Here is a 143,478-nt window from a genome sequence, read left to right as displayed (position 1 = left end):
TAGTGGGACTATCCTTTGTTTTTCAACAGGACAATGACCCAACACACCTCCAGGCTGTGTAAGGGCTATTTGACCAAGAAGAAGAGTGATGGAGTGCTGCATCAGATGACCTGGCCTCCACAATCACCCAACCTCAACCCACTTGAGATAGTTTGGGATGAGTTGGACCGCAGATTGAAGGAAAAGCAGCCAACAAGTGCTCAGTATATGTGGAAACTCCTTCAAGACTATTGGAAAAGCATTCCAGGTGAAGCTGGTTGAGAGAATGCCAAGACTGTGCAATGCTGTCATCAAGACAAAGGGTGACTACTTTGAAGAATCTGAAATATATTTTGATTTGTTTAACACTTTTTTGGTTACTACATGATTCCATATGTGTTATTTCATAGTTTTGATGTCTTCACTATTATTCTACAATGTAGAAAATAGTACATATGAAGAAAAACCCTTGAATGAGTAGGTCTGTCCAAACTTTTGACTGGTGCTGTATATATGCTAGATTTTATACACCTGTCAGCAACAATGTGGCTGAAATAGCCCAATCCACTAATTTGAAGGGGTGTCCACATACGTTTGTGTATATATATTTGTGTACAAAACATTAAGAACACCTTCCTAATATTGAGTTGGATTCACCAGGTCATGGAAACAGCAGGTGTTCTTAATGTTCTGTAAACTCAGTGGATATACAGGAAGTGCCAGAAATCCCTATGTTGATACATTTAATACATTTTGCCATTACAGATAAGTTCTTAATGTTTTACATAACTTAATTGCAAGATTAAATATCACCCTGATTTGGGATTTGGATACAATACATTCTCATCACTTCTAGAAGCAGTGATCTTGCGACTCTCAGTAAAGGCAACGCTTAAATGGTTGAGTGCCTGGGGCCTAGATGGTGCTCTTCAAGGATCAAGCCACTGGGGCCTGAAAAGTGGGCTGTAGGTGACAATTAATCAAACCTGCAGTGGAAAACTAGGAACCAATGAAAGTTTTCTGTAGTTTTAGCGTGTGACGAGGGGCCCGAACATTGCTGACGTTATTGCTTCGTGCCCTAATATGAAGAGCGGAACAACTAGGTGCACCTGTGCCATATTGACTGGTTCAATATTGACTCAGACCTTCATTTGATTAAGGTTGCTCACTGTACTGTGGGTTAAATCTGGGCATTTAAAAAAAAAAATAGAGGAAACTAAATTGTACTGCGGCGCTTGTCTGTTGGAAGTCAATTGTATGAAAAGAACAATAAAACATGATTTGTTTGCAGAGGGAAATGGAGAGGATATTATGCTTACAATGGGGATTTGTGGTTTGTGGAACAACATACAGTACACACATGCGGCTGAAAGGGTCAGAGAGGGGTTCGAGAGAAGTATAGATGGAAAAGAGGAAGAACAGCAAATAGAACAAAAGGTACAGTTGAAGTCAGAGTTTATAGTCGGGTTTATGTTCTGTGGACTATTCCCACTGGGCACAGACGTCAGTTCAATGTCTAGTTTTGATTTCCATTTGGTTGAGTTTGTCAACTAACGTGAATTCAATGTGAAATCAACAACAAACCTCACCATCTCATTGAATGTAGGTTAAAAGTTTGGTGAAGAAAAGACGAAATGCCCTTTACGTTGATGACTTTTTGCAAATTCAATCAGTTTTCCAAGTTGATTCAACGTCATCACATTGATTTTGGTAAAGAATACGTGGAAACAACGTTGATTCAACTAGTTTTTGCCCAGTGGGTTGGTTGTTGAATAAGTTCAGGTGTAAGGTAGGTCATTGCTAGCCTGGTTAATGCAATGCAGTGTTCAGCCTAGTTTAACCAGGTTTTGTCACTGCTGGCCTACTGTGCTATAGTTGAGCAAATTTTCTCAACGTTTCAATACCAATGGCATATGGTTGCTTATTGATCTCCAAACGTCCAGAGAATATCCCTAGAACGTCCGTGACTCACCTATACAGCATGTGATCCATTAGTTATCAATGGCTGTTACCTCAGTAAATAGCAAAGCTGATAAATAGAGAATGTCATTAGTAATCGCCCATGACCTAATGTTGAGTCAACATGAGAGAGTTGTGTGATGTTTGCTGCAGAGTTAGGAGACAGATGAAGTGTGGCAAAATCGGAATTGGAAACATTAGTTGAGGTAAATCTTGCCCTATTTTTTTCTGTTTCTGAAAATAAGACTATTTGTCAGTTGGCTGAGATATCGTTTCAAAAAGTTGAGAGTCAAAATGTATTTATTTGCACCTATGGCCCAATCTAATTCCAGCTGTACAGACCACATCTCCCTGTCTGGCATCAGTTGAGTTTAATGGGAAAGCCATGCGTGGGGGGGGGGGGTCATAAACTACATTTCACCTATCTTCCTGATTGTCCAGCTCAAAAAGGGATGTCATCCTAGAGTGGCCCTGGAAGTGAAATTCTGACTGCTGACCTCTGAGTGAACCTGGCAGTGGGTTTTGTCACCAGGCAGAGAGTACCCGGAAGCACTGGTCTGGAGCCAGCTTTTAAATATTGTTGTGATGGTTTTAGTTAGTTTTGTAGTTGTTAAGGCAGGTCCAGAATCAGATCAGTAGCCTATAGTTATACCTTGCTTAGTAGGATATGGCACAGGCTGTCACAGAGGTAGTTAGGATAGTGTTGGGCATTGGACTCTGTTAACCTGAGGGGTTTTAAATAAATCTCAGATACTGGCTGAGACGGCAATACTGTCTTGGTTCCATCATAACCGTGGGTAACACCAAAAATGGTTGATAAAGGGACAGTTCACCCAAATTACAAAATTACGCATCTGCTTCCTTACCCTGTAAGGAGTCTTTGGACAAGAGACATGCAATCCATTTGTTTACTTGGCTGCTGTCAACAAATGCTAACTTAAGTCACGTTAATATACCCTAAGTTAGCATGGAATAACAACAACATTATTGGATTCAGTCTTACCCATGGGCAACACAGAGAATGGTTCACCAAGGAGGTGTACCACTGATCCTTCGACTCACTTTTCTATTACGTTATTGAGGTTTTGTTAGAGCAAGGGTGTCTTACCAAGCATTGGGAACGTCAACAAAAGATCTTGAGAAGGAATAGGATCTGGCATTATAGGATAATTGTTCTTCTTTGCACTTATAACCTACTGTAAAGATATATGAAATGAGGGCTAGCATGATGACATGAATGGTTGTTGATTCATAAGGGTTGGATTGAAAGCAAATAATATCCCACTTAAATTGTGATTCTTTTACAATATAAAGTCAGTCACTTCGGAGACTTTTAAACACTTCCGATCTGTGTGTTAAATCCAACATGATCTCACTCGCTAGAGACCATGCTGTATGGAGACTCAGTGCTGATCTAGGATCTGTCCATACAATGTTATTCATTGTATGGACAGATCAGTACTCCTACTCCGAGGCACTTTGTGGATACGGACCCTGGTCTGATCAATGGAGACAATACTCTACTGGCTTGTGATTTAAACAATGTGCTACATAGTTTTCCCTCAGGGTTAGTGTCTATCTATCAGAAATACTGTTTATGTAGAAGTTGACTTTTCCAGCCAATGGATGGCTTATTATAAGTGGCCAATTGATTGGTTGATGAATTGATAAACTTGATTGGCTGTTACTATTTCGGGGGGGAAGTTGCTATGAGGCTGTTATGCTGATAGCGGTGAAGCAGAGACTAGACACTTCACTGCCAACATGTTCATCACTCTGGACAGTAGTTTGGATTTATGGAAAACAGACGTGGGGCCTCCCTGGTCCTGCCCCTGAACAGTTCTACTAGGCTTTTTATCAGTAGAGGAGGCAGCTACGCTCCCAGCGTGGAAAATATAATTGCTGTTGTGAAATTGTGGTGGTGAATCCATTTGAATGTAATCAGCTAGGAATAGTGCTGGCTTTTTGTTTCTCTGAGTGTGTGAGTGTGTGTGTGTGTGCGTGTGTGCAAGCAAGCATCCGTGCGTATGAGCATGCACGTGTGTGTGCGCGAGAATGTGCGCGGGAGCAGTACTAGTGGAACAGAGTCTGATCTTCCGTGTTCCAGGGTTTTGAGCTTTTTATAGCCAATGCAAATGTTGTTCTCTTTTGAAGCACCTGTTCAGATAAATGGGGGTCAATAGGGCGCTAGCTTAACCACCCAGCATGAGATGTGAGACTATTAATTTGTTCTCCATAATATCATATACAGTGCAATCGGAAAGTATTCAGACCCCTTTGACTTTTTCCACATTTTGTTACATTACAGCCTTATTCTAAAATTGATTAAGTTGTTGTTTCCCCACATCAATCTGCACACAATACCCCATAATTGTAACGTCCTGACCAGAGTTATTATGTGTTTTGCTTGTTTAGTGTTGGTCAGGACGTGAGCTGGGTGGGAATTCTATGTTGTGTGTCTAGTTTGTCTGTTTCTATGTCCAGCCTAATATGGTTCTCAATCAGAGGCAGATGGTAATCGTTGTCCCTGATTGAGAATCATATATAGGAGGCTTGTTTTGTGTTGGGATTTTGTGGGTGTTTGTTTCCTGTCTCTGTGATTGTCTGCACCAGATAGGTCTGTCTCGGTTTTTGCACATTTGTTATTTTGTATTGTTGTTTGTAGTGTTTTACTTGTTCTTTATTAAACATGTTTAACACTAGCCGCGCTGCACTTTGGTCCTCTCCTTCACCCCTGGAAGAAAACCGTTACAATAATGATGAGCAAAAACATGTTTTTAGAAAATGTAGCAAAATTATTACAAATAAAAAACTGAAATATCATATTTACTTAAGTAGTCAGACCCTTTACTCAGTACTTTGGCTGTGATTACAGCCTCAAGTCTTACACCTGTATTTTGGGAGTTGCTCCTATTCTTCTCTGCAGATCCTCTTAAGCTCTGTCAGGTTGGATGGGGAGCATCTCTGCACAGCTATTTTCCGGTCTCTCCAGAGATGTTCGATCGGGTACAAGTCTGGGCTCTGGCTGGGCCACTTAAGGACATTCAGAGACTTGTGCCGAAGTCACTCCTGCGTTGTCTTGGCTGTGTGTTTAGGATCGTTGTCCTGTTGGAAGGTGAACATTCGCCCCAGTCTGAGCTACTGAGTGCTCTGGAGCAGGTTTTCACCAAGGACCTTTCTGTACTTTTTGCTTCGTTCATCTTTTCCTCAATCCTAACTAGTCTCCCAGTCCCTGCAGCTGAAAAACATCCCCACAGCATGATGCTTCACGGTAGGCTTGGCATTCAGGCCAAAGAGTTCAATCTTGGTTTCATCAGACCAGATCATCTTGTTTCTCATGGTCTGCGAGTCCATTAGGTGTCTTTTGGCAAACTCCAAGCGGGCTGTCATGTGCCTTTTACTTCCATCTGACCACTCTACCATAAAGGCCTGATTGGTGGAGTGCTGTAGAGATGGTTGTCCTTCTGGAAGGTTCTCCCATCTCCAAAGAGGAACTCTGGAGCTTTGTCAGAGTAATCATCGGGTTCTTGGACATCTCCCTGACCAAAGCCCTTCTCCCCCGATTGGCCAGCTCTAGGAAGAGTCTTGGTGGTTCTTCCATTTAAAAATGATGGAGGCCACTGTGTTCTTGGGGACCTTCAATGCTGCAGATATTTTTTGGTACCCTTCCCCAGATCTGTGCCTCGACACAATCATGTCTCGGCATCAGGTATCAAGGTAAGACCCAGATGCAGACCGTGTCAAAGTAATAATGTTTATTACAGCAACAGGGGCAAAGGTACAGGACGGCGGGCAGGCTCAGGGTCAGGTCAAGCAGAGGTCGGTAATCCAGAGGTGGGGCAAAGGTACAGAACGGCAGGCAGGCTCAGGGTCAGACAGAGAACACAGGTATAAATTCACAGGGGATAAAGCGGAAGATGGGCGACACCTGGAGGGGGGTGGAGACAATCACAAAGACAGGTGAAACAGATCAGGGTGTGACACTCTGAGCTCTACGGACAATTCCTTCGACCTTGGTTTCTGCTCTGTCATGCACTGTCAACTGTGGGACCTTATATAGACAGGTGTGTGCCTTTCCAAATCATGGCCAATCAATTGAATTTACAACTCCAATCAAGTTTTAGAAACATCTCAAGGATGACAAATGGAAACAGGATTCACCTGAGCTCAATTTCGAGTCTCATAGCAAAGGGTCTGAATACTTATCTAAATAAGGCATTTCTGTTTTTTTTTAACTATACATTTGCAAAAATTTCTAAAAACCTGCTTTCGCTTTGTCATTATGCGGTATTATGTCTAGATTGATGAGGGGGAAAAAACGATTTAATCCATTTTAGAATAAGGCTGTAACAAAATGTGGAAAAGGTCAAGGGGTCTGAATACTTTCCTAATAGCTTTGAAATCATGACATTATGAAAATGTTACAATAAGAAAATAAGCAGTTTCTCGACTCATAAACGGACTTTCTAGAAGGGAGTGCGCGGCGAATGGCTATGCAACCGCATGACACAGCACGACAACGTGAATTTGATTGGCCAAGAATACCCACGCTTCGAGCATTCTGCATTTCTCCATTCATTTTCCCCACTGTTTACCATCTCCTTCCTTCGTATAAATATATCTGATACTTATTTTCTACTACAAAGATCTGGTCAAAGGTCAAATCATGAATGAGGCAAAGTGAAAGCGAGACAAGATAAACTACAAAACACTCAATCTCTAGAGGAAAAGGGAGACATCCATGTCCTGTTTCTACTCAGTGAAACACTGTATATAGCTAAGGCCATACAAACTCAATTCTATGTTTAACGGATGCCCCTCGAAATGAAATTAAAACGTGCTCGCTTTCCTCACAGAAAATAAGTAATCTGTTCAACATTTATTAACGTTTGTAGCGAGCACCTCAATCAACAACAGTTTTTAAATCAGCATTTAGAAAGGGAATTCCAAAAGGAAATAATGGGAAGGTTACGTGCCAAAAGAGATAGCACTGGCTGTAGCATCTGTATTGTTCTGTATATCTATGTAACCATATTCAATTGATGATTGATGATCACTTCACCAACATGATACGTCCATAAGATAATTGTAACCAAGTAAATTCATTTAAATATGGTGACTAATTGCAGCTTTTGTCTTGTCATGTGGAAGGCCACGGAAATATTTCATCCATATTTACTATGACATCACAGACCTTTAACGTCTGCACATTTTGTTTCATTCACAGTTTAGATGTTCACAATGTCATCATCTTCACAATGTCATCATATTGTCTGCATTTCAGATAGGCATTCTTGGAAAAAAAATTATTTTTAACATTTAGAGTGATGCACAATATGTTGTAAAATATGTTGTACAATATGCACCAAGGTAACAGACAGAGGATATGACGTAAACAAGGTTATTTTATTTTGATCAGGGCCGGTCTGTAACGATCGTTGTTGGAAGGATTGGACCAAGGTGCAGGGTGGAAGGCGTTCATCATTTTTATTAATGTGAACCAGCAACAAAACAATAAAGAGTAACAAAAGGAACGTGCAGCTTTGTAGTGCAAAAAGGCTACAAAAAAAAAACAGGATCCCACACACAACAGGTGGAAAAAGGCTGCCTAAATATGATCCCCAATCAGAGACAATGATAGACAGCTGCCTCTGATTGGGAACCATACCAGGCCAACATAGAAACGGAAAACTAGAATGCCCACCCTAATCACACCCTGACCTAACCAAATAGAGAAATAAAAGGATCTCTAAGGTCAGGGCGTGACACCGTCAGTCAAACATGCGACTGGAAACATGTTTTCTGGGAAATGAACGATACAGACACGGGAACGAGGAGAAACACATAGTATCACCGATATAAATATAATTGATGATATTTCTATGGTACTGTATCACCACTCCATTATACAATATGGTTCATGCTCAGGTATAGCATAAATGGGTGCCCAAGGTAGGGCAACTTCATTCCAATGGCTTTTGCCATGTGTTCATTAATTCATTCCACCCACTTGTATTCTGTCTTTCTCCTTCCACTCTTTCTCTTCCTTTCTCTATTTTCCTCACCCCTTTTGTTGGCGAGGATATGGCAGGCGTTACTAAGGTGGCTCTTGAACTCATAAAATGTAGTACGTTAATGACTCTGACTCATGTCAATCTCCATGCTTAGATTTCAAAATGCCTATGCTGCAGGCACATCGTTAATGTGACAGACTCTCTGCAGGGTGACACCAAACGCTAAGTTCATTAACAATCATCTAACAATAACCATCGTCTAACAAAAACCACTCTCTCGCAGGGTGACGCCAAGTTCATTAGCAATCATCTGACAATTACCTATGTAATAAAAAAAAGACGTTTTTATATGAAATGTGGAATTTTATTGCAGATATACAGTATCCTCTTTGCATGACACGTTTGTACCTTTTTAATGCACCCAACTGTAGTTAGAGGGAATCCTAATCATCAATGTGAAGGTTGACTGCAGGTCCCGGGAATCATCAGATGTCACGCTGCATGTTTTCTCTGTCTGCACAGGATATTGTTGAAGATGACTTCAACTGTCTCACCTGTGACCAACTTCACTAGAGTATTCTCCAATGCCACGATCACCACCAAATCCAATGAACAAATACTCACTCAGAGTAAGTGGGCGTGTGTGTACATGCGTGTGTTGTGTGCGTACATGCATGTGTACTGTATGTGACCTGGCTGGTGTGTGTGAGAACTGTTTGTTAACACAATTTTATTAGCAGTTTTTGTTACATTTCAGAAGTTAATAAACTATTCGTAATAGTTTCACAATGACACCAAGTAGTAGTAATCATTTAACACGCCTCCCCAAATGAAATTTGAAATCAATAGGAAATTATAGCCCTAGTTAAGATAAGCATGTGCTTATAAATAACATCCCAGTGCGTCACACAATCTAATCAAGATATACTGTATGGGAGTGGTAACAACTGAAACTCGACCCGTTCACTAAAGGATACATCTACAATCCCTCCACAATGCTATCAACAATGCCATAAACAATGAGAGGCAGCATGCTAGATGGCTGACGAATGAATGTTGATGACAGTATACTAAATGACCATTCACTCTCACAAATAAATAACATTGTTACCTCTTTGCTCATTTCCCCAGGTTCAGGGGCTATGATTGCTGTCATTGTCATTGGGATCATTATCCTTCTAACCATACTGCTTGTCATCCTGAGGACATACAACAGGTCAGGCTGCATTTCATATAAATAGGCCTCAATTACATTCTCAGTGACACAGTCAGCCATTGTAGGTTCCCTTTCAATTATTTGTTTCGAAATCTCACAGTGGGATTCACCAGAATCTCTAAAATCTCGAAGAACCAATCACAGAGACAGACAGGTCTAGTGGTAAAAAAGATGAGCCCCTCCCCTCATACTGAAGAGCCACTCGCCTGACCTCTGGTCATTCTCATCTCTCTTCCTCATCACGAAGAGTACTACTCTAGGCTGCTCAGCACGACTTGATCTGTTTTCAGGTTCAACTGTTCACAGGTGTGCTGCAAGGTTACGCCGCCAAGCGCAGGTTTTTCAGCTCTTGTCTTCTGCGTCACTGGTACTTCCTGTTTGAGTTTTTGCTTGTAAGCAGGAATCAGAAGGATAGAGTTATGGTCTGATTTGCCAAAGAGAGGGCCTTTTATGTGTTTCTGTATGTGGAGTAAAGTTGATCTAGAGTTTTGTTGCCTCTAGTTGCACAGGTGACATGCTGGTAAAAATGAGTTAAAACGGAGTGTCAGCATCGGTTCGTTGTGATAAATAGACAGCTACGAAAAATATACATAAACTCTCTTGGTAAATAATATGGTCTGCAGCTTATCATGCGGTATTCTAACTCAGGGAATCAAAAACGTGAGACTTCCGTAACATTAGAGATCGCACACCAGCTGTTGTTAACAAACAGACACACCTCTCCCCCTCTCGCCTTACCCAAGTCTGCCGTCCGGTCTTGACAATGCATATAAAAACCAGCGAGTTGTATATCCATGTCCTCGTTCAGCCACGACTCCGAGAAACATAGGATACTACAGTTTTTCAGGACCCGTTGATAGTATAGTCTCGAACAGAGATGACCCAGTTTCTCTCCAGTGACTGCACGTTTGCCAACAAAACAGAGGGCATTGGTGGTCTACATGCTCACGACGTAATCTCGCCGCCTCGCCTGCCTCTCTTTTGCCGCCGCTTCCTCTTTCGAGTCACAGGGATCAGGGCCTGGTACGTGGTAAGTAGAACATCCAGAGCTGCTGACTCGTTGAAGTAGAAAACTTCATCCAAAACGAGGTTAGGTCAATTACTTTCACTTTGTACGACTCATGTCCCGGGCGTGCTAAATGTAGGAGCGGACTTATTGTCCAGAGCGAATCATCATCACAGGGAATGGAAACCATCCCCAAGTGGTGAAACACGTCTTCTCCTATAAAGCCTCATACTCCCCACTCAGAGTGAGGGAAGAACGCTCGTTTCTCATCTTGGCAGCCCCTCGATGGCCAGGCAAGCTCTGGTTAGCAGAGATCATTATCCTGCTGTACGACGAGCCCTGGCAACTCCCGTTATACAGGGATATTCTGACCCAAGTGAACTGAGACATTGTCCACCCTCACCTGCAACACCATGGCCCTCTGGGCCTGGCCCATGAGGTTCAATCTGGATGTGACAGGCCTGCCTCTTTGAGTCATTGACTATGTAGAGTGCCAGGGCCCCTTCTACACGCTCGCTGCATGAAAACAAGTGGTGCATTTTTTAGAAGTGGTGTGACCAAAAACAGATCATTCCTTACCAATGTTCTGTATCCGAGGTGTTATGCTTTTTGCAGTACCTTATGGACAGGGGAAAGGCTTTATCCACTGTTAAGGTCTATCTAGCCGCTATCTCGGCCTGTCATATAGGCTTCAACAATAACATGGTGGGAAAACACCCCCTGTTATGTTGTTTCATGAAGGGGGCACAGACGTTTTAGCTGCTGGAAAGTGTGGAGATATATGTCCTTTAACACTGTTTTTACATTTGCAAAGAGAGTGAGTGTCTACAGTTTGCCCGGGGCTTTTCCAAGGTTTCCTTGTTGCCCAACCCTGCCTTGATGCCTAAGGTCAGGGCAATAACAATTTTCTTGCCTTGGAGCTTGTGGTTTTCCACCCACCGCCTTTCACTTCGACCAAAGAAGAGCGGTTCCACCGTTCGTGTCCAGTATGCGCGTTGCACATAGAACAAGAGCTTTACGCAAGAGCAACCAACTCTTTGTGTCCTTGGTGCCTCCCTGCAAGGGAAGGCCCTTCTCTCATCAATGGTTATCACATTGGATCGTGGAAGCTATTATATTGGAAGGGGGTTACAGCCTCCAAAAGGCCTGAGGGCTCACTCCATTAGAAGTATGGCTACTTCTTGGGCGCTGTTTAACAGGAATCTCCTTGCAGGAGATTTACGATGCGGCTTGTTTGGCAACCCCTCAAACTTTTATGAGGTTCTACAGGCTAGACTTGACTGCGCATTCCTTGGTGCATGCTGCCCATTCTTCTGAGAGCATGTGCGATACGGGAGTTGGCCATATCCCACTGTGAGATATCAAAACAAGATATCTCTGATATTATCAGTGCGATATCTCACCACATTCCCCTACTCACAAGAGTGTGAGGAAGTTTGACATGCTCGAAAATGACCAGCGGGCAAGTATCTCCGACAGATGTGTGTGATTGGTTCTTCGAGGGCTGTACAATTGAAAAGTAAACTCACACACCTATTGTGTTACAAGGTGCATGGAGAAAAACTGAAAACACTGGATATAAAGCAAAACTCCTGCACACTGGTGATCCTGATGCTTCAGAAAATATTATGGATCTCATAGAATAACTGTGCTATAACAACTCAATTATGTTTTAGCAAATGTATTATTGAGTGTATATGTTCTGCTAATCCAGATGGTATTGACTTTTTGTGATTAGTCATTAGAAATTAACTAGAATTTTAAAATGCAATGTATTATCTATTTCGCTATAGTGAGGGCTTTGACAGGTTACATTATCAGGAAAAACTCAGGGCCCTGAGATGGATCTTTATATGTATTTTACCCTTCACCAGGCGGACACATGCGTCCAGAGTGCTGGGTACAGGCTCCAAAGGGCCACCTCGACAGAAGATGTCCTCTTCCACAGTGCAGACCAGCATGCCCTTGGGGAACTCTGTGTCTGGGAGCTTTGCGCTGTCAAGTAGTATGTCCGAAAATGGATTCCGGCTGCCCCGAGTGGAACTAAACAGCCTGGACCAAAACAACTTGGAGCAACAAAGCAGAATCAGCGATTCGACAGTAGTCACCATACATGATACTCCATCACTAGGGAATACATAGCAGGCCGCTAACTTATTGGACAGGTGACAAATTCAGCATATAATGCTTGGAAAGGAAACCTTTATTATGAACAAAGTGGTTCTATAGGAACGCAATGAATATGCATGGGCACTCCTGTGGACATAAACAATTGCTTTCTTGACTACAGTGTTCAGGACATGGACAAAATTATCCTGCTGTCTGTGCATTTGCAGCTGTGCTACCAACAACCACGAGGATAAGCGTTGGAGGAGAGATGTGTACAAGATTTACGGCATGAACATGGTATCACGTCTAGTTTTTCTGTGTGCGTACGTTTCTGTGAGGGACTTGTTCACAGGGTTTTACATTTATTCACATTATTCTGATGTAAGATTATTATTATTTTTTTATCTGAATAATGTTGTTGTGGTTTTCAGGAAAAATCATGAGAATGTTTCTGTGAAAAGTCGATACTGGTTTGAATCCCTGTGGAGATCTAGATAGCATACAATTATGAAATAATAAGTCCCAATTAGTTTGATTCCAAAGGATTTTGCAATATTCACTCACCCTATCCTGTGATTATTTTTGCTTGTTGTTATTTCATTGAAATTAATATTGAAAATAAATATTGATATTTCTAAAAGCTTGTGCATGTTTCTGCGTGAATATGATTACATTTGCATTCCGTCATTTACAGTGCATTCGGAAAGTGTTCAGACCTGTCAGATCTCCCCAAGGAGATGTGGGTGTGGAGTCAGGCGCAGGAGAAACAAGTTCCAAAGAAAAGGGTGTTTATTTTAACTAGCTCAAAAAACAACAGGAACACCGGACTACAGCAATATCCACGAAAACCCCACTCAGACACAGTCTATGGGAAAAAACACCTGTAAAACATGAGCTAATGAAAACGAAACCCAAACTCACTGTCAGTTCAAACGAAAACAATCTCGCACAAAACCTCAAAGGAAATGTAGAATTAAATACCCCCCCTAATTAACCAAAATGAAACCAGGTGAAACACAAAACAGACATAACCAAAAGAAAAGGAAAAAGGATCGGTGGCAGCTGGTAGACCGGCGCCGACGACCACCGAGCGCCGCCCGAACAGGGAGAAGAGCCACCTTCGGTGGAAGTCGTGACAGTACCCCCCCCCCCCCTGATGCGCGGCTCCCACGGCGCGCCGATGCCGGCCTCGAGGATGACCCGAAGGGCGAGGCGCAGGGCGATCAGGATGGAGGCGGTGGAACTCACCCAGCAGAGATGGGTCCAAGATATCCCCCACCGGCACCCAGCACCTCTCCTCCGGACCGTACCCCTCCCAATCCACGAGGTACTGCAGGCCCTCCACCCGACGTCTAGAGTCCAGGATGGACCGTACAGTGTACGCCAGACCCCCCTCGATATCCAGGGGGGGCGGAGGGACCTCCCGCACCTCAACGTCCTGTAGTGGACCAGCTACCACCGGCCTGAGGAGAGACACATGAAACGAGGAGTTAATACGATAGTAAGAGGGGAGCTGTAACCTATAACACACCTCGTTTATTCTCCTCAGGACTTTAAATGGCCCCACAAACCGCGGACCCAGCTTCCGGCAGGGCAAGCGGAGAGGCAGGTTTCGGGTCGAGAGCCAGACCCTGTCCCCTGGTGCGAACACGGGGGCCTCACTACGCTAGCGGTCACCTTCTGTCGCCCACCGGCCCGGGATTCCTGGACGGCTCTCCAGGTCTCCTTTGAGCGCTGCACCCAATCCTCCACCGCAGGAGCCTCGGTCTGACTCTGATGCCACGGTACCAGGACTGGCTTATAGCCCAACACATACTGAAACGGCGACAGGTCCGTGGAGGAGTGGCGAAGTGAATTCTGGGCAATCTCGGCCCAAGGGCGACCGCCGAGCGCCGCCCGAACAGGGAGAGGAGCCACCTTCGGTGGAAGTCGTGACAAGACCCCTTTACATTTTACACATTTTGTTACGTGACAGCCTTATTCTAAAATGGATTACATCATTTTTTCCCCCTCATCAATCTACACACAATATCTCATAATGATAAAGGTTTTTAGACATTTTTGCAAGTAAAAAATATATGTAAAAAATGAAATATCACATTTACATAAGTATTCAGACCCTTTACTCAGTACTTTGTTTGAAGCACCTTTGGCAGTGATTACAGCCTCCAGTCTTCTTGGGTATGACGTTACAAGCTTGGCACACCTGTATTTTGGGAGTTTCTCCCATTCTTCTCTGCAGATCCTCTCAAGCTCTGTCAGGTTGGATGGGGAGCGTTGCTGCACAGCTATTAACAGGTCTCTCCAGAGATGTTCGATTGGGTTCAAGTCCGGGCTCTGGTTGGGCCACTCAAGGACATTCAGAGACTTGTCCCGAAGCCAATCCTGCATTGTCTTGGCTGTGTGCTTGGGGTCATTGTCCTGTTGAAAGGTGAACCTTCGCCCCCAGTCTGAGGTCCTGAGCACTCTGGAGCAGGTTTTCATCAAGGATCTCTCTGTACTTTGCTCCGTTCATCTTTCCCCTCGACCCTGACCAGTCTCCCAGTCTCTGCCGCTTAAAAACATCCCCAAGGCATGATGCTGCCGCCACCATGCTGCACCGTAGGGATAATGCCAGGTTTCCTTTAGACGTGACGCTTGGCATTCAGGCCAAATAGGTCAATCTTGGTTTCATCAGACCAGAGACTCTTGTTTCTCATGGTCTGAGAGTCCTTTAGGTGCCTTTTGGCAAGCGGGCTGTCTTGTGCCTTTAACTGAGGAGTGGCTTCCGTCTGGCCACTGTAGCATAAAAGCCTGATTGGTGGAGTGCTGCAGAGATGGTTGTCCTTCTGGAAGGTTCTCCCATCTCCACAGAGGAACTCTGGACCATCGGTTTCTTGGTCACTTCACTGACCAAGGCCCTTCTCCCCCGATTGCTTAGTTTGGCCGGGGGGCCACAGCTCTATGAAATCTTAGTGGTTCCAAACTTCTTCCATTTAATAATGATGGAGGCCACTGTGTTCTTGGGGACCTTCAATGCACTGTAGCAGACAGAGTGTTTTATATTGGATAGTTAGTAGATATTTGTTCTTCTCTCATCAATAGCTATTTAACCAAGTATGCAATGCCTATGAAAATGGTATACTCTGAATCAGGGGTGGATGGAGAAAAATCCACACTTTAGATTTTTATAAATGTAGATTTTTTTTATTTTTCAGATTTCAATCTTCAATAACTTTCAAAAAAAGCATGCCATGTCTATGGAAATGATATATTCTGAATCAGGGGAGGATGGAGAAAAATCCACACGATTTAGATTTTTATGGGGGAGGGGTTCAATCTTTAATAGCTCAAACATTCAGTGCCCTCATCTGGTAGAAAGTAGCCATTGGCAGAATTCTGAGGCTGCATTACAGATCTCCATTAGTTTCAAGTTGCAATGCGTTTGGGAGTCATTTAAAGTGGAACTGACAGCATTTTAGCAACATTACATCTTATTCAAATCTGTTCATATTCACCCTCAGGAAGAATGACATGTATTTAAATTTTTATAATTTTTGAGAAGTGAGATCTTAGATATTGTAACGCTCAAAGAGTGAATGGGTGTAGTCAGGCGCAGAGAGCAGAGGATACGGGAAAAAAACACGCTTTAATGTCCAACCAAAAAAGGTACAAAAGGTAACGCGGAACATAGGCGTAATACACTCCACCTAAGTACCCGAACGGGAAGGGGAGCCAACTTCGGTGATATTCGTGACAGATATGGTCATTTTCACATTTTCATACTTTCATAGAATGTTTGGGAATGATGTGGAGTAAAGCATTTGTGAAAATTCTTTAGCAGCCGTGGGTTGGACAATTGATAGTACATTTTTACATTATGTAATGTTCACTTGAACAGAAACAGTGCTGTACTGAACGACCAGTTGACAAACTGGGAGGTGTTGGGTTGTGGGTTGGGGAACACTGTCAGCATGGCCACTGCCCTTTAAATATGTCACTCATTGCTTCAGCCCACACCTTGCCACACACACCAAACATAAGCAAAAATAAATCAAAGGCTGTTCAAGAACATACAAGAACGTTTTTGGGAAACGTGTTAATCTGTACAAACCATTCCGCAACGTAGCAAACGTTCAAGGGAACTGAATGGACCTCCGCACCGGACTCTACACAGACCTGTGCACCATAGTCAAGCAGAGCTACAGTAGGCTTATATGCAAATAAGCTATATGGCCATCATTCACTTTGAACTGGACTGTGTGTTTGCAGGCACTAGCAACAGCGGCACTTTAGATCATTAGAAAGCATTTGCCAAAAGCCACAAAATACAAATACCTAAATCGATTTCTGTAAATATGTAAATACCACAGGAGTCCGCTTACATTTGGGAACTTTACAGTCCTATTGCTCAAACAATCATGAAGAGCACAGGAGTTTGGTGCCACCTTAATTGGGGAGGATGGGCTCGTGGTAACGGCTGGAACTGAATAAGTGGATGCAAAAATGGGGTGGAGGCAGCAAATATTACCAGGCCAGCTGTGATTTACAACCTAATACCAAGAAATTTATTGGTGAATGAGTTATATTTGCCTGAATTTCCTAGTTAAATAAAGGTTAAATAAAATAAAATAAAAATACCTATTAAATCGGGCATTAATGTCTTACTCTATGTCATGGAATTTTGAGTGAAATATAACCTATTTTTTAAAACATCTTATAAAGTTGATGTTCTAGCATAAACTGGGAATTTGATATTTTTGACTGATATGATTGTCTGTTTTATATCTGCAAAGTACTTCAACCTGTCTGTTTCAGTTTAAGATGTTACAGTAAATTGATTAAGACCATAATGCTTGACCAAATATATATATTTACATTTTATGCTTTTATTTCGCTTCTGAAATAAAACTATCAGATATAATTACTACGTTTGACGGAGTGTCCAGCCAACGTTGTAGAACTGTTTACCGTAGGTGACTTGAATGCGACTCAGTACTCGTGTTTAACAATGGTGTCCGTGGGTAAGTACAGTAACTAGCGAGTAAATCGGGTATACTAGCGTAGCTATATACTTACACATTGCTCTCTAACAGTCCTTATTTATTGTATTAGTCATACAATGAAACCGAGCTTGCTGAATTTATTATTTACTGAGGTTATAATAACTGTGATTACAAGAGAAAAAGAATTAGCGAGGGCTTTGCTAGGCAGCTTCCGGGTAGCATTATCTAGCTAAGGGAAAGTCAAAAGTTAGTCACTTGTAGCTAGCTATCAATCAATTTATAAAAGAGTTTGAACATATTTACATGAACGTTAAATGCACACGTTTTGAACAGTTCAACAGACCATGGGGAAAGTGGGGAAATATGTATGTGTAACACCTGTTGTGTAAAATACATATTGAGCAAATGTCATAAGCTAAAGAGCTTTATCTTTTTGTACTCTCACTTTTCTGGCCATAATAACAAATCAAATGTTATTGGTCACATACACGTGATTAGCAGATGTTATTGCGGGTGTAGCGAAATGCTTGTGCATCTAGCTCGACAGTGCAGTAATATCTAACAAATTACACAACATATACCCACTACACACAAATCTAAGTAGGAATGAATTAAGACTATACACATTTGGAAGAGCGATGTCAGAGCAGAATGGAATGGACTAAGATAGAAGTATGGAATACAGTATATGAGATGAGTAATGCAAGATATGTAAACATTATTAAGTGAATGAGATACCGTAGAATAGTATAGAACAGTATATACATATGAGGTGAGTAATGCCAGATATGTAAACATTAAGTGACTAAGATACTGTAGACTAGTATAGAATACAGTATATACATATGAGATGAGTAATGCCAGATATGTACACCTTATTAAAGTTACTAGTGTTCCATTCCTTAAAGTGGCCAGTGATTTCTAGACTGCCTATAGGCAGCAGCCTCTAATGTGCTAGTTATGGCTGTTAACAATCTGAATGCCTTGAGATAGAAGCTGTTTTTCAGTATCTCGGTCCCAGCTTTGATGCACCTGTACTGACCTCGCCTTCTGGATGATAGTGGGGTGAACAGGCAGTGGCTCGGGTGGTTAATGTCCTTGATGATCTTTTTGGCCTTCCTGTGACATCAGGTGCTGTAGGTGTCCTGGAGGGCGGGTAGTTTGCCCCTGGTAATGCATCGGGAGACTGCACCACCCTCTGGAGAGCCTTGCGGTTGCGGACAGTACAGTTGACGTACCAGGCGGTGATACAGCCTGACAGGATGCTTTCAAATGTGCATCTGTAAAAGTTTGAGGGTTTTAGGTGACAAGACAAATATAATAATTGAGTGGTTGTTGGCATTGCACACAGGCATTGTTGTTTGTCCAACATGAGTACCATTATCAACTGAAATTGTGTTTATCCTAAACTTATAATTAACAGTTTGAATCCAATTTAATCAAGACAGATGATTGACAGACATTTCATTTCTAGTGGAGGTACTATGCCTCCTGCTGGTAGCTGTGCTGTGGGGCTGCACCAACCCATTTCTGAAGAGAGGCACAGAGGGGATTGAACATGTGAAAAAGGATAACAAGTTTCTTCAGTTCCTGGCAGAAGTTAAGTTCCTGTTTTTAAACATCAAGGTAAATTGACACTTGTATTTGGAGGGACTGAAACTTTTTCCATTTAGGCCTATAGTCTTGTATGTAATTCTTAATTGATGCAAATGCACTTTCCATGCTTTTCCTGTTATTTATAGCAGATGTAGCCTATAGCAACGTGTCCCTTTACATTTGCAGTACCTGATACCATTCCTACTGAATCAGAGTGGGTCCTTGGTGTACTACTTCACTCTTGCCACCACAGGTTAGCTACATCTTACTACTAAGACATGTTGAACTACAGTATGACTGTTTTACACATCGACCGCTCACAATCTCATCCTCCTCAGGTTTCTCTTATCTCCAAATCACATGATTGAAGTTGCCCCTAGATGCAGATTTTTCTTCCTCACCCTTTCCCCCCCCCTCCTCCCCTCATACAGATCTGTCTCTGGCTGTGCCTGTGGCCAACTCCCTCACCTTCCTCTTCACCATGCTCACTGGGAAGCTACTCGGGGAGGAGTTTGGAGGGAAAAGTAAGTGTTGTGTGGTTATGATGTCACCACTCTCCAAACATAATGGCACACATTCTACAACATTGCCATCGCTCTCTGGGCTGTTTGGTTAGCCTTAGCACACATTGCATTGAGAATTGTCTCATTTTTCACACGCTGTCTCTGTGTGTTTGTTTGTTGCAGGAGCTGTTGGAGGAATGGTCCTCACCATGGTGGGCATCACTCTATGCATAGTGAGCTCCATCAGTGAGACTGAGAGCAAGGGGCAGCAGAATGGCACGAAGGTCTCACCATAGAAATAGATACTGTATCAGTACAGTACTGTATATCTCTATGGGTCTCGCTCTAAAAAAAGATGACTGGACACATTTTAAAAAGGTTCTATCCCATACCACCCAGTTCAAGTTATTGTTTCCTGTCTAGGGTACTTTCTATAGGCTTAGTTATGTCTTCAATAGAAGTGACTTTATGCTACATAACATATTTCAACTACAGCGGTGTTTAGGCTATCCAAAGGGACCAAAGCATATCGCTGTAGAACACAACATTTTGTAACAGATCATGAAAATGAGAGCTTCTTATTGGACAAGTTCAAGTAGTAAGCTACCTCCTCAGTCCCTGTTTCAAAACGTTTTCTCCCTACTGGACACAATCCTGACCTATACCAGCCAGGCAGTAGAGTGATTGGACAATATGTAGAAGAGAATGCAAATGAGCTTAGTGGGAACTCATCATGAACAATGTTGTGGCTCCCACACCTTATAACAACTGTGACAGTGTTCAAGTAGGGTTTATTCCAGCCAGGGTCCAGATTTATTGCCTATCTAGTTAATGCCGAGCCAGCCATTCTTGACACTTTGCTGCCATGTGTGAATACTGCCCATAGAAACACTAGGCTATAGGCCTATAGAAGACCACAGTCAATGTGTTAGTGTTGAAAATAGACCAACTAGAGTTCACGTCTTGAAATCACAGTGCTGCTACTGTATACCAAGGTCAGAGAAACTGTTATTACATTGTAATGTCTTAATGTAACTTATTTTGATATGAAACTACGAAGGCGTTCCATGCAAGGTGATATGTTGAGTGGGGAAAAACTGTAGTCTGCTGTTTTATTGCACTTTTTATTCAGAAATAATGGCATTTAACCCAAAATGCTTATACTGTACAATCAGAGGACGTTGCTGTTTTTTGTAAGATAAAATATTTCATATTGTATATTTCCAAGTTTATTTTGATGAAGAGGAATTCTTTACATTCAATGTACACTACCGTTCAAAAGTTTGGGGTCACTTTGAATTTTTTTTATACACTTTTTTTTAAAGCAAATTTTTAGTCCATTAAAATAGCATCAAATTGATCAGAAATATAGTGTAGACATTGCTAATGTTGTAAATGACTATTGTAGCGGGAAACGGCAGATAAAAAAAATGGAATATCTACATAGGCGTACAGAGGCCCATTATCAGCAACCATCACTCCTGTGTTCCAATGGCACGTTGTGTTAGCCTTTTAAAATGATACATTTAGATTAGCCAATTGATCATTAGAAAACCCTTTTACCATTGTTAGCACAGCTGAAAACTGATGTTCTGATTAAAGAAGCAATAAAACTGGTTAGTTGAGTATCTGGGGCATCAGCAATTGTGGGTTCGATTACAGGCTCAAAATGGCCAGAAACAAAGAACTTTCTTCTGAAACTCGTCAGTCTATAACTGCTATGAGAAATTAAGGCTATTCCATGCGAGAAATTGCCAAGAAACTGATGATCTCGTGCAACGCTATGTACTACTCCCTTCAAAAGTAAATTTGTGGAATTTCTTTCCTTAATGCGTTTAAGCCAATCAGTTGTGTTGTGACAAGGAAGGAAGAGTGTGCAAAGCTGTCATCAAGGCAAAGGGTGGCTACTTAAACAAATCAAAATATATTTGAGTTTCTTCTAACACTTTTTTGGTTACTACTTGTTTCCATATGTGTTATTTCGTAGTTTTGATGTCTTCACTAATATTCTACAATGTAGAAAATAGTAAAAAATAAAGACAAATCCTGGAATGAGTAGATTTGTCCAAACTTTTGACTGGTACTGTATGTATACAGTTGAATTCGGAAGTTTGCATACACCTTAGCCAAAACTGAGTTTAACTGTATTTTCACAATTCCGGACATTTAATCCTAATAAAAATTCCTTGTTTTAGGTCAGTTAGGATCACCACTTTTTTTAAGAATGTGAAATGTCAGAATAATAGTAGAGAGAATGATTTATTTCAGCTTTTATTTCTTTCATCACATTCCCAGTGGGTCAGAAGTTTACATACACTCAATTAGTATTTGGTAGCATTGCCTTTAAATTGTTTAACCTGGGTCAAATGTTCCTGGTAGCCTTCCACAAGCTCCCCACAATAAGTTGGGTGAATTTTGGCCCATTCCTCCTGACAGAGCTGGTGTCAGGTTTGTAGGCCTCCTTGCTCGCACACGCTTCTTCAGTTCTGCCGACAAATTTTCTATAGGATTGAGGTCAAGGCTTTGCGATGGCCACTCCAATACCTTGACTTTGTTGTCCTTAAGCCATTTGCCACAACTTTGGATGTATGCTTAGGGTCATTGTCCATTTGGAAGACCCATTTGCGACCAAGCTTTAACTTCCTGACTGATGTCTTGAGATGTTGCTTCAATATATCCACATAATTTTCCATACTAAGGATGCCATCTATTTTGTGAAGTGCACCAGTCCCCCCTGCAGCAAAGCACCCCCACAACATGATGCTGCCACCCCCGTGCTTCATGGTTGGGATGGTGTTCTTCGGCTTGCAAGCCTCCCCCTTTTTCCTCCAAACATAACGATGGTCATTTGGCCAAACAGTTCTATTTTTGTTTCATCAGACAAAATCACATTTTATTTGTCACATACACATGGTTAGCAGATGTTAATGCGAGTGTAGCGAAATGCTTGTGCTTCTAGTTCCGACCATGCAGTAATAGCTAACAAGTAATCTAACCTAACAATTTCACAACAACTACCTTATACACACAAGTGTAAAGGAATGCATAAGAATATGTACATAAAAATATATGAATGAGCGATGGCCGAACGGCATAGGCAAGATGCAGTAGATGGTATAGAGTACAGTATATATATATGAGATGAGTAATGTAGGGTATGTAAACATTATATAAAGTGGCATTGTTTAAAGTGGCTAGTGATACATTTATTACATACATTTTTCCATTATATAAAGTGGCATTGTTTAAAGTGACTAGTGATACATTTATTACATCCTATTTTTAATCATTAAAGTGGCTAGAGATTTGAGTCAGTATGTTGGCAGCAGCCACTCAATGTTAGTGATGGCTGTTTAACAGTCTGATGGCCTTGAGATAGAAACTGTTTTTCAGTCTCTCGGTCCCTGCTTTGATGCACCTGTACTGACCTCGTCTTCTGGATGATAATGGGGTGAACAGGCAGTGGCTCGGGTGGTTGTTGTCCTTGATGATCTTTTTGGCCTTCCTGTGACATCGGGTGGTGTAGGTGTCCTGGAGGGCAGGTAGTTTGCCCCCGGTGATGCGTTGGCCCGACCTTACTACCCTCTGGAGAGCCTTACGGTTGGGGGCGGAGCAGTTGCCGTACCAGGCGGTGATACAGCACGACAGGATGCTCTCGATTGTGCATCTGTAAAAGTCTGAGGGTTTTAGGTGACAAGGCAAATATAATAATTGAGTGGTTGTTGGCAGTGCACATAGGCATTGTTGTTTTAAATGTTTGAGTGTTTTTGGTGACAAGCCAAATTTCTTCAGCCTCATGAGGTTGAAGAGGCGTTGCTGCGCCTTCACCATGCTGTCTGTGTGTGTGGACCATTTCAGTTTGTCCGTGATGTGTACGCCGAGGAACTTAAAACTATCCACCTTCTCCACTACTGTCCCGTCGATGTGGATAGGAGGCTGCTACCTCTGCTGTTTCCTGAAGTCCATGATCATCTCCTCTGTTTTGTTGACATTGAGTGTGAGGTTATTTTCCTGACACCACACTCCGAGGGCCCTTACCTCCTCCCTGTAGGCCGCCTCGTCGTTGTTGGTAATCAAGCCTACCACTGTAGTGTCGTCTGCAAACTTGATGATTGAGTTGGAGGCGTGCATGGCCAGGCAGTCATGGGTGAACAGGGAGTACAGGAGAGGGCTGAGAATACACCCTTGTGGGGCCCCAGTGTTGAGGATCAGCGGGGTGGAGATGTTGTTACCTACCCTCACCACCTGGGGGCGACCCGTCTGGAAGTCCAGGACCCAGTTGCACAGGACGGGGTCAAGACCCAGGGTCTCGAGCTTAATGACGAGTTTGGAGGGTACTATGGTGTCAAATGCTGAGCTGTAGTCGATGAACATCATTCTTACATAGGTATTCCTCTTGTCCAGATGGGTTAGGGCAGTGTGCAGTGTGCAGTGTGATTGCGATTGCATCGTCTGTGCACCTATTGGGGTGGTAAGCAAATTGGAGTGGGTCTAGGGTGTCAGGTAGGGTGGAGGTGATATGGTCCTTGACTAGTCTCTCAAAGGACTTCATGATGACAGAAGTGAGTGCTACGGAGCGATAGTCATTTAGCTCAGTTACCTTAGCTTTCTTGGGAACAAGAACAATGGTGGCCCTCTTGAAGCATGTGGGAACAGCAGACTGGGATAAGGATTGATTGAATATGTCCGTAAACACACCAGCCAGCTGTTCTGCGCATGTTCTGAGGAAGCGGCTGGGGATGCCGTCTGGGCCGGCAGCCTTGCGAGGGTTAACACGTTTAAACGTTTTACTCACAAAAAAAGTAGCTTTTCTTTTAAAAAAAAAAGGACATTTAAGTGACCCCAAACTTTTGAAAGGTATATGTTTGGTTAAAAAAATGTTGAAGAGAAGTCTTTCAACATCTTGTGTTCACTGTGATAAAACCTCATGTTACTCAAGGAATAAAGCGATCCCAGAAAGAAACACACCTGATCTCTGCTGTTGGAATGAGGAGGATCTCTGCCAATTAGACCCTCATCCTCCACTCTCTCTGCCACTCTCTAAAAGATAGACACAACAACACATATTCCAGTTTGCTAAACTATACACCAGACCAACAAACCTTACATACAGTTGAAGTCGGAAGTTCACATACACTTAGGTTGGAGTCATTAAAACTCGTTTTTCAACCACTCCACAAATTACTTGTTAACAAACTATAATTTTGGCAAGTCGGTTAGGACATCTACTTTGTGCCTGACAAGTCATTTTTCCAACAATTGTTTACAGACAGATTATTTCACTGTATCACAATTCCAGTGGGTCAGAAGTTTACATACACTAAATTGACTGTGCCTTTAAACAGCTTGGAAAATTCCAGAAAATGATGTCATGGCTTTAGAAGCTTCTGATAGGCTAATTGACATCATTTGAGTCAATTGGAGGTCTACCTGTGGATGTTTTTCAAACCTTCAAACTCAGTGCCTATTTGCTTGACATCATGGGAAAATCAAATGAAATCAACCAAGACCTCAGTAAAGAATTGTAGACCTCCACAAGTCTGGATCATCCTTGAGAGCAATTTCCAAACGCCTGAAGGTACCACGTTCATCTGTACAAACAATAGTACGCAAGTATAAACACCATCATACCGCTCAGGAAGGAGACGTGTTCTGTCTCCAAGAGATGAACGTACTTTGGTGCGAAAAGTGCAAATCAATGCCAGAACAACAGCAAAGGACCTTGTGAAGATGCTGGAAGAAACAGGTACAAAATGATCTATATCCACAGTAAAACGAGTCCTATAATCAACATAACCTGAAAGGCCGCTCAGCAAGGAGGAAGCCACTGCTCCAAAACCACCATAAAAAAGAGAGACTAGGGTTTGCAACTGCACATGGGGACAAAGATCATACTTTTTGGAGTAATGTCCTCTGGTCTGATGAAACAAAAATAGAGCTGTTTGGCCATAATGACCATCGTTATGTTTGGAGGAAAAAGGGGGATGCTTGCAAGCCGAAGAACACCCTATCCCAACCGTGAAGCACGGGGGTGGCAACATGTTGTGGGGGTGCTTTGCTGAAAGAGGGACTGGTGCACTTCATAAAATAGATGGCATCAGAGGATGGAACATTATGTGGATACATTAAAGCAACATCAAGACATCTGTCAGGAAGTTCAGAAAACCAGTCAGTATCTGGTGTGACCACCATTTGCCTTATGCAGTGTGACACATCTCCTTCACATAGTTGATCAGGCTGTTGATTGTGGCCTGTGGAATGTTCTCCAACTCCAATTCAATGGTTTTACAAAGTTGCTGGATATTTGCAGAAACTGGAACACGCTGTTGTACATGTCGATCCATAGCATCCCAAACATGCTCAATGGGTGACACTTCTGGTGAGTATGCAGGCCATGGAAGAACAGACATTTTCAGCTTCCAGGAATTGTGTACAGATCTTTGCGACATGGGGCCGTGCATTATCATGCTGAAACACGTGGTGATGGTGGCGGATGAATGACACGACAATGGGTCTCAGGATCTCGTCACAGTATCTCTGTGCATTCAAATTGCCATCGATAAAATGCAATAGTGTTCGTTGTCCATAGCTTATGCCTGCCCATGCTATAACCCCACCGCCACCATGGGGCACTTTGTTCACAATGTTGACATTAGCAAACCGCTCGCCCAAAATATGCCCTACACGTGTTTTGCGGTTGTGAGGCTGGTAGGACGTACTTCCAAATTCTCTAAAACGATGTTGGAGGCGGCTTATGATAGAGAAACAAACATTAATTTCTTAGGCAACAGCTCTGGTGGACATTCCTGCAGTCAGCATGCGAAGTGCACACTCCCTCAAAACTTGAGACATCTATGGCATTGTGTTGTGTGACAAAACTGCACATTTTAGAGTGGCCTTTTATTGTCCCAAGCACAGTTGAATCAGCTTTTTGATATGCCACACTTGTCAGGTGGATGGATTATCTTGGCAAAGGACAAATGCTCACTAACAGGGATATGAACAAATTTGTGCACAGAATGTTAGACAAAGAAGCTTATTGTGAGCTTATCTTTTATTTCAGCTCATGAAACATGGGACCAACACTTTACATGTTGCATTTATATATTTTATCAGTATAATATACCTCATACATCATTTCAAGGAGAGAAGTGAAAGATGGTCCAATTACACTGCTTAAGGGAAGAAATAACAGTTCAAACTTAATCCCCAGAGGGAAATTTGGTTGCAGGCAGGGATAACATGTAAAAAAAAAACACATAGTACATAGATTTCTTTCTTCTTCAGGCAATAGAATGCATGCGAAAATCAGATACTGCACCATTTAATTCCCTATCCCTACTTGGGCCAAGTGTTTAACATGTTTTAGCCGGTGGGTACAAAGGAGTGCTTGTATCAGTTGCTTTTTAGTCTGGTTTGCATCTGGAACCTGAGGGTAGAAGTTGGAACGCCGAGTGGAGCGGGTGGTTGCTGTCCTGGAACAGAGGACTTTGGGTAAGGAGGACAATAGAGTGGAGGAGAGAAAAGAGGTATACCTGGTCAACAGGGAGATCTACTGCTGTGTTCTCATCTTCCAGCACCTCCTCGGCCCCCTGCACCTCCTCTCTCCTCCTTCGTACACATCCTTTGAACACACTAGCCTGGGCTGCATTGCACACACACAGAGACATGAACGATCAATCATCGTAAGTGTGTACAGACACAATCATGAATACAATACTTTACACTATGCCAGGAGTCTCAAACATGCGGCCCAGGGGCCACATCATGCCCACAAGTTGCTTTCTTGTGGTTCCACTTCTGATATCTAATTCCTATTCAAATCAGGCCCTCTGTGAGAACAGAAAGACTGACAGCAAGACAGCAAGACTAATTTGAGTTTGTGTGTGTGCTCTTACCTGGTCCACTCTTTGGCAGAGGCCTAGGTTGGGCTCTGTTCCTCACTGGTCTGGCGTAGAAGATAGCGCTCACCTCCTTCTTTGGTCTCCTTTGGATGGCTGGGAGTGTCATCTTCCCTACTTCGTCCCCCGTTGACTTCACCCTCCGTCCCTCCGTCCGTCCAACTGGAACCACAACATCAGAGCCGTGTTCATTAGACACCAAATGGAAGAAAACAGACAAACAGGGCGGGGCTACCTGGACTTATAAGAAAAGCAAATTTTTGCTACATTTTTGCTACAGTGTTTCGACTGTACCTCTGGAGAGTCCAGGAGAGCAGAGTCCCTGTATCTGTCCTCAGGGCCCCTGGCTGCCTTCCTGCCCTGAGCAAGACAAAGGGAGACCGTGTGTACCTTTATTACCACGCTCAATTGTCCTACAGACAAAATAAATATAAAATATGAATCAGTAGATGATAAGCACAAAGTAGCTTACCTCATATCTCTTTGACAGCCTTCTAATTCCAGGGTAAATTCTGGAAAATAATGGAAAATTGAAATTCATATAATATAGAATTCAATATTTTATTTAGAATAAAATACACACACTAGTCTTTAGTCTTGTCTGTCTGAAAGCTGTTCTATTGTCAGCTTCTCTCAAATTTCTGTACGATAATAATTCCATCGATACCCCTCCGTGGCTTTAGGAACCGACAACTCCACATAGGGAAGCTTCTTGAACCTCTCTGCTCCCACTGCCACGTAGTACTGGCCACACTCCAGCTCATCTGCACTGGACACGGTCACACCCTCTAGAGTGCACAGCCTAAGACGTAGCAGGGTCAACGGTCAGGGGGTCACTAATGGGGTCAGAGAGCCTCTAGCCTGAGATTTGGTTGGCGGCAACAACAAAAAATCTGGCCCCCCCCTTGACGACGGAGAGAAAAATGAAAGATTGTAAACTTAATTTCCTGCAATTCTACCCATTTTGCCATGGGGAGTAGAGAAATGTTGCAGTAACACATTTCATGCATTTCTACTCATTTTGCCATGGGGCAGAGAGACATTTTTTTATGTTTTACTTAGCCGACATTGCTAATTGTTAGCTGACATAGCTAATTAACTGACGGTCATTGACTGACATAACAAAAGAAAACCTGCTGAAGCAGAACCAAGTTCTGAAATTCCACCTTGTGTATTCTACTATTCTAACTCTTAACAGTAAGTTGAGACCCTGACTGAGTTCCTATTTTTTTTATATGTTTTGGGGTCGTGGGCCCTCTGGCGACCTCTTATGTCGCTTATGTCTGGAGCCTGCCCTGGAGAGACTGTCATCTGTGTACCATTAGGTCATTAGACTGCCATTACCTGTAATAGGTCAAACATGCTGTGAGGGTGTGACAGCTGTGTTGTCCTATGTGATCAGTCTCAGTGTGTTTCTATGCGTGCCTGTATGAGTATGTGTGGTGTGTGTGTGCGTTTGTGTCTGACCATTCATAATCTCAAATAGCACACACATTGCATATAGAAACATACAACTTATTTGTGTGCGTTCCTCTACAGTGTTTTCCACAATGGAGATCTCCTCTGCTTCCCATTCCGGTTCATCATTCCCAGGACCTGGCAGCGAGACCTGGATCAGATCCTCGGTCTAATCACAGAGAAGGCCAATTTACAGACTGGAGCCGTGCGCAGTGAGCCGGTTAATAGGGAAACTCACTTTACGATACAGGGTAGAGGAATATACTTTCTCCATTTTGCTGACACATTCGGTCTGTGGAGTAATATTGCCTTGGACAAAAAGATAACAGAATACTTTCCAAATAAACTACAGCATTGTAGTTCTAGATAGATTTGTGAGTCAGAAAAAAAGACAAGGCAGAAATACAACCTCCTCTGAGCAGTGAATGCCAAATAATACAATTTGATAAACAATCATTAATATAGCAACTATCCCATTTGATATGATTTGACACCAGGTGGTTAAGAGCGTTAGGCCAGTAATTGAAAGGTCGCTGGTTCAAATCTCGAGACGACATGGTGAAAAATCAGTCTGTGCCTTTTGAGCAAGGCACTTAACTCTAATTGGTTGTGTAAGTTGCTCTGGACCAGAGCGTGTGCTAAATGACTCAAATGTCAAATACCAATTGTATTAATTACAGAACAGAACATTCACCCACAGACATTGCACAATAAGCGGTTATCACTTATGGCCACGCACCTTTCAGTCAGAGGGCAGTGTCCATGGCAACACATATCATCATCCTGGCCAATAACACATCTACATAGACAGATTGAGTGCCCCACTTGAATGAATAACTAAACAATATAGCCACTCCGTCCACAAAACGGCCACTGACCTTACTATTAGGTCCAGAGGCTGTTGAGGCAAGCCCTGTTAATATCACTCATTGTTTCTGACCACATAATATTACAATAAATCAATACTTCAAACTAAACCTTAAGAACCTTGGCGTGATCCTGGACAACACCCTGTCGTTCTCAACTAACATCAAGGCGGTGACCCGTTCCTGTAGGTTCATGCTCTACAACATTCGCAGAGTACGACCCTGCCTCACGCAGGAAGCGGCGCAGGTCCTAATCCAGGCACTTGTCATCTCCCGTCTGGATTACTGCAACTCGCTGTTGGCTGGGCTCCCTGCCTGTGCCATTAAACCCCTACAACTCATCCAGAACGCCGCAGCCTGTCTGGTGTTCAACTTTCCCAAGTTCTCTCACGTCACCCCGCTCTTCCGCTCTCTCCACTGGCTTCCAGTTGAAGCTCGCATCCGCTACAAGACCATGGTGCTTGCCTACGGAGCTGTGAGGGGAACGGCACCTCCGTACCTTCAGGCTCTGATCAGGCCCTACACCCAAACAAGGGCACTGCGTTCATCCACCTCTGGCCTGCTCGCCTCCCTACCTCTGAGGAAGTACAGTTCCCGCTCAGCCCAGTCAAAACTGTTCGCTGCTCTGGCACCCCAATGGTGGAACAAACTCCCTCACGACGCCAGGTCAGTGGAGTCAATCACCACCTTCCGGAGACACCTGAAACCCCACCTCTTTAAGGAATACCTAGGATAGGATAAAGTAATCCTTCTAACCCCCCCCCCCCCCCCTTAAAAGAGTTAGATGCACTATTGTAAAGTGGTTGTTCCACTGGATATCATAAGGTGAATGCACCAATTTGTAAGTCGCTCTGGATAAGAGCGTCTGCTAAATGACTTAAATGTAAATGTAAATGTAAACCAAGCCATAGACAGATAATGTTTCTACAGTGTTTCCACTTTGATGTGGTACTATGCAACGTTGTTGTATTTAAACCGAGCGGTAGGCATGGGGGCTGCCAGTGAGGGGCTGCGTACAGATGTAGGATCTTAATTTGATAACTCTTTTGTTGCAGCACAGCAGGAAATGCAAACTTGTTTTAAAAAGTTTGTAATTTCCACTTTGAAAATTCAGACTTGATTTGCCCTACTGAAATATGTATTAACCCCAATAAAAATGGCCATGAATTATAATCCACATGCTAATTGACATTTCCTGTTGCTGCAGGATTATTTACCTGCTGTGGCAAACTGGCTCAAACTAAGATCCTACATCTGTAGGCTGTGTATCAGGCCTTCCCAGGCATGTTCAGAGCGCTGATAACACAGTGGCAAAACAACATCTGTGCCAACCCAAGTGTCACACAATTGCCTTTCTACTGTTTCATATTAACTCAGTGGTGTAGAGAAAGAATGCTGACGGGCAAGTTATGGTGGCCTTTCTGGTCCCAGTCAGATAATGGAGATTTATATTATTTTTAGGAGTACGATATTGCTCCAAAGCAGTACACACACTCCACAGCTGAAAATTAAATACATTCATATCTTGCTATCCAACCAATTGGACTGAATAAAAAGCAAGCACTTTCCAACATATAACCCTAACCCTAACCCTATTGAGATGCTGCGCTTGAAATGGCCTTGTATGACAAGCATCCGTGACACGTCCGAGAGTCCTTTGCATAATATTACCTCACCAAGACAAGATCTATCCTCCTTTGATATATGAATGTATCTGATGATAGAGAGAGAGAGCTATTGAAATGGGCCAACAATTACCTAAGACACTGGGTGACAGCTTGAATACAGCACAGAACATTGATGTTTTGATGTTATTATGGTGCTTATTTTCATATTTGTCTTGGTACCGGTTCTGATCCACCTGATTTGAGTGGGTGTGCTAGTGTGACCATCCACCTCGGAGCTTTCCAGTGGCGAGTCCGAGATGGTTTAGGCATGGACTAACGAGTAATGAACCCGGCAGAGAGCCGCCACACACAGAAAACCATACTGAACCTTACCTGAGCTCCTTCTCTGGGTACAGGCTGCGTCTTCAACCCTGTGGTCAAATAACTGTATGGAGGGTTCACACGTCATCACCAACGTCAATGAGACATAGAACGCTTGACCCATGTCTGTATAAAATATTTGCATAATAGTTTACTAGCTTCATGTGTATTAGGCACACAATGCATACATCTCATAGGAAACGTTCATTTGGACAAAATAATGTAACCTACTGGAGCTAGACATTTACACACGTCATGGTAGACATACATGGTAGACATGAATAAATGGACCGATGCCATTGAACATACAGGGGTAGAATTAAGACAATTTCTAGAGAATTCTGCCTGGTAGACTACTACTCACTCCAGCTTCTTGAACCTCTCAAAGACTGCAGCTACGTACTTGGCCCCGGTCTGGAGGTCATGCAGCTCCCTGACCCTGACGGGGGTGTACAGGGTCCTCACGGCTAGTGGAGCCTGGATGCAGTGGGTCACGTCATTGAGAAATGCCTCCATGGTGGCCACCTGTCGATGGTTGACCACGAACCTCCTGCCAGAGTAGGAGTCACCGTTCATGTAGACCATCACGCTCTTGACCGGAGGCAGGAGAGTTGCTGACCCACTAGAAGCCATTTCACCAGATGCTGTCTTTGTCCCCATCTGCTCGGGGTCTAACACACCACCTCTCATACACTCAAACCTTAGAAGGCTAGAAGAGTGTCGAAATGTTTGAATTAGAAGGTGAGACCCCCTTCTGTTGTTGTGTTCTGTGTGGTGGTCTCTCACAGCTCTGGACTTTCCCACTGCTCTCTCTCTCTCACACACACACACACATCTCTGGCGGCTGTGAGTATTTCCTGGTTGCCATGGCAGCAGGGCCAGCAATGACTGGCTTTGTGGGCAAAACCATCAGCAGCAACGAACGACAAGAGGGAGAGTGCAGGAGCAATAGTCAGAGAGCAAGGGGACAGTGTTGTAAGCTGAATAAATAAGAAACCATAAACCTATGCATCATCTTAAAAAAAACACACCAAAAATAAACACATACAAAACCTGTGGAAATTGACATGGTCAAATTCACAAGTGAAGCCTAATGCTAGTTCTGTAGTATGTACAACGGAAACAGTACTTAAAGCTCAGGGATAACCCCCTCTACAATAGGTTAGGCTCTGGGAGTTGACTTGAGGTAGTTGGAATACCTTTTCCATTCATCCATTTCAAACATTCTCCCTTGCTTGACCTTGTATGGGCTGTCAAGAAATCAGCTTTGGTGTTGTCGATATCCCCACAAACAAGGACAGTATGTTGAATTGTATAACTGCACTTTAATGATTGTATTGAGTATGTGGTCTCAATGGGAAATACGAGCTTGCGTGGCTCACCTGAGATAAACTAAAGGCAGCAGGAATTCCCTTGAATCTCTCCCATATCTTATTTGAAAACAACGGAGATCACCATAGTTATATGGAACGATGAAGACAATAGCAGTGACGTGAAGCGACATCACATATAGCACTGACAGCAACAACATAAGTATTATTGTTAAAAAACATAGCTAGAATATATTATTTGACCACGTCATCAATGGATAGTTACAAACATAAACAATATTCATAATATGTTTCCCCCAAACATTCACTCTGTGTCACTCATACACATCTTGAATAAATACCCCCCCAAAAAATTATACATTTAATTATACCCCTCCCACTGTGGGATAGCTAGATTAATTTATTTGGTATATGATTATTTATGTATCGTTAACATCATTTCATTTATCAACATGGGGAAAGATTCAGTCCTTCAGATCATTGTCCAGTTTAGAGAAACAGCCTCTTCTTGGTCCTCTGCCATTAGGAAATATTCAGTCTCTCTTTCAGTGACAGGTACTGAGAGAGAAGAGAAAGATAATGCAATTGTTAACCTTGCATTGAATATTGGTCTTATTCTTCAACACAATCAATGAAAACAATGCGACAAATGACATAAAATTTGAGAAAACGGCTTTCACTTTTTTACGGCTGGCAATAGCTTGTTGAAGCCATAGCATCTCCATGGCCAGATTGTTCCTGTGTAGCTGCAAGGCTTCGGGGGTATGGGGCTCGTCCTGGGCCAGACTACGCCACCGCTGGGAACCTGGGAAAAGGCAGACACATTCAGAGCAAGTCATTAACTTACATGCCCTAAAAACAATGAGTATAAAGTCTCTAAAAACAAGCATATTTGGATTCACACACACTAAACTTTTATTTGACCCACCTTACCTTTCTGAAAACAACCATAGCTCACATCTCGACCCAGACTGCTCCAGACAGTGGTCGTATCCCCTGTGCTCTCCAGCATGCCTCCTCCATCCAACTGCTCCTGACTGCTCTCAGTCTCCCCCTCACCCCCAGGTGGACAAGAAGAAGGACTGGGTGAGCCCCTGGAGATGGATGCCTGTCCATGGCTGTAGGGGTCATCTCTCTCCGGTTCTAGCCTATCGGACATAAGCTGTGCCCCTTCTCTCTCCCCTGGCTGCTCCAGAGGATGGCTTCCCCTGTCTGGTGCTTCTTCCGCATGTTTTTTGGTGAAGATACCAGATGGGCCATCCTGTATGGTAGAGTACAATAACATTTGTTAGATACACAAACTGTGCAGAAATTGACAGGCAGAACTTACGGTCTTCGACAGAATGGCAAACTCATCAAGGATCTCAACCACCCTAGCCACGGTTTGTTCACCACGCTACCAGAAGGTGGAGACAGTACAGGTGCATCAAAGCTGGGGTCGAGAGGTTGAAAAACAGCTTCTACTTCCAGGCCATCAGACTGTTAAATAGTCACCACTAGCCGGCCTCCACCTAGTACCCGGCCCTGAACTTTAGTACCATCCGGTACTCAGCCCTGCACCTTAGAGACTGCTGCCCTATGTACATAGTCATTGAACACAGGCCACTTTAATCGTGTTTATATATTGTTTTACCCACTTCACATGTATATACACTGTATTCTAGTGAAGGCTCAACCTATATAACTACTGCTGTACACACCTTTTCTATTCATATACTGTCACTCCATAATGTCTATACACACACACACCATCATATACACTACATTTACATTTTACATTTACATTTTAGTCATTTAGCAGACGCTCTTATCCAGAGCGACTTACAGTAGAGTGCATACATTTTATTACATTTTTACATACTGAGACAAGGATATCCCTACCGGCCAAGAGCAGACGCTCTTATCCAGAGCGACTTACAGTAGAGTGCATAAATTTTTATAACATTTATTTTTTATTTTTTTTATACATACTGAGACAAGGATATCCCTACCGGCCAAACCCTCCCTAACCCGGACGACGCTATGCCAATTGTGCGTCGCCCCACGGATCTCCCGGCTGCGACAGAGCCTGGGCGCGAACCCAGAGACTCTGGTGGCGCAGCTAGCACTGCGATGCAGTGCCCTAGACCACTGCGCCACCCGGGAGATTGACACTACCGGTCAAAAGTTTTAGAACACCTACTCATTCAAGGGTTTATCTTTAATTTTACTATTTTCTACATTGTAGAATAATAGTGAAGACATCAAACCTATGAAATAACACATATGGAATCATGTAGTAACCAAAACAGTGTTGAACAAATCAAAATATATTTTATATTTGATTCTTCAAATCGCCACCCTTTGCCTTGTTAGGTTCTGAGAATATGATATATACTTAGTCATGTCACTGAGGGAGAGAGGGTAATTTATAACGTTTACATTATATCAGGGATCCTATTGAAATATTTAGTGCTTAGGGCTTCACCAGAAGATAATGGTAATCTGCAGGAGGAAGGTACAGTTGAAGTCGGAAGTTTACAGACACTTAGGTTGGAGTCATTAAAACTCGTTTTTCAACCACTCCACACATTTCTTGTCAACAAACTATAGTTTTGGCAAGTTAGGACATCTAAAACGAGTCCTATAATCAACATAACCTGAAAGGCCGCTCAGCAAGGAGGAAGCCACTGCTTCAAAACCACCATAAAAAAGCCAGACTACGGTTTGCAACTGCACATGGGGACAAAGATCGTACTTTTTGGAGAAATGTCCTCTGGTCTGATGAAACAAAAATAGAACTGTTTGGTCATAATGACCATCGTTATGTTTGGAGGAAAAAGGGGGAAGCTTGCAAGCCAAAGAACACCATCCCAACCGTGAAGCACGGGGGTGGCAGCATCATGTTGTGGGGGTGCTTTGCTGCAGGAGGGACTGGTGCACCTCACAAAATAGATGGCATCATGAGGGAGGAAAATGATGGATATATTGAAGCAACATCAAGACATCAGTCAAGAAGTTAAAGCTTGGTCGCAAATGGGTCTTCCGAATGGACAATGACCCTAAGCATACATCCAAAGTTGTGGCAAATGGCTTAAGGACAACAAAGTCAAGGTATTGGAGTGGCCATCGCAAAGTCTTGACCTCAATCCTATAGACAATTTGTCGGCAGAACTGAAAAAGCGTGTGCGGGCAAGGAGGCCTGTAAACCTGACTGTTACACCAGCTCTGTCAGGAGGAATGGGCCAAAATTCATCCAACTTATTGTGGCAAGCTTGTGGAAGGCTACCTGAAACATTTGACCCAAGTTAAACAATTTAAAGGCAATGCTACCAAATACTAATTGAGTGTATGTAAACTTCTGACCCACTGGGAATGTGATGAAAGAAATAAAAGCTGAAATAAATCATTCTCTCTACTATTATTCTGACATTTCACATTCTTAAAATAAAGTGGTGATCCTAACTGACCTAAGACAGGCAATTTTTACTCGGATTAAATGTCAGGAATTGTGAAAAACTGAGTTTAAATGTATTTAGTTTAGGTGTATGTAAACTTCCAACTTAATTTCCAAGTTTAAATAAGTTGAACAGCTATTGTTCAAGAGGGGGGACTGTTGGGTTCTGAGAATATGTAATATACTTATTCATGTCACTGAGGGAGAGAGGGTAATGTATAACATTTACATTATATCAGGGATCCTATTTAAATTAATTTGTGTAATTTCTTTTGTTCTTAATGCATTTGAGCCAATCAGTTGTGTTGTGATAAGGTGGTGGTGGTGGGGGGTGTATACAGACGATAGCCCTATTTTGTAAAAGACCAAGTCCATATTATGGCAAGAACAACTCAAATAAGCAAAGAGAAACAACAGTCCATCATTACTTTAAGACATGAAGGTCAGTCAATCAGGAACATTTCAAGAACTTTGAAAGTGCAGTCCATCAAGCGCTCATCTTTGGTCTGATGAGTCAAATTTGAGATGTTTGGTTCCAACCACCGTACCTTTGAGACAGAGTAGGTGACCGGATGATCTCAGCATGTGGTTCCCACCGTGAAGCATGATGGAGGAGGTGTGGTGGTGCTTTGCTGGTGACACTCTCTGTGATTTATTTAGAATTCAAGGCTCACTTAACTAGCATGGCTACCACAGCATTCTGCAGCGATACGCCATCCCATCTGGTTTGAGCTAAGTGGGACTATCCTTTGTTTTTCAACAGGACAATGACCCAACACACCTCCAGGCTGTGTAAGGGCTATTTTACCAAGAAGAAGAGTGATGGAGTGCTACATCAGATGACCTGGCCTCCACAATCACCAACCTCAACCCAATTGAAATAGTTTGGGATGAGTAGGACCGCAGAGTGAAGGAAAAGCAGCTAACAAGTGATGAGCATATGTGGGAACTCCTTCAAGACGGTTAGAAAAGCATTCCTCATGAAACTGGTTGAGTTAATTCCAAGAGTGTGCAAAGCTGTCATCAAGGCAAAGGGTGGCTACTTTGAAGAATCTCAAATACACTTTTTTTGTTTACTACATGATTCCATATGTGTCAAAGTTGTCAAAGTTTTGATATATTCCCTATTATTCTACAATGTAGAAAATAGTAATAATAAAGAAAAACCCTTGAATGAGTAGGCGTTCTAAAACTTTTGACCGGTAGTGTATTTATATTCCAGACTGACATTGCTCATTCTAATATTTCTATGTTGCTTTTGTTTGTTTGTTTGTTTGTGTATTGTTAGTCATTACTGCACTGTTGAAGATACAGTGCATTCGGAAGGTATTCAGACCCCTTGACTTTTTCCACATTTTGTTACGTTACAGCCTTATTCTAGAATGGATTATATAAAAAGACAAAATCTCATCAATCTACACACAATAACAAAGCATAATCAGGTTTAGACAAATATTACAAATAAAACACTGAAATACCTTATTTACATAAGTATTCTGACCCTTTGCTATGAGACCCAAACGGTGCATTCTGTTTCCATTGATCATCCTTGAGATGTTTCTACAACTTGACTGGAGTCCACCTGTGGTCAATTCAATTGATTGGACATGATTTGGAAAGTCACACACCTGTCTATAGAAGGTCCCACAGTTGACAGTGCATGTCAGAGCAAAAACCAAGCCATGAGGTTTAAGGAATTGTCAGTAGAGCGCCGAGACAGGGTTGTGTCGAGGCACAGATCTGGGGAAGGGTACCAAAAAATTTATGCAGCATTGAAGGTACCCAAGAACATAGTGGCCTCCATCATTCTTAAATGGGATAAGTTTGGAACTACCAAGACTCTTCCTAGAGCTGGCCACCCAGCCAAACTGAGCAAACTAACTAAATGTGGAAAAAGTAAAGGGGCCTGAATACTTTCCAAATGCACTGTAAGCGTTTCGCTACACCCGCGATAACATCTGCAAAATGTGTGTACACATCCAATAACATTTTGATTTGATTTGAAACCCTAAAATGCTTACGTCTTTGAAGTGAGGAATGGCAATAATGTTCCCCTTCCAATCTAAATGGTTCACTCCTCCATCGATATCTCTCACAATGTCCTCAAACTCTGAACGTGCGCAGTTGATCTCCTTTCTCATCAGATATCCACGAGCGTGTGCCTGTGGGAAAGGGATGAGGTGACCACTGTGTTAAGTGTTAGCTACAAAACCTGGTGAGGTTAAACTTGTTAGCTAGTAGTAGTGTAGCAATTGACAACTAGAGCTAGGTTTGAACTAACAACCATTCAGTAACAGGGAGAGCACATTACCACCTCTGCCATTAAGGTCCCTCCAGACCTATTGGCAGGGGCTGTTGTATACAGAATGGCATTGGCCACATTATTCCACCTCTCCGGAGAAGCCTCTATTCCCAATGAAACACTTCCATCAAATGAAGGAGGCTTTTGGGATAATCGACCTACCGTTAGAGCAAGGGTACAGCTAGGGCATGAACAAACAATTGGCTACTGTACTGTATGTTACAGAGCATGTTGTAGTACACTTTCCTACTGTGCCATAAAGGTCCAGACCGTTTGGCAGAGTACATTCAAATACAGGGAATCTACACTATCATAAAAAGCTAGCTACATACATTTAGTGAATACAACCCTGTTCAACAGAGACTGTAGTTAGCTACAATACTGTATTTAGCTAGCAGCTAGAACGCATCGTTTAACGTTACGTTGTTAACGTTAGCTAGTAACTTAAGCCTCCCACCCACACTCATTCCCCACTGCCAGCCAACACTAGCTAAAGTTAGCTTTGAAGCTGCTTTCAAGCAACATGCACGCAGCTATAGTAGCAAGACAACACGGGTAAGCAAACGAGCATTCTTTGTTTGGAGACGGCAGCTAGTTAGTTAGCTAGTTAGTTAGTTAGTTAGTTAGTTGCTTTTACCTGAAAAAGTATGAAAATCCACTCGCTTCCCTCCATTGCTATGGTAACGAGGCAAAGTTCGCGGGAAATAAACCGATTTTTGTTCCTTTTCCGGTGTCACAATCACGTCAAGTGAAAATGAAAAGTCCCTTCGTGAAATGTGTAATTTAAAATATATATCAACATCTCCTTATAAGTTGGAAACACGTCTATATTTCTAATATATTCAAAGCTATTATTAGTCATTTCTGCGTTATATCGTTATTGGTGTTTATTTTGAAAAATATGTGAGCAACCCCGGAAGTACTTATTTTTGCAAACTTCGTAACGCTACCGCTGTCCAAAAATATTTGGCTGTCGGGTCGCCGCATGGCTTCTTGCTAAAAATCAACGCCACACGCGAAAATGAGTGGTGTGAACCAAATGACTTTGTTCCAGACGTGGGGAGCAACTGTTCCGCAAAAGATTAGTCAAACGAATAATGTAAAGAAGTCTTCCGGGCGACGAAAAACAACCCAAAACAGCAGGGGCAGCACAGCAGCCTCAGTCAAGATTCAGAAGAGGGCGACTGGTATAACTTTGCCGCCCCCGGCGCCCCGTAACACGCTATGGGGTGAATTTGATCAAGGGTCCACAGCTGACAACGAGGTGAGAGATGTCGAGGAGGTTGCTGCTGCTGATGAAGATGATGATGATTTAATGGTAGTTGCTGTTTATGAGGCAGAAAAGTCTTTGCAAATTGATGGAAACGTTGGACAACATAGTGAACACACAACAAATGTTGAGAGCACTTGTCTCACACAGATAAGCTCAAGTGGATCAACATATTACAAAGACTTCCCTGGCCTTGACAGCTCCTCTGCAAAGGTATGGATCTACCCCACCAACTATCCCATAAGGGACTACCAACTAAAGATATCGGAGGCAGCTTTATTTCAGAATACGCTGGTATGCCTCCCCACTGGCCTGGGCAAGACTTTTATTGCTGCTGTGGTAATGTACAACTTTTATCGATGGTATCCATCTGGAAAGATCGTTTTCATGGCACCAACAAAACCGCTGGTGGCACAACAAATAGAAGCGTGCTACAAAGTGATGGGTATTCCACAGACACACATGGCAGAGTTGACGGGTAAGTTGCCACACATGTATCTTAAACGCGTTTAAACAGGGCCATGGCAAGGCTATAAAACGTCTCTTGTCTGACATTTCCATTCCTTTTCCACCAGGGAGCACGCAGGCTCAGCAGAGGCAGGAACTGTGGAGGTCCAGGCGCATCTTCTTCCTCACTCCCCAGGTGTTGGTGAACGACCTGTCTCGAGCTACCTGCCCCGCGCTGCACGTCAAGTGTGTGGTGATTGACGAGGCTCACAAGGCACTGGGGAATCATGCCTATTGCCAGGTATCTAACACTTAAAACCATACCTGAGAATGTTTCTGCTTTAACTAAGGACGTTTGTGTTGAACTTTCCATTTATGTCAATGACCATTACAGACCAGAGGTAAGCTATTTCACCACTGTTCTATAACGGATACTGGCTCCAGTTACCACCAGAGGAATTGATTGATTGATAGAATTTATTAGATGATTAAAAGTAATAGGCTTGTCCAGCCGGTGACAAAATGACATGCATACAAGAAAACACAATAAAGCCCAGATGCTTATTTTCATTGCTGTCCCCAAAATCAAATCAAATCCTATGTTATTGGTCACATACACATGTTTATCAGATGTTATTGCTGGTGTAGCGAAATGCTTGTGTTTCTAGCTCTGACAGTGCAGTAATATCTAACAAATAATATCTTAACAATTTCACAACATATACCCAATACACACAAATCTAAGTAAAGGAATAGAATTATGAGTATTTAAATATATGGGCGAGCAATGTCAGTGGCATAGACTAAGATACAGTAGAATAGAATACAGTATATACATATGAGAGGGGTAATGCAAAATATGTAAACATTATTAAAGTGACTAGTGTTCCATTTATTAAAGTGGCCAGTGATTTCAAGTCTATGTATATAGGGCAGCGGCCTCTAATGTGCTAGTGATGGCAGCAATAATTATCAACAGCAGACGTGCCCGTTTGAGAGACCTTGTGAGAAAAATACCCCCAATCAAACCGCCATGTTATTTCTCAGATATTGTTTTTGTGACACCTTAAAGCTATTCTCTAATGACTGTTAAATTGCAGGAATAATGGCATGTTATCACTGCTTCTCTCTTCAGGTGGTGAGACAGTTGGGGAGCCAGACTCAACAGTTTCGCATCCTGGCACTCAGCGCCACGCCAGGTGGAGACACAAATGTGAGCAGCACAGCCTCTTCCACAACACTCTGAGGATGTTTACCACTATTATTTTGACCTTATGATGCTTGCAAAAGGGTATTAAATGGACTAACATGACATTATGCACTGACATTATGTAATGATGTACCACTTCAACCATTTACAAGAGAACAGAAATTATATTCCACCTCAATAGTATTCACGTTATGTAGGATTATCACCCAAATGACCTACTTCCTAGTAATCTATCAACTCATTTGGGACTGTTTTCCTCTGCAGTCAGTGCAGCAAGTCATATCCAACCTGCTGATCTCCCACATTGAGCTGCGGTCTGAAGAGAGCCCTGACATCCAGGCCCACTCCCACCAGCGCAGCCTGGAGAAGGTGGTGGTTCCCTTGGGGGAGTCGCTGGCCGGGCACCAGGCCCTCTACCTACAGGTAGGCACCATAGATCCTCTCATATCAGACTTGGCGGCACAGATTGTTTTCCTGGAAATGTGATGTAGCTTATGTCAACTAGAAAGGTAAACAGTGTTCCTATCTGTATGACAGCTGTAGAGCCTTCCAAAACACAATAATAACGTCTATGTTTTGTTAGCTTTTTGAACTTTGTGGTGAAGGAGTGGCTTCTGAGGCTGGTTCCCTTTTGACCCTGGGTTATGTGATATTTGTGTTGGTGCACTGTCACCATCTTCTGGCTGAGATTTGTTATTGCAGGATGTTTTTTTTCAACCGTACCGTACTTGGAAGTAAACATTCACTTTTAGCCATCTCAGTGTGGTACAACTTAATTCATTATTTCTAACAATTTAGTGAGAAGCTGCATACCAGGGTGCACTGTGGTTGTTCCTCAATGTACTGTTGTGCCCATTTCAGACTAATTGGTCTCAATTGGCTGGAGTGGTAGAATGTTGTGGCTGTAGAGCAAAGGGCCAATCCACCAGCTACTCCTCCAGCACTGTACCGCCAACCTCAATCACTGTCACCTGTCAAGCCACTGGAGCTGAAGTGACTGGCTGCTATGCGAATCAGATAAATGAACGCTCAGATAGGTGCTCCCCATGATCCAGCGTTCCAGACAGCCTCTGGCGAGGAGGAGACTGGACTCGTGTGGTGCACCTCTTGTCTGATGCGCTGAATTTCCAAAGTTACTCTCATGGTTTATGGTCTAGACAAGATGCCATGGCCTCAACATTGACTAACTCAAAGTAGGTTTGCCTCAGCAAGCATTGCCTTCATGGTCTAGACTAGTTGCCCTCAACATTGACTAACAGTAGTAGGTTTGCCTACTCCCTGGGCGCCTCATTGCATAATATCAATGTAACTGCCTGAGCCTACTTGAGGCTCCATGATATATTGTGCATGGTTCCCGCTTGTGAGGGATTGTGTTTCACACAGGTAATTGAGCCCACAATTATTCCCTTGTCATGTGAAAGAATATTTGTTCCCATTCCCTCTTTTGTAGGTTATGTATTTTGGGTGTGAATTGAGTAATTTGGCAGACATGTCAGATGTTCCCTCTGGAGATTTCCTGCTCCCTCAGGCACTAAGCTGGGGCTTAGTAACCTCATATGCCCCCATCTCACCTTCAGGTTTTGAATAGCCTAAAGCATGGTGCCATTTCCATGCTCACTGGTGCCAGATAGGTTTGAAACTAAACTTTACAGCTGTGGATCTGCTTTTGTGTGTCTGAACATGACTAATCAAGCTTTTTTTGTATACTGGTAGTCTAGGTTATTATTGGGAAATATCCATCCTCACCATCAGGGCTGAAATCACACAACGAAGATTTAATACCATTTTTATTTCTTAAAATGTTTGGTTTCTTTTCTTTAACAAAACAATCAATAAATCCACAGCTCTCGTCGTTGCACTTCCTCAAAAATGTTTACTGTACAGAACACTTTTACAAATCACAGGAAAAAAATGGCAAAATCCCCCAAATTGTATCCACTCCAACTGGATGTTCCCAAATGACCAGTCTGTTAGACATGGAGTTCAAATCTTTAAGCATGTTCCAATTCTGTGCACATTGGGAACGTTAACATTATATCCTACTTGGTGTCTACATCATCTCTGATTCCGGGCCAGCAAAACAACTAGCTTAGTGTAAAAACCTGCAAAGGCCAAACAGTTAGCCTAATAACCACCCCTGGAACAACTTGGTTAAAACACTATGCTGATCATAAAATTATGGGGACGGCGATTTCTCAGAACTACATTTAGACTGGACTTGGCGATTTGAAGTGATTGAGATCCTGTTAGTTTACATGCTGCTGAATGTGGTGAAATAATGGTTATGAATGGCCATTAACCCACACTGGGCAATGAGAAAGATGATCTTCTGAACACGTCTTCACACAGTGATGATTTGGCAAGGTACTGACGTACAGTACTGTCTGTGACTAGCGTCATCACAGCTACTTTACTATATAGTCCGGTGTTAAGCAGTATAGGCCTAATTCTCCTCTAAAACAAGAATGATAGATCTATGTATTGTTGAGTCAACAAAATAGATAATACAGATGATCACTTTGACGTTAAATCAATCCACTTAGTCATTGGTTTTATTACAACATATTTGTGAAGATAGAAAATACCCCCTAAAAATCGTATTTTGAGTTCATGGATTTTCGTTAAATTGGGTATAGATAACGCTGTGAACTAAAAAACAATGAACTTTTCTTAGAATAAAAATACAAAACACATCAGTGTGTGTATACGATAGGTTGCTCTATGCTTTTCCTCTCTTTTCAATGTTACTTGTTTCTCATCAGCAGTGGCAGGTAACTTGCACCAACATTGACACAAAGCAATGTCTGGATTGGAACAGTATGTAAAGAGACAAAAATACGTAATATTGTACTGTAGTTTGAACAGCTTGTCTTTAAGCAGCGTTTTTCTGTATCAAAAAGAGGCTTAGGTGGTAGGCATGGCCGGGGGCGTGGCAAGGGAACGGTCAGGCCGTCGGTGTGGCTGTATTTCAGAGAATTTGAGCCCCCCCCCCCACCTAGCCGATTGTTATTTTATTTTTGTAAAAAAATATGCATTTAAGCTGATTTCCGGCAATTCTACACATTTTGCCATGCAGCTGAGAAATGTTGCAGTTTAAAGCACATTTCCTACAATTCTACATTTTGCCATGCAGCTGAGAGAATTTTGCAGTTTTAAAGGTAGACTTAGTGATATGACGTAGATGCAGAAAGTAAACAGCATAGTGGGTACATTTCCGCTCTTTTGGTTCCGTGGCGCCCACGTTGTAAGAGTGTAGTGAACCCGTGCACATGTGCAGATACTGTGTATGACTGTGAGAGCGATATTTGCGCTGCTGCTCGTGGCAATGTCATTTAGCTGAGTCTACCTTTTAAAGCTAATTTCCTACAGTTCTATGCATTTTGCCATGGCTAATGTGTTATTATGCTCTAAAACTAAATCTATACTGCTAAATTAATAGTTAACATTTTTATTTCCTTTAGGTGATTGTTAGTTCGCAAAAATAAAAAAATATATAGGTCAATTATCTAGTTTTAGTAGTTTAAGTTTATACTGAAATCATTTTTCCATCGCCCAAAAAGTTATCCCCCCCAAATAATATTTTTCACTGTTTGGACTTAGGCAACCTGAAAAAACATTTAGGCAGCCCGCCCAAGGATTAATGGCAGAAGAAACCCCCGCTTTAAGAATGAGGAATGCGTTGCCTCCGATCATGGAGAAATGTAGTATGCGGCAGATAGCATGCTTGATTGTCAAACAGCAAAGGTCAGTGATTTTGGTTTGTAGTAATGCTTTTTTTTCTTTCTTTTTTTCTCTTTCTCGCAGTGCTTTGGTGGTATAGCGGGGTATTTGGAAAAAGCCACGATGGTTTTTCAATACTGTCAAAACTATTTATTGTATATTTATATCTTTTAAGTTAATACCTGCAGTCAACTTGTGCAATATGTTAGGAGATAAAGCAGATTGTGTTCTTTATTTCACCTGTCACATTATGAAGCTTTACCGTAGTTCCCCAGAACAGTTGAGCTAATCATTTTTGTTTGTAAGTAGCACAATGGGAGAAAGCTAGTGCTTGTGAGTCCAGCTGTGCATTTGGTTTATCTTGTTAGTTAGCTAAGTAAGCGAATGGGCAGGGCATCGTATAGTGCTAGCTTTCTGCCGTGTTTGAGAAGTCAAAGAGCCTTTGGATGGGTATCTTGATTTCCTTGCGTTAATTTTTTTTACCTTCTCGGTCAGTCTACTCCTGCCCCCTATTTATCCGAGCGAAGCAGGCAGACCCGTTGCCCTAGCGACTCCACTGTACACATACCACTCCCTTATGACAAGCATGCTTCAAAACATTGTTCATTTGCACAATGTCTCTCGTTCACATTCGCTCGTAAATGTCCAAACTGACAAAAAGACATTCGGTAGCTACTACCTATACTTGTTTAACTTTGAGCTGGATTGCCTGTCTTTGCGCTCGTTAGCATATTTAGCTAGCAGCTGCTATTGAAATTCGCTTTTAGTTTGTGCTAATTTTGTTAGCCTTCTGGTAATAGACGCACAGTGGGCATTGTTTTAGTGCCCCCTTGTGTACTAAGGCGGTAATACTATAAATCCTGGGAAAATATGGATACCGCACAACCCTAGTGTTTATACATTGACCGTTGGCCGATTCAACACATGTTTATATAGTTCTGTGTTTGTCTATATGTCGTTATGTTGCATCCCCAGTGTTTCCTTGACAGAAATAAAATGGCTTTACATACACTTATTTATTGCTAATAAATCCACCCTCCTATCGCATTAAATTGTCTAAAGTTGGTAGTTATCATGGTGAAGATTGCAATTAGGCCCCCACCCCCCACCTAACGCTGACTGGAATAGGTGTCATCGTTCAGGATTGTTAATTGCTTGGTAAAGATTTAAGTTCTTTGAGGTTTACAGTGACTGGTGCAAGAATTAGATATCCACCCACTTTACACAAAATATCAAGTAAACGTCACTTGGCTCCTCACCTTTAGGAGGAGGTCAAGACTATGTGAGGAGAAAAACAGAGGTGCAGAGTAACATCAGTAGTTGGTCTATCAAAAAAGGTGCTAACCCTTGAGTCAGTTTCTGCGGCCCCACAAATCTAATTAGCTTTAAAAAAATCCCCAATAAAAATTTAAGCTAAAAATATCCTTTTGTTTGGGCTGCGTCTCAATCCACCGCATCCGCCAAAATCGGCCTTCCGCAGCTGCGGTGAAAAGTGGCAGCGCCACAGAGGTGTTTGTCAGATCATGAGACATCCCGAAAAATCGGTCATCTCACGGTCTAGTGTTTGGCCTACAAACTATGACCCCTCTAAGGTGAGACTCAAACACGTCGGTGGTTTTGCGCTAAAAATGAATGCAAGTTAAATATAGCATACACTGAGTGTACAAAACATTTAAGGACACCTGCTCTTTCCATGACAGACTGACCAAGTGAATCTAGGTGAAAGCTATGATCCCTTATTGATGTCACTTGTTAAATCCACTTCGATTAGTATAGATGAAGGGGAGGAGACGGGTTAAAGAAGGATTTAAGCCTTGAGACATGGATTGTGCAGTTGTGTTAGGTACTTAGGTAAAAATACTTTAAAGTACTACTTAAGTAGTTTTTTTGGGGTATCTGTACATTACTATTCATATTTGACAACTTTTACTTCACTACATTCCTTACGAAAATGATGTACTTTTTACTCCATACATTTTCCCTGACACCCAAAAGTATTCGTTACATTTTGAATGCTTAGCAGAACAGGAAAATGGTCCAATTCCCACACTTATCAAGAGAACATCGCTGGTCATCCCTACTGCCTCTGATATGGTGGACTCACTAAACACATGCTTCATTTATAAATTGTTGGAGCGTGCCCCTGGCTATTCATCAGTAATACAAATGGTGCCGTCTGGTTTGCTTAATATAAGGGATTTGAAATGATTTATACTTTAACTTTTGATACTTAAGCATATTTTAGCAATTACATTCTACTTTTGATATTTAAAACCAAATACTTTTAGACTTAAGATTTTACTGAGTGACTCACATTTAATGAGTCCTTTTCGATTAAGGTATCTTTACTTTTACTCGTATGACAATTGGGTACTTTTTTCACCACTGGGATTGTGTATGTGTGCCATTTGAGGTTGAATGGGCAAGACAAAATATTTGAGTGGTATAGTACTAGGTGCCAGGCGCACCGGTTTGTGTCAGGAACTACAACCTGCTGGGTTTTTCACGCTCAACAGTTTCCTGTGTGTATCAATTATGGTCCACCACCCAAAGGACATCTGCCAACTTGGCACAACTGTGGGAAGCATTGGAGTCAACATGGGCCAGCATCCCTGTGGAACGCTTTCGACACCATGACACCTTGTAGAGTCCGTGTCCCGACGAATTGAGGCATTTGAGGGCAAACTGCGGGGCGCAACTCAATATTAGGAAGGTGTTCATAATGTTTTGTACACACGTGTGTATGGAAGTAGTTTAGTGCCAAAAAAGGGGTTAAATGTGTCAAAATATAACCCGTTTCCTTATCTCATCTCTCAGATATAAGACAGACACTTCAAAACAAACTTCCAGTAGATGTTTTACTATGTTTTTCCTTGTATGAATCTGTAATTCAATGTGTTTATGGGCTAATAGCAGTAAGGCCAAATTCAATGTTTCATCAAATCATTTAATATTTTTGGGTCCTAAAATCGAATATCTAAGTGATCCTTTGTATGACCATCTTAAAACAATTCCATATGTTAGCTTAGTAGAACCCCCACCCTCCTCTTCCAGGTTAAGACTCTAGAGGATTAATGGACCCAAATGATGCAGCCTTTCACAGAACTGGTAATAAGAACCTTTTTTCAGCAAAGTCACAAAGTCTCTTCTCTCTCTAAAATGGGAAGGGGTTTCCATTAGGGGTGAATCGGTAGGGTCAGATAAGGACGGGGTGTTGGGTGGGTCAAGTTCAGGAGGAGAGGTCAAGGTTAGGCTGGCCCTCAAGGCTGCTCCAGGAACCAAATCTCGTTCTGTCGGTTTACCGCCGCGGGGTTTGTGTAGCCGGCGACAATGAATGAGCCATTCACGCAAATGGCGGGGGAGTCGAGCACTTCCGCCATGGTGCGGATCTCGTTGATGATGGTCACCTCGTTCGTAGCACCAGCGAAGGTCCTGGAGCGAGAAAGGGGCACATAGGAACCTAATGAGATTTGATTCAAGTAATGGAGCTGTGCGTTTTAAGGTATTTTAACCTCCCTACCCATTCTGCTGTATAAATTCCAATGAGATTGTCCAATACAATATGCCATGAAAGTGAATGTCACAATAGGCTAAATGGAAACACGACTGGAGCCACTTTGTCATATTTGGAAGCATGATGCAACCATATGATGTCTAGCAAAAAGTGTTGGGCTGGTGGCTGATTGACTGAAATAATGTAAATAACTTTAGCTAGTTAGTCTCTCTTGTGACTGACTTAACAAATGTTTGTGTCCAATAGAGTAGCTAGCTAGTTACATGAGATTTGGTTCCGAGATTCCCAGTAAGCTAACTTCTTGGCTAACTGCAGGCCTAAACAGTTTGTTAGAAACTGAACTTGTTCATGCCTCAAACTGACAGTGGCTCCAGTAATGATTACAATTTGATGTTAACGTATCTACTTCCATATTGTATTGTCATAAAATGTGTCAGGCAGCACAACATAATCGCAAACTCTTACCTTGTGTATACAATAGTGGCAGGCCATTCCTCAATGCTTATTTCAGTGTCAGAAGGCTGGGGTGGCTGGGCTTGGTATTCTGTGGGCAGGTAGTAGGCCACAGTGACGTCACTAGACAAGACAGAGTGGTTCTCGTCCGTGCGGATCACCGTCAGGATAGGGATGGTCATACCCAGATAGGTACCTAAGGACAGGACATGAACATCCAAGAGTCTGCAGTAGATTTGGCGAAACAAGGAGGACGTTCGAAGAATAAAGACTCAATGACTACTGTAAAGGCTGCTTTGGACTCACCTGAGGAGTTCTGCTGGCAGATGTATCTCATGAGCTTCATGAAACCGTAACAGATGCTCTGCTCGTAGGTGTCCTCGTGAACCGTGATGCACGCCCAGTGGGCCTTCTCATAGTGTCTCTTCTCATAAAGCACGTCCCCACACTGTATAGACAGACACAAAGGCTCAGGCTCGTGCATTTGGCTGGGTCACTATTAATGATGCGCGGATCAGCGGTTTGTTCACCGGCCCGCAATTGCTAATAACCCATCCACAACCACTCGAGTGGCCCAGCCAGAGACAGACTTGAACCCGATCGAACATCCGAGGCATGAAAATAGCTGTGCGGCGACATTCCCCCTTCCAATCTGACAGCGCTTGAGAGGATCTGCAGAGAAGAATGTGAGAAACTCCCCAAATACAGGTGTGCCAAGAAGACTCAAGGCTGTAATCGCTGCCAAAGGTGCTTCAACAAAGTACTGAGTAAATGCTAACATTCAGAAAGTATTCTGAACCCTTGACTTTCCACATTGTTGTGTTACAGCCTTATTCTAAAATTGATTAAATTGTCTCCCGCCCATAATGACAAAGCAAAAACAGGTTTTTAGAAATGTTAGCATTTACTCAGTACTTTGTTGAAGCACCTTTGGCAGCGATTACAGCCTCGAGTCTTCTTGGCACACCTGTATTTGGGGAGTTCCTCCCATTCTAAGCAGATCCTCAAGCTCTGTCAGGTTGGATGGCGAGCGTCGCTGCACAGCTATTTTCAGGTCTCAACACACAGATGTTCGATCAGGTTCAAGTCCGTCTCTGGCTGGGCCACTCAAGGACATTCAGAGACTTGTCCCGTAGCCAGTCCTGCGTTGTCTTGGCTGTGTGCTTAGTCATTGTCCTGTTGGAAGGTGAGCTTTCTCCCCAGTCTGAGGTCCTGAGCACTTTGGAGCAGGTTTTTAATCAAGGATTTCTACTTTGCTCCATTAATCTTTCCCTCAATCCTGACTAGTCTCCCAGTCCCTGCCACTGAAAAACATCCCCACAGCATGATGCTGCCACCGCCATTCTTCACCATAGGGATGGTGCCAGGTTTCCTCCAGATGTGACGCTTGGCATTCAGGTCGAAGAGTTGAATCTTGTTTCTCATGGTCAGAGTCCTTTAGGTGCCTTTTGGCAAACTCCAAGCAGCTGTCATGTTGCTTTTTCTGAGTAGTGTCTTCACTATGGTCATAAAGGCCTGATTGGTGGAGTGCTGCAGAGATGGTTGTCCTTATGGAAGATTCTCCCATCTCCAAAGAGGAACTCTGGAGGCCTGTCAGTGACCATCGGGATCTTGGTCACATCCCTGACCAAGGCCCTTCTCCCCCGATTGCTCAGTTTGGCCGGGCGGCCAGCTCTAGGAAGAGTCTTGGTGGTTCCAAACTTCTTCCATTTAAGAATGATGGAGGCCACTGTTTTCTTGGGGACCTTCAATGCTGCAAATATGTTTTTGTACCCTTCCCCAGATTTGTGCCTCGACACAATCCTGTCTCAGAGCTCTACGGACAATTCCTTTTGACCTCATGGCTTGGATTTGACTGACATGCACTGTCAACTGTGGGACCTTATATAGACAGGTGTGTGACTTTCCAAATCTTGTCCAATCAATTGAATTTACCACAGGTGGACTCCAAAGGTGTAGAAACATCTCTGATCAATGGACTGTGAAGCAACACAAACATTGGCACAGACACATGCGCGCACACACACCCACACGGATTTAGTACTGTAGATCTGTGGTAGTGGTGGAGTAGGTGCCTGAGGGCAAACATTTTATAAACTGCCTTAATATTTCTGGACCCCAGGAAGAGTACTGCTGCTTTGGCAGCAGCTAATGGGGATCCATAATAAATACAAATGGAAACAGGATGCACCTGATCTCATAGCAAAGCGTCTGTATATATATATATAAAATTCGAACTGTTTTCGCTTTGTCATTATGGGGTTTTGTGTGTAGATGGAGGAAATGTTTATATTTAATCCATTTTAGAATAAGGCTTTAATGTGGAAAAAGTCAACGGGTCTGAATACTTTCCCAATGCACTGTATATTATTTCTCTCTCTATAGAATTGCGCATAATAACTATGGCTCCAGATTTCAGAAAAAAGCTGTTTGAAAAGTTTTTACTTCCAACTTCTGGACATGCCTCCATAATATAAGGTGTAAAAATGGAGTGGACAAAACATTAACATGCTCTTTCCTTGAGACTGACCAGGTGAATGTCACTTGTTAAATGCACTTCAATTAGACAGGTTAAATAAAGATTTTTAAGCCTTGAGACAATTGAGAAATGGATTGTGTATGTGTGCCATTCAGAGGGTGAATGGGCAAGACAAAAGATTGAAGTGCCTTTTTTAACGGGGCATGGTAGTTTGAGTGTCAAGAACTGCAAAGCTGCTGGGGTTTTCACACTCAACAGTTTCCCGTGTGTATCAAGAATGGTCCACCAAAGGACATTTGACAACTGTGGGAAGCATTGGAGTCAACATGGCTCGACAAGTTTAGGCTATTCTGAGGGTTACTCAATCTTAGGAAGGTGTTCATTAATGTTTTGTACACAGTGTATTTTTTTTTAAACATGCAAACTGCCTCCACCGCAGATGCGGAAGTGCGACAGTCGGACATGGTGGATTGAGACTCATCCAATGGAAAAAAAACTAAAAAACAAAAAGATCTCTAGCTTAAACTGACAGATTGTTATGGGGATTGTTTTATGCTTTAGATCGACAAAATTTCTGTATGGACCTCGCTTTGCGCAAGGGGGCATTGTCATGCTAAAACAGGAAAGGACCTTCCCCAAACTGTTGCCACAAAGTTGGAAGCACAGAATTGTCTTGTCATTGCATGCTGTAGCGTTAACGTTTCCCATCACTGGAACTAAGGGGCCTAGCCCGAACCATGAAAAACAACCCCAGACCATTATTCCTCCTCCACCAAACTTTACAATTGGCACTATGCATTGGGGCAGGTAGCGTTCTCCTGGCATCCCCCAAACCCAGATGCGTCCGTCGGGACTGCCAGATGGTGACGCGTGATTCAACACTCCAGAGAGCGCGTTTCCATTGCTCCAGAGTCCAATGGCGGCGAGCTTTACACCACTCCAGCCGATACTTGGCATTGCATCTTAGGCTTGCATGCGGCTGCTCAGCCATGGAGACCCATTTCATGGATTTCCCGACGGACAGTTATTGTGCTGATTTTGCTTCCAGAGGCAGTTTGGAACTCGGTAGTAAGTGTTGCAACTGAGGACAGATTTTTACGTGTTTCAGCGGTCCCGTTCTGTGAGCTTGTGGGGCCTACCACTTTGCGGCTGAGCCGTTTTTGCTCCACTTACAGTTGACCGGGGAAGCTCTAGCAAGGCAGAAATTTTGTTGGAAAGCTGGCATTCTATGAAGTGTCACATTGAAAGTCACTGAGCTCTTCAGTAAGGCCCTTCTACTGCCAATGTTTTTCTATAGAGACTGCATGGCTGTGTGCTCAATTTTATACACCGGTCAGCAACGGGTGTGGCTGAAATAGCCGAATCCACCAATTTGAAGGGGCGTTCACACACGCATGTATGTGTGTGTGTGTACCTCAATCCTTGAAGGCTGAATATGACCTCGTTCCACAGCTGTACTATACGAGGTCAAGTATGTGTGGTCTTGGCCATTTTATTTTTACGGCTTGGGTAATCTTTAGCTATTGACTGGATTGATTGATGACCCCTTGGTGGTGGAAATTATTAGCAACATATTTGAATTTAGCAGGCATGAACTTATTCCACAATTTTTCTACTTCATATTCATCATCTATAACACCACGTTTATGTTTTGTAGTAAAAAAATAGATCTTCTAAGTGTTTCCAATTAGTATGCAATGCCTACTCATAATTGGTAAAAAAAAACGAAAAAACACACGATGCACACCTATGTCATTGGAAACACTTACTACAAAACCTAGAAAAGTGCAATTTTCACATCTTGATGTTTGGGTGGTGCTGGAGATGTTGTGAAATGTCCTTTATAGGTTTGGGAAAAATGGCCCAGAACACACTGTTCCTTGAAGGATGTTTGCATTTCAACTGATGCAAACCTACTGTAGGAGAACCCAAATTGAAAGTGTGCTTGTATACTTACTCCACACACACACTGCTGCTACTTATTGTCTATCCTGTTGCCTAGTCACTTTACCCCTACCTACAGTACCAGTCAAAAGTTGACACACCTACTCATTCCAGGGTTTCTTTATTTTTACTATTTTCTACGTTGTAGAATAATAGTAAAGACAAACTATTTCTTCAAGTACAGTCGCAAAAACCATCAAGCGCTATGATTAAACTGACTCTCATGAGGACCGCCACAGGAAAGGAAGACCCAGAGTTACCTCTGCTGCAGAGGATAAGTTCAGTAGTTAATCAGGCCTTTGTGGTCGAATTGCTGCAAAGAAACCACTACTAAAGGACACCAATAAGAAGAGACTTCCCTGTGCCAAGAAACATGAGCAATAGCCATTAGGAAATCTGTCCTTTGGTCTGATGAGTCCAAATTTTGGATTATTGGTTCCAACCACTGTCTTTGCGTCTCACAGAGTAGGTGAATGGATGATCTCCGCATGTGTGATTCCCACCGTGAATCTTGGAGGAGGTGGTGTGGGGATGCTTTGCTGGTGGTACTGTCTGATTCATTTCGAATTCAAGGCACACTTAACCAGCATGGCTACCGCAGCAATACACCACCCCATCTGTTTTGGGCTTAGTGGGACTAACATTTTTTTTAACAGGACAATAACCAAAAACACACCTCAAGGCTGTGTAAGGGATATTTGACCGAGAGGGATGGATCAGATGACCCGGCCTCAACCCAATTGAGATGGTTTGGGATGAGTTGGACCGCAGAGTGAAGGAAAAGCAGCCAACAAGTGCTCAGCATATGTGGGAACTCCTTCAAGACTGTTGGAAAAGCATTCCTGGTTGAGAGAGTGTGCAAAGCTGTCAAAGGCAAAGGGTGGCTACTTTGAAGAATCTCAAAATATATTTTAATTTGTTTAACACTTTCTTACTACATGATTCCATGTGTTATTTCATAGTTGATGTCTTTACTAGTATTCTACAATGTATAAAATGGTAAAACAAATAATAAAACCCCTTGAATAAGTAGGTGTCCAAACTTTTGACTGATATTGTAAATGTACAGTACATAGCTACCTCAATATCCCTGCACATCAACTTGGTACTAATACTGCCTGTGTGTAACTTATTTTCTACTCCTTATATATAGCCATGTTATTTTTACACATTTGCTGTATTCCTCAGTGTCACTATTTTGGACCTTCTCTTTAACTCTTCATTGTTGGAATTTACCTGTAAGTAAGCATTTCACTGTTAGTGTACACCAGTTTTCTGCAAAGCATGTGACAATTGCCTAGAATTTAGTGTGAATTGTCCAATAATAAAACATTTTATAAATTAGCAGACTTAGTGTAACATAAATTTTTCGTATGTGTGATCCCTGCAGCCAAACAGGACCACACATTTTACAGAGTCTTACTGCTTGGCTGGCAGAGTAGATATTGTTCGTTGGTGAATTTGTCAGATGATGGACTTGCCTTCTCCTTACGAGCGATGAGGGTGAAGGGCACGCGCTCCCGGTCGTGTTGTCCGTTGTTGTTGCTGGTGATCTGCTGGATGGGCTCGGCCATGTCTGTTTTTGGAGATAAAAACGGACTTGGTTAATTTTTATCGAGTTGCGTCAAGTAGGGTCGCCGTAGTCCAGGACCGTCACATGTTATGGGGAAATAGTGGGGAATTTTGCAACCCTACCTTCAAGTACAACAAATGTGAAGTTAAGCTGTATGCTTAATGACAATGCTGTAGTGCTACTAACAAAACTCTTACATTTCCGATCCGGACTTGGGCTCCACAGTTTCAGAAAAACGTTGTCTGCCAACCTGCCTAATAGAAGTCAAACTAGTTGAGGCAAAGGCCAAGGTGCTGAAATATATAGACCCCTATGGCATGACTGTAGCTAGTAGTAGTACAAGAAGTATTGGTTTCCTATTGCAGTCTATAGACTATAGTCGCCGTTCCCAAACTAGGGGTCGCCTGATATAAAAATGGGGTCGCGGGAGAATTTCCAAAATCCTGAAGGGGAAAAAAATATGCATGATTTTGAGAGAATCTTATGTGGTTTAACCTTAATCTAATAAATTATTCAAATTTGAAAGATAAAATTAGTTCACTTGACTGTTGCACTTGAATCATTCCCAAGGTGAATGGCTAGGCCCCGTTATGCTCTGAAACCACACACTATTGCGGAGACTTTGATATTACCGGCCGCAATTGATATGGTGAAAAACAATGTGCAGAGGCACAGAAACTCAAATACCTTTTGTCATGACACTGTTAAAGAATTTATGCTATTGCTAGCAATCAAGAGAACTCGGACTCAAACTCCCCAGCTTATGCACTCCAAATGGACGTTAGCTGTGACGGCCAAGATGCCCGTGGATTGACTTTCTTTTGTTTGCTATACATGTCGGGGGATGCTATTCATGTGAACATTGTTCTGTCTCACGATTCCCGAGCATAAAAAGGCACAGGGGATGTTCAGTGTGCTACGTGGCTATATTGACGAAAACAGATCCTATGGGATCGAAATGGTGGGCTTTTGCACAGATGGTGCGCCATCTACGGCGGGCAGGCCTCTGCACTCTAGTTACGAAGGTGTCTCCCTCTGCCATATGGACGCATTGTATGATACACCGAGAGCAACTGGCGACTATCTTCGATTATAAACTACATCAAACCACATCCGCTGCACGCACTTCTGTTCGTAAAACTATGTGGAGATATGGGATCAGAGCATGACAATGTTTCACACCGAGGCTTGGTGGTTATCGAGGGGGATTGTTAAAAAGATTTGACATTAAGAAAGGAACTGATGTCATTTACAATGGATTTAAACTTTTTTTTCTTTTTTTAAAAGACTTGATGTTCTTTGTAATAAAATGTGTCTCCTTGCCTTTGTAACACATATTTGGTCAACTGAACACAAGCATGCAGGGGAAATACAAAAACATTCTACAGATTGACTTGAGTCAGTGGATTCAGATCAGAGGAAAGAATTCTGATTGGAGAGTCTTTCAAAAGCGAACCATGCCTCCTCTTGGCTGTGCATGTTTATAACAGAAAACGGCATCAGTAAGTTTCCCACATGAGTAATGACTGCTCGCCTCAAGCTTGAACGAGCATTTTGGTACCTACAATTGACTGTCATAGCCCCACATTTAAAAGTATGTGATGGTGAGTTGAGAAGACAATCAGAAATACTGTTCGTTTTTCAATTTTTGGCCATTACCCCAAATCAAAAAGTAAACATTGGTTGTTAATTACATTAGTTTTCACATGGTTGGGGTCGTGAGAATTTTCAGATATCAAATTGGGGTCGTGGGTCAAAAAAGTTTGGGAACCCCTGGCCTATAGTGTTCAGTCTACAGTAGGCTTGGGCAGTATCCAGATTTTCATACCGACCTTGTGCCATCCCGGGATGTTTTGTAATACCGGCACTGAACACAAAGGGGCACTAATTTCATACCCGACAGCCTCTGGAATCCGAAGGTTAGCAATGCTAACAAGTACATGTACAATCCCATAGAGAATGCTAACGAGCGCATTGGAAACTTTTTACAGTTCTGACCGAAAGTATTTGCAGGACAGACATCCCAGCTCATAAAATATACAAGTAACAACAAAAATGCTACTCAGTTGGCTGCATGCACAAAACAATTAGACATCAAGGCTCTTGATTCAGGAGGGGTTTCTCTACTGTTACCAAACAAAGCTTGATTTGGGAAGAAGCTAACCACTTAGCACGATAGCTAACTAGCTACTAAATTAGCAAACCAAATGCACAACTGCAACATTTTAGGTAGGTAACTTAAGACATCTAGCTGGCAAACATTTAGTTGTGAATTCGGTATTAACTACGTCACCTGGCGCATGCTGCACAACAGTGAGTGACACGCAAGGCGCCGTTCTCTCGTCGTTGTGTGCTTGAAAACAAATGCCACTGACTGGGGACTACAGGTAAACTTCCTAATGAAAAATGATGTGACCGGTGAAATGAAGAATGCAATCTTCTTTAGGCTTATCTAACGTATTGCATAAGTTGACTGCAGGTATTTACTTAAAGTAGCTACAAAAAAAAAGGATATACAGTGTATTATACCACCCAAGCCTATAAATCTGATAAACTGGGTAAATCAAGATGTATCCTAGGCCTATTCAATACAGGTGAATGCATATTCAATAGAGGTGTGCACGCATTGAGTTATTTAGCTTTTTTTGGCTGATGTCATCTGTAAAGCCATGAAAATCTGTTTCCCTGTCCATGTAGCACTTTTTATTGTACTGATCAACATTTGTATAGAAGTAGATTATTTTCTAATTCCCCATGACAGAGGAAGAACCATTACGCCGGTAATATGGGTCAGATCTTTTGAACGGTTTGGGTTGGAAACCGGCAGTTTGCTGTATTAATGGTGCAAGCGTGGCGCTAATAAATCTGTGCTCTGGGAAATAATGGTACAGCAAAGCCTTACAACTACTAAAAAGTCATTTAATATAGGATTTACTCCATGTCGCACAGCAAAATATTTAGTTGCATGTGCGGCAATGTCTCCCGCTCCAACTATTTGTATCGGCTAATGGCTCCATTGCCATTTCAACACATTAGGCCTACAATTTATCAGCGAGCAGATGGTCAGTAGATGACTAAGATGGTGGGGTGATGTGCATGATCATACATGGGTGACGTATTATGACGGTCTGCTAATATTTTTGGGAAGGAGGGTCATTGTTTCTTTAAAGGTTAATTGCCCCTTAGAACCAACTTCTCTGGTTTAAAACAGCATAAGGGGCATCTTTTACTTGTCATTTAGCAGATGCTCTTATCCAGAGCGACTTATTTTTATTTGACCTTTATTTAACTAGGCAAGTCGGAACAAATTCTTATTTACAATGGCGGCCTAGGAACAGTGGGTTAACTTCCTTGTTCGGGGGCAGAACGACAGATTTTTACCTCGTCAGCTCGGGGATTCGATCTAGCAACCTTTTGGTTACTGGCCCAACGCTCTAACCACGATGCTACCTGCCGACATACATCAGCAATTAGGGTTAAGTGCCTTGCTCAAGGGCACAGACAGAATTTTCGCCTAGTCGGCTCGGGAATTCGAACCGGCCCAACACTCTTAACTGCTAGGCTACCTGCCGACATGAGTCAGAAACATTAATTCTAGTGTAAAAATTGTCTACAAAGTGTAAATAGGATAATGTTGGTCATAAAGTCACTCATCCAAAACAGAGTTTTGTGAGTTCGTCACAATTTACTAGAGGGCTGGGCATGGATTACAATCATGCCCAGTGCCTACTAACACGAGAATAGGGCTGGGCCCTATATACCGTATTTGACTAAATACTGTACGGCTGCACGAGTCGGAGCAAATATCTAATTGCTATTTTGGGGGGGTGTGGGCCTTATATTGCAATTGCGATTTTTGAAAATGTGGTAATTCCATCAGACATGGTTTAAACAAGTGTCAGGGTAGAGAACATTCATTCTAAAATGAGATCTGAATGAATACATAGTGTGCTAACTGAATACAAAACCAAATGTTCTACTAGACGAGCGTAATAATCCACGTTTCAACTTCTCCCTTCATTTGTAACCATAAGCCTAACTGACTGCAGCCCAATATTGTGAAAGATCTCTCAATCACAGATGACCTCTAGTGTATGAAGGGGGTATTGTTCACATGAGTGCTAGGCTATAGTACAGTGTAGCCTAATCTTTATTCGTGGAAATGTGCTTATTGACATTTCTATGTACAGTTCAGAAACTCCTTCAATAGAAAGGCTGCATCGAGTGTTGCGCAAACCAAAGTGTAGTCTGTCTGTTTTATTACGGTGGTATTACAATGGACACAGACAGGAAGATCTTAATAAATTGACTGAACACCTTTTGAGCACCATTCAAAGCCCAAGAGCGCGTGGGGGAGTGGGCAGAGGTTTACTGTACAACATTGTAACCCACCGTATTTCAGGACAGGATTTAATAGCCCAAGCTTTCCCTTAACCAGAGCAGGCTAGGCTATATCTCATCTGTTAAGCCTTTAATGCCTCAACGGCGGCTCCATGCTAAGTCTCCAGTTAGTTAGTCAGAGGAGAGAAGGAACAGGCAGAAGTCCCAGCCTAACTGGAACTCCGTAAGCAGCATACCATAACCTCATCACTCAATGTTCAGCAGCCTACACATCCAAACAAAAGGGTGTTTATTTCTAACCTGTGGCTTTGACACTAGCCTACTTCAACCTGGGTTGTGTTTAGAGCTGGGCGATATGGCCTAATAATCATATCTAGATTTTCTTTCTCCCTTCTAACTTATGGGCGATTCACAATATACAATTATGTAGACACCCCTTCAAATTAGTGGATTTGACTATTTTAGCCACAGCTGACAGTTGTATGAAATTGAGCACAAGGCCATGCAATCTCCATAGACAAACATTGACAGTAGAATGGCCTTACTGAAGAACTTCAGTAACATTCAACGTGGCACCGTCATAGGATGCCACCTTTCCATCAAGTCAGTTCATCAAATTTCTGCTCTGATAGAGCTGCCCCGGTCAACTGTAAGTGCCGTTATTGTGAAGTGGAAATGTCTAGGAGCAACAATGGCTCAGCCGCGAAGTGGTAGGCCACACAAGCTCACCGAATGAGACCACCGAGTGCTGAAGTGGTGGGTTGCAACACTCACTACCGAGTTCCTAACTGCCTCTGGAAGCAACGTCAGCACAAGAACTGTTAGTCGGGAGCTTCATAAAATGGGTTTCCATGGCCGAACAGCCGCACCACAAGCCTAAGATCACCATGCGCAATACCAAGTGTCGGCTGGAGTGGTGTAAAGCTTGCCGCCATTGGACTCTGGAGCAGTGGAAACGCGTTGTATCACGCTTCACCATCTGGCAGTACGACGGACAAATCTGGGTTTTGCGGATGCCATGAGTACGCTACCTGCCCCAATGCATAGGCCAAGTGTAAAGTTTGGTGGCAGAGGAATAATGGTCTGGAGCTGTTTTTCATGGTTCGGGATAGGCGCCTTAGTTCCAGTGAAGGGAAATCTTAACCCTACAGCATACAATGACATTCTAGACGATTATGTGCTTCCAACTTTGTGGCAACAGTTTGGGGGAAAGCCCTTTCCTGTTTCAGCATGACAATGCCCCCATGCACCAAGCAAGGGCCATACAGAAAATGGTTTGTTGAGATCAGTGTGGAAGAACTTGACTGGCCTGCACAGAGCCCTGACCTCAACCCCATCGAACACCTTCGGGATAAATTGGAACGCCGACTGCGTACCAGGCCTAATCGCCCTACATCAGTGCCCGACCTCACTAATGCGCGTGGCTGAATGTAAGCAAGTCCCTGAAGCAATGTTCCAACATCTAGTGGAAAGCCTTCCCAGAAGAGTGGAGGCTGTTATAGCAGAAAAAAATAAATAAAAAGCAACTCCATATTAATGCCCATGATTTTGGAATGAGATGTTCAATACTTTGTCATGTAGTGTTATTCTAAATAAGCTTTCTTATACAATTTAAAGGTCAAATACACTGCATTTGACAGTCGGCAATAATCTAATGAATTCAGAGCTTGTGAAATTATACATAGAATAATTAAATGAGTGGGTTTTATAGTTGAAGGCTAAACATAAGCCTATGAAAAAAGCATTACAAATTTAACCAGAACCATGCATAATGCACATTCAATAATAATGACTAACTTCTTGTAGCAGGCATTAGAAAATAGACACAGGTCTCAAACACGTGATAGTGAGTAGCCAGCTAATCTTTTATATTTCAAGTTTAGCCAACTTGGATCTATTTGCTAACAAGGTAGAACAGTTGCATTGTTATGAACACACCCTTCTGTCTCCAACTGTTTGAAAAGCATGCTTGTCCACTTTCTTCAGATGTGAAATCAAGTGGCCTACCTTTCTCAAAAGGAGAGTTGCCAATTCCTTATATAATTGTGTTTTATGCTTATTGATCATCTATAAAACAGACTAGACAGCTAGAATAACAGTCTTCGGCTAAAATGCTGCTGGCGGAACCGCACGAGACAAACCAAGCATATATTTTCCAGAATCTATGTTCATTCATACTAGTTTTAGTAGTTTGTTCTACTCGCAATTTGAGGAGTTGAAACATAAAAAGCGTGTTAAAGGTTGAATTCTTTATTACAGTAAAATGTCTCAATGTGTTTGTTTCCATATGACCGATTTTCTGTTGGACCAAACCTCAAATGCAAATAGCGAGTTCAATCTGCTTGTCAGAGGAAAAAGTGATCTCTCATCTGTTTTGCTGTAAGTGGCTTGGTGTGTGTGTGTGTGTGTGTGTGTGAGAGAATTGGAAGGTACACAGCCTACAAGCTATTGCACAGAAGACGCAAAGGAGATGAGACCAAAAAGACAACAAGTGGACATAAACGCTCATTAAAAAAAAATGTATTCTTACAATATAGGCATTTGGAATATAGCGCCAAAACATACATTAGAATTCATCTAATTAATTTGATATCGCGCAGCCCTAGTTGTGTTCATTAGGCAATACATTTGAGGAAACCAACTCAAAACACAGAGGGGCTGTGGATATGTCCAATAATGTTTTGGTAGTGTGTCCTACTGAACACAACCCCAGACTGCAGGTTTGAATTGCTAGAATCGAGTTAAAACACCAGCGATACTAGTCATGCTCAGAGGTTTTGGCTTGACTTTGGCATGTGCCCAACTGGACTGTAGTGGAGGGGATACCTAGAATGTAGATTGAACAGCGGTAGTACTATTTAGGTTCAGAGGTTTTGACTTTACTCTGGGGACAGCAGCATAGACAGCCCAGTCTGTGTGTACCCCGTCAGCCTTCTGTAATTTTGCTGCTGGCTGCCTGCTGCAAACCCAGTCTGCATTCCAGACGACCTAGTAGGTCAGGCACAATTTTGCTCAGTTTCCTTTCAGAAATATAAGCAGTTCTGGGTACAAATCTGGTCGCAGTACAGCGTCGCAGTACTGGCTTCTGTGTGCAATAGGAGGCCTATCCTTTGTTTTACTGTACATGCAGACTGCTGCAATCTGCAGGGGGAATTGAGTCACTCAGTGTTGTTGCCTCATGTTAACCTTGCAGGGGTGTTAAATTCAGGACAAAATATTCACATTCTCCAGAACAGAACAGTGTCTTTCAACCTGGGGTTTTTTGTAGGCTATATGGCAGGGATCATCAACTAGATTCAGCCACGGGCCGATTTGTATTTCTTTTCTTGAGAGGATAGTCGGGCGGCAGGAACATAATTACAAATTTGTAGATGGCAAATTGACCTCAAGAAGACCAAACATATGTTTGACAAAAACAATTTCAAACCTTGCTTACATTTGTATACGATCACATGTTTCTTTCTATTATGCATGGGAATACTTGAACAGATGTCTTAAATAAAAATCACTTGGAGCTGATTTCCAGGTGTTTTGTTTATGTCCAACACTAATAAAAACATATTTTTGGGCTCAAAACATGGGGGGTAAAACCATCCACCGGCCAAATTCGGCCCATTTTTCAGCCATTACTGTATTCTGGCTATAATGTTTCTGAGAGGTAGGTTCTGAAAAAGTGACGCCATTTTCAGGGCCTGAAACATTGCTGTCAATATTTTTTTCTTTGCTGAAAGAGTATGTTCAATATTTAAATTGTTAATACTTTCAGTTAGGATTCTAATTACCACATTTCATTTGGCATTTGTTTACAGCAGGGGTATTCAAAGAGTCAAAGGTTCCGTAATTTTTTTTTAAAAGTGGAATTTTCTTTTATCAAAACTATCCATGTCTGTCATCCCCACAAACGAACACTCCCCACTGATGTTAACATTACAACCTAAAGGTAAATCTTGAATGAGGGGGGTTGACCTGAACATTCACTGACCCCTGTAAGGCCCTATTTCCCTCTCCTTCTATGCACAGCAATTATTGTCCCTCAGGGATGAATACAGTTTTATTGAAATTTAACTATTTTTCCATTTCGTTTTTCCACTGACCAGACAATTTTTCCATCTTCAAGATTTATGTTAGGAAAACGATTTCTTAACAGATGCATTTCTTAAAATGTCATTGGCATGGGGATGCCTGCCAAAATGGCTTGCAGAGTCGTAATCTGTTGGATCAGGGTTTGTTAATCATTTTAAAAGCGCCTTTACTGGCCATGATGGGCAAAAGGATTAGGGGCTTTAAGTGACATCCGTCATGTTACTTGCTACAATCACTCATTTTTCTAGGCTAGCCCCTCATTTTCACACATGGCATTATTCACAGCCTAGGATTTCATGTAGCTCAAGTACATTATACGTGTTTAATACTTTTCAGTGTTCCTTAACTAGCCTAGTGACAATAGTACCGCTTGTGTGAATGTATACATTGTCTTGAGCTCTGATACAATGTATCCCGTTTCTTGGCTGGGACACAGCACATTACCCACAATGCACTGTTTTGACAGCCGTCAACATTGACCGAGAGTTTAAACGACGTCGACAATGGTTTAAGAGTTTAATGATGATCACTGTATGTCTATTTGTGAAAAAAAGTAGCGTTCATTTGTGTGTGTTCATGATGACGTCGACTACAGGAATAGTTCGAGTTCGAATTTGCGGCTGATCTCTCACGCAGAACTAGGTCAATCGATGAAACACAAAATAAAAACAAAAGTAGCCAACTTTGCACATTTATTGTTGTCACAATAAACAGTGTCAACAGTTTTGTTTATACTGTCCATACATCATTGCCCCAAGAGAATTGCCCATACAAAATCCACTACTTTCTAAATTCGAACTGTACAGTGTGTGCTCTAAATCCCAAATGCTTTACCTCGAGGCACTTCGACTTGGTGTCCCCGAGCAGCGTCCTGCCAGTAGCGCAGCAATCGGTCTTGCTGCCCTTCGCCCTCCATCGTCTCACTCTCCTCTTCCAGACTTCCATTGCCCGAATCTGACAGCTGGTCTTCCGAAAAAGATTCCAGATCCTCTAGCGTGATCGTCCCAAATACGGATTCGCTGCGGTCTCCACCACCGATACCATCGAGTCCACCACCTCCATTCATACGACAATTGCCAGGATGCATTCTCCACTCTTGGAAAAAATACTTTAAATAAACGTATTTCAAAGCAAATGTGTACTGTTGGGTCTAAAGAAAGACAGCTTTTGGTGGTAGATCCGAGCGCGTTCCAGTCACAATCCGATGCGGTAAATTCTGATCCAGGTTAAATCCGATTTAGGAAAACTTCAGGGCCATTTTTGCTCAAGTCTTGACGCGCTCGTTTTATTTACACGGCTGTGCAACCTATATTCTATTTACAGAAACCATTTCAAACGTATTCTACTGACGTTATTAATCGTCGAAGACTGCAAGACAAATACCTTGCCTGTCATAACGCGCTGCTTTCCATATGCTGTTGAACCTATCTTGACGTGTATAGATAATGGGACACCACATGACACCTGGCCACTCCTACTGCAAGACGTGATAAATGCTGAAGTTCATTCACCTGAACAACTTTGCCTGAATTCAGACGTTCTGCTTTCCCTTTGTCATTAAAAATTGCTATTGTTTTAAATCGGGTAGACAGTGAATTAGGTACAAATGTTGTTTTGCAAATACATCAGAGTGGGATGGTGTTTTTTTTCAGTAACTGGGAGAATTGTTTCTCTCGCACATCTTTGGCCAGAAATGCATATCATGAATTAATTATCTTGAGTCCATCGAGTAGGGGAGATGGGAAGGGACAGGGTTATTAAAGAGTGATAGAGAATATGCTGACATGAGGACATTTATATAATCCTCTGCTCTGTGATGTGATACATGGGGCACACTCAAAACCAGCTGGTCAGTCAGTGGTCATCTGGGGTAACTTGGCCCTAAAGAAGGGCTGCAATCCCAAAAAACAAGTTTATTTATAGTCAAGTGAAGCCTGTTGACCTCTTGACCGCTTTCACCTGCGGTGATAATTATCTAATCTAACTTGGGCCATGACACAGATCCTGTGCACCGGCATCCATTGTAGACATGCAGCAATGTATTGGCCTGTAAATTAATAGCTACAAAGAAGAAAGGCCACTCGATTGGCTCCCACGCCACCTAACTCCACACTCGCTCAGCCAATGAGGAGAGAGCTCCTTCACCGAGTTTGCTCTGTAAGCCTCACGGCCAAGATAGACTGTACTAGTGGCACTCGGCTAGCTATGCTAGCTTCGCCCTCATGGGGGTGCTAGCAAGCAACCTAGGTAGAGCTAGGTATCAACAGCCCATGTCAGCCAATCCAGTAGGGGCTGAAAGTTATGGCGAGCTTCGATTGGTCACTCACGCCGCGATATCGCAGAAGATTTGCATAAAATTCCGCTTTCCCCAACGTTAGTCCCTGTTCAGCTCCCAGGCCCATGCTCGCTTCACTCAGCGGTTCCCCGCCCACTCCGCTTATCTTCTCTTTCCTTCCACAGAATTTGAATGACTTCATGATGCCACTGTATATGAACACGAGCTGTCAGTGTTGTGGGTTCCAGTACTCACCATCCTCCCGTTCCTGCAGCTCATGAGTTCTGTCTGCCAACTGGTGGGTGTCTGAAATGGAGCTCATGGGAAAGCTGGTCTTTAGACTATAATGATAATATATGGGTTATAATGAGAATAAATAAAAAATTCTCCACGTTTTGGTTGAAGCACTACACAGCCGATTCAAATAATCAAAGCTTGATGATGAGTTGGTTATTTGTATCAGCTGTGTAGTGCTAGGGCAAAACTAAAATGTGCACCCAGGGCCCCCGCCCCCTGTGCACCTTGCCCTGTTGCTTCACCTTTAATTCACTTGCTTTACCTATGACCTTTCTTCAGGTCAACGGATGGTCACTAGCATACTACACTGAACAAAAATATAAACGCAACATGCAACCATTTCAGAGATTTTACTGTGTTACAGTTCCATATAAGGAAGTCAGTCAATTTTAAATAACTTCATTAGGCCCTATCTATGGATTTTGCATGACTGGGAATACAGATATGCATCCGTTGGTCACAGATACCTAAAAAAGTAGGTGGCATGGATCAGAGACCCAATCAGTATCTGGTGTGACCACCATTTGCCTCGTGCAGCGTGACACACATCTCCTTCGCATAGAGTTGATCAGGCTGTTGATTGTGACCTGTGGAATGTTGTCCCACTCCTCTTCAATGGCTGTGCGAAGTTGCTGGATATTGGCGGGAACTGGAACACACTGTCGTTACACGTCGATCCAGAGCATCCCAAACGTGCTCAATGGGTGACGTGTCTGGGGAGAATGCAGGCCATGGAAGAACTGGGATATTTTCAGCTTCCAGGAATTGTGTATAGATCCTTGCGACATGGGGCCGTGCATTATATGCTGAAACGTGGTGATGGCTGCAGATGAATGGCACAACAATGGGCCTCAGGATCTTGCCACGGTATCTCTGTGCATTCAAATTGCCATCGATAAAATGCAATTGTGTTCGTTGTCCGTAGGTTAAGCCTGCCCATACCATAACCCCAACGCCACCAAGGGGCACTCTGTTCACAACGTTGACATCAGCAAGCGACGCCACAGGTCAAGACCCTGGTGAGGACAACGAGCACGCAAATGAGCTTCCCTGAGACGGTTTCTGACAGTTTGAAGAAATTCTTCAGTTGTGTAAACCCAAATTCATCAGCTGCCAATTGCACGCTCCCTCAACTTGAGACATCTGTGGCATTGTTTTGTGTGACAAAGCTGTACATTTTAAAGTGGCCTTTTATTGTCCCCAGCACAAGGTGCACCTGTATAATGATCATTCTGTTTAATCAGATTCTTGATATGCAACACCTGTCAGGTGGATGGAATATCTTGGCACAGGAGAAATGCTCAGTAACAGGGATGTAACTAAATTTGCGTCTAAAATTTGAGAGAAGTACGCTTTTTATGCGTATGGACATTTCTGGGATCTTTTATTTCAGCTCATGAAACATGATACCAACACTTTACATGTTGCGTTTATTTTTGTTCAGTATACTTAACCACTCTGGTTAAGTACACACAAGTGACAGAAACAACTGCTCAAAGCAGGTTTTGATTCAGAGGATCTTTTATTGTTCAAATCATTTAAAATGTACATTGGCAGATGTTGCGGGTGTAGCGGAATGCTTGTAACAAAGTTGCTTAGGAGCCATCTATTGGCGTCGTCTTGTACCTTAATTTCTGGGCAACGTGGATGCAGCCATAGAAATAGAATCTGTAGAAGGGGCTTAAGGGGCCTCTAACCCTGGCAATTAAACTCATGATGGATTTCTATGGCTGCAGCACTATAAAACACCGTTGCCAGAGTCAAATAAAGAGATGTGGCTCTGACCTTCACCCACTGTGGATCATTATGCCATTATATTGTCTACAGACATCACATTTTATTGATCACATACACATGGTTAGCAGATGTTAAGGCGAGTGTAGCAAAATGCTTGTGCTTCTAGTTCCGACCATGCAGTAATATCTAACAAGTAATCTAACAATTTCACAACTACCTTTTGCACACAAGTGTAAAGGAATGAATAAGAATATGTACATATAAATATATGGATGAGCGATGGCCGAACGTCATAGGCTAGATGCAGTAGATGGTATAGAGTACAGTATATACATATGAGATGAGTAATGTAGGGTATGTAAACATTATATAAAGTGGCATTGTTTAAAGTGGCTAGTGATACATTTATTACATCAAATTTTGTAATTATTAAAGTGGCTAGAGATTTGAGTCAGTATGTTGGCAGCAGCCACTTAATGTTAGTGAATCATCTTTGCCTCGATCCTGACTGGTCTCCCAGTCCCTTCCGCTGAAAAACATCCCCACAGCATGATGCTGCCACCACCATGCTTCACCATAGGGATGGTGGCAGGTTTCCTCCAGACGTGACGCTTGGCATTCAGGTCAAATAGTTTAACTTTGGTTTCATCAGACCAGAGAATCATGTTTCTCATGGTCAGAGTCCTTTAGGTGCCTTTCGGCAAACTCCAAGTGGGCTGTCATGTGCCTTTTACTGAGGAGTAGAGTCCGTCTGGCCACTCTAGCTTAAAGGCCTGATTGGTGGAGTGCTGTAGAGATGGTTGTCCTTCTGGAAGGTTCACCCATCTCCAGAGAGGAACTAATTATGGGGTATCGCGTGTAGATTGTTGAGGGAAATGTTTTATTTATTAAGGCTGTTAAAGTAACAAAAAGTGGGAAGTCAAGGGGTCTGAATACTTTCCGAATACATAATCTGTGGATCTATTGGGGTGGTATGCAAATTGAAGTGTGTCTAGGGTGTCATGTAAGGTGAAGGTGATATGATCTTAACTAGCCTCTCTAAGAACTACAGGGCAATATTGATTTAGTTCAGTTACCTTTGCTTTCCTGGGTACAGGAACAATGGTGGACATCTCGAGGCAAGTGGGGAAGGCAGACTGGGATAGGGAGAGATTGAATATGTCCGTAAACACTCTAGCCAGCTGGTCTGCGCATGCTTTGAGGATACGGCTAGTGATGCCGTATGGGACGGCATCCTTGCGAGGGTTAACACGCTTAAATGTCTTACTCACGTCGGCCACGGAGAATGAAAGACCACAGTCCCCGGGAGAGGGCCGCGTCGGTGGCACTGTGTTATCCTCAAAGCGGGCGAAGAAGGTGTTTAGTTTATTCGGTTGCAAGGCTTCGGTGTCTGTGACGTGGCTGCTTTTCCTGTTGTAATCTGTGATTGTCTGGAGTCCCTGCCACGTACGTCTCGTATCTGAGCTGTTGAATTGCGACTCCACTTTGTCTCTGTACTGACATTTTGCCTGTTTGATTGCCTTATGGAGGGCATTACTGCACTGTTTGTATTCAACCATATTCCCAGAGACCTTGCTGTGGTTAAATGCAGTGGTTAGCGCTTTCAGTTTTGCGCAAATGCTGCCATCCATCCACGGTTTTCGGTTTGGGTAGGTTTTATTAGTCAGTGTGAACAACATCCCCTACACACTTCCTGATGAACTCCGTCACCGTGTCAGTGTATACGTCAATGTTATTCTCAGAGGCAACTCAGAACATATCCCAGTCCATGTGATCAAAACAATATTGAAGCATGGATTCCGATTGGTCAGACCAGCACTGAATTGACCTTATCACGGGAACTTCCTGTTTGAGTTTTTACCTATAGGAAGGGAGGAGCCAAATTGAGTTGTGATCTGATTTGCCAAAGGGGGAGCGGGGGAGGGCTTTGTAGCCATCCTGGAAGGGAGAGTAACAGTGGTTGAGAGTTTTATCAGTGAGAGTACTACAGTCGATGTGTTGATAGAACTTTGGTAGCGTTTTCCTCAAATTTGTGTTAAAAGTCCCCAGCTACAATAAATGCAGCCTCAGGGATATGTGGTTTCCAAATCCACAAAGTCCAGTGTAGTTCCTTGAGGGCTGTTGTGGTATCGGCTTGAGGGGGAATATACACGGCTGTGACTAACCGAAGAGAATTTTCTTGGGAGGTAATACGGTCTGCATTTGATTGTGAGGTATTCTAGGTTGGGTGAAGTAAAGGACTTGAGTTCCTCTACGTTATCACAATCACACCATGACTAGTTAATCATGAAACATACATCTCTGTTTTTCTTCTTCCTGGACAGTTGTTTATTCCTGTCTGCGCGATGTACTGAGAACCCAGCTGGCTGTATGGATGGGGACAGTATATCCGGAGAGAGCCATGATTCTGTGAAACAGAGTATGTTACAGTCCCTGAGCTCGTCTACTTTATTGTCCATGGACTGAACATTAGTGAGTAATATACTCGGAAGTGGTGGATGGTGTGCACGTCTCCTGAGTCGGACTTCAAGTCCGCTCCAAATACCTCTTCTCCGCCGGCGGCGTCTTGGAACAGCCACTGGAATAAGTTCAATTGCCTTGGGGGATATGAACAAAGGATCAAATTTGGGAAGTCGTATTTCTGGTCAGAATGCTTGTGAGTTACCGCCGCTCTGATATCCAAAAGTTATTTCCGGCTGTATGTAATAACACAAACGTTCTGTAACACAAACGCTAATAATGTAAGAAATAACTAAAAATACTGCAAAGTTGCTTCGGAGCTAGTAGCAGAGCTGCCATGTCTTTCGGCGCCATCAATTGAGTAGTGTAGCATGCTTCCAGCTAGCGTGTGAGTCTGTGATGAGAGCCATGGGGGGTTAGGCCTAGTAGTCAGTTTCCAGTAATTCACCAAACCCAAAATGTTGTTTCATGGTGAGATTGTGATCTGGAATACCTCAACATCAAATCGTCACTGCCGTGTATTTTCGCTCACAAGCAGATGCCACAACGTCTCTCAAGAAACTATGCTGGATTGTGCAAACTGGAAGCCGCTTATCCTGAGGCTGCATTTATTTTAGCTGGGGACTTTAATAAAGGAAATCTGAAGAAAATGCTACCGAAATTCTATCAACACATCTCCTGCTAAGGGCCTCCCGGGTGGCGCAGTGGTCTAGGGCACTGCATCGCAGTGCTATGCTGCGCCACCAGAGTCTGGGTTCGCGCCCAGGCTCTGTCGCAGCCGGCCGCGACCGGGAGGTCCGTGGGGCGACGCACAATTGGCTTAGCGTCGTCCGGGTTAGGGAGGGTTTGGCCGGTAGGGATATCCTTGTCTCATCGCGCTCCAGCGACTCCTGTGGCGGGCCGGGCGCAGTGCGCGCTAACTGAGGGGGGCGGGTGCACGGTGTTTCCTCCGACACATTGGTGCGGCTGGCTTCCGGGTTGGAGGCGCGCTGTGTTAAGAAGCAGTGCGGCTGGTTGGGTTGTGCTTCGGAGGACGCATGACTTTCGACCTTCGTCTCTCCCGAGCCCGTACGGGAGTTGTAGCGATGAGACAAGATAGTAATTACTAGCGATTGGATACCACGAAAAATTGGGGAGAAAAGGGGATAAAATTTATAAAAAAAAAAAAAAAAAAAAAAAAAACACATCTCCTGCTGCACGCGCATCACATACTCTGGATCATTTTTAATCGCCCTTTCCGGGCGGCTGCAAGGCCCTCCCCCCACACCCCCTTTCTGCAGATCAGATCACGTCTTCATTCTGCTCCTTCCCACCTATAGGCAGAAACTTAAACAGGAAACTCCCGTGGTAAGGACGGTTTAACGTTGAGAATAGTAACGACGTATACACTGACTCGTGACTGGATTCATCAGGAAGTGCGCAGAGGATGTTGTTCCCACTGTTAGAACTTATCCAAATCTAAAACGGTGGATAGGTGCCAGCATTCAAATAAAATAAAATTGTACTGGTCGCGTACACATATTTTGCAGATGTTATGACTGGTGTGAAATGCTTATGTTCCTAGCTCCTAGGTAAATAATGTATTGTCATTTTGGAGTCACTTTTATTGTAAATAAGAACAGAATATGTTTCGGAACACTTCTACATTAATGTGGGTGCTACCATGATTAAAGATAATCCTGAATTAATTGTGAATAATGAGTGAGAGAGTTAGACACACAAATATCACCCCCCTCCCCCCAAGACAGAGCACACCCTCATCCACATCGACAGGGCCTTCGTGTCGAGGGTCACAAGCTTCAAGTTCCTCGTGTGCACATCACTGACGACCTGAAATGGTCCCTTCACACAGACAGTGTGGTGAAGAAAGAGCAGCAGCACCTCCTCAACCTCAGGCACCTCCACAACCAGAGGGTGGTGCTATCAGCCCAACGTACACTACATGACCAAAAGTACTTGGACAGCTGCTCGTCGAACATCTCATTCTGAAATCATGGGCGGCAGGTAGCCCAGTGGTTAGAGCGTTGGGCCAGTAACCGAAAGGTTTCTGGATCGAATCCCCGAGCTGACGAGGTAAAGATCTGTCGTTCTGCACCTGAGCAAGGCAGTTACCCACTGTTCCCCCGGGCGCCGACGACGTGGATGCCGATTATGGCAGCCCCCCGCACTTCTCTGATTTAGAGGGGTTGGGTTAAATGCGGAAGACACATTTCAGTTGAATGCATTCAGTTGTACAATTGACTAGATAGCCCCCTTTCCCCCCTATGTTGCGATAACAGCCTCCACTCTTCTGGGAAGCCTTTCCACTAAATGTTGGAACATTGCTGTGGGGACTTGCTTCCATTCAGCCACGAACATTTGGGGAAGGCCCTTTCCTGTTCCAGCATGACATTTCTGTAGGGCACTGATGTTGGCCGATTAGACCTGGCTCGCAGACGGCGTTCCAATTCATACCAAAGGTGTTCGATGGGGTAGAGCTCAGGGCTCTGTGCAGGCCAGTCAAGTTCTTCCACACCAATCTCGACAAACCATTTCTGTATGGCTCTCGCTTTGTGCACGGAGGCATTGTCATGCTGGAACAGGAAAGGGCCTTCCCCAAACTGTTGCCACAAAGTTGGAAGCACAGAATCGACTAGAATGTCATTGTATGCTGTAGCTTTAAGGGGCCTAGCCCAAACCATGAAAACAGCCCCAGACCATTATTCCTCCTCCGCCAAACTTTACAGTTGGCACAATGCATTGGAGCAGGTAGCGTTCTCCTGGCATCCGCCAAACCTAGATTAATCCGTTGGACTGCGTGATTCATCACAGATGGTGAAGTGTGATTCATGCATTGCGCATGGTGATCTTAGGCTTGTGTGCATCTGCTCGGCCATGGAACCCCATTTTTCATGAAGCTCCCAACAAACAGTTGTTATGCTGACATTGCTTCCAGAGGCAATTTGGAACTCGTGGTGAGTGTTTTTACAGCACTCGGCGGTCCCATTCTGAGAGCTTGTGTGGCCTAGCACTTCGCAGCTGAGCCTTTGTTGCTCCTAGACATTTCCACTTCACAATAACAACACTTACAGTTGACCGGGGCAGCTCTAGCAGGGCAGATAGTTGATGAACTGAGTTGTTGGAATGGTGGCATCCTATGACGGTGCCACGTTGAAAGTCACTGAGCTCTTCAGTAAGGCCATTCTACTGCAAATGTTTGTCTATGGAGATTGCATGGCTGTGTGCTCAATTTTATACACCTGTCAGCAACTGGTGTGGCTGAAATAGCCGAATACACTCATTTTAAGGTGTCCACATACTTTTGACTATATAGTGTATCATCGAGGGCACGCTGTCTGCCCTACAGGAGATCTACAGCACCCGGTGTCACAGAAAAGCCAAGAATAAAGGACCTCAGCCACCCGAGCCGCAGCCTGTTCACCCTGCTACCATCTGGAAGAAGGAGACAGTACAGGTTCACCAAAGCTGGGACAGAGAGACTGATAAACAGCTTCAGGCCATCAGACTGTTAAACAGTCACCGCAAGCCGGCCTCCGCTCAGTACCCTGCTCTGAACCTTCGTCACTGTTACTAGCCGGCTACACCTGGTACTCTACCCAGCACCTCAGACTGCTTTGCCCTACATACATAGTCATTGAATACTGGACACTTTAAAAATATTTACATACTGTTTTACCCACTTTATATGTATATATGGTATTCTAGTCATAGCTCATCCTACATAACTACTGCTTTACACACATTTCTAGTCTACTGTATACACACTGTTATACACTGCTCAAAAAAATAAAGGGAACACTAAAATAACACATCCTAGATCTGAATGAATGAAATATTCTTATTAAATACTTTTTTCTTTACATAGTTGAATGTGCTGACAACAAAATCACACAAAAATGATCAATGCAAATCAAATTTATCAACCCATGGAGGTCTGGATTTGGAGTCACACTCAAAATTAAAGTGGAAAACCACACTACAGGCTGATCCAACTTTGATGTAATGTCCTTAAAACAAGTCAAAATGAGGCTCAGTAGTGTGTGTGGCCTCCACGTGCCTGTATGACCTCCCTACAACGCCTGGGCATGCTCCTGATGAGGTGGCGGATGGTCTCCTGAGGGATCTCCTCCCAGACCTGGACTAAAGCATCCGCCAACTCCTGGACAGTCTGTGGTGCAACGTGGCGTTGGTGGATGGAGCGAGGCATGATGTCCCAGATGTGCTCAATTGGATTCAGGTCTGGGGAACGGGCGGGCCAGTCCATAGCATCAATGCCTTCCTCTTGCAGGAACTGCTGACACACTCCAGCCACATGAGGTCTAGCATTGTCTTGCATTAGGAGGAACCCATGGCCAACCGCACCAGCATATGGTCTCACAAGGGGTCTGAGGATCTCATCTCGGTACCTAATGGCAGTCAGGCTACCTCTGGCGAGCACATGGAGGGCTGTGCGGCCCCCCAAAGAAATACCACCCCACACCATGACTGACCCACCGCCAAACCGGTCATGCTGGAGGATGTTGCAGGCAGCAGAACGTTCTCCACGGCGTCTCCAGACTCTGTCACGTCTGACACATGTGCTCAGTGTGAACCTGCTTTCATCTGTGAAGAGCTCAGGGCGCCAGTGGCGAATTTGCCAATCTTGGTGTTCTCTGGCAAATGCCAAACGTCCTGCACGGTGTTGGGCTCTAAGCACAACCCCCACCTGTGGACGTCGGGCCCTCATACCACCCTCATGGAGTCTGTTTCTGACCGTTTGAGCAGACACATGCACATTTGTGGCCTGCTGGAGGTCATTTTGCAGGGCTCTGGCAGTGCTCCTCCTGCTCCTCCTTGCACAAAGGCGGAGGTAGTGGTCCTGCTGCTGGGTTGTTGCCCTCCTACGGCCTCCTCCACGTCTCCTGATGTACTGGCCTGTCTCCTGGTAGCGCCTCCATGCTCTGGACACTACGCTGACAGACACAGCAAACCTTCTTGCCACAACTCGCATTGATGTGCCATCCTGGATGAGCTGCACTACCTGAGCCACTTGTGTGGGTTGTAGACTCCGTCTCATGCTACCACTAGAGTGAAAGCACCGCCAGCATTCAAAAGTGACCAAAACATCAGCCAGGAAGCATAGGAACTGAGAAGTGGTCTGTGGTCACCACCTGCAGAACCACTCCTTTATTGGGGGTGTCTTGCTAATTGCCTATAATTTCCACCTGTTGTCTATTCCATTTGCACAACAGCATGTGAAATTTATTGTCAATCAGTGTTGCTTCCTAAGTGGATAGTTTGATTTCACAGAAGTGTGATTGACTTGGAGTTACATTGTGTTGTTTAAGTGTTCCCTTTATTTTTTTGAGCAGTGTATATTGATATATTTCTTAATTCTGTTCTTTTTACTTTTTGAGTAGGTGCGTATGGTTTTCTCTGTATTATTACTGCACTGTTGGAGTTAGAAATACAAGCATTTCCCTGCACCTGCGATAACATCTGCAAATCTGTTTTACGCGACCAATAAACTTTGATTTGATTCGAAATCTGACCCTGGCCCTGTTGAAAAGGTAGATGGGCCAGTTTGTCACGAGGGGTTGATTTTCATTTGATCCCCTAATCCCTTTATGTAATGGTTTGTGGAAAAGCCTATTTGAAGCATTCAAAGGCTTCGGTCCCAGCTGGCACACGTCTCCACAGTGCCCAGTGCTAGATTACAAACCCATCGCTCCATTAGAACCCTCAGAAATAAGACCTCATTCATTTACATTTGTGCCCCATTACTTACATTAATATCTCATTTCAATTGTGATTGTGAATGTGCTGATAATAAAGGCCTATGATCTGCAGTGTTCATTAGGCGCCAAACAAGTGACTAGGTACCCCCCTTTCCCTAATGAACACGACCCAGGTGTCATTGTTGAATTGTGGCATCTGGGAAAGTTTTGATATTTTATTTCTAAGCATTAGATTGATTGTGTTAGCGAGAATAGACCTAAATCAAACCAATCCCCCAAAATGGCTTTTTGATTTTCGGATTTGGGAAGAGCGAGTTTTGAGTCCAGCCATTGAAAGATTGAACAACTTAATTTAGAGTCATCTTCATGCCTGCTGGATTGTACAACTCGAATCAAATTGTATTTGTCACATGCGCTGAATTTACAGTTTTAATTTACCTTAGTGAAATGCTTACTTACAAGCCCTTAACCAACAATGCAGTTTTAAGAAAATACCAAAAAATAAAAGTCAGAAATAAAAGTAACAAATAATTAAAGAGCATCAGTAAAATAACAACAGCGAGGCTATATACAGGGGGTACCGGTACAGAGTCAATGTGCGGGGGCACCGGTTAGTCGAGGTAATATGTACATGTAGGTACATTATTAGAAGCCTCTTGGACCTAGACTTGGCGCTCCTGTACCGCTTGCCGTGCGATAGCAGAGAAAACAGTCTGACTACTATGTCCAATCGGTTGAAATCCTCACCTTGATTGGGAGAAATCCTCCCTAATGTGTTTGTCTTGTGTGTGGCAAAAATATCTTTGTTTGGTATCTATCTAATATGCTTTTGCGACGTAAAAGGTCCCTGGAATTAATGTGAATAGCGACTTATGTGAATCGAGGACTCCATACAAAGCATTATTTTCTTAATTTTCTTCCATACCAGCCTATAGTTGACTTATCTTATTCTGAATAGTTGCAGTCACACTGGTTCCAGGGCTTCCTGTTGGAGACTTCAATCTCCTGCTGGGAAGATTACAGGATATGAATATTGTGGCCACAAAAAAATGTAAATAAAATCTGCCTCGCTCTGAAATGGGGAACAGATAATTGCAGAGCCTTCTTCGGTTTTGTGTTGCGTTTGTTGAAATAGGCGCTCAACTTATCCTGTCTGTGTCGCCCATTGTTGTTCAAGGTACTGGAACGGTTCACGGGCCGTCTGATCCAGAACAGGGCGATGTCTCACCGCGACTTGCACTCCCTCACCAAGTACCAGCTCATCCTGGCCCGGGAACAGTTCCGCAAGAACCCTCCGCCCCACGTCACGGTGCGGTATACACACGGACGTATGCAGGCACACAGTGCCACCACACACACACACACACACACACACACACAGAGAAAGGCATTCCTTGACTTACACTATACTTTTAATAACTTTATGAACATTTTGTAATACACAGCCAACCAATGCTCATCTTTTTTGGAGCAGGAATGTCCTCAGAGTAACCCCTATTAATTTTCTTCTATGATCAATCAACACGTTGCTGTTTTGCGATGGAAATCCAATGGCAAATTGACTTGCAAATCGATGTCAAGTTATGTCTTGCTGTCAAATTAAGTCAAGCGACACACGTTAAGCCTATCTTTGTGGTCCTGTTAACAGAGGGCTCAGCAAGGGGCTCTGGAGGGGGACTTTGCTCTGTGTATCAGCCTGTACCATGGCTACGAGCTGTTGCTCCAAATGGGCCTGCGCTCCCTCTTCCTCTATGTCCAGGGCATCATGGATGGCACCAAAGGTAGGTAGGAGGCACCTCCCTACGCGCGCACGCACACTCACTCACTCACGCACTCTGTAAGTGATAGCTAGCATTCTGCTCAGGTGATTTCTCTGTTTATGCCAACTCAGAGAAGTCTCGAGCCAGGAACGAGCTACAGCGCAACGCCACCTTCATGGACCTGTACCAGGAGATGGAGGCCGTGTTTGTAAAGCCCACCGGTAGGATAAAGTTCCTACAGTTTTTGAAGCCACATAATAACACTTTATTTTACAGCCAGGAGCCTGGTTAAAGCTGGTACTTTCCTGGTATTTACATGGTGAATACTAAGAAACTGTGGTAACAATAAGTACCAAAAAATACTTACCTCAAAGAATTCAACATAATTTGGTAACTACCTGGTACCAAATGGTGCATAGTGATGTTTGTGTCAACGAATCTCAAAGAAACCGGAGTGTAATTATTACGCAATTATTAGTCGAGTACTGTTGTAACAAGTCATTTTTTAAATAACTACCTGTTCAACAGCTGGCTGTAAAAAAAACAACAACGCTTCTCCTAATTGTGAATGTTTATTATGGAGGGTGTCGTGGGCCCTGACTGACCTGATTGCCGTGTATTGCGCTTTCCTTCCAGGCCCCGAGGTGCCCTTCATCTACAGCCACCCCAAACTGCAGAAGCTGGAGGAGGTAGTGCTAGGGCACTTTAAAACATGGGCTGAGAGCTCCGGCGCTGGTAATTTACTCTCTTGTTAGTAGCAACTAACTGCACTCGACTCTTAGCGATGACTCATCCTTTTAAGATATTTAACTAGAGCCGAATTAAACAGCAGGAATGAATGACATGGTTAAAGTCAGTGTGCTCCAGATGTTGTTATTCCGTATTTGCGTGGAGTGGTAGCAGATGCACTTAACAAGCAGTTGATCGGTTGTAAGAGCGCACACACGCACGCACTGAGGAAGGCACTAACCGAATGTATGCTGTGTGTATTTCAGTAGGAAATGTTGCCTAAAAGGAAATTTAAGACATATACTTAATTTACAACGACATGAAGTGAGCCGTGGTTCCCCCTTTTCATTGGTTGCAAGTAACCTCTTTTTCCTCTCCTCTTTGATTGGCCCAGGCTCTGGGCCCCAGGAAGTGAGCTCACGTGTGATGATCTTTTCGTCGTTCCGGGAGAGTGTGCAGGAGATTGCCGCCATGTTAAATCGCCACCTGCCCCTGGTCAAAGTCATGACCTTTATGGGCCAGGCCTCGGCAGGGAAGGGGGTCAAAGGGTTCACCCAGAAGGAGCAGCTGGAGGTAGAAACACTCTATGTTCTATCTGGAACCTAAAATGGTTATTCGATTGTTCACATGGAAGAACCCTTTGAAGAACTTTTTCACAGAGCGTCCTACCTGTAACCCAAAAGGGTTCTTCAAAGGATTTCCCCATGTGTACAGTCAAAGAACCCTTTTGGACCACCACCTTCAGTACATAGGCCTGTGTGTATTTATTGATGCAAACAAAGTACAGTATATATTCACGTGTGTGTGTGTGTGTGTGTGTGTGTGTGTGTGTGTGTGTGTGTGTGTGTGTGTGTGTGTGTGTGTGTGTGTGTGTGTGTGTGTGTGTGTGTGTGTGTGTGTGTGTGTGTGTGTGTGTGTGTGTGTGTGTGTGTGTGTGTGTGTGCAAATATGGTCATTCAGCACCATTCACTGACTCATATTCAGTATTTGTGGCCCTGACCCATGCTGGAATCGATTCCACAACCCTCATGTTGCTATCACCATGCTCTTACCCACCAAATCATTAGAACCACATGACTTGACAGCACAGACATACATGTTTGTGATTGACTTCACATACAGGCACAGTGAAAATATCTGTCATCCTGATAAAAATGTATCGATTTCTGTACCGAAGGTGATGCGGAGATTTCGGGAGGGGGGCTTCAACACCCTGGTGTCCACCTGCGTGGGCGAGGAGGGGCTGGACATAGGCGAGGTGGACCTCATTGTGTGCTTCGACGCCCAGAAGAGTCCCATCCGCCTGGTTCAGCGCATGGGCCGCACCGGACGCAAACGCCAGGGCCGCATAGTGGTCATCTTGGCCGAGGGACGAGAGGAGAGAGTGAGCAACAACTCCTGCCTTTGGAATCTTAGGAATGGTCCCACATCTGTTTTGTGCTGTACCTCTATGGTCATTCCTATGATTGTTGTCATGCCAAATGTGTTTATGTTTGGCATGACAATTAACATAGGGGTTAGCAAGACGGCACTAGGACCAGGTCAATGGAATGTCCTTATTTTTTTCTCCATCATATTTATTTAGACAGTTGAATAGAGAGGGGGAGACTGAGGTACAAAGTGTGCTCCAGACCCAGCTGTGTTTCCACTCTTTCAGAATACCAAATTCCACAACCCCCAACCGGCCCCATCTTTTGTGTCTGACGGCTTTTGGCCCTGGAGTCACTGTCTAGTGTTTACAAGTGTCTGGCTCCTTCCCAGGCATCTCACCGTTCTTATATTGGTTCCCTTTGTTATGCGAAGATAGACCAAACATCCTCGTTACCTGGCACTGCTTTAAGAATCCACGCTTCTCCTGTTTTGTCACACATTGATCAACCGCCAAAACAGTTGCTCTACGGTTGCCTCGAGAATGAACAGGTACAGTGCCATCAGAAAGTATTCATACTCATTGACTTATTCCCCATTTTGTTGTGTTACAGCCTGAATTCAATATGGATAAAAAAAATATATATATAAATCCTCTCGCCCATCTACACACAATACCTCATAATCGTGAAAACATGTTTTTAGAAGTTTGTGTTGTATTGGATTTGCCCCAAACATAACAGTTTGCATTTAGGACTAAAAGTTAATTGCTTTGCCACATTTTTTTGCATTACTAATTCAGTACCTTGTTGCAAACAGGATGCATGTTTTGGAATGTTTCTTATTCTGTACAGGCTTCCTTCTTTTCACTCTGTCAATTAGGTTAGTATTGTGGAGTATCTACAATGTTGTTGATCCATCCTTAGTTTTCTCCTTTCACAGCCATTCAACTCTGTTTTAAAGTCACCATTGGCCGTATGGTGAAATCCCTTAGTTAGGAAGGACGCCTGTATCCTTGTAGTGACTGGGTGTATGGATACATCTTACAAAGTGTAATTAACTGCAACATTCTCAAAGGGATATTCAATGTCTTCTTTTTTTTATTTTTACCCATCTATCAATAGATGCCCGTCTTTGTGAGGCATTGGAAAACCTCCTGGTCTTTGTGGTTGAATCTGTGTTAGAAATTCACTGCTTGACTGAGGGATCTTACAGATAATTGTATGTGTGGGGTACAGAGATGAGGTAGTCATTAAAAAGGTCATGTTAGACACTATTATTGCACACAAAGTGAGTCCATGCAACTTATTATGTGACTTGTTAAGCAAATCACTTGCACATTATCGGGTATTGTGTGTAGGCCAGTGACGACAAATCAAAAAATTCATACATTTTAAATTCAGGCTGTAACACAACAAAATGTGGAAAAAGTGTGAATACTCTCTGAATGCATTGTAGGCATGAAATAGCTTTAAATAATCTTGACTACGTTTTGAAACGCTCTTCGTTTGAGTGCGGACCCCCTAATCTGCGGCCACCAACTCTTTGTCGGACATCTTTTGTTTTACCCTCAGACCTACAACCAGAGCCAGAGCAACAAGCGCAGTGTGTACAAGTCTATCGTGGGGAACAGCCACAGATTCCACATGTTCCCCAGCAACCCCCGCATGCTGCCCGACGGGGTGCACCCCGCCCTGCACAAGATGCACATCACCTGTGGCCAGTTTGACCACCGGGAGAGCAGCGGGCGGCTCTCCGGGGGTTGGAGGGGGCGCAGGTCCCACTCCTTGGAGGGCCGACGTGAGTCCCTTATTCTTCCGCATGGTCTAGGTAAGAGAGGCTGGGGCTCTTGGTATGTCTGTGATTGAATCGAACCGACAGCAGACTCTCATAGATAATAGTCTTGGTGTTGTTATCACCGTGCTCCAAATATATTTGGCCATCTTGTCCAGAGCAGAGCAATGTTTGCATTTAACTAAATATTTTTCATTTGACATACACTACTGTTCAAAAGTTTGGGGTCACTTAGAAATGTCCTTGCTTTTGAAAGAAAAAATAAATAAATTGTCCATTAAAATAACATAAAATTGATCAGAAATAGAGTGTAGACATTGTTAATGTTGTATATGACTATTGTAGCTGGAAACAGCTGATTTTAAATGGAATATCTACATAGGCGTACAGAGGTCAATTATCAGCAACCATCACTCCTGTGTTCCAATGGCACGTTGTGTTAGCTAATCCAAGTTTATCATTTTAAAACGCTAATTGATCATTAGAAAACCCTTTTGCAATTATGTTAGCACAGCTGAAAACGGTTGTGCTGATTTAAAGAAGCAATACATCTGACCTTCTTTAGATTAGTTGAGTATCTGGAGCATCAGCATTTGCGGGTTCGATTACAGGCTCAAAATGGCCAGAAAGAACTTTCTTCTGAAAATCGTCAGTCTATTCTTGTTCTGAGAAATGAAGGCTATTCCGTGCGAGAATTGCCAAGAAACTGAAGATCTCGTACAACGTTGTGTACTACTCCCTTCACAGAACAGCTCAAACTGGCTCTAACTAGAATAGAAAGAGGAGTGGGAGGCCCCGGTGCACAACTGAGCAAGAGGACAAGTACATTAAAGTGTCTAGTTTGAGAAACAGACTCCTCACAAATGCTCAACTGGCATCTTCATTAAATAGTACCCGCAAAACACCAGTCTCAATGTCAACAGTGAAGAGGCGACTCCAGGATGCTGGCCTTCAAGGCAGAGTTCCTTTGTCCAGTGTCTGTGTTCTTTTGCCCATCTTAATCTTTTATTTTTATTGGCCAGTCTGAGATATGGCTTTTTCTTGGCAACTCTGCCTAGAAGGCCAGCATCCCGTAGTCGCCTCTCGTAGTCGCCCCCAAACTTTTGAACGGTAGTGTATGTATTGGCTCTCCATATACCTGTATTGTAAGCTTTTGTAACAGTTGAAAGACAGACAACGGGCCTCTCTCAGCTTTGGAGTATAAAGGCGGTTTCCCCCTTGTGTTTTAATGATCCAGTCGGGCACCAGGAGAGTGTGAAGAAGGATGGCTTCCTTAGCCCCTCTGAGCTCACTCACTGGGAGTCTACGATGAAACTGGGGGAGGGGGAGGCTCCACCCATTCTGAGACGGTCCCGCTTCCTCTCAAAACAGGAAGGCTCGCCACCTCGGGTGAGTCATGGGTTAAATTCTTGCACAGATCAAACACACACACACACATTGTATGCACGTATTATTTTATTTTATTTAACCTTTATGTAACTAGGCAGGTCAGTTAAGAACAAATTCTTATTTACAATGACGGCTAGGGAACAGTGTGTTAACTTCCTTGTTCAGGGGTAGAACGACAGATTTTTACCTTGTCAGCTCGGGGATTCGATCCACCAACCTTTCGGTTACTGGCCCAACGCGCTAACCACTAGGCTACCTGCTGCCCCATTATCTCTTTGGATAATATCTGCTAAGTGGTATATTTTATGATTATGTTGTGGCTGTAGGTGGAGCCGCCCTCCAGCGGGCCAACCAGGGAGCTGTCTCTGTGGGAGTGGAGACACTGGCAGAACCAGCCCTTCCCCACTCACATTGTGGACCACTCCAACCGCTGCCACCACTTCACCAAGGTCATGGAGCTCATTGACGGCCTGCGCCAGGAAGAGGTGAGAGGGAGGGCAACCTGAGAGGGGGTCATCCATCTACCCATCCATGTACAGTTGAAGTCGGAAGTTTACATACACCTTAGCCAAATACATTTCATCTCAGTTTTTCACAATTCCTGACATTTAATCCTAGTAAAAATTCCCATTCTTAGATCAGTTAGGATCAGAATAATAGTAGAGAGAATGATTTATTTCAGCTTTTATTTCTTTCATCACATTACCAATGGGTCAGAAGTTTACATACACTCAATTAGTATTTGGTAGCATTGCCGTTAAATTGTATAACTTGGGTCAAACATTTCGGGTAGCCTTCCACAAGCTTCCCCCAATAAGTTGGGTGAATATGGGCCCATTCCTCCTGACAGAGCTGGTGTAACAGTCAGGTTTGTGGGCCTCCTTGCTCGCACACGCTTTTTCAGTTCTTCCCACAAATTGTCTATAGGATTGAGTTCAGGGCTTTGTGATGGCCACTCCAATACCTTGACATTGTTGTCCTTAAGCCATTTTGCCACAACTTTGGAAGTATGCGTGGGGTCATTGTCCATTTGGAAGACCGATTTGCGACCAAGCTTTAACTTCCTGACTGATGTCTTGAGATATTGCTTCAATATATCCACATAAACATCCAGCGCCGACAGAAATGGCCGCTTCGCGTTCTTAGGAAACTATACAGTATTTTTTATTTTATTATTATTTCTTACACTGTTACCCCAGGAAATCTTAAGTTTTATAACATACAGCCGGGAGGAACTATTGGATATAAGAGCAACGTCAACTTACTGTCACGCCCTGACCTTAGAGAGACGTTTTATTTCTCTATTTGGTTAGGTCAGGATGTGATGTGGGGTGGGCATTCTATGTTTTGTGTTTCTATGTTTTGGCCGGGTATGGTTCTCAATCAGGGACAGCTGTATATCGTTGTCTCTGATTGGGAATCATACTTAGGCAGTCTTTTTTCCTTTTGTATTTTACATTTACATTTAGGTCATTTAGCAGACGCTCTTATCCAGAGCGACTTACAAATTGGAAAGTTCATACATATTCATCCTGGTCCCCCCGTGGGGAATGAACCCACAACCCTGGCGTTTCAAGCGCCATGCTCTACCAACTGAGCCACACGGAACCGCTGTGTCAGATTTCAAAAAAGCTTTACGGAAAAAGCACACCATGCAATAATCTGAGTACGGTACTCAGACACAAAAACAAGCTATACAGGTACCTGCCATGTTGTGGAGTCAACAGAAGTCAGAAATAGCATTATAAATATTCACTTACCTTTGATCTTCATCAGAATGCACTCCCAGGATTCCCAGTTCCACAATAAATGTTAGTTATGTTCGATAAAGTACATCATTTATGTCCAAATACCTCCTTTTTGTTCGCATTTAGTACACAAATCCAAACTCAGGAAGCGTGGGCAAGTCCAGGCGAAAGTTCAGACGAAAAGTCATTACAGTTCGTAGAAACATGTCAAACGAAGTATAGAATCAATCTTTAGGATGTTTTTATCATAAATCTTCAATAATGTTTCAACCGGAGAAATCCTCTGTAGAAATGCAATGGAACGCAGCTAACTCTCACGGGAGCTTGCGAGACTGAGCTCGTGGCACTCTGTCAGACCCCTGACTCAAACAGTTCTCATTCCCCCCTCCTTCACAGTAGAAGCATCAATCAGACTGTTGACATCTAGTGGAAGACTGTTGACATCTAGTGGAAGCCTTAGGAAGTGCAATATGACCCCATAGACACTGTATATTCGATAAGCGATGACTTAAAAAAACAACAAACCTCAGATTTCCCACTTCCTGGTTGGATTTCTTCTCAGGTTTTTGCCTGCCATATGAGTTCTGTTATACTCACAGACATCATTCAAACAGTTTTAGAAACTTCAGAGTGTTTTCTATCCAAATCTACGAATGCTATGCATATCTTAGCTTCTGGGCCTGAGTAGCAGGCAGTTTACTCTGGGCACCTTATTCATCCAAGCTACTCAATACTGCCCCCAGCCATAAGAAGTTAAGGCTGACTGACTCAGCTTATTCAGAGGGTCGATGACATTAGCCAGGGCTTAGTTACATGGCCTAAATCGTAAAGGCCTTTGCATTCGTTCTTTCACTTGCGCTGCTTTCCTCTCCCCTCCTGCCCTCACCTTTAAAACCAATGACCGGGACAACGCAAAAAAAACAACTCAATTTCAAAGGGAAATGTTTTTTTGTTTATAAAAAAAACGATCCCTTTTCATTTGAAGACCTCTCTGTGTGAGTCGGTGCACACACGCAGCCATGCTGCGTTTTTCATTTTCCTGTCTCCCCCCTTTTTTATTTTCCTTTATGATGAGGAGAGAGGGAGACACAGAGCAGGCAGACAGGCTGTCTCTCCCTCGCTTTTCTCAGAATTATTACGTTTCTCAGAATTATAAGCCCAGGAAGCACTAAGTAGGCCAGCCCTGGGTGACCTAGATATGCACGAGCTAGGAAGAGCAGAGAGTGAGCAGTGAAAGAGATGGGGAGCCTGACACCCTGTTGCCTCTGTGATGAACATAGAGGGGCCTGTCCACTCCAAACCAGCGGTGTTTGGTTTGTTTTCCCTTACCAATGAACACCAGAGGGGTTTGGCCGTCGCTATGGAACGGGATGAACTCGGGATTGGATTTCATTTCAATTTACTAGACTGGGCGGGCGGTCGCCTGGGAATCGCAGCTCAGCACCACTCATGTAAATTGTGAACCCAAACAATGTGAACCCAATGATCAAATTGTGGTCCAATGTTTTATATTAATGTTCCAGTTTACACTGGCTTGTGGTTAATTTAATAATAACATGCACTCGATCAAATGGTTAATCGTTTGAGCGAAAGACCAAGAACATTGTCTGGTACACGGAAAGGGGAATTCAGTCCAGTGACCCAATTGCTCTCTCACCAGTGTTGAAATGATAATTGTGTTTCAGACGTTTGCAATGTGTTTTATCACGTCATCTGCTTCTGTCTGTCATTTACATTGGCGTTTATATTTGAATAGGTGAGTCATATCTAATGTTGGACTTTGAATTTCAAGGGGAATTCAGGATCAGATTGACTGCGCGTTTGCGCCAGTGCAAAATCTGATGTAACAAGGCAGTACTAACAAGTAAAATATGGGTTAAATAGGAATAGATGTTAAAGTGACATTTAAATTCCAAAATCACATCTCGTGAGATGTTTTCAGCCCTCAAAAGTAGTTTGATGTCAAGATGAATCCAGGTCTCAGACCGTCTGTTTTGTAGATCCAGCAAAATTCCACAAGCTCTAAAATGAATGGAAAAGATAGGCACCCTTCTGTAAATATGCAGTACAATTGCTTCGGGTGTTATTAAATCAGTTAAATACAATGCCTGATTGTGCTGCATGAAAGTTTTGAAGTGTGAAGCATAAACATTTGAGGGTGGGTAAATGTCTCCAGCCCCATCACTCAGTTGTCTACCAAAACAATGGCGGCACTGGTAGGGCTTCTGCTTTGTTGTTTGAATTTCAGATTGCCCGTTTATCTATAACCGCGTGCTTCAGTTGAAACAGACCCGCGCAAAGCGATCAGGCTGGTTTACAAGGCTAATGTATCACGGCCTCAATCTAACAAACACTAAAATGTCCTGTACGTTGTGTTCTCTAACCCCCCGCCGCGTTCTGTCTCCCTTAGCGTAGTTCACAACTGTCAATATAATTACATGTGTTTACCAAGAGGCGTGATCTACGATAACTCATAACTAGGCCACTTCCCCTTTTGAGATCCATCTATACCCTCAGAGTGCACACAGCCATGCAATCTCCATAGACAAGCATTGGCAGTAGAATGGCCTTACTGAAGCTCTGTGACTTTCAACCTGTACTGACCTCGCCTTCTGGATGGTAGCGGGGTGAACAGGCAGTGGCTCGGGTGGTTGTTGTCCTTGATGATCTTTTTGGCCTTCCTGTGACATCGGGTGGTGTAGGTGTCCTGGAGGGCAGGTAGTTTGCGCCCCGGTGATGCATTGTGCAGACCTCACTCCCCTCTGGAGAGCCTTACGTTTGTGGGCGGAGCAGTTGCCGTACCAGGTAGTGATATAGCCCGACAGGATGCTCTCGATTGTGCATCTGTAAAAGTTTGAGTGTTTTTGGTGACAAGCCAAATTTATTCAGCCTCCTGAGGTTGAAGAGGCGCTGTTGCGCCTTCTTCACCACGCTGTCTGTGTGGGTGGACCATTTCAGTTTGTCCGTGATGTGTACGCCGAGGAACTTAAAACTTTCCACCTTCTCCACTACTGTCCCGTCGATGTAGATAGGGGGGGTGCTCCCTCTGCTGTTTCCTGAAGTCCACGATCATCACGTCACCTGTGGAACTGGAGGCCAAAAAACTCTAGACCACCTTTACTCCACACGCAGACGCATACAAGCTCTCCCTCGCCCTCCATTTGGAAAATCTGACCAGAATTCTATCCTCCTGATTTTACAAGAACAAACTCAAACCGGAAGTACCAGTAACGCGCTCAATACTGAAGTGGTCTGATGAAGCGGATGTTAAACTACAGGACTCTTTTGCTTGCACAGACTGACTTTGAGGAGTTTTCCACATCAGTCACCGGCTTAATTAATAGGTGCATTGATGACGACGTCCCCACAGTGACCGTATGTACATATCCCAACCAGAAGCCATGGATTACAGGCAACATCTGCACTGAGCTAAAGGCTAGAACTGCTGCTTTCAAGGAGCGGAACACTAATCTGGACGCTTATCCACTACACCCTCCAACGAACCATCAAACAGGCAGAGCTTCAATACAGGACTAAGCCTACGCCGGCTCTGACACTCGTCGGATGTGGCAGGGCGTGCAAACTATCACAGATTACAAAGGGAAATCCAGCTCCGAGCTGCCCAGTGAAGCTAGCCTACCAGACGAGCTAAATGCCTTCTATGCTCGCTTCGAGGCAAGTAACACTGAACCATGCATGAGAGCACCAGCTTCTCCGGACGACTGTGTGATCACGCTGTACGTAGCCGTTGTGAGGTTAACATTCACAAGGCCGCAGGGCCAGATGGATTACCAGCACGCGTACTCAAAGCATTCACTGACCAGCTGGCAAGTGTCTTCACTGACATTTTCCCTGACCCAGTCTGTAATACCGACCATGTTTCAAAGAAACCACCATAGGTTACCTTGGCGTTCTTGGGCGCAGGGACTATCTAGATGTCTAGCACTCACATATGTAGCCGTCAATTGCTTTGAAAGGCTGGTCATGGCTCACATCAACACCATCATCCCAGACACCCTGGACCTCTATACCAGGCGGTGTCAAAGGAAGGCCCTAAATTGTTCAGACTCTATATACCCAAGCCATAAATTGTTCTCTCTGCTACCGCACGGCAAGTGGTACCGGAGTGCCAAGTCTGGCTCATGTACAGCTTCTACCCCCAAGCCATAAGACTGCTGAACAGTTAATGATTACTATAATGGCTACCTGGGATATGTGTTGATCCTCTTTATTTTGCACTGACTCTCTTGCACTGTTTCTATGCACACTCACAGGACTTTACCCACACACTCACATATACTACGCTGACACCCCAATATACACACACACACACACACACACACACACACACACACACACACACACACACACACACACACACACACACACACTTCCACTCTTCACAAATCTGTCGTTCTCCCCCTGAACAAGGCAGTTAACCCACTGTTCCTAGGCCGTCATTGAAAATAAGATTTTGTTCTTAACTGATTTGCCTAGTTAAATAAAGGTAAAATAAAAAACATGCGCTGCTGCTACTCTGTATATCATCTATCCTGATTGCCTAGTCACTTTCACCCTAACTAGAGTACATGTACATAATTACCTCAATTACCTCGTACCCCAGCACATTGACTTGACCGGGACTCCTTGTATATATCCTCATTATTGTTACTGTTTCCTTTTTTGTCAAATGTTTTATTATAATTGTTTTACTTTTTAACTCTACATTGTTGGGAAAGGGCTCATAAGTAAGCATTTCACGATAAAGTCTACACCTGTTGTATTCGGCGCATGTGACAAATAAAATGTGATTTGATTTTTTTATTATCTTAAATCGTACCCTTGCTGAAATGCCGGCATAACTTTATACCCCACCTTTCTCTTACACCTCGGTTTCCGGCGTCGAGTTCTGTTTTGCTCCCGCTAGTCCACTTTGGGCCCACTGTGTCTGGATCACTTGCAGGTCAGATACAGTGCCTTCAGAAAGTATTCACACCCCATGACTTTACTGCCTGAATTTAAAATGGATTAAATAAACTCAGCAAAAAAAGAAACGTCCTCTCACTGTCAACTGCGTTTATTTTGAGCAAACTTAACATGTCTCCCGGGTGGCGCAGGGCACTGCATCGCAGTGCTAGCTGCGCCACCAGAGTCTCTGGGTTCGCGCCCAGGCTGGGCTGGGTTCGCGCCCAGGCTCTGTCGCAGCCGGCCGCAACCGGGAGATCCGTGGGGCGACGCACAATTGGCATAGCGTCGTCCGGGTTAGGGAGGGTTTGGCCGGTAGGGAGGGTTTGGCCGGTAGGGATATCCTTGTCTCAGTATGTAAAAAATGTAATAAAATGTATGCACTCTACTGTAAGTCGCTCTGGATAAGAGCGTCTGCTAAATGACTAAAATGTAAATGTAATGTGTAAATATTTGTATGAACATAAGATTCAACAACTGAGACAAACTGAACAAGTTCCACAGATGTTACTAATAGAAATGGAATAATGTGTCCCTGAACAAAGGGGGGGGGGTCAAAATCAAAAGTAACAGTCAGTATCTGGTGTGGCCACCAGCTGCAGTAAGTATTGCAGCGCATCTCCTCCTCATGGACTGCATCAGATTTGCCAGTTCTTGCTGTGAGAAGTTACTCCACTCTTACACCAAGGCACCTGCAAGTTCCCAGACATTTCTGGGGGAATGACCCTAGCCCTCACCCTCCGATCCAACAGGTCCCAGACGTGCTCAATGGGATTGAGATCCGGGCTCTTCGCTGGCCATGGCAGAACACTGACATTCCTGTCTTGCAGGAAATCACGCACAGAACGAGCAGTATGGCTGGTGGCATTGTCATGCTGGAGGGTCATGTCAGGATGAGCCTGCAGGAAGGGTACCACATGAGGGAGGAGGATTTCTTCCCTGTAACGCACAGCGTTGAGATTGCCTGCAATGACAACAAGCTCAGTCCGATGATGCTGTGACACACTGCCCCAGACCATGACGGACCCTCCACCTCCAAATCGATCCCGCTCCAGAGTACAGGCCTCGGTGTAACGCTCATTCCTTTGACGATAAACGCGAATCCAACCATCACCCCTGGTGAGACAAAACTGCGACTCGTCAGTGAAGAGCACTTTTTGCCAGTCCTGTCTGTTCCAGCGACGGTGGGTTTGTGCCCATAGGCACAAACCCGCCGAGTTACACTTTCAGATTTAAGTCAAAACTGTATGGCAAGACCTGAAAATGGTTGTCGAGCAATGATCCTCAACCAATTTGACAGAGCTTGAAGAATTTTGAAAATAATGGGACATTTTGCACAATCCAGGTGTGCAAAGCTCTTAGACTTAACCAGAAACACTCACAGCTGTAACCGCTGCCAAAGGTGCTTTTACAAAGAATCAAGTCAGTGGTGTGAATACTATTCCTGTGTTTTAATTTTCAATACATTTGCTAAAATTTGTTTGTAGATGAGTGATTTAATCCATTTTGAATTCATGCTGTCACAACAATGTGGAATAAGTCAAGGGGTATTAATGCTTTCTGAAGGCACTGTACACAACATTAAAACATCAGGCTTGTTTAAGCATTAGCCGGCATTAGCCGTTTATTTGCCGCTGCTAGTAGCTTTTACCTTCTGCACAGACACCAGCCCTGTTATTAGCCTGGATATTACTCACCAATTTACCAGCATCGGACTGTCTCTCGACAACAACGCCGGATTCCTGCCGTAATCCCTGAGCCACTACTTCTGATCCTCACAGCTAGCTCGCAGCTAGCGCAGCTAGCGCCACTGCCACGAAGCTAGCACCAGTTAGCAAACACAATTCTACAATTCACAACCTCTCTTTCGCCATCCGGCTTGGATTCTCTGTCGACACGACCACGTCTGAGCAGACCCCCTCCGTCTGAGCAGACCACCCCCCGGGCTACTAACTTTAAACGCCGCGTGCTAGCTTAGTGGAGGCCTCCCTGCTCCATCTACGGCTGCCCCCTGGACACTATGATCACTTGGCTACATAGCTGATGCATGCTTGACTGTCCATTAATTCACAGTACTCCATTCTGTTTATTTGTGTTTTATCTGTCGGCTCTGTGCTTTAACTCAGGATCTGTGTGTAGTTAATCCGACCCTCTCTGCCTAGTCGTCGCCATTTTTACCTGTTGTTGCTGTGTTAGACTAGCACCCTGTTATTGCTGCTGTTATCTTACCTGTTGTTTTAGCTAGCTCTCCCAATCAAGACCTGCAATCACTTTATGCCTTATTGTATGTCTCTCTCAAATATCAATATGCCTTGCATACTGTTGTTCAGGCTAGTTATCATTATCATTGTTTTGGTTTGCAATGGACCCTGTAGTTCCACTCTCCGTACCTCTGACACCTCCTTTGTCCCACCCCCCACATGCGGTGACCTCACCCATTGAGACCAGCATGTCCAGAGATACAACCTCTCTTATCATCACCCAGTGCCTGGGCTTGCCTCCGCTGTACCCGCGCCCCACCATACCCCTGTCTGCACATTATGCCCAGAATCTATTCTACCACGCCCATAAATCTGCTCCTTTTATTCTTTGTCCCCAACGCTCTAGGCGACCAGTTTTGATAGCCTTTAGCCGCACCCTCATCCTACTACTCCTCTGTTCCTCGGGTGATGTGGAGGTAAACCCAGGCCCTGCATGTCCCCAGTCACCCTCATTTGTTGACTTCTGTGATCGAAAAAGCCTTGGCCTCATGCATGTCAACATCAGAAGCCTCCTCCCTAAGTTTGCCTTACTCACCGCTTTAGCACACTCTGCCAACCCTGATGTCCTTGCCGTGTCCGAATCCTGGCTTAGGAAGGCCACCAAAAATTCTGGGATTTCCATACCCAACTATAACACTTTCCGTCAAGATAGAACTGCCAAAGGGGGAGGAGTTGCAATCTACTGCAGAGATAGCCTGCAAAGTTCTGTCATACTTTCCAGGTCTATGCCCAAACAGTTCGAACTTCTAATTTTAAAAATTAATCTCTCCAGAAATAAGTCTCTCACTGTTGCCGCCTGCTACCGACCCCCCTCAGCTCCCAGCTGTGCCCTGGACACCATCTGTGAATTGATCGCTCCCCATCTAGCTTCAGAGTTTGTTCTGTTAGGTGACCTAAACTGGGATATGCTTAACACCCCGGCAGTCCTACAATCCAAGCTTGATGCCCTCAATCTCACACAAATCATCAAGGAACCCACCAGGTACAACCCTAAATCCGTAAACATGGGCACCCTAATAGACATTATCCTGACCAACCTGCCCTCCAAATACACCTCTGCTGTCTTCAATCAAGATCTCAGCGATCACTGCCTCATTGCCTGTATCCGCCACGGGTCCGCGGTCAAACGACCACCCCTCATCACTGTCAAACGCTCCCTAAAACACTTCTGCGAGCAGGCCTTTCTAATCGACCTGGCCCGGGTACCCTGGAAGGATATTGACCTCATCCCGTCAGTTGAGGATGCCTGGTCATTCTTTAAAAGTTACTTCCTCACCATATTAGACAAGCATGCTCCGTTCAAAAAATGCAGAACCAAGAACAGATATAGCCCTTGGTTCACTCCAGACCTGACTGCCCTCGACCAGCACAAAAACATCCTGTGGCGAACTGCAATAGCATCGAAGAGCCCCCGCGATATGCAACTGTTCAGGGAAGTCAGGAACCAATACACGCAGTCAGTCAGGAAAGCAAAGGCCAGCTTTTTCAAGCAGAAATTTGCATCCTGTAGCTCTAACTCCAAAAAGTTCTGGGATACTGTAAAGTCCATGGAGAACAAGAGCACCTCCTCCCAGCTGCCCACTGCACTGAGGCTAGGTAACTCGGTCACCACCGATAAATCCGTGATAATCGAAGACTTCAACAAGCATTTCTCAATGGCTGGCCATGCCTTCCTCCTGGCGACTCCAACCTTGGCCAACAGCCCCGCCCCCCCCGCTGCTACTCGCCCAAGCCTCCCCAGCTTCTCCTTTACCCAAATCCAGATAGCAGATGTTCTGAAAGAGCTGGAAAACCTGGACCCATACAAATCAGCTGGGCTTGACAATCTGGACCCCCTATTTCTGAAACTGTCCGCCGCCATTGTTGCACCCCCTATTACCAGCCTGTTCAACCTCTCCTTCGTATCATCTGAGATCCCCAAGGATTGGAAAGCTGCCGCGGTCATCCCCCTCTTCAAAGGGGGAGACACCCTGGACCCAAACTGTTACAGACCTATATCCATCCTGCCCTGCCTATCTAAGGTCTTCGAAAGCCAAGTCAACAAACAGATCACTGACCATCTCGACTCCCACCGTACCTTCTCCGCTGTGCAATCCGGTTTCCGAGCCGGTCACGGGTGCACCTCAGCCACGCTCAAGGTACTAAACGATATCATAACCGCCATCGATAAAAGACATTACTGTGCAGCCGTCTTCATCGACCTGGCCAAGGCTTTCGACTCTGTCAGTCACCATATTCTTATCGGCAGACTCAGTAGCCTCGGTTTTTCTAATGACTGCCTTGCCTGGTTCACCAACTACTTTGCAGACAGAGTTCAGTGTGTCAAATCGGAGGGCATGTTGTCCGGTCCTCTGGCAGTCTCTATGGGGGTACCACAGGGTTCAATTCTCGGGCCGACTCTTTTCTCTGTATACATCAATGATGTTGCTCTTGCTGCGGGCGATTCCCTGATCCACCTCTACGCAGACGACACCATTCTATATACTTCCGGCCCTTCCTTGGACACTGTGCTATCTAACCTCCAAACGAGCTTCAATGCCATACAACACTCCTTCCGTGGCCTCCAACTGCTCTTAAACGCTAGTAAAACCAAATGCATGCTTTTCAACCGTTCGCTGCCTGCACCCGCACGCCCGACTAGCATCACCACCCTGGACGGTTCCGACCTAGAATATGTGGACATCTATAAGTACCTAGGTGTCTGGCTAGACTGCAAACTCTCCTTCCAGACTCATATCAAACATCTCCAATCCAAAATCAAATCAAGAATCGGCTTTCTATTCCGCAACAAAGCCTCCTTCACTCACGCCGCCAAACTTACCCTAGTAAAACTGACTATCCTACCGATCCTCGACTTCGGCGATGTCATCTACAAAATAGCTTCCAATACTCTACTCAGCAAACTGGATGCAGTTTATCACAGTGCCATTCGTTTTGTTACTAAAGCACCTTATACGACCCACCACTGCGACCTGTATGCCCTAGTCGGCTGGCCCTCGCTACATGTTCGTCGTCAGACCCACTGGCTCCAGGTCATCTACAAGGCTATGCTAGGTAAAGTGCCGCCTTATCTCAGTTCACTGGTCACGATGGCTACACCCACCCGCAGCACGCGCTCCAGCAGGTGTATCTCACTGATCATCCCTAAAGCCAAAACCTCATTTGGACGCCTTTCCTTCCAGTTCTCTGCTGCCTGCGACTGGAACGAATTGCAAAAATCTCTGAAGTTGGAGACTTTTATCTCCCTCAACAACTTTAAAAATCTGCTATCCGAGCAGCTAACCGATCGCTGCAGCTGTACATAGTCCATCTGTAAACTACCCACCCAATTTACCTACCTCACCCCCCATACTGCTTTTATTTATTTACTTTTCTGCTCTTTTGCACACCAGTATCTCTTCTTGCACATGATCATCTGATGATTTATCACTCCAGTGTTAATCTGCTAAATTGTAATTATTCGATTTATTGCCTACCTCATGCCTTTTGCACACATTGTATATAGATTCTCTTTTTTTTCTTTCTACCATGTTATTGACTTGTTTATTGTTTACTCCATGTGTAACTCTGTGTTGTCTGTTCACACTGCTATGCTTTATCTTGGCCAGGTCGCAGTTGCAAATGAGAACTTGTTCTCAACTAGCCTACCTGGTTAAATAAAGGTGAAATAAAAATAAAAAAATTAAAAATTAAACCTAATGCTACTTCTCATATCCGCTGAATGAAGACGTAGCCTACTGAATACTGATAACATGTTTTCACTTTGATTTAAATTCAGGCTGTAACACAACATGTGGAATAAGTCTAGGGGTATGATTACTTTCTAAAGGCACTGTGTCAAATGTCTTGTTTATATAACCAGTCAACTTTGTGTGTTGTACCAGGGAAGTATTACATCTGTAACTTGCGTTATGATACAATAGCTTGTGCAACATCTGAAGAAATTTGCCAGACTTCAATCAAACTTTTTTTTTTTTTATAATAAAAAGGTTTTGTAGTTAGATTCATTGTTGTGTTTGTTTTATCTGACAGGGTGAAAGCAGATATGAGTTGGAGCTGCTGCCCCACCTCCACAATGCAGATGTCATAGGCCTCACGGAGGAAGCACATCAGGAAAAGTCCACCAAAGGAAAGAAGCAGAAAGAGGGAAAAACGACAAAATCCAGAACCAAAATGGCCAACCTGAGCCACAAGCAGAAGACTTCCTGCCTTTCCTCAGCTGACCTAGACCGTGTCGAACTCAAAAAGGAAGTGCAGAGGGAAAGCATTTCTAAAGCAGAGACAACCTTAGTCTCTCCATGGACCCTGATAAAGGACAGAGTCCCTTCAGAATGCCACAAGGAGGTGACTCATGACCTCAGAGATCACCCAGGCCTCTGGCCACTCTCCTCCACCGGTGACCAGCAAATCATGGACATGGATTCTGACTGTATCATACTCAACAACGAGAGTGAAAGTTCAGAGGTCATTTCTCCAAGGGATTTTGAGAGCGAATCATTGAACTGCATTGCTGCTGTAGAACAGATTGACCTCAATCAGTTGACCTCAATTGCAGACCGTGAACCCAAGTCAGCTGAAGATTCTGAACTGGAGGCTTTGTTTTACTTGCCCAAATGGGACGCTGCCGTCCCCAAGTTGCAGCCCCTGAGACAGAGGTTAGAGAGCTTGAGGGTCATTCTAGTCAACGTGACAGAGCTTCTGTCTAGGTCTCCTCCAGCTTTGCACTTTGACCTGGACAGCCCTCAGTACGACCCTGGGCCCTCCCCCTTCACCACCAAGGACTGTTCACATACACTTCCGGTTGAACCTCTGGATGAACTGCTGGATGTGGGTCAGACATTCCACGTGAATTTCTCCCTGGAAGTGGATGAGGACTTTGCCGATCCTGCTTCTCAATCTCCCAATGTTGATTTAGACGTTGGTTCTCTAGACTGTGAAAGCCATTGTGAACCACCTCATCAGCAGCACTCTCCTTCTTCACCCATTACTGTGCCAGCAGACTGCATGGGTAGGGAAAGTGCCGTTGGCAGCCCTAGCTGGGATAAGGTCTTCGAGGATGACAGCAATGACATAAAGGACGATGATATGGATGATAAAGCGGACTTCAAGCCACCATGTCATCCCACTCAGCCTAAAGCCCAGCACGCTAAAACCAACCTGGACGAGAGCATGGACCTGTTTGGAGATGACGAGACCTTCCTCCAGATGACCATCCCGAACATCCCTACGCCAGAGAACGTCAGTATCCGAATACCTAGCCCCCTGAAGGCTCCGGAGAGGGAATGGTTAATAGGGTCAAGTAAAAGTGTGACAGAAACAAAGATGGTGTATCAGGTCAAACCTAGCCGTAGCCATATTTCTCCTGTAGCGCAGCAGGAGCCTGCTCAGGACCTTGAGAACTTTGACTGTTCTCAGGATTTCTTCTCTGTCAACTTTGACTTGGGCTGGGAGGAGGATGAAGGGGACACCGAGGCTGCTCCTAGTCCGTTCCCCTCAAAACCTTCAACCCCTGGGTCCAAAAAACAGGAAGCACCCCTTTCCTCCTCAGTGAATGGGCCACAAATCTCTGGCTCATCCACTCCCCCCTTTAGTTTCCATAGGAAGAACGTGTCCACACCCCTGGCAGCCTGTCTGGGAGGGAAGAAGGCAGACACCTCTGCTCTGGCTTCGCCTCAGACCTCTCCTCTGACCTCCAAGAGCGGAGCTCTGTTCTCACCAATCCCCACATTAGGGCCGAGGCGAGCTCTCCTGCCTGGTCCTTCCACCACCCCATCCACTTCGTTCTCATTCTTAAAGAGGAAACTCCAGGGGACCTTACAGAATGCCCGGACTCCCAAAGCTCAGGCGGGGGACCCAGGAAATGGTTCTATAGAGATGGGACACAGTTTGTCTCACAAATCCATCTTGGACCCACCTCATCCAGGTTAGTTCACTCCAACTATTACAGGTGCTTGATTTCAATGTGTCCCCTAGTTTCCCATTCACAAACAACTAAGCCACCTTGTTGATATGTATACCTGGTCAAGACATTAGCAGCTGTTCTGACAATCTGACCTACACATCTCATCAAGGTAGCACATTCTGAGCGATAGGTCAGATTGGTACTGCTTTGCATTGACTGTTTGTGCCTGTGAGTGGGTAAGCACTTCAGGCATGTGCATTATGATTTGTTGTCCCCTGCCGCAGGCCTGTGCACCAGTGACAGTGAGGAGGAGGTTATCACCCGTAAGCGGGTTCATCATCATGTCAAGGCGAACCCCTTGTCTTCCCCAGTGGTAAGTCCCAATTTGCTACTTTTTCACTGTGCGTCAAGGACTATACAGTAAGCCTTCAGTAATGCATCTTCATTCTGTCAAACAACCACCAAATGTAGGTCTGGTGAACACTTGCACTAGGTCTCTAATTCTAGTCATGTCGTGGTGTTAATGTTTATTTTTCTAACTTACGTACACAAAAATATAAACGCAACATGTAAAGTGTTGGTCTCAGAAGTTTTCTATACACACAAAAAGCATATTTATCTCAAATGTTTTTCCCAAATGTGTTTACATCTCTGTTAGTGAGCATTTCTCCTGTGCCAAGATAATCCATACACCTGACAGGTGTGGCATATTAAGAAGCAGGTTAAACCGCATGATCATTACACAGGTGCACCTTGTGCTGGGGACAATAAACGGCCAATCTAAAATGTGCAGTTTTGTCACACAACACAATGCCACAGATGTCTCAAGTTTTGAGGGAGCGTGCAATTGGCATGCTTACTGTTTTAGAGAATTTGGCAGAACGGTCAACCGGCCTCACCAACCGTAGACCACGTGTAACCACACCAGCCCAGGACCTCCACATCTGGCTTCTTCACATGCGGGATTGCCTGAGACCAGCCACCCGGACAGCTCTCAGGGAAGCTCATCTGCTCGCTCGCCATCCTCACCAGGGTCTTGACCTGATTGCAATTCAGCGTCGTAACCGACTTCAGTGGGCTGATGTCAACGTTGTGAATAGAGTGCCCCATGGTGGTGGTGGGGTTATGGTATGGGCAGGCATAAGCAACTGACAACGAACACAAATGCATTTTACCGCCATCGCCTCATGTTTCAGCATGATAATGCAAGACCCCGTGTCACAAGGATCTGTACACAATTCCTGGAAGCTGAAAATATCCCAGTTCTTCCATTGCCTGCATACTCACCTGACATGTCACCCATTGAACATGTTTGGGATGCTCTGGATCGACGTGTACAACATAGAGGTTGACCGATTTAATCGGAATGGCCGATTAATTAGGGCCATATTCAAAACAAACGGTAATCGGCATTTTTGGACATCGATTGTGGCCGATTACATTGCACTCCACGAGGAGTCTGCGTGGCAGGCTGACTACCTGTTACGCGAGTGCAGCAAGAAGCCAAGGTAAGTTGCTGGCTAGCAAGTTAACTTATCTTATAAAAAACAATCAATCTTAATATAAGCACTAGTTAACTACACATGGTTGATGATATTACTAGTTTATCTAGCTTGTCCTGCGTTGCATATAATCGATGCTTGTTCATTTCTCATCGAATCACAGCCTACTTCGCCAAACGGGTGACGATTTAACAAGCGCATTCGCGAAAAAATCCCTGTCGTTGCACCAATGTGTACCTAACCATAAACATCAATGCCTTTCTTAAAATCAATGCACAAGTATATATTTTTAAACCTGCATATTTAGTTAATATTGCCTGCTAACATGAATTTCTTTTAACTAGGGAAATTGTGTTACTTCTCTTGCGTTCCGTGCAAGCAGAGTCGGGGTATATGCAGCAGTTTGGGCCGCCTGGCTCGTTGCGAACTGTGTGAAGACCATTTCTTCCTAACAAAGACCGTAATTAATTTGCCAGAATTGTACATAATTATGACATAACATTGAAGGTTGTGCAATGTAAAAGCAATATTTAGACTTAGGGATGCCACCCGTTAGATAAAATACATAACGGTTCCGTATTTCACTGAAAGAATAAACGTTTTGTTTTCGAAATGATAGTTTCTGGATTTGACCATATTAATGACCTATGGCTTGTATTTCTGTGTGTTATTATGTTATAATTAAGTCTATGATTTGATAGAGCAGTCTGACTGAGCGGTGGTAGGCAGCAGCAGGCTCGTAAGCATTCATTCAAACAGCACTTCCTGCATTTGCCAGCAGCTCTTCGATGTGCTTCAAGCATTGAGCTGTTTATGACTTCAAGCCTATCAACTCCCGAGATTAGGCTGGTGTAGACGATGTGAAATGGCTAGCTAGTTAGCGCTAATAACGTTTCAATCGGTGACATCACTCGCTCTGAGACCTTGAAGTAGTTGTTCCTGCGGCTTTTGTGGAGCGATGGGTAATGATGCTTCGAGTGTGGCTGTTGTCGATGTGTCCCTGGTTCGAGCCCAGGTAGGGGCGAGTAGAGGGACAGAAGCTATACTGTTACACTGGCAATACTATAGTGCCTATAAGAACATCCAATAGTCAAAGGTATATGAAATACAAATGGTATAGAGAGAAATAGTCATAATTCCTATAATAACTACAACCTAAAACTTCTTACCTGGGAATATTGAAGACTCATGTTAAAAGGAACCACCAGCTTTCATATGTTCTTATGTTCTGAGCAAGGAACTTAAACGTTAGCTTTTTGACATGGCACATATTGCACTTTTACTTTCTTCTCCAGCACTTTGTTTTTGCATTATTTAAACCAAATTCAACATTTCATTATTTATTTGAGGCTAAATTGATTTTATTGATGTATTATATTAAGTTAAAATAAGTAAATAAATAAACAATCGGGCGATTTAATCGGTGTCGGCTGTTTTTGGTCCTCCAATAATCGGTATCGGCGTTGAAAAATCATAGTCGGTTGACCTCTAGTACAACAGTGTGTTCCAGTTCCCGCCAATATCCAACAACTTCGCACAGCCATTGAAGAGGAGTGGGAAAACATTCCACAGGCCACAATCAACAGCCTGCTCAACTCTATGCAAAGGAAATGTGTCACGCTGCATGAGGCAAATGGTCACACCAGATACTGACTGGTTTTCTGATTCACACCCCTACCTTTTTTCATAAGGTATCTGACCAAGCGATGCATATCTATATTTCCATTCATGTGAAATCCATAGATTAGGGCCTAATTAATTTATTTCAATTGACTGATTTCCTGATATGAACAGTACCTCAGTAAAATCATTGAAATTGTTGCATGTTGCGTTTTTATATTTTTGTTCAGTAGTAGTGCATTGAGTTGCACTACCATCAATTGTACAATCATCCATTTCTATTATGTAACCTACCATATCTAATTTCTGTCCTCTTTTCCACACTTTATTTGCCATGGCTGTAGAGCATATGTGCCCTATTTAAGAAGTGCTCAATATATAGTAATGATACCATACTTTGTCGGAATATTGAGAGGTCTGATGTATCTCACTTCTCTATATAAGCCTTTAAGCATAGTCTGTCTCATAGCTGCCTGTTGTCGGCATGGCAATAGGCTCGCAGACTGCTTTTGCGAAGATCTATTTTGTTTCAAATGTTCCATTCAGACTGGCCTCTTTTAGGAAAGCATCTGTTTTCTCTGAGACAACTCAGGGTTTGACAATACAAGACTATTCACCACACAGTTGCATACATGGCCTTGCCAGAGATAAAGAAAGCCTGCAGAAAGCATAAGTGGGTCAGAATAGTCACGTGGGCTTCCAACTAAAGATTTACACTTTGCATCTTATGTGGAATATCAATGATGCAAATGCAAAAGTGTCTGGGGGAAAAAAAGTTATATGTTTGTTTGAGAGATGATTCCTTGTGGGACCCAAGTTAAAAATGTATTCAAATGATTCTGATGATTGATGATTCTGTTTATCCATTGTTTGTTATATTTCCTCTCCCAGTCAATGCTTCTCAGTGATGTGGATTCTCCTATACAAGTGACCAGGAAGTCAAAGCATGCAGTGGCATGCATTGTAAGATAATCACTATAACCACTATCACTAAAGTATCATTATCACTATAACCACTATCACTAAAGTATCATTATCAAACTTGTCAGTTCTAGCAGCTTGTGTGTACGGTTCTCTTCCTCTCAATTATCTTTTACTTAATTCAGTACAAGCTAGCATCAAATAAATACTTGTGGATTACAATGAATGTTGAACACTTTTTTTCCTTCTGACCGTCATAATAAAGTTAATATGGCTTTGACCATGTCTTCCAAACCTCTTTTCCAGTCAGATGAGAGCGAGGGGGAGGGGGAAGCGATGTCTGACGATGACTTCCAGAATACCTCTGTTCGACAGCCAAGAGCGCCCCCCCACGTGGCTGCGAAACCATCAGCATCGCATGGGAAAGCTAAGGTCAGTCAGGTGTCAAATACATCTCACATGAGAAGTGGTTGTCAGTAGCCCAGGGTCATTTCAAGTCTCTTGTTGTCCAGCTACCTTCTCTGTTGGTCGACGAATTGCTCCAACCTCTGTGTCTTTTTGGAGGGTTTGGTATAAAGCAGAAGACATTTTTTTTTTCTTCATATGTACGTTGGACAATAGTCATCTACTCCTTCGAATCAACATGTCCTTCCCAGCAGGCCGTGCAGCACCACCATCGAGGAGCCCGTCACTTTCTGGACGAGGAGGCGGCGCTGTCCGAGGGGGCGGAGGTGTCATCTGACGAAGAGGACGGTGAAGAGCAGAACCGCTCACTAGAGGGCTTCGTTGTGAGCAACACCCAGTGCTCCCAGGGAATCAACGGTGAGGGGTCAAATATAATAATAACAATAACAACAACATGGGTTTAGTACAACGCTTTTCATGGACCCAAAGTCTCTTGTTATGTTATACAGTTGTTATACAGGTAGTCACCTATTATACAGTTCATTCACTGGGCATGAAATGGAATAAAGCGTTTCTAAAATGGGGAGATGCCTAAGAATCGCTCACTTTCATTTTCTGTTGCACTATGTATTGACATGTTTTGTTTCGGTGTGCCCTAACATGACCCAGCACTCAAGCATTTTGTCAAAGGGGACGACTGCTGGCTCGAGCAGCTTGGGCATTACTTGACTCACACACACACACACACACACACACACACACACACACACACACACACTCATTGTATCTCCCTGTGTGACAGATTCAGAGATGCAGGGGGTTTACCTGAAGTCAGTGAGAAGTCCTGCGGTGGCTGGCAAGTTCAAAATGATCTACAAGCAAAACCACAACATGGACATCTTCTCTCAGGTAGGATTATCAGGATTTCTTTGGTGTCTATTAATCTTAGGGCCGGTTTCCCAGACAGAGGTTAGTCCTTGTCTGAGATGCACTTTCAATAGTGAATCTCCGTTGAACATGATTTTTAGTCTAGGACTTGGCTGTGTTTGGGGAAACTGTCCCTTAGAGTTTTATTCTATGATTTTTATCAACTGTACCCTTTTCACTCACTAAACAAAACAGTAACTAGACCCTAAACCTCAACTAAATCTTGTAATAAATCATGTGGAAATCGAGCATGTTGAGATGACTAAACTGCTTGGAGTAACACTAGATTGTAAACTGTCATGGTCAAAACATATTGATGCAGTAGTAGCTAAGATGAGGAGAAGTCGTCTATAATAATGCGATGCTCTGCCTTCTTAACAACACTATCAACAAGGCAGGTCCTACAGGCCATAGTTTTGTCGCACCTGGACTACTGTTCAGTCGTGTGGTCAGGTGCCACAAAAAATGACTTTTTTGAAAATTGCAATTGGCTCAGAACAGGGCAGCACGGCTGGCCCTTGGATGTACACAGAGAGCTAATATTAATAATATGCACGTCAATCTCTCCTGGCTGAAAGTGGTTGATTTGAAAAACAGATTAAAAACCACCTTATGGAACAGCGTGAAGCAACACAAACTTTGGCACAGACACATCCATACACACACATACGATAACATACGCACTATACATACACATGGATTTAGTACTGTAGATATGTGGTAGTGGTGGTGTAGGGGCCTGAGGGCACACAGTGTGTTGTGAAATCTGTGAATGTAATGTTTTAAAATTGTATAAACTGCCTTAATTTTGCTGGACCCCAGGAAATGTAGCTGCTGCCAATGGGGATCCATAATAAATACAAATACACTCAAGTTGACTTTTTTTCTGATGAATGCTTTATGCTGAAATCTATAGGTGTTTATGAAGGATAAATAAAGGCTTTTCTACTTTAAAACCCACTGGACCTTGGATTTTTCAAGCCACTTAACCCTTAGATAATTAGATAATAAAAAATAAAAAATCTGAATTATTTTCTTAAAGTTTTTAAAGAAACAATGAATAGAAGTAAAGAAACGAAGTTAGCCGATTCAATCACTTTATAACGTTTTGCTTAAGCTTCTCTCCAAACCGTCCATAGGTGCCTGAGCTGGACGAGACATATGCGGAGGACAGCTTTGTGGTGAGTGGCAGTGGTGAGGAAGAGCTCGGCGAGGAGGTCCCATTGGAGCTTATCTACGAGGACTCCTTCGTGGAGGGGAGGAGGCAGTACCCCACCAGACGCAAGGCGCTGATCCGAAACATCAGGGCTCAGGCTGGGAGCGGGCTTGCCACTCTGGACAAGAGGGCTGCTGACCCTCAACCTAATCCTGCTGGGAAAAACAAGCGCTCCCGCATAGTGCACTTGGAGGACTCCAGCTCGGAAGAAGAAGGGGAGAAAAGTAGAAATAGTGTGAAAGCTGGAGATGTTGCTGCCATCTGCAGGCTAACTGAGTTACAGCAACAGCATGACTGGGTGTTTAAAGCTCCACAGCAGCAGGTGCCCCCTAGTGGAACCACCAGAGCCTCCACAGCGAGCTGTGTGGTGGGGCCTAGAGTCCTCAGTGGAGCCAGGTCCTCCTCTATAAACTCTGTGATGGAGCCTAGCGCCCCAAGTGGAACCAGCAGGACCTCCTCAGTGAGCTCCGTGAGGGGGCCTAGAGAGGAGCAGCAGGAAGAGAGGTGTCGCCGGAGGCTCCATCAGCAGGCCCTCCTGTCTGAGGAGCTGGACTTTGAGCAGTCAGAGTCTCTGTTGTTCTCAAGTAAACAGCCACAGGTAATGTGGTAATGTACTGATATGGGCCACATGATATAGGCCAAATAGGTTGTGTTTACACAGGCAGCCCAATTATGCTATTTTTTTCCACCTATTGGTCTTTTGACCAATCACATCCAATCTTTTACAGAGCTGACCTGATTGGTCAAAAGACCAATTAGGGAAATAAAATCTGATTAGGCTGCCTGTGTATACACAGCCATATAGGTCACACAGATATGTCAGATGCTGATCTATGGACCATGATGTTAGTAAACTGTAATAAATTCACTTAGCATCACGGGCCAAGGGATATTTAGTTACTGTAAATAACAGATGTTTGAATCAATACAGAGTACAAACAACAACTGTTCTATTTTTTTCATCCGTCTAGGCCAAACTTATCCTACAGTAGAAGAATGGAATAGAATCTTCCGGAATGTGGATTACAAAAGTAGTAATTCATTTGATTTCTCCCTAAATGTCTATCTTGTGTCTTTCCCCAGGCTACCTCCTCCACCTCCTCAGTACCCCACGCCCAGACCTCCTCCTGTCAGGCCGCCACTCTAAGCAAGCCCCCTGCCTCGTCATCGAACCCATCGGGCCTCGTCTCTGTACTGGTGGACAGCCGCTGTATCACAGCCTGCGCGGATGTGGTCTCCAGGCTGCGCCAGCGTTACGCTGTCACGGCCCACGTGTGCTCGCTGGACGGCTGCGACTTCGTGGTCAGTAACCGCATGGCGGTCGAGAGGCAGTGCCAGTCGGAACTGGCCGGGATGCCGAACCGCAAACGGCTTGTGGAGAAGGTGACCAGTTTGCAGGGCCTATTTGAGCGGATCTGTCTCATCGTTGAGAAGGACCGCACCAAACCAGGTGAGGGAGGGCACGCACTCACTTTTTAATGGACCAGTTGGCTGGGATACTTCCTGTGGGGGTCACTTCCTGATTTTCTACATTATGCTTGTCACATCACTTTTGTTTGATTGTGACAGAAGCCACTTGATGTAGCTCGCCCAGCTTGCTTTGTTTTCATTTGGATCCATTCCACAAGCAAATGTCACGTTCGAATGATGCACCAGCACCAAAATGCTCTTGTAGTAGGATAGCTAACGCTAAAGTCGGGACTTTGACAAACTTAAAGGGCAACTGCACTTCCTTATTTGGCCTCGTTTTAGATTTGGTTCATTAAGAAATGCTAGCGGACTAATTCAAAAGTGAGTTGGTTTCAGGGTGTGGTTTGATGTGGGTGTCTCTTGTGTGTGTTCGCAGGTAGGAAGAGTTAGACAAATTATTTCGCCAATTAGCTTCAGCCGGCTGGTGTGCGACCATGGCAAAGCTGGTTTGACTTTGGATAGCCCATCTCTGGGAATACTTGGGGACTGTCAATAAATTACACAATGTAAATGGGACAATATTTCCATCTTGCACATCTTTTAGTTGTCTCATTAAATGCTTTCAATATTTGTATATGAATTTCTACAATTTATAGTTGGTTTGAGGTTAAGTCATTGAAATTTGGAGCAATTGACCATTTAAAATATTGTTTAATTTACTGATGGTCCCTAACTAGCCCCATTAGGATATCGAATGTCAAAGCTAATTGACCATGGGCGTTAATGATTGGGTCGCGTGCAGCTGCACTCTGAATTAAGGATTACGTGGGTACTGCCAACCCATGGAAAACTGTTACGGTATCCTCCATTCCATGACATACCATTTTTTTTTCATCATCTCGCAAACCTCAGTTTTGGACGAGACGGACTTTATGACCAAAATGATCCTATTTACACTTTGTAGTCAATTTTGACACTAGAATAAATGTTTCTAAGTCGTATCGATGCCACATAGGCCATTTTCAAAACAAGAAGATGCTTTTTCAAGGGCAGTCACTCTTTAACAGTGAGTGATGACCATGAAAACGTGCAGGACTGATGGCTATAGCTGCAGTATGTTCAACAAGTATATTATTCCTCTGGCTTCATCTAGCTCTATTTGTGATATTTTACCTTGCCTCGTTGGCTTGCTAGCTTGCCCGGTAATCAATCCTCTGATGACATCTGCAATGTTTGTTGACTTGCATGAGCTGCATTTGAAGTTACATGTAAACATATCCGCTCACTGCTAGGTAAACAAAGAGCTTTCTGATTCCGAACTGCGTGCCCAACTTTTCATGATGTGGACGGGAGGGCAAGCTACATCAAGTGTGTCTAGCGATGACCGATGACAGAATGTATATGGAAGTTTGATAAAATATTGAATGTAACACTATAACCAGGAAGATCCCACATTACATTATTTAAAGGGTTCAGCATTGCCTTTCTATCATCAGACAAACATTTTTGGAAAGTTGATCTACCGTTTGTTATTCTTCATATTTTGTACATTTGCCTCGCCTTCTTCCCATAGGTGAAGCTTCCCGTCCTTTCCAACCTACACGCTACTACGACAGCACACTGGCCAGCTTGGTGCGGGCAGGCGTCCGACTCCTGGTGAGTGGGGGGCCTGAGGAAAGCGCCACCCTACTGGCTGAGCTGGCCCGAATGGAGCAGAGGAAGGGCCAGGCTATTAGCGTGCCATTAGAGGTCAAAGGTCACCGGCAGCAGGCGCTACTCTTCTACCGAACGCTGCCCTGTGTCAGCTATGTCAACGCCCTCAACATGAGCCACAGCTTCAGATCGGTGGGCCACCTGGTCAACAGGTAGGGGAAATAAATTGCTATTGTTAGCATCGCTGTTAGCATTATTAGCTCTGTTAGCGTGTCAGTTAGCATTACCTCTGTTATCAAATCAAGCTTTATTTGTCACATGCGCCGAATACAACAAGTGTAGACCTTACTGTGAAATGCTTACTTACAAGCCCTTAACCAACAGTGCAGTTCAAGAAGAGTTAAGAAAATATTTACCAAATAAACTAAAGTAAAAAAGTAACACAATAACATAACAATAACAAGGCTATATACAGGGGGTACCGGTTAGTCAGTGTGCGGGGGTACAGGTTAGTTGAGGTCATTTGTACATGTAGGTAGGGGTGGTGTGACTATGCATAGATAATAAACAGCGAGTAGCAGCAGTGTATAAAACAAATGGAGGGGGGTGTCAATGTAAATAGTCCGGTGGCCATTTGATTAATTGTTCAGCAGTCTTATGGCTTGGTGGTAGAAGCTGTTAAGGAGCCTTTTGGGCCTAAACTTGGCGCTCCGGTACTGCTTGCCGTGCGGTAGCAGAGAAAACAGTCTATAACTTGGGTGAATGGAGTCTCTGACAATTTTATGGGCTTTCCTCTGACACCGCCTAGTATATAGGTGGCAGGAAGCTAGGCCCCAGTGATGTACTGGGCCGTACGCACTACCCTCTGTAAGGCCTTACGGTCAGATGCCGAGCAGTTGCCATACCAGGCGGTGATGGTCAGGATGCTCTCGATGGTACAGCTGTAGAACGTTTTGAGGCTCTGGGGACCCATGCCAAATCTTTTCAGTCTCCTGAAGGGGAAAAGGTTTTGTCATGCCCTCCTCACGACTGTCTTGGTGTGTTTGGACCATGATAGTTAGTTGGTGATGTGGACACCAAGGAACTTGAAACTCTCGACCCGCTCCACTTCAGCCCTGTCGATGTGAATGGGGGCCTGTTCGGCTCGCCTCTTTCTGTAGTCCAGATCAGCTCCTTTATCTTGCTCACATTGAGGGAGAGGTTGTGGTGCCAGGACAACACTGCCAGTTCTCTGACCACCTCCCTATAGGCTGTCTCATCGTTGTCGGGGATTGGGCCTACCACTGTTGTGTCGTCAGCAAACTTAATGATGGTGTTGGAATCATGTTTGGCCACGCAGTCGTGGGTGAACAGGGAGTACAGGAGGGGACTGAGTACACACCCCTGAGGGGCCCCATTGTTGAGAATCAGCGTGGAGGTGTTAAGTCCCAGGGTCCTTAGCTTAGTCATCTCTCTAAGCATTGTTACCTCGGTTCTCTGTTGTAAGTATGAGGACACCTGCTCGTCGAACATTTCATTCCAAAATCATCGGCATTAATATGGAGTTGGTCCCCCCTTTGCTGCTATAACAGCCTCCACTCTTCTGGGAAGGCTTTCCACTAGATTATGGAACATTGCTGCCGGGACTTGCCTACATTCAGACACACGAGCGTTAGTGAGGTTGGCCACTGATGTTGGGCAATTAGGCCTAGCTCGCAGTCGGTGTTCCAATTCATCCCCAAGGTGTTCAGTGGGGTTGAAGTCAAGGGTCTGCGCAGGCCAGTCAAGTTCTTCCACACCAATCTCGACAAACCATTTCTGTATGGACCTCGCTTTTTGCATGGGGGCATTGTCATGCTGAAACAGGAAAGGACCATTATTCCGCTTCCACCAAACTTTACAGTGGGCACTATGCATTCGGGCAGGTAGCGTTCTCCTTGCATCTGCCAAACCCAGATTCGTCCGTCAGACTGCCAGATAGTGAAGCGTGATTCATCACTCCAGAGAACACGTTTCCACTGCTCCAGAGTCCAATGGCGGCGGGCTTTACATCACTCTAGCCGACGTTTGAAATTGCTCATGGTGATCTTAGGAAAACCTTTTCATGAAGCTCCCGACAAACAGTTTTTGTGCTGACGTTGCTTCCAGAGGCAGTTTGGGGTAGGGGTAGGCAGTCATTGTGAATAATAATTTGTTCTTAACTGACTTGCCTAGTTAAATAAAACTTGAATCCTGGATCTAGCTGTCAGACAGCTTTTTGTAAAGAGATCTCGGAAATGCAGTGTAACTATGTAACATTTTTGTGTCTCCTTATGTTACGGGATGAAAACTGTTTTTATGGGCACATAAATGTATGCCATTGCAAAATCGAATGCTTCTAACCGAAAGAGTCCCCTTACTGTGATACTTAAAACCTAAATTGATACTGTCAATAACGTGACTTTCGATAATTATGCATAATACTTGTTGGATGCGCATTTGGTGTGGAGCCGTTTAATTATGTTGTGATATTATTACACATCTGATCCAGGAAGGAATTTTCTGAATGACAGTCAAGTGAGGAACAGCTGTTGTGATAGATGCAACAACAGCCCAAGTGCTGGAAAATACAGTTGAAGTCGGAAGTTTACATACACCTTAGCCAAATACATTTAAACTCAGTTTTTCACAATTCCTGACATTTAATCCTAGTAAAGATGATCTGTCTTAGGTCAGTTAGGATCACCACTTTATTTTAAGAATGTGAAATGTCAGAATAATAGTAGAGAGAATGATTTATTTCTATGGGTCAGAAGTTTACATACACTCAATTAGTATTTGGTAGCATTGCCTTTAAATTGTCTAACTTAGGTCAAACGTTTCGGGTAGCCTTCCGCAAGCTTCCCACAATAAGTTGGGTGAATATGGGCCCATTCCTCCTGACAGAGCTGGTGTAACTGAGTCGGGTTTGTAGGCCTCCTTGCTCGCACACGCTTTTTCAGTTCTGCCCACAAATTGTTTATAGGATTGAGGACAGGGCTTTGTGATGGCCACTCCAATACCTTGACGTTGTTGTCCTTAGGCCATTTTGCCACAACTTTGGAAGTTTTCTTGGTGTCATTGTCCATTTGGAAGACCCATTTGCGACCAAGCTTTAACTTCCTGACTAATGTCTTGAGATTGCTTCAATATATCCTCATAAATTTCCTGCCTCATGATGCCATCTATTTTGTGAAGTGCACCAGACCCTCCTGCAGCAAAGCACCCCCACAACATGATGCTGCCACCCCCGTGCTTCATGGTTGGGATGGTGTTCTTCGGCTTGCAAGCCTCCCCCTTTTTCCTCCAAACATAACGATGTCATTATGGCCAAACAGTTCTATTTTTGTTTCATCAGACCAGAGGACATTTCTCAAAAAAATACGATCTTTGTCCCCATGAGCAGTTGCAAATCATAGTCTCTCTTTTTTATGGGGATTTTGGAGCAGTGGCTTCCTCCTTGCTGAGAGGCCTTTCAGGTTGTGTCGATATAGAACTCGTTTTACCGATTTGCATTCGTTTTCCACCTGGGAGGGCCCCTGTCGGCCGGCCTTTGGCCGGTGTTCAGACGGTGTGTTAAAAGGTGCCTTTTGGCAAACTCCAAGCGGGCTGTCATGTGCCTTTTACTGAGGAGTGGCTTCCGTCTGGTCACTCTACCATAAAGGCTTGATTGGTGGAGTGCTGCAGAGATGGTTGTCCTTCTACAGAGGAATTCTAGAGCTCTGTCAGTGACCATCAGGTTCTTGGTCACCTACCTGACCAAGGCCCTTCTCCCCTGATTGCTCAGTTTGGCCGGGCAGCCAGCTCTAGGAAGAGTCTTGGTGGTTTCAAACTTCTTCCATTTAAGAATGATGGGGACCTTCAATGCTGCAGAAATGTTTTTTGTACCCTTCCCTAGATCTGTGCCCCGACACAATCCTGTCTCGGAGCTCTACGGACAATTCCTTCGACCTCATGGCTTGGTTTTTGCTCTGACATGCATTGTCAACTGTTAGACCTTTTATATAGGCAGGTGTGCGCCTTTCCAAATCATGTCCAATCAATTCAATTTACCACAGGTAGACTCCAATCAAGTTGTAGAAACATCTCAAGGACGACAATGGAAACAGGATGCACCTGAGCTCAATTTCTAGTCTCATAGCAAAGGGGCTGAATACTTATGTAAATAAGTTTTTATTTGAAATAAATTTTTCGCTTTGTCATTATGGGGTATTGTGTGTAGATTGATGAGGAAAATACATAATTTAATAAATTTTAGAATAAGGCTGTAATGTAACAAAATGTGGAAAAGGGGAATGCACTGTATATTTGCTATATATGCCAAACCCCTCGGGTGTTATTGCTTAATTATACAACGGGTGGGTCTAATCCTGAATGCTGATTGGTTAAAACCGCATTCCAGCCGGTGTCTATTCCACAATTTGAATGTCAATGCATTGACAAGGCCCCAAAAATTAATTATTATTAAAGTGGTAATTTTCAACTTAAATTTATTTTTAAATTTGCATATATTCCTCTAAGTACACATGTGGAACTGCATAAAAATTATTTTTGTTTTAAACAATTTTTTGGTTTATCCCAATGGCCCCTTTTTATTTATAGAAATACCCCCAGTTGCATATGTGGATATGGAAATGTCTTCTTCAGTCTGGTGTAGAAAAACCCCTACAACACGATAAACATTCAGACGTCAAAGGGCAACTTCATATTCATCATCTCCAGCACCACCCCAACATCAACATATGTGAAAATGGTGCGTTTGTATGTTTTGTGGTAAAAAAGATAGATCATTGGTGTGCATCGTGTGATTTTGACCAATTGTAAGTAGGCATTAGCTACTAATTGGTCGATGTCATTGGAAACAATTATCTTTCGCAATCTTTTTTCCCCCCACAAAACATAGAAATGTGCCATTTTCACATATAGTATGTTGGGGTGGTGCTGGAGATGAAGTTGAACAATTGTGAAATTTCTCTTTTAATGTGCTGCAGAATCTTTAATATTTGATACCATCAGATACTTTTGGCCATGTAGTGTATGTGGACACCCCTTCAAATTAGTGGATTCAGCTATTTCAGCCACACCCGTTGCTGACAGGTGTATAAAATTGAGCACACAGCCAAGCAATCTCAATAGAGAAACATTGGCAGTAGAATGGCCCATACTGAAGAGCTCAGTGACTTCCAACGTAGCACCGTCATAAGATACCACCTTTCCAACAAGTCAGTTCGTCAAATGTCTGCCCTGCTAGAGATTCCCCGGTCAACTGTAAGTTCTGTCATTGTGAAGTGGAAACATCTAAGAGCAGCAACGACTCAGCCGCAGAACGGGACCACCGAGTGCTGAAGCATGTAGTGCGTAAAAATGGTCTGTTGGTTGCAACACTCACTATGGTTCAAACCGCCTCTGGAATCAACGTCCACACAAGCACTGTTTGTCGGGAGCTTCATGAAATGGGTTTCCATGGCCGAGCTGCCGCACACAAGCCTAAGATCACCATGTGCAATGCCAGGCATCGGCTGAAGTGGTGTAAAGCGCTCCGCCATTGGATTCTGGAGCAGTGGAAACGCGTTCTCTGGAGTGATTCATCCCGCTTCACGAACTGGCAGTCCGACAGACAAATCTGGGTTTGGCGGATGCCAGGAGAACACTACCTGCCGAATGCATAGTGCCAACTATATAAAGTTTGGTGGAGAAATAATGGTCTGAGTCTGTTTTTCATGGTTCGGACTAGGCCGCTTAGTTCCAGTGAAGGGAAATCTTAATGCTAGAGCATACAATGACATTCTACACAATTATGTGCTTCCAACCATGTGGCAACAGTTTGGGGAAGGGACTTTTCTGTTTCAGCATGAAAATGCACAAAGCGAGTGCCGTACAGAAATGGTTTGTCGAGATCGGTGTGGAAGAACTTGACTGGCCTGCACTGAGCTCTGACCTTAACCCCATCAAATGTCTTTGGGATGAATTGGAACACCCGACTGCGAGCCAGGCCAAATCACCCAACATCAGTGCCCGACCTCACTAATGCTTTTGTGACTGAATGGAAGCAGGCCCCTGCAGCAATGTTCAAACATCTAGTGGAAAGCCTTCCCAGGAGAGTGGAGGCTGTTATAGCAGCAAAGGGCTGACCAACTCCATATTAATGCCCATTTTGGAATGAGATTTTCGACGAGCAGGTGTCCACCATACTTATGGCCATGTAGTGTATATACTAGAGAATACAATAATTAGCTACAGTAGCATTAACTCTCTCTCTCTCCTCTACTTGTAGCTCTATCGAGGCTCTACAGAAGGGGGCGTGTGTGAGCCGCCCCAGAGCCGAGGAGATCTACCGCTGCCTACGCTACTCCTGTGACACCACCCTGATGACTACCAACACACCCAGGAAGAACGACCTTTAGCCAGCCATCACTGCTTAAATCTCCATTGACACTGATCTAAGGTCAGTGTGGCACTTTTCCTTCCTAATGGTTACTGGTTAGGATTTTGGGAGAGTTTACCGATCCTAGATCTGTGCCTCCAGGACAATTGACAATCTTGCTCTCAAACAGGACCTCTAATGGCATCATGGCCTTGAATTGTGTGCATTAGTCACCAAATGGAATAAAGAATACTGAATAAGGGATGGTCTACCTGGACTTCACCTTCGTTCCCCATTACAAAATGAGTATTTCTTGCACATTTGAAATAAGACTTGACTTGATAACAGACACTAAGGTGAATGTACGGTATGATGAATGCAAGGTGTAAGTACATGTAAAATGTATACGTGCATTTCTGTTTTGTTGAACAAATATTTTAAGTTATTACAATTTCTGTTCAAATAATGGAGTAATATCTTTGTGTTCATATTTTGTAAAGAGATCAAATATAAGGTTTTGATTGCAGGAATAAAAATGACACATTTTTCTGTAACAAAATCAAATTCACAATGAAATCAGAGGCATTTGTTTATTATTCGTTTAAGGTAATTTGATTCAGTCAAAACACAATGACAGATATTATCCCCCAAGAATACAAAATGAAGTTTATGCACATACCTTTCTTAGTGTTAGATTCATACATTCCTCTTTGTCCAACATTAATAGTTGGTTGTATTTGACTGTAACAGGTCAGTGATTTCAACCTTATGTCTGTCTGTAGTCTCTTCGCATTGCTGAGTCTGGCAAGACTAGTCTGTCTGAAGCACAAGGGTTCACCCTTTCATTTCATAAAGAAGACATAACGACAGAGTAGGACACGTCATTGGTCTTTCCAGTCTTTTATAATAGAGTTCCCACATAAAAACATTTGACACTCTGGGGGCGAACATGCACTATGGAGTCATATACAGTACCTTCTGAAAGTATTCACACCCTTTGACTTTTCCCACATTTTGTGGGGTTACAGCCTGAAATTTAAATGGGTCACTGATCTACAGACAATACCCCATAATGTCAAAGAGGAATTATATTTTTTTGAGATGTTTACAAATTAATAAAACATTTAAGCTGAAATGTCTTGTGTCAATAACTATTCAACCATTTTGCTATGGCAAGCCTCAATAAGTTCAGGAGTAAAAATGTGCTTAGCAAGTTGCATGGACTCACTCTGTGTGCAATAATAGTGTTTAACTTGATTTTTAAATGAGTACCCCATCTTTGGGGGTACAAATATCTGTCAGTTCCCTTAGTAGAGCAGTGAATTTCAAGCACAGATTCCACCACAAAGACCAGGGAAGTTTTCCAATAGTTTGCAAAGAAGGACACAAAAAAGCAGACATTTGAATATCCCTTTGAACATGAAGTTATTAATTACACTTTGGATGGTGGTATCAATACAAAGATATACAGGCGCCCTTCCTAACTCAGCTGCCAGAACGGTAGGAAACCTCCCAATAGCTGCCCTTTTTGAGGCTTTGGAAAACCTCCCTGGTCTTTGTGGTTGAATCTGTGTTAGAAATTCACTGCTCAACTGAGGGACCTTACAGATAATTGTACGCTTGAGGTACAGAGATAGGGTTGTCATTTTTTTTAGTTAACGTATTAATGCACACAGCGATTCCATCCAACTTATCTGACTTGCTAAGCACATCTTTATTACTTATTAACTTATTTAGGCTTGCCATAAAAGGGCTTGTGAATAATTGACTCAATACATTTGTTTTTCATTCATTAGAAAAAATTCTAAAAACATAATTCCGCATTGACATTATGGGGTATTGTGAGTAGGCCAGTGACAACTCAAAATTTGGTCAATTTCAAAGGGCGGCAGGTAGCCCAAATCAAATTGTATTTGTCACATACACATGGTTAGCAGATGTTAATGCGAGTGTAGCGAAATGCTTGTGCTTCTAGTTCCGACAATGCAGTAATATCTAACAAGTAATCTAACAATTCCACAACTACTACCTTATACACACAAGTGTAAAGGGATAAAGAATATGTACATAAAGATATATGAATGAGTGATGGTACAGAACGGCATAGGCAAGATGCAGTAGATGGTATCGAGTACAGTACATACATATGAGATGAGTAATGTAGGGTATGTAAACATAAAAGTGCATAGTTTAAAGTGGCTAGTGATACATGTATTACATAAAGATGGCAAGATGCAGTAGATGATATAGAGTACAGTATATACATATACATTATATTAAGTGGCATTGTTTAAAGTGGCTAGTGATACATTTTTGATCAATTTCCATTATTAAAGTGAGCTGGAGTTGAGTCACAGGCACATCGTGCAGTACTCCCTAGCATACCACTCGCCAATGTCCAGTCTCTTGACAACAAGGTTGATGAAATCCGAGCAAGGGTTGCTTTCCAGAGAGACATCAACGTTCTTTGCTTCACGGAAACATGGCTCACTCGAGAGATGCTATTGGAGTCGGTGCAGCCAGCTGGTTTCTTCACGCATCGCACCGACAGAAACAAGCATCTTTCTGGTAAGAAGAGGGGCGGGGGGTATGTCTTATGAAGAACGTTAACCTAGGGGTTAAGTGTGAGTCAGTAACCAAAAGGTCGCTGGTTCAAATCACCAAACCGACTAGTTAAGGAGTAAAAAAAAAGAGGCATTTTTGTCCTTGAGCAAGGCACTTAACCCGAATTGCTAAGTCGCTCTGGGTAAGAGCGTCTGCTAAATGTAAATTCAGGCTGTAACAAAATGAACTTTCTGAAGGCACTGTATGTGTTCCTTTCAGTGATGGGGTCATTTTGTGGCTTAAAACCATTCGAAAGATCGCACCACATTTGTAGGAAGAAAACGGTTTATTACAACCTCATCTAGCAGCTACCGAAGGTAATTGACATAAGTGCAATTTTTTGTTTCTCTCGTGCCATCAACAGGACTCCTTTCTCAAAACCAAACCAACTTTATCAGAGCATTTCAGATACTTTCCTTGTTTTGCCCTAGAATAAAATATACACACTTTGACCTAGGTTTTGCCTTAAAAAGCAATGTCTGCCTGTTCTAGAGCAGTGCCTGTTCCCTTCAGTTTGAGTTACCTATACTAGATGGATACTGATCAACAAGATATACTGTGTATAGGTTCAGACATTTTGTGAAATAGCACAGTTAAATAGAAATCAAACTGGATGGACATCAGAAATAGAGGAAGAACTAAAAACAAACAAAATATAACTATTGTTAAGTGTGTATAAGATGTATAAACTGAAGGTTTATTAGTTTACTCCAATTGGGGGAAGGATGGTAGGGTTTGCGGGGAATAAAGTATATTCTTAAATGTATATGGATATATATATTTACCCCAAAAATATATAGGGGATTGGAAATGATGCAGACAATTACATTGATGGAATCAACAATCTTTCTGCAATAAAGCTGATCCACCCCTTAAAAAATATGCTAAGGCTTAGGCCAGGATTTAATCCGATCTGGCGCCGTTGGCAAATGTTCCAACTTTCACTGTAAACACGTTGCTGCACATCTCGGCTTAGTCGGAAATTAAATTGAAATGGTGCATCCTGACCTTTGGCAGACATTCTTGTCTTGAAAAGACATGACAAAGAAGACTCCATATTAGATAGTTTTTATTCAACCATTTCTTTTTCCACATATTGCTTTGGTTGCAAGACATTAAGACCTATAAAGAACAAACATTACACGTACAAAATAAAAGTTACTTGCCCTTTTGGACATATGCCATCCAACCTGTACAGTACAACCAAAATGCTGATGGTTTTCTGTGTTTTTATGTAACAGTAAAACAAAGGAAGCAGCATTCCATATAGTTGAGTTGCCCTTGTGTCAACGAACACACTTAAATTGTGCCATAAAAGAAATAAGACGAGAAAGCACTGACCCAAGTTCACAGTATAAATACATCATACAGTAGGTTACTCTGTACAAGCAGTGTCATCCAGCATATAGAAACGAGTCGTTAGTTATTGTGAAACACATGCACTTGCAATTCAATTTGATATCCAGTGTAGGGTTTAACCTCTCCAGTGAAAGGATGCAATACCCTTAAGATATTTGTTTACATACATCTCATACTTGTCATGATTTGAGAAATTATCCTACATGTACATCATTCAATATTAAGTTGGTATGTAACAATTTTTGCCCAAAATGTAACAATCAGGCTGTTAATTTAATTCACTACATTTGCTAGGGACTGTGCTGCCTCAAATACAATGCTACTGTAAAAAAAACTTTTGTCCTGAATCAAAACAATTCACTCATTTAGCTGTGCAATATGGTCGTGCCATTTCATACTTAACACTGCAATGATTTCAGCACATTTGTTAATCCCGAGTGTTTCAGTAAAATAAACAAGGTGCCACCTTTACAAGGTCTCAGACATGATGCCCCTGAGTGTTTAAATTAGGATTATCAAGAACTAAGAGTTGTGTAATCAGGAACCAGCTAGTGCAGACGTCGCACCCAACTAATGTCCATGGCTTTCCAAAATGGTTACTCAAGATAATCTTCACTCATGGGCCCTAAGGCTCCGTTCACACTGCTCGCCGTAAACATCTATGCAAGGAAGTCATTTCATTGGTCCTAGCCAGCAGAATCATTGATTAGAACTAATGAAATGGCTTCCTTTCTGGCATAGTTTTTTCCCTGCAAGCAATGTGAACGGACCCTTAGGGACTCCACAGTTAGTCTTTTCATCGGAAAGCTTCACTTGTGTACAGTCGTGGCCAAAAGTTTTGAGAATGACACAAATATACATTTTCAAAGTTTGCTGCTTCAGTGTATTTAGATATTTTTGTCAGATGTTACTATGGAATACTGAAGCATTACTACAAGCATTTCATAAGTGTCAAAGGCTTTTATTGACAACTACAAAGAGTCAATATTTGCAGTGTTGGCCCTTCTTTTTCAAGACCTCTGCGATCTGCCCTGGCATGCTGTCAATTAACTTCTGGGCCACATCCTGACTGATGGCAGCCCATTCTTGCATAATCAATGCTTGGAGTTTGTCAGAATTTGTGGGTCCACCCGCCTCTTGAGGATTGACCACAAGTTCTCAATGGGATTAAGGTCTGGGGAGTTTCCTGGCCATGGACCCAAAATATCAACGTTTTGTTCCCCGAGCCACTTAGTTATCACTTTTGTCTTGTGGCAAGGTGCTCCATCATGCTGGAAAAGGCATTGTTCGTCACCAAACTGTTCCTGGATGGTTGGGAGAAGTTGTTCTCGGAGGATGTGTTGGTAGCATTCTTTATTTATGGCTGTTCTTAGGCAAAATTGTGAGTGAGCCCACTCCCTTGGCTGAGAAGCAACCCCGCACATGAATGGTCTCAGGATGCTTTACTGATGGTAGCGCTCACCTTGTCTTCTCTGGACAAGCTTTTTTCCGGATGCCCCAAACAATCGGAAAGAGGATTCATCAGAGAAAATGACTTTACCCCAGTCCTCAGCAGTCCAATCCCTGTACCTTTTGCAGAATATCAGTCTGTCCCTGATGTTTTCCTGGAGAGAAGTGGCTTCTTTGCTGCCCTTCTTGACACCAGGCCATCCTCAAAGTCTTCGCCTCACTGTGCGTGCAGATGCACACTCACCTGCTGCCATTCCTGAGCAAGCTCTGTACTGGTGGTGCCCCGATCCCGCAGCTGAATCAACTTTAGGAGACGGTCCTGGGGCTTGCTGGACTTTCTTGGGCGCCCTGAAGCCTTCTTCACAACAATTGAACCGCTCTCCTTGAAGTTCTTGATGATCTGATAAATGGTTGATTTAGGTGTAATCTCACTGGGAGCAATATCCTTGCCTGTGAAGCCCTTTTTGTGTGGGTTAGGGTTAGTGTTTCGCATGGTTGACAGAGGAAGAACAATGATTCCAAGCACCCCCCTCCTTTTGAAGCATCCAGTCTGTTATTCGAACTCAATCAGCATGACAGAGTGATCTCCAGCCTTGTCCTTGTCAACACTCACACCTGTGTTAACGAGAGAATCACTGACATGATGTCAGCTGGTCCTTTTGTGGCAGGGCTGAAATGCAGTAGAATTTTTTTGGGGGGATTCGGTTCATTTGCATGGCAAAGAGGGACTTTGCAATTAATTGCAATTCAGCTGATCACTCTTCATAACATTCTGGAGTACAGTAATCCCTCGTTTATCGCGGGGGTTACGTTCCGAAAATGACCCGCGATAAGTGAAATCCGCGAAATAGAAAACTTTTTTTTTTTTACAATTAGCAACTATTACATGTATACAAATACAGTGACTCACGTGTAGGCCGTTTCGTCGACATTATGGGTTTAGGAGATGTTCGAAATTACAAGATAATTTGGCCAATTTAATGTAAATTTGCCAAGCTGTTTTATGTACGTACACATAACTGCACGAGACGACAAAATGATAGCACAATTCGTAGCATGTTTTGATACAAGAAGCGGGAGTGAGTTTTTAGCGAATCAGAATGCAGAGCACAATGCACCAAAAAAAAAAAAAAAATGCATTATGAAAATCCGCGAAATAGCGAATCCGCGATAAGTGAACCGCGAAGTGGCGAGGGATCACTGTATATGCAAATTGCCATCATACAAACTGAGGCAGCAGACAAATGAATGTGTCATTCTCAACTTTTGGCCACGACACTACATATTTTCAGACATACATAAGCAGGGTTGGGTAGGTTAATCCGTTAATTACTAGTTACATGTGAAATTCTAATCAGTAACTTTACTTTCAGGTTACTTTCCCCTTAAGATGCATTAGAAGACTAATATTACCAATTGAATGACATCTATTGCAGGATAAATCAATGTTAAGGGCTGGCCAGAATGGATGTTGCATTTTAATGACAAAGTCTATAGGCATCTGCTAGCAGATACCCATAGACTTCCAGTCATTGGCTAGCGAAACTACCTCCAATAATTTTGCTGGTAACGGATTAGTTTTATGTTACATCTAATCCGTTTCTCCAACCCTGCAATATAAATATACTGAGCTGTGCATACATACATGTATACGGGTATTTTGTAACCAGGATGACCAGTTCAGTAATTTGAGTGCTTTCTTCCCCCAGTGACAAATTAATTAACCAAAGAAAAAAAATACAAATAAAGTCTGCTCTGTACAAAACCAAGGGTCAAAAAGGGACACGTAAATATTTACAACCAAAGTTTTCCAATCTTAAAATACATTGTATAAAAATATCCTTTGTCTAGTGGTCAAGTCACTCAGGTCTCAGCAGCTTAACTAGTGCACTGTGGGACCACCTCCACTCCAGTAAGGGTCACCAGAGCAGAAGCACCATCTTCCCCAGGTCACAGGCTTGAGGGCTGGGCCTGCTGTGGGCTTGCAGTGAGTGAGGAGTGGGCGGGTAGGGGCTCGCAGTCTGTGATGCCGCCCTCGTCGTTCCGCATGTACATGAGGAACAGAGTCACGGTGGCAAAGGTTGTGGCGTTGACTGGGAATGCCCGAAGCAGTGTGGAGGTGAGGCCACGCGTGAACACCCGCCAGCCCTCCCGCTTCATGCTCTGACGCATGCAGTCTGCGATGCCGTTGTACTTGTTGTGGCCACCCACGCCGTCCGCCTGGAGCCGGGATTTTATGACGTCCACGGGGTAGGTGGAGATCCACGAGGCGATGCCCGACATGCCGCCGGCGAACAGCAACTTGAGGATCATGTAGGGGTCGTCGGGCTCGCAGCCCAAGTGGCGCGTCAGGACATCGTAGGTCAAGAAGTAGATCCCAAAGCCCGGCGTCTCGCGGACCAGCGTGGTCACCATTCCCCGGTTGATTCCGCAGAAGCCCTCCTTCCGGTAGATGCGCACCAGGCAGTCCAGTGAGTTCTTGTACAGCTTCTGCTTGGACTTCCTCTCGCCCAGCCCCTGCAGCTGCATGCGTGTCTTAGCCAGCTCCATAGGGCAGCAAATGACGCTCTGCAACGCGCCCGCCGACGCCCCAGCCAGGAACTGGTTGAGCGGCGTGTCGTGGCCCAGCCTGCGCATGGCGTTGCCCTGGACACCGAACACGATGGCGTTGATGAAGGTCAGGCCCATCATGGGGGAGCCGATGCCTTTGTAGAGCCCTGTCATCTGTGGACACAGCAGACAGAGAAAGAGGGGTAATAAGGTAATGAAGCTGAATAACTTGGAACAAAGTAGTTTTGGATAAAAGTATCTGCTACATCACACTTTCACTACAATAAATGCTGTTCTCAAGGCCAGACTCTTTATAAAGCAATGGTATAATGCTAATGTGCTGTATATGCCGTTATTCTACTCCTTTAATGATATAGCTTAACACTAGTACTCCACCAGAGAAAATTGTGGAATTCCTAATCACAATGAAAAACAGGTTTAGGCAGCCCAGCAGAATCTACCCCATTAAAACCTGGCGTAACTCCCAACCTGCGCGAGTGCTAAGGCGGTTCTCTTAATTCAGCCACGCAGCAGGCACAACACTCCGATTTAACCCTTGCTACTGATATCTCTCCCAACCTCCTCCCTCCAGACTGGCTGATGTGCGTCAGCCTAGCAGAGAGCCTAAGACTGTAACGAGAGACACTTGAGTAGAGTCCTGTTCTAACCAATGGTACAACTGTAGTTGGCACTGCACAGAGCACATGGCAATGCAGAGCCAACCACCTCGAAACTGATTAATTCGAATATGAAAAGATTTCACCACTGGTGTTTCCCCCACTACAGCAGTCTCAAACTTCCAGCCCGTAGGCCACATCAGTTGAGTTCTACAGACATGGTACTGTGAGGAACTTGAGTCGGTCATGGTGGCGGTCGTACTCACCGACTCTTGTCGTACGATAGACTGGAAGCAGTGATACGTGCCGCGGTACAGAGGTCTGTCCACACTCTGAACTTGGAGTCGTACCTAAAAAAATGGACACCTCAATGTTAGTAAAAAAGCAAAGACAATACTGCCACATTTAATAATAGAAAGGAAAAGAGACAATACATGAATAAGTGACTATTGGCAAATGTAGTGTACTAAGGTATGGGAGTTGGGTCAGGTGCAATGTGTGTGGTGGTGAAATTATATATAAAAAATATATTTAAAAAAGTATTCTGTGCTTGTACATCTGGAGAATATTTTTTACAAAACACGGGTGGAGAAACAGAAGACCTTGACCGTACTTACTAGCTAGGTCACACATCCGTGCAGAGGTTGATTATCCCTCATCTACAACAAAGTGACACTTTATGCTGTTAAAGACAGCCCTCCCCGTTCAGGGATAAAATCAACATGGCGCTCCCTCGGCGCCTTCGTATTCCAAAAAAATGAATACACAACGGGGAAAAAAAGGTTCTGTCAAATATCAAACAGGTGTAAAGTACAAATATCCTGATACGGGTTGTAACTTGTTGCTTAGAGATTGAATCTTCGAATATGTGTACTCAGTGTCGGCAAATTACAGCTCTTAGACTAATTACATGTATGAAAATACGATGAGGCTTGTACTGACATTTTTATAATAAAACAATTAAGCCGACTGATTCTTAGTTTCCACAGCTATATAATATACATTTCGAGAGGCTATTTTGAGCCTAAGTAACTTTGCTATGACTGGTATAACTTTACTAGAAATTACCTAATGGAACAAAGTACATGTTTACAAAATACTTAGCCCTCTGCCTTGACAACCAACCGTGTGTCAATTCTAGGAAGATTTCAACCCACTTATCCCCAAAAAAATTCTCAATGTCTCCAAGTTTCACCATAATTGTAAAGCCCTAGTAACTTTAACAAATTCAAATCTGAAGATTATTTATTTCATGTGATATGTGATTTATTTACATCTGCCCCTCATTTTAAGGTCAACCCTGTTATGTGAACTATCGTTTTAATACGGTAAATCTATTCCTTTCTAAAATGTGTTTTTCAAAAGAAACATTGAACATCAAAGTATATTCATAGTGTAAAAGCAGGTCAGCTGGTTCTATGCCTTTTGGGCATTTTCTAGTGTTTTGTGGGGGAAAACTGAGCAGGTCAAGCATAACGTTAACCCTGTTACCCATAGACAGGCTAGAAATGTTTTAGTAATTAAAAATGTTTTGTGAAGCTTGCATTCAATTTCCACTCAAGCTTCCAATACCCATCCCGAGGGGATTTATGGCTGATTTAAGATAATCGTCAACCCTGTTACTTTATTTGGCACATAATAGGCACTTACTATAGTCATTTTCATTTAACATCTTGAGATGGGAAGTGTTTATGAAGTTTAGAATGTGCTTTTTATGACCAAGTAAACAAAATATATATTTCACCTTATTTTAACAAAGTTACACTTCTCAAAAGGCACCGTCATAATTATGAGATAGCAAGTCTGGATCCTGGACATTGAATAGTCGTGCAGGTCAACACCTTTTTAAAAGGACAATCTAGGATTCAACCAATAACTAAGCATTTTCCCCACCACTTTATTTGCTAAATAGCTGAGGAATGGGGCAGGAGAACAATTTTACCACTCAAATACATAGACACAGGGACTCTCACATATGGATGCAAAGACTGAACACCAATGAGATAAGAATAATAGTTTTAACCAGGTTTTGAAACGATACAGTGATTGCTTACAAATAATAAACCAAGGTTATATTTTGGGTTCTGATAGGGTAAGACCAATGTTCATGAGGAATTTAAGTTACATTCAAGAATTAATGGTTTCAGTTGAAGTCGGAATTTTACATAAACTTAGGTTGGAGTCATTAAAACATGTTTTTCAACCACTACGCAAATTTCTTGTTAACAAACTATAGTTTTGGCAAGTCGGTTAGGGCATCTACTTTGTGCGTGACAAGTAATTTTCCCAACAATTGTTTACAGATTATTCCAGTGGGTCAGAAGTTTACATACGCTAAGTTGACTGTGCCTTTAAACTGTTTGGAAAATTCCAGAAAATTATGTCATGGCTTTAGAAGCTTCTGATAGGCTAATTGACATAATTTGAGTCAATTGGAGGTGTACCTGTGGATGTATTTCAAGGCCTACCTTCAAACTCAGTGCCTCTTTGCTTGACATCATGGGAAAAATCTAAAGAAATCAGCCAAGACCTCAGAAAAAAAATAGACCTCCACAAGTCTGGTTCATCCTTGGGAGCAATTTCCAAACGCCTGAAGGTACCACATTCATCTGTACAAACAATAGTACGCAAGTATAAACACCATGGGACCACGCAGCCGTCGTACGGCTCAGGAAGGAGACGCGTTCTGTCTCCTAGAGATGAACGTACTTTGGTGCGAAAAGTGAAAATCAATCCCAGAAAAACAGCAAAGGACCTTGTGAAGATGCTGGAGGAAACAGGTACAAAAGTATCTATATCCACAGTAAAAGGAGTCCTATTTCGCCATAACCTGAAAGGCCGCTCAGCAAGGAAGAAGCCACTGCTCCAAAACCACCATTAAAAAAAAACAGACTACGGTTTTCAACTGCACATGGGGACAAAGATCGTACTTTTTGGAGAAATGTCCTCTGGTCTGATGAAACAAAAGTAGAACTGTTTGGCCATAATGACCATCGTTATGTTTGGAGGAAAAAGGGAGAGACTTGCAAGCCAAAGAACACCATCCCAACCGTGAAGCACGGGGGTGGCAGCATCATGTTGTGGGGGTGCTTTGCTGCAGGAGGGACTGGTGCACTTCACATAATAGATGGCATCATGAGGAGGGAAAATGATGTGGATATATTGACGCAACATCTCAATACATCAGTCAGGAAGTTAAAGCTTGGTCGCAAATGGGTCTTCCAAATGGACAATGACACCAAGCATACTTCCAAAGTTGTGGCAAAACGGCTTAAGGACAACAAAGTCAAGGTATTGGAGTGGCCATCACAAAGCCCTGACCTCAATCCTATAGAAAATTTGTGGGCAGAACTGAAAAAGCGTGTGCGAGCAAGGAGGCCTGTAAACCTGACTGTTACACCAGCTCTGTCAGGAGGAATGGGCCAAAATTCACCCAACTTATTGTGGGAAGCTTGTGGAAGGCTACCTGAAACATTTGACCCAAGTTAAACAATTTAAAGGCAATGCTACCAAATACTAATTGAGTGTATGTAAACTTCTGACCCCCTGGGAATGTGATGAAGGAAATAATAGGTGAAATAAAATCATTCTCTCTACTATTATTCTGACATTTCACATTTTTGAAAAAAAGTGGTGATCTAACTGACCTAAGACAGGGAATTTTTACTCTGATTAAATGTATTTGGCTAAGGTATGTAAACTTCCGACTTCAACTCTATATATTAATTTAAGTCAAAATGCATGTACCAATCCCAGATTGATTTAATTAAATAGTCTATTAAAAGGGTCAATGTCAACCAGATGTCATCAAACAGGCACCAACAACTCCCCAATCCATTAATATGGAACAATATCACCACCAACTCTCCCACACACACGCACAATGTGTCATTGACAATGGGATATACATGAGGAGGGCCTGATGCAAAGTGCACATTGGATTCATGTGATACAGACCCCTAAACGTATCTGATAATTACGACTTACTATCTCATAATAAATGACTCGTAAGATTTTTTGGGGGTAGCGGGAACAGTGGTCCATATTTCCATAGATGTCACTAGTTCAGAAAACAGCCAAAATACCCACGTTTGTGTGGTCTGGGGAAAAAAAAGTGCTGTTTATTATTTGTAATCAAAATGTTTTGATTGGAAAAGCGCATGCATAGCCTATTTAATTCTCTATCAAACGCTTTGGGTCATTTGTATTCGAACTCGCCCTTTCGACGAGGCTTAATAAACCCCACGGTAGCTAAGATAATTCAATTTCAGTGTGATTTCTAAGAAAAATATAAACACGTGCCCGGCATTTGCCAACGAGAAAACATAAACTCACCTTTACAGTATCAAAAGGATGGCCAACCAAAACACCTGCAGCACCTGAAAATGACAAAGATCTGTTAGTCAGCACTTGCTTGTTGGAAGCAGTTGATTTCTGCTAAGTAATGTAGGCTATACTAAGTTAAAGCCATGTGAAACCAATAGGAAAAACAACCCCTTAATTGCAAAACAGGATAGCATAGAGTGAATAACTACAGTAAAGATACAGTAGAGAGCATGGAGATGCTTTCAACTGCTTATCAGTCTCTGAGCCAAGCCATGATTTAAGTTCAAACCACTGAGGTACTGTTGCAACAGTGGCAGGTGCATGTTTGAATATCAAGTGCATCACACACAAGAACAAACAGTCTTATCTGGACTGCCATCAACAGTTGTTCACTGTACCCTTGTCCTTGACATTATTGCTAGAGAGAGGGAAACGCAATACTGTCTGACACCACCTGTGTGTGTCACAGGACTAAACCTGCCTAGGGCAGTTTCAGATTAGAGTACATTAGTCTGACCCTCACTTGCAAGACATTATCTGTAGCTGAGACAGTATCACAATAATGCTCAATGATATAGTTTATTAATCAATAACTTTGTCTGTATGGCTAACCGGACAACATTCATATAATTTGAGGAGGTAGGGTTAAAGGCAATTATACATCTTTGTAGGAAGTCAAGAAAATAACTTCCTGTGGAGAATAATTTTAACAAATGTAATTTAGCTAGACAGGTCCTATTTCACAACGCCTCTAAGGTCTAGAAATACACATAGTTGAATTTTGTGTTGGGGGGGTAACTCTTAAATGAGTACCCCCGTCTGAAAAATCTGAAGATTGTACGTAACGTTACTTCACATTCACCAGTTTTGAAACCAGTTTTGACCATGTGAAGTTGTTGCTTGAGGGACTGCCCATTGTACCACTTCCAACTATGAGCACATAGTTTGGATTGAAATGAATGTAACGTTAATTGTTTGGCTGTGAGAGAATTAAAAGGTTATCAACAATATACATTCTATAGCTAAGAAACCTACAGGTTTAGCCAGCTAAGTACATGTAATATGGCGAGTTAAACAACAATGGGGGAAAGAAAGTGCTAGACTAGCAGACAAGACACTCACAGTACTCAGTATTTTTCCATTCATTAACCTACTTTTTTTGGTAAACTTGCGCCATCACTAGGCACATTTCTGCATTAGCTAACTAACACTGCTAGCCATGAATCAATAAGTAAATCCAAAACGATTCCAACGCGACGCATTTGGCAAACCCTTTCCATGACTCGGTGCTGCTGCCACGTAGCAATCATTGAAGCAATATATCCAAGGGTGTGCTTGCTAGCTAGCTATAGTTTAACTTACCTCCTATGCATCCTGCCGCAAAGTCCAATGTAAAGTCCATTCCCTCAGTCTTTGAATTAATCAAAAGATTGCTAGCGGTCAGTGAGCCTGTATTTCTTCGTAGCACAAGGGGCTAGCCAATTCAAAGGTCTGGCTTGGTGCAATCTTGCAATGCTTCAAGCTAGCCGAATAATTTAGCAAGCTATCAGTTTCCACCTGTAGTTTGATGGCTGCATCTGTAACGTTAGCTATCTGCTAGTTGAATTGCTAGCCCGAGCTAGTCTCCTCTTGATATAGAACAGTTAGCGAAGTGCTGTTGGTGATACCACTGGCTACCCAAGCGAGCTCGTGAATAAGCTAGATAAGTAGCTTAGTGTGCATGCTTTAATTTAATAATTGAATTGAGGCTCTCCCACAGTTAGCATACTTCCACCGGCTGTGTCTTCTATTTGTGTATATCGTGTGAAGTTCAAAGCCCATTTTGAGGAAGCATTTAGCCCAATCGGATTACTGTGACGAAGACAACACCCCTACCGCCCCCACACTCGTTGACTCGATGTGATTTTGCGTGGGGTTCTGTTCAAAAACTGTGATTACAGTACTTTCGACTCCAAACAACTGATTTATGATCAGCTCTCCCCAATCTAGTCTAACCCTTTACCTTTAGTATAGGACCGAAGTAACAAAACAGACCTTGGACCAGATGTTCTTAAGGGTAAAATATGGTAAATTGTTGACCCAGACACATTCAAGATTGCAACGTTTATAGCATATTAGACATTCTGAAAAACACTCACTGTATGGTCAAACCAAACATTGTATAATCAAATCAGATTTATTTATAAAACCCTTCTTACATCAGCTGATATCTCAAAGTGCTGTCCAGAAACCCAGCCTAAAACCCCAAACAGCAAGCAATGCAGGTGTAGAAGCATTTAATTTCTTTAAGTGGCAAATTACCAACAATGACAAGGCAGCCTACAGGGAGGAGGTGAGGGCCCTGGCGGAGTGGTACCAGGGATATAACCTCTCCCTCAACGTCAACAAAACAAATCGTGGACTTCATGAGACAGCAGATGGCGCACACCCCTATACACTTCGACGGGACCGCAGTGAAGAAGGTGAAAAATGTCAAGTCCCTCTGCGAACACATCACTGACAATTTGAAATGGTCAACCCACACAGACAGTGTGGTGAACAGTGCCTCTTCAACCTCAGGAGGCTGAAGAAATGTGTCTTTGCCCAACCGAGCCACGGCCTGTTCACCCTGCTACCATCCAGAAGGCGAGGTCAGTACAGGTCCACCAAAGCCGGGGCCGAGAGACTGAAAAACTAGCTTCTATCTCGAGGCCAACAGATTGTTAAATAGCCATCACTAGCCGGCTACCACTCGGTTACTCAACCCTGCACCTTAGGGGCTGTGCCCTATATATATATATATAGACATGTAATCACTGGTCACTTTAATAGTGGAACACTAGTCACTTAGATAATGTTTACATACTGTACTGCTTTTCTCATTTCAAATGTATATACTGTATTCTCTCCTACTGTTTTTTAGTCAATGCCACTACGACATTGCTCGTCCTAATATTTATATATTTCTCTAATATTTATATACCTCACCATCACTTTAGAAAGTCATAATATGATGTATCATATTATGATGTATCATATTATGTGTTTATCGTACTGGGAACACTGATGCGCTACGTCCTTGCCTGTTGAGTAACAATTGTACTGTATTATTATCATCAAATCAAATCAAATTTGATTTGTCACATACACATGGTTAGCAGATGTTAATGCGAGTGTAGCGAAATGCTTGTTCTTCTAGTTCCCGACCATGCAGTAATAACCAACGAGTAATCTAACCTAACAATTCCACAACTACTACCTTATACACACAAGTGTAAAGGGATAAAGAGTATGTACATAAAGGTATATGAATGAGTGAAGGTACAGAACGGCATAGGCAAGATGCAGTAGATGGTATAGAGTACAGTATATACATATGAGATGAGTAATGTAGGGTATGTAAACATAAAAGTGCATAGTTTAAAGTGGCTAGTGATACATGTATTACATAAAGATGGCAAGATGCAGTAGATGATATAGAGTACAGTATATACATATACATTATATTAAGTGGCATTGTTTAAAGTGGCTAGTGATACATTTTTTATCAATTTCCATCCATTTCCATTATTAAAGTGGCTGTAGTTGAGTCAGTATGTTGGCAGCAGCCACTCAATGTTAGTGGTGGCTGTTTAACAGTCTGATGGCCTTGAGATAGAAGCTGTTTTTCAGTCTCTCGGTCCCTGCTTTGATGCACCTGTACTGACCTCGCCTTCTGGATGATAGCGGGGTGAACAGGCAGTGGCTCGGGTGGTTGTTGTCCTTGATGATCTTTATGGCCTTCCTGTGACTTCGGGTGGTGTAGGTGTCCTGGAGGGCAGGTAGTTTGCCCCCGGTGATGCGTTGTGCAGACCTCACTATCCTCTGGAGAGCCTTACGGTTGTGGGCGGAGCAGTTGCCGTACCAGGCAGTGATACAGCCCGACAGGATGCTCTCGATTGTGCATCTGTAAAGGTTTGTGAGTGCTTTTGGTGACAAGCCGAAATGTGTTCAACGCTGGTCCGACCTAAGCCCACCACTGTAGTGTCGTCTGTGTAATGATCATGCCGTTTAATCAGCTTCTTGATATGCCACACCTAGTGGATGGATTATCTTGGCAAAGGAGAAATTCTCACTAACAGGCATGTAAACAAATTTGTGTACATCATTTGAGAGAAATACACTTTTTATGCTTATGAAAAAGTTCATTCATCTTTCATTTCAGCTCGTGAAACATGGGACCAACACTTTACATGTTGCGTTTATATTTTTCTTCAGTGTAATTTCCATTTCAGTTAACTGTATGTGGAACTAATAAAGTAAGGTAAGTGTATCTATAAAGCCCCATTTACATCAGAAGTTGTCACAAAGTGACCTCTTTGACACTAATAAGCTGAGCTGCGCTGTTCCAGTCTGGTTAGGCATTCACTATTGCTGGAACCATGCTGGAAAGGACGAGGTGAAAAGAACATATCAGAGCAAGCACAGTGAATTTGGGGTTGGCAAGGTAGTGTAAACAGGGTATTAGAAAGCGTGTCTGTGGAAGAAGATGGAGGAGTTGGCGTCGCTGGCGGACATCTTGGTCTGGGCCCCCTGCAGTGCGGGGAAGAAGGTTGAGTGCAGTAGGGCAGGCTTGGGGTAGCCGATCCTGGGGGCCACATCCCGGGTCACCCGGAAGTAGGAATCCTACAGGGGTAGAGGAGGAGTCGGGCATGGGTAAGTGGAGGGATATGTCTTCAAAACCATTATGGTGCTCTAGATGTGATGCTAAATTACTTGAGTCCCTGTAAACGTAAACATTTCAGATTGAACTTTACTGAGTTCTTTACCGTCTCAGTAACATGCTGTCAGACCCTACTAATCAGATCCTTCTGTTTCTCTCAAAAAATACATTTTTAACTTCACATGATATTATTCTGGCTAAATGAAAATATACAGTCACAAGCATAGTGTGTAGAAAGAAAGGCTGGTTCTAAGGTTAATTAGTTGCCACTAGTTCAGCGCATTGAAGATAGTGGGTCAAAGCATCCCATTTCTAAAATGAGCTGGTAAAACTTTCTTTCAGATATCTTTCCCTGTTAAAGGTTAGCAGACACTGTGCGTCCTAGTTGTGCTGTGAGGCATGACTGACCTGGTGTATGGCGCAGGGAATGAGACACTGGACGTCTTTTCCGCCCTTGAAGATCTGAGGGAACGAGTTACTGAACGACGGAGCGGCCTGGATGGCTGGGAATGCGACCTTTCCTTGGGTGGGAGGGATAAGAGGAATACTTAGCTGTTAAAAATCATTCACCTGGTTCGTATTCATTAGTAAACACTGTAGCAAAACCTTTTGCTACGGAAAAGTTTGTATAATTGCTCATTAGGTGTTGACGATTTTCCTGCAATCTCTTACCGATACAGTCACTTTCGCCAAATCCAAAGATGCCTTTGACCTGGTTGAAAGTCACACGCTTCTGTATTTTCACCACATTCCTGTAGAAGTCTGGTTACGCCCTGTAGAGACAAAACAATTAAGAGCTAAGAACAATCAGTAAAATACTGTAGCAGACATGACAGCCTCGTACCACTAGCCAGACATGGGTGAACTTTGAATAGGTCAATTATTTGTCACTGCGAGCTCCTCCTATTGAATGATAAACATTGGCTTTGCAAATATCTCCCAGTCACATCAAGCTGTTTAGCATACCACCCACAGCTAAGAGTTATGATGACAGAAGGCTAGAGGAGCGAGAGAGAGTGAGAGAGAAAAAATGTAGGCTTCTATCTGTATTGACTACTTTCAAATTATTGCAGTACAGCACCACCTTCTGTGAGACAAGTGAACAGACATGGGATAAAGCCGAAGTAACAAGTCTTGTGAAAGAGACCAGTTTTTAGTATCCCCATGATGTATGAATGCTCAAACAGCATAGAGCTTGATGAGAGGATTCTGAAACAGGCAGAATATCTAATTGTACTAAAATGGGATACGTACAGTCCCTGCACCTATAAAGTAAACGAGTACCAGGGCTCGTATCGACAAAGCTCCTCAGAGTCTGAGTGCTGATCTAGGATACGTTTAGCCTTTTAGATCATAACGAGTAACATTACATGGACAGAGGGGATCTGATCCTAGATCAGCACTCCTACACTGAGACACTTTGTCGATACGGGCCCAGAGACATAGTGGTTGGTTAGTTACCCCATGTAGTCCAGGTCAGAGAAAATGAAGGTCTTGTTGACGTCGAAGGCGCAGGTGATGATGTCCTTGGCATTCTCCACGGCGTAGCGGTGACAGTCCTCCAGGGACAGGTCCTTCCACAGGTACTTCTCATCGTCCGTCAGCTGGATCACCAGCGGGATGTCAAACATGTCCTGCAGCCATCTGGGAACAGATGGAGGAGCACAACCCTTTACTCTCAACTGAATCCACTACGATACCAACTGTCCGTAAGCCTTCTTCTACAAGCCTGACTGAGAACGCTAGGGCTTAGGTGTTTTTGACATTATACAGTGTGTGTTATATAGGCAGTGTGTTATACACTAGGTAGGGCTTTGAGTTTCCTGACAGCGGGACCTAACCAGGACAAGGTCTGGGATGTGCCATAGTGTAGGGTTAATAGATGGAGTCCACAAAAATTATTGAACTTTCGGTGGTTCTTCATAGAGTCAACTTCCTCCATCTCAATAATAGATACTAAAACGAATAGAGAAACAGTATAATAGCAGAGAGGAGCCTCACTTTGTGAAGATGAAAGGGATGAGGTGGCCCACATGCATGGCCTCTGAGGAGGGTCCTCTGCCCGTGTAGAGGTAGAAAGACGTGTTCTTCTCATACGCGTCCAGAACCTGGTGCATATCTCTGAAAAAGAGCAACAGCACACGGTTAAAGCATATAACATATCCTAAAATGCCCTCAAGGTAAAATGAGAGCAGATTAAGACTAGATTCTTAATACAATTTGGTATCAATTCCTCATGCTCAATCCCAGATAGACAGACACGCCGCCCTCTAGAGTACATTCAAATAAATGAATAGGAAGGAGGTGATGACAAGCACAGCTGTCATACTAGAGAAGTGAACAATCTGGTGACTGTATTGACTAGTGCCACTGACCTGTGAGAGAAGAATATTCCTCTGCGTAAAAACCGGTGTGCCTTCTGTCCCGAGACTCTCTCTCTTCTGTCCACCAGCTCCTGGTCAATCTTGCTACTGCCAAACCTCACTGGGAAAAAAACATGTTACAGCAGTCCCCTCTTCCCTTCAAGTGTACACGGTTAGTATTATTTCCTCTTATTTTTGGTGATATTTATTTAGTAATTCTATGATTCATACTATTTAAAAGATAATTGCTGCTTGATATGCATCATTGTAACAAGTCTTCTGTTTAGTCATTTGGAAAAGTATTCAGACCCCTTGACTTAAACCACATTTTGTTCTAAAATGTATTACATTATTTTTTCCCTCATCAATCTACACATAATGACAAAGCAAAAACAGGTTTTTAGAAATTGTAGCTAATTTAAATAAAAAAACATTTACATAAGTATTCAGACCCTTTACTTTGTTGAAGCACCTTTGGCAGCGATTACAGCCTTGAGACTTCTTGGGTATCACACTACATGCTTGGCACACCTGTATTTGTGGAGTTTTTCCCATTCTTCTCTGCAGATCCTCTCAAGCTCTGTCAGGTTGGATGGGGAGTGTTGCTACACAGCTATTTACAGGTCTCTCCAGAGATGTTCGATCGGGGTCAAGTCCGGGCTCTGGCTGGGCCACTCAAGGACATTCAGAGACTTGTCCCGAAGCCACTCCTGCAGTCTGAGGTCCTGAGCACTCCAGAGCAGGTTTTCATCAAGGATCTCTCTGTACTTTTCTCCGTTCAACTTTCCCTCGATCCAGTCTCCCAGTCCCTGCCACTGAAAAACTTCCCCACAGCATGATGCTGCCACCACCATGCTTCACCATAGGGATGGTGCCATGTTTCCTCCAGACGTAACGCTTGGCATTCAGGCCAAAGAGTTCAATCTTGGTTTCATCAGACCAGATAATCTTGTTTCTCATGGTCTGAGAGTCCTTTATGTGCCTTTTGGCCATTTACCGAAGAGTTGCTTCCCTCTGGCCACTCTACCATAAAGGCCTGATTGGTGGAGTGCTGCAGAGATAGTTGTCCTTCTGGAAGGTTCTCCCATCTCCACTGAGGAACTCTAGAGCTCTGTCAGAGTGACCATCGGTTTCTTGGTCACCTCCCTGACCAAGGCCCTTCTCCCCCGATTGCTCAGTCTTGTTGGTTCCAAACTTCTTCCATTTAAGAATGATGGAGGCCACTGTGTTCTTGGGAACCTTCAATGCTGCAGACATTCTTGGTACCCTTCCCCAGATCTGTGTCTCGACACAATCCTGTCTCGGAGCTCTAGGGACAATTCCTTCAACCTCATGGCTTGGTTTTTGCTCTGACATGCACTGTCAACTGTGGGACCTTATATAGACAGGATGACCAATGGAAACACAATGCACCTGAGCTAAATTTTGCGTCTCATAGCAAAGGGTCTGAACACTGATGTAAATAAGCTATTTCTGTTTTTTTAAATACATTTTCACTTTGTCATAATGGGGTATTGTGCGTAGATTGATGAGGACATTGTTTTTATTTAATTCATTTTAGAATAAGGCTGTAATGTAAAAAAATGTGGGAAAAGGGAAGGGGTCTGAATACTTTCCGAATGCACTGTATGTTTCCCATAGTGTTGCCTCTGTTCTGATCTACTATACCACGCCATGGCAGTGGATTTTGGTTAAAAGGACATGTTTATCAAATAAAAAATATTCAAAATGTTTAACAATAATTCACATACACGCACCATTCAGATTTTATGGCATAGCTGCCAATCTACTCATTCAACTTGCATCAGCTTGCGTGTTGGGGGAAGTGTATCTCCTGAGAAACAAGTACTTGATTTATATAGTTCCACTATGCATTTTATTTATTACCGTAGTAAGAGAAGTTATAATATTTACATGTCAAAACGTTAGAGGAAAGCCAGTCTCATCAAATGAGAAGTTCATAAAGAGAAATGCATAAATGACGATGCAAGTCTGGTCAAAATGTCAACGGTGCCTGCCCGGAAATGTTTTTTTGTTCTGACTGACTGATTTCAAAATAAAGGTTCTGTGCGATAGTCGAGTGAAGTGTGCGCGGTGCAAGTTAGGATTCAGTGCTCTACACTGATTTTTTTTTTTTTACAATCAGCATGTGTACGACTAAATTGAAAAATGTAGAAGCACAAAGAAATGGAGGAGCACAATGAAAAATATGAGGCAACAGGCCGTTTTCTTTGTAGTAATGGTGCAAGCACGACTGTCATGCATCTGCGCTCAGTGTATTCTCTATGGCACTCAGGGGCCGTGGTACAGTGACGTAATCGTCGCAACAATTATCATCAGGGTGATTTTTTTTCTAGGCACACTGGTGCTCCTAAATTTAAATTCCAGGTCGCACAGCAAAATATTTAGGCGCATATGCGAGTAATATGGTCCCACTGTAGACCCCTGGGATTCCGCCCCCAGAGATCTAACATTATGATTTTCCCTCTGACCTATCAGCTTGTCGTAGTCCATTCCTTTGGCGCCGGTGGTGGACACGTTCCAGGGGTCAACCATGTCGTCCCCATTAGCAGTTTCTGCTGGCCCATTGTCTTTTGAAACGTCGCTTTCCGAGGGTGGACACCCAGCCTTATAGTCCTGACCCGTTACCTGCTTGTAGTCAACTTTGAGCTTCAGCAACAACTGTACAGCAGCATCGATATCAGCCTGTAATCCAAAACAGAATACATGATTCAGGTATTACACTGACATAATGGTATCCCATTATCATGGCCACGGATGAATTCACTATATGAAGAAGATATTACACCTTTTTACTATGACTGTATTGCATAACTTGTACAGTAACTTATTATGATATAAAACCTCACTTTAGCAGCCTTTTCCTTTTTCAGGGTTTGGACTGTCTCGTCTCCCTGACAGTTTGTCATCTTCAACCTGGTCAAGACCCATTAGGAGAGATACAAGTCTATGTGACACAATTTTACATGCAGTAGCTTACTTCATGTATGTTAGCTTTTTAACCAATGCAATCGCATATTTGCGATCTAGCTAGATAGCATGTCTAGCTGATTCATAACGTCGTAAGGAGTGCATAGTTACTAGTAGTATACCATAAGACTCCATTTTGCCTGGTAACATGTATTCCAGGTTTTTTAGTTTCTTTGCCTCGGGAAAGTAGCTAGCTAGCTAATGTATGAGCCGTGTATATCAACAAAACACACGTGGCTGTCAAGGATTGTTTTTGAAGTTCGCGTACATAGCTAATGAACAGCAATATCTAGCTGTCTGGTTTTGTTATGGTCCATGAGGCCACCTTAACAGAAAGGATGGTTCAAGGCGCATATTGTATGCTGTGATTCAAGAACCAATCTCTACTGCATTAGCTCGCCTGGGTGGTTATGCCATTGTTTCCCATAGCGTTGCCTCTGTTCTGATCTACAACTATGACAGTGGCTTTCGGTTGACCGGACATGTTTATCAAATAAACACGGGTACATCAAAAGGAAATATGCCAAATGTTCACAAATAATTCACATACACGTACTGTTCAAATGTTATGAAGCTGCCAATCCAGTCATGACCTTTCGTGTTGGTGGAAATGTATCCACTGAGAAACAAGTACTTGATCTATATAGTTCCACTATGCATTTATGTACACTGCTCAAAAAAATAAAGGGAACACTAAAATAACACATCCTAGATCTGAATGAATGAAATATTCTTATTAAATACTTTTTTCTTTACATAGTTGAATGTGCTGACAACAAAATCACACAAAAATTATCAATGGAAATCAAATTTATCAACCCATGGAGGTCTGGATTTGGAGTCACACTCAAAATTAAAGTGGAAAACCACACTACAGGCTGATCCAACTTTGATGTAATGTCCTTAAAACAAGTCAAAATGAGGCTCAGTAGTGTGTGTGGCCTCCACGTGCCTGTATGACCTCCCTACAACGCCTGGGCATGCTCCTGATGAGGTGGCGGATGGTCTCCTGAGGGATCTCCTCCCAGACCTGGACTAAAGCATCCGCCAACTCCTGGACAGTCTGTGGTGCAACGTGGCGTTGGTGGATGAAGCGAGACATGATGTCCCAGATGTGCTCAATCGGATTCAGGTCTGGGGAACGGGCGGGCCAGTCCATAGCATCAATGCCTTCCTCTTGCAGGAACTGCTGACACACTCCAGCCACATGAGGTCTAGCATTGTCTTGCATTAGGAGGAACCCAGGGCCAACCGCACCAGCATATGGTCTCACAAGGGGTCTGAGGATCTCATCTCGGTACCTAATGGCAGTCAGGCTACCTCTGGCGAGCACATGGAGGGCTGTGCGGCCCCCCAAAGAAATACCACCCCACACCATGACTGACCCACCGGTCATGCTGGAGGATGTTGCAGGCAGCAGAATGTTCTCCATGGCGTCTCCAGACTCTGTCACGTCTGTCACATGTGCTCAGTGTGAACCTGCTTTCATCTGTGAAGAGCTCAGGGCGCCAGTGGCGAATTTGCCAATCTTGGTGTTCTCTGGCAAATGCCAAACGTCCTGCACGGTGTTGGGCTCTAAGCACAACCCCCACCTGTGGACGTCGGGCCCTCATACCACCCTCATGGAGTCTGTTTCTGACCGTTTGAGCAGACACATGCACATTTGTGGCCTGCTGGAGGTCATTTTGCAGGGCTCTGGCAGTGCTCCTCCTGCTCCTCCTTGCACAAAGGCAGAGGTAGTGGTCCTGCTGCTGGGTTGTTGCCCTCCTACGGCCTCCTCCACGTCTCCTGATGTACTGGCCTGTCTCCTGGTAGCGCCTCCATGCTCTGGACACTACGCTGACAGACACAGCAAACCTTCTTGCCACAGCTCGCATTGATGTGCCATCCTGGATGAGCTGCACTACCTGAGCCACTTGTGTGGGTTGTAGACTCCGTCTCATGCTACCACTAGAGTGAAAGCACCGCCAGCATTCAAAAGTGACCAAAACATCAGCCAGGAAGCATAGGAACTGAGAAGTGGTCTGTGGTCACCACCTGCAGAACCACTCCTTTATTGGGGGTGTCTTGCTAATTGCCTATAATTTCCACCTGTTGTCTATTCCATTTGCACAACAGCATGTGACATTTGTCAATCAGTGTTGCTTCCTAAGTGGACAGTTTGATTTCACAGAAGTGTGATTGACTTGGACTTACATTGTGTTGTTTAAGTGTTCCCTTTATTTTTTTGAGCAGTGTATTACCTTAATAAGATAAGTTATAATATTTACACGTTAGAGAAAAAACAGTCTCATCAAATGAGAAGGTCATAATGAGAAACGCATAAACGACAATGCAAGTCTGTTAAAAACGTCAATGGTGCCAGCCAGAAATGTATTATTATTATTTCGTTTACTACACTTTTTCTGAAAGACGCTAACCAAATTCCCATATCGATCAATGTGATACAATCCTTTTCCAAGGCGTCTGGTCTATACCTTAACATTAATAAATGTGAACTCATAGCTGTCAAAGATTGTGTGACACCTTCATATTATGATATTCCAGTAAAAGAAGAATTACATATTTAGGCATAACCATTACAAAGAATCAGAAGTCTAGAGGCTTACTAAATTTTAACCCTCTTATTAAAAATACCCAGAAGAAGCTAAATCAATGGCTACAGAGGGACTTATCTTTAAAAGGTAGAGACCTTCAGCCTTGGTTATTAGGAATCTCTAGACTAACATATGGAGCTCTATCTTTATATCTTGACAGTAAAATAAGCAAGGAGATAGACCAGATGCTTTTCAACTTTCTGTGGAGAAACCGTACCCATTACATTAGGAAAACTGTTGTAATGAACACTTATGAGAATGGTGGACTGAATTTTCTGGACTTTACTACTTTAAATAATACTTTTAAGATCAATTGGATAAAACAATTCCTAAGAAGACCCACTTCTATCTGGAATTTTATTCCTCATCATGTCTTCTCTACTTTTGGTGGCCTTAACTTCATGTTGTTGTGCATTTATAATATTGACAAAATTCCAATGAAACTTTCTGCTTTTCATTGGCAGGTTTTCTTGTCACTGTCCTTAATTTATAAACACAATTTTTCTCCACACATATATTATATATGGAATAATCGGGATATATTGTATAAAAATACTTCTTTGTTGTTAGAATATTGGTTCCGAAATAATATCCTATTGGTGAGCCAAATGGTAAATGCAGAGGGTCTTTTACTCAGTTATAATGAATTCTTATCACTTTACAAGGTCCCTGTAACACCTAAAGAATTTGCAATTGTTTTAGATGCCATTCCCTCAGGTGTTGCTCTGTTATTCAGGAACGTGTCAAGACCTGACCCTCAGAGCCTACCTTCTATTGACCCTGTTGACTCATCGGTAGGAAAGATTTGTTTCTCTTTTGGTCCATTCAACAACAGAGCGATACGAACCTTGTTTCAGCAGGATGTTGTATCTATACCTTATGTCATGCCTTATTGGAATGGATTTATTGATAATATCTGTTGGAAAAAAGTTTGGATGTTGCCACACACACCTACTTGTTAACAAAATTAAGGAAGTTTCCTTTAAAATTATTCATAAATATTATCCTGCCAACCACTATATGAAGAAGTTTAAGGAAAACATCAACTCAAATTGCTCCTTTTGTAATGACCACCCAGAAACAGTGTTGCATCTTCTTTGGCATTGTATTCATGTAAGAAAACTGTGGCAAGACATCAGTAGATTTATAATTGAACACATTTATGAAGATTTTACACTATTGTGGAGAGATGTACTGCTTGGATTCTTTATTTGGGGAGAAAAAGGAGTACAAAAATAAAACAACAATAAAAACAACAGGACCGACAGACTTTCTTATTTTTCTCCATTCACCCAGCGGGTCAGACGCCGGGCACCAATCACACCAGGAATTCTCGCTTTTGGTGGATCCATTTGTGGTTTCAGGGTGGGTGAGAAAGGAGTTGGGTGCAGTTGAATCAGCAAAGGTAACCTGTAGTGGACTTGTGATATTTGTTTGTGTTTCTTCTGACCAGAGTGGAGCGGGCGCTCTGTGTCATGCAACTTGGGTCAAGATCTGTTTCTTGCTTTGCTCTTAGGAACAGGGCACCATTGAAGGAGTCATTTCTGGGGTATCGATAAGTGTGGAGGTGGAGCAATTTAAGCTGAAGACTCCTGATGTTTGTGACGCTCGCCGTTTACTGCGACGCAGATCCGGTGGGGAGCGTGGTGAAACAGAGGTGACACAGTCTGTTCTTTTGAGCTTTTCGAAATGAGGATCCTGAAAGGATCCCTTTGAATAGTAGATGAACTAGGGATAGGCCAATACATATACGCTACGGTCACAAGACGCAGGCCTCCTTATCGTCCCTAGAATTTCTAAGCAAACCGCTGGAGGCAGGATTCTCTCCTGTAAAGCTACATTTTTATGGAATGGTCTGCCTTTCCATGTGAGAGACGCAAACTCGGTCTCAACATTTAAGTCTTAATTAAATACTCATCTCTTCAGTAGGTCCTATGAGGGAGTGTGGTCTGGCCCAGGGGTGCGAAGGTGAACAGAAAGGCACTGGAGCGACGAATCGCCCTTGCTGTCTCTGCCTGGCCAGTTCTCCCCTCTCCACTGGTGCGGCAGGTAGCCTAGTGGTTAGAGCATTGGACTAGTAACTGAAAGGTTGCAAGATTGAATACCTGAGCTGACAAGGTAAAACAAATCTGTCATTCTGCCCCTGAACAAGGCAGTTAACCCACTGTTCCTAGACTGTCATTGAAAATAAGAATTTGTTCTTAACTGACTTGCCTAGTTAAATTAAGGTAAAAAATAAAATAAAAATTCTTTGCCTTTGACCCTATTACGGGGGCTGAGTCACTGGCTTACTAGTGCTCTCCCATGCCGTCCCTAGGAGGGGAGCGTCACTTGAGTGGGTTGAGTCACTGACTTGATCTTCCTGTCCGGGTTGGCGCCCCCTTGGTTTCGTGCCGTGGAGGAAATCTTTTTGGGCTATACTCTGCCTTGTCTCAGGGTAGTAAGCTGGTGGTTTGCAGATATCCCTCTAGTGGTGTGGGGGCTGTGCTTTGGCAAAGTGGGTGGGGTTATATCCTGCCTGGTTGGCCCTGTCCGGGGGTATCATCGGACGGGGCCACAGTGTCTCCCGACCCCTCCTGTCTCAGCCTCCAGTATCTATGCTGCAATAGTTTTTGTCGGGGGGCTAGGGTCAGTCTGTTATATCTGGAGTAATTCTCCTGTCTTATCCGGTGTCCTGTGTGAATTTAAGTATGCTCCCTCTAATTCTCTCTCTCTCTCCATCTCCCTCCCCCTAGAGGATCTGAGCCCTGGGACCATGCCTCAAGACTACCTGGCCTGATGACTCCTTGCTGTCCCCAGTCCACCTGGTCGTGCTGCTGCTCCAGTTTCAAATGTTCTCCCTGCGGCTATGGAACCCTGACCTGTTCACCGGACGTGCTACCTTGTCCCAGACCTGCTGTTTTCGACTCTCTCTCTCTCTACCGCACCTGCTGTCTCAAACTGAATGCATGGCTATGAAAAGCCAACTGACATTTACTCCTGAGGTGCTGACCTGTTGGTCATTTATGAACATTTGAACATCTTTGCCAAGTACTGTTATAATCTCCACCCGACATAGCCAGAAGAGGACTGGCCACCCCTCAGAGATGGGTTACTCTCTAGGTTCCTGTCTTTCTAGGGAGTTTTTCCTAGCCACCTTGCTTCTACTTCTGCATTGCTTGCTGTTTGGGGTTTTAGGCTGGGTTTCTGTATAGCACTTTGTGACACCAGCTGATGTTAAAAAGGGCTTTATTAATACATTTGATTGATTATGCACGGGGCAGGTTCTCCTGGCATCCGCCAAACCAGTGGCGGTCGGTGCCGTTTAAGATGTTTTGTTCCGTTTGCTTCTGTTTAAGAAAAGTTTTTCAATAGAATCGACGGAATGAATACTCCCCTGATCACGTGTACATATATTTCACTTTCATAGCAGCCACGTTGTATTCCTTCTCGCATCTATGTGCTCTCCTCCTCTCACCTTTTGCTTGTGGACTTCAATGCACATCTGCTATATGTGACTAGGTGAAAAAACCTTTCCAAGCCAAGCCATATCATAACTGCAACACAGCCTACATTGTTGTCACCATATTAGCTAAAGTAACTTCATAGTCAACATAGCTAATAGAACTAACACGTTAGTAAACCCGCTGAAATCATGCAGTAACGTTAGCGCACAGTCAGTAAGCAGTTTAGTATGGCGGGCCCCGGTGGCAATACATTTGTAAAACCAAAAGCTTACCTTGACTTGGAAGACATCCAGTGTTGTGTTGGATAGTCATAGCCAGCTAGCTAACATAGCATACCTCTGTTTGAGCAGGGTGTTTGAGTAGGCTAAACTAGCTAGCTGCATTTGCTAGCTACG

The 143,478-nt window shown here is 43.4% G+C and overlaps 7 protein-coding genes, 1 long non-coding RNA gene, 1 other non-coding gene and 1 pseudogene across 20 annotated transcripts in view; 4 read left to right on the top strand and 6 right to left on the bottom strand.

The window, feature by feature from the left end:
- Positions 1-12,928, top strand: part of ncmap (non-compact myelin associated protein) — a 16,138-nt gene extending 3,210 nt beyond the window's left edge. For all 4 annotated transcript variants that reach the window (XM_071327030.1, XM_071327031.1, XM_071327029.1 and 1 more), the window contains exons 2-4: positions 8,475-8,581; positions 9,084-9,168; positions 12,049-12,928. In XM_071327030.1, the coding sequence (XP_071183131.1) occupies positions 8,488-8,581; positions 9,084-9,168; positions 12,049-12,316 (447 nt within the window). In that variant the 5' untranslated portion in view covers positions 8,475-8,487 and the 3' untranslated portion in view covers positions 12,317-12,928. The remainder of the gene's footprint in view (positions 1-8,474; positions 8,582-9,083; positions 9,169-12,048) is intronic.
- Positions 12,929-17,201: 4,273 nt separating this feature from the next.
- Positions 17,202-20,585, top strand: tmem234 (transmembrane protein 234). 3 transcript variants are annotated; one of them, XM_071327027.1, is made up of 5 exons: positions 17,202-17,286; positions 18,743-18,894; positions 19,051-19,117; positions 19,296-19,388; positions 19,551-20,585. In XM_071327027.1, exons 1-5 carry the CDS (start codon positions 17,274-17,276, stop codon positions 19,661-19,663), a joined length of 438 nt encoding a protein of 145 aa, XP_071183128.1. In that variant the 5' UTR covers positions 17,202-17,273; the 3' UTR covers positions 19,664-20,585. The 3 variants fall into 3 exon arrangements, with proteins under 3 accessions (XP_071183128.1, XP_071183127.1, XP_071183129.1); XM_071327026.1 differs by having other exon boundaries at positions 17,275-18,571; XM_071327028.1 differs by lacking the exon at positions 17,202-17,286 and adding an exon at positions 17,294-18,571 and having other exon boundaries at positions 18,743-18,867.
- A 5,818-nt stretch (positions 20,586-26,403) lies between these two features.
- Positions 26,404-32,617, bottom strand: LOC139530980 (doublecortin domain-containing protein 2-like; annotated as a pseudogene).
- Positions 32,618-32,885: 268 nt separating this feature from the next.
- iqcc (IQ motif containing C) lies at positions 32,886-39,453 on the bottom strand. Of its 3 annotated transcripts, none has more exons than XM_071327051.1 (5): positions 39,287-39,453; positions 38,369-38,509; positions 33,840-34,172; positions 33,592-33,716; positions 32,886-33,469 (listed from the first exon to the last, which is right to left on the bottom strand). In XM_071327051.1, the coding sequence occupies exons 1-5, from the start codon at positions 39,320-39,322 to the stop codon at positions 33,457-33,459; spliced, it is 648 nt and encodes a 215-aa protein (XP_071183152.1). In that variant the 5' UTR covers positions 39,323-39,453; the 3' UTR covers positions 32,886-33,456. The 3 variants fall into 3 exon arrangements, with proteins under 3 accessions (XP_071183152.1, XP_071183151.1, XP_071183153.1); XM_071327050.1 differs by having other exon boundaries at positions 33,845-34,172; positions 39,287-39,425; XM_071327052.1 differs by lacking the exons at positions 38,369-38,509; positions 39,287-39,453 and adding an exon at positions 37,826-37,948.
- Positions 39,454-39,670: 217 nt separating this feature from the next.
- Positions 39,671-114,676, top strand: fancm (FA complementation group M). 4 transcript variants are annotated; one of them, XM_071327044.1, is made up of 23 exons: positions 39,671-40,397; positions 40,495-40,667; positions 41,502-41,579; positions 41,841-41,999; positions 77,347-77,478; positions 77,818-77,950; positions 78,061-78,150; positions 78,566-78,664; positions 79,053-79,231; positions 79,836-80,042; positions 81,601-81,826; positions 83,058-83,209; positions 83,536-83,694; positions 96,216-98,106; positions 98,370-98,458; positions 102,099-102,170; positions 102,435-102,560; positions 102,785-102,950; positions 103,336-103,442; positions 104,600-105,274; positions 105,760-106,126; positions 107,660-107,951; positions 114,011-114,676. In XM_071327044.1, the coding sequence occupies exons 1-23, from the start codon at positions 39,671-39,673 to the stop codon at positions 114,138-114,140; spliced, it is 6,429 nt and encodes a 2,142-aa protein (XP_071183145.1). In that variant the 3' UTR covers positions 114,141-114,676. The 4 variants fall into 4 exon arrangements, with proteins under 4 accessions (XP_071183145.1, XP_071183144.1, XP_071183143.1 ...); XM_071327043.1 differs by having other exon boundaries at positions 81,601-81,856; positions 102,788-102,950; XM_071327042.1 differs by having other exon boundaries at positions 81,601-81,856.
- Positions 43,347-65,112, bottom strand: soul3 (heme-binding protein soul3). The gene is made up of 5 exons (XM_071327049.1): positions 64,518-65,112; positions 55,168-55,262; positions 49,570-49,711; positions 49,276-49,459; positions 43,347-48,728 (listed from the first exon to the last, which is right to left on the bottom strand). The coding sequence occupies exons 1-5, from the start codon at positions 64,768-64,770 to the stop codon at positions 48,557-48,559; spliced, it is 846 nt and encodes a 281-aa protein (XP_071183150.1). The 5' UTR covers positions 64,771-65,112; the 3' UTR covers positions 43,347-48,556.
- trnas-uga (transfer RNA serine (anticodon UGA)) lies at positions 84,743-84,819 on the bottom strand. Its single transcript has one exon. It is a non-coding gene; the product is annotated as a tRNA-Ser (tRNA).
- A 3,080-nt stretch (positions 114,677-117,756) lies between the features above and the next one.
- LOC139530541 (mitochondrial basic amino acids transporter-like) lies at positions 117,757-128,898 on the bottom strand. Of its 2 annotated transcripts, XM_071327046.1 has the most exons (4): positions 128,368-128,898; positions 127,015-127,058; positions 122,946-123,029; positions 117,757-122,236 (listed from the first exon to the last, which is right to left on the bottom strand). In XM_071327046.1, exons 1-4 carry the CDS (start codon positions 128,405-128,407, stop codon positions 121,463-121,465), a joined length of 942 nt encoding a protein of 313 aa, XP_071183147.1. In that variant the 5' UTR covers positions 128,408-128,898; the 3' UTR covers positions 117,757-121,462. The 2 variants fall into 2 exon arrangements, with proteins under 2 accessions (XP_071183147.1, XP_071183149.1); XM_071327048.1 differs by lacking the exons at positions 127,015-127,058; positions 128,368-128,898 and adding an exon at positions 123,297-126,994.
- A 262-nt stretch (positions 128,899-129,160) lies between these two features.
- wars1 (tryptophanyl-tRNA synthetase 1) lies at positions 129,161-136,222 on the bottom strand. The gene is made up of 6 exons (XM_071327053.1): positions 134,062-136,222; positions 133,688-133,807; positions 133,148-133,330; positions 132,359-132,459; positions 132,095-132,207; positions 129,161-131,649 (listed from the first exon to the last, which is right to left on the bottom strand). Exons 2-4 carry the CDS (start codon positions 133,801-133,803, stop codon positions 132,453-132,455), a joined length of 306 nt encoding a protein of 101 aa, XP_071183154.1. The 5' UTR covers positions 133,804-133,807; positions 134,062-136,222; the 3' UTR covers positions 129,161-131,649; positions 132,095-132,207; positions 132,359-132,452.
- A 2-nt stretch (positions 136,223-136,224) lies between these two features.
- Positions 136,225-137,744, top strand: LOC139530545 (uncharacterized). Its single transcript, XR_011666065.1, has 2 exons — positions 136,225-136,785; positions 136,944-137,744. It is a non-coding gene; the product is annotated as an uncharacterized lncRNA (long non-coding RNA).
- Positions 137,745-143,478: the final 5,734 nt, after the last annotated feature.

The sequence above is a fragment of the Salvelinus alpinus genome, chromosome 9, assembly GCF_045679555.1.
Source record: "Salvelinus alpinus chromosome 9, SLU_Salpinus.1, whole genome shotgun sequence".
Taxonomy (NCBI): domain Eukaryota; kingdom Metazoa; phylum Chordata; class Actinopteri; order Salmoniformes; family Salmonidae; genus Salvelinus; species Salvelinus alpinus.
The sequence above is the reverse complement of the archived record's forward strand: the minus strand, read 5'-3'. Positions and strand labels throughout refer to the sequence as shown.

Excerpts from the sequence above, each read along its gene's own strand:
- tmem234 (XM_071327026.1), top strand. The coding sequence starts at position 18,541 with ATGTGCATCTGTAAAAGTTTGAGGGTTTTAG. Across the intron at positions 18,572-18,742 it reads TAAAAGTTTGAGGGTTTTAG|TGGAGGTACTATGCCTCCTG; the intron begins GTGACAAGACAA and ends TTTCATTTCTAG. Across the intron at positions 18,895-19,050 it reads TCCTGTTTTTAAACATCAAG|TACCTGATACCATTCCTACT; the intron begins GTAAATTGACAC and ends TTACATTTGCAG.
- wars1 (XM_071327053.1), bottom strand. The coding sequence starts at position 133,803 with ATGCACCAGGTTCTGGACGCGTATGAGAAGAACACGTCTTTCTACCTC. Across the intron at positions 133,331-133,687 it reads ATCCCTTTCATCTTCACAAA|ATGGCTGCAGGACATGTTTG; the intron begins GTGAGGCTCCTC and ends ATCTGTTCCCAG.
- fancm (XM_071327042.1), top strand. The coding sequence starts at position 39,671 with ATGAGTGGTGTGAACCAAATGACTTTGTTCCAGACGTGGGGAGCAACT. Across the intron at positions 79,232-79,835 it reads CCCAGAAGGAGCAGCTGGAG|GTGATGCGGAGATTTCGGGA; the intron begins GTAGAAACACTC and ends TCTGTACCGAAG. Across the intron at positions 103,443-104,599 it reads ACATGGACATCTTCTCTCAG|GTGCCTGAGCTGGACGAGAC; the intron begins GTAGGATTATCA and ends AACCGTCCATAG.
- LOC139530541 (XM_071327046.1), bottom strand. The coding sequence starts at position 128,407 with ATGGACTTTACATTGGACTTTGCGGCAGGATGCATAGGAG. Across the intron at positions 127,059-128,367 it reads TGCGGCAGGATGCATAGGAG|GTGCTGCAGGTGTTTTGGTT; the intron begins GTAAGTTAAACT and ends TGTCATTTTCAG. Across the intron at positions 122,237-122,945 it reads CTATCGTACGACAAGAGTCG|ATGACAGGGCTCTACAAAGG; the intron begins GTGAGTACGACC and ends CTGTGTCCACAG.
- soul3 (XM_071327049.1), bottom strand. The coding sequence starts at position 64,770 with ATGCATCCTGGCAATTGTCGTATGAATGGAGGTGGTGGACTCGATGGT. Across the intron at positions 49,460-49,569 it reads CTGCCAGCAGAACTCCTCAG|GTACCTATCTGGGTATGACC; the intron begins GTGAGTCCAAAG and ends TCCTGTCCTTAG. Across the intron at positions 48,729-49,275 it reads GCCACTATTGTATACACAAG|GACCTTCGCTGGTGCTACGA; the intron begins GTAAGAGTTTGC and ends TTCTCGCTCCAG.
- iqcc (XM_071327050.1), bottom strand. The coding sequence starts at position 39,322 with ATGGAGGGAAGCGAGTGGATTTTCATACTTTTTCAG. Across the intron at positions 33,717-33,844 it reads CTATGGTTGTTTTCAGAAAG|GTTCCCAGCGGTGGCGTAGT; the intron begins GTAAGGTGGGTC and ends GCCTTTTCCCAG. Across the intron at positions 33,470-33,591 it reads CTATTGCCAGCCGTAAAAAA|TACCTGTCACTGAAAGAGAG; the intron begins GTGAAAGCCGTT and ends CTTCTCTCTCAG.